The sequence below is a fragment of the Castanea sativa genome, chromosome 11, assembly GCF_040712315.1.
Source record: "Castanea sativa cultivar Marrone di Chiusa Pesio chromosome 11, ASM4071231v1".
Classification (NCBI taxonomy): Eukaryota; Viridiplantae; Streptophyta; class Magnoliopsida; order Fagales; family Fagaceae; genus Castanea; species Castanea sativa.
The window spans coordinates 21,194,245-21,338,423 of NC_134023.1; the positions used below are offsets into that span (position 1 = coordinate 21,194,245).

The 144,179-nt window shown below is 36.5% G+C and overlaps 5 protein-coding genes and 1 pseudogene across 5 annotated transcripts; 5 read left to right on the forward strand and 1 right to left on the reverse strand.

Moving 5' to 3' along the window:
* Nucleotides 1-20,945: 20,945 nt before the first annotated feature.
* LOC142616214 (uncharacterized) lies at nucleotides 20,946-22,191 on the forward strand. Its single transcript, XM_075789099.1, has 2 exons — nucleotides 20,946-21,411; nucleotides 21,623-22,191. Exons 1-2 carry the CDS (start codon nucleotides 20,946-20,948, stop codon nucleotides 22,189-22,191), a joined length of 1,035 nt encoding a protein of 344 aa, XP_075645214.1.
* Nucleotides 22,192-43,722: 21,531 nt separating this feature from the next.
* Nucleotides 43,723-91,158, forward strand: LOC142615460 (wall-associated receptor kinase-like 9; annotated as a pseudogene).
* A 467-nt stretch (nucleotides 91,159-91,625) lies between these two features.
* Nucleotides 91,626-92,117, forward strand: LOC142616216 (uncharacterized). The gene has a single exon (XM_075789100.1). It carries the CDS (start codon nucleotides 91,626-91,628, stop codon nucleotides 92,115-92,117), a length of 492 nt encoding a protein of 163 aa, XP_075645215.1.
* A 1,680-nt stretch (nucleotides 92,118-93,797) lies between these two features.
* On the forward strand, nucleotides 93,798-94,880 carry LOC142616217 (uncharacterized). The gene has a single exon (XM_075789101.1). It carries the CDS (start codon nucleotides 93,798-93,800, stop codon nucleotides 94,878-94,880), a length of 1,083 nt encoding a protein of 360 aa, XP_075645216.1.
* A 14,182-nt stretch (nucleotides 94,881-109,062) lies between these two features.
* LOC142617118 (protein ACTIVITY OF BC1 COMPLEX KINASE 7, chloroplastic) lies at nucleotides 109,063-127,401 on the forward strand. Its single transcript, XM_075789816.1, has 18 exons — nucleotides 109,063-109,319; nucleotides 110,093-110,686; nucleotides 110,876-111,019; nucleotides 111,178-111,303; nucleotides 111,802-111,889; nucleotides 123,008-123,101; nucleotides 123,442-123,535; nucleotides 123,706-123,760; nucleotides 123,883-123,974; nucleotides 124,184-124,354; nucleotides 124,951-125,007; nucleotides 125,128-125,211; nucleotides 125,731-125,815; nucleotides 126,005-126,066; nucleotides 126,177-126,251; nucleotides 126,450-126,554; nucleotides 127,010-127,151; nucleotides 127,257-127,401. The coding sequence occupies exons 2-18, from the start codon at nucleotides 110,108-110,110 to the stop codon at nucleotides 127,328-127,330; spliced, it is 2,127 nt and encodes a 708-aa protein (XP_075645931.1). The 5' UTR covers nucleotides 109,063-109,319; nucleotides 110,093-110,107; the 3' UTR covers nucleotides 127,331-127,401.
* LOC142617117 (uncharacterized) lies at nucleotides 124,799-138,288 on the reverse strand. Its single transcript, XM_075789815.1, has 2 exons — nucleotides 134,803-138,288; nucleotides 124,799-125,025 (listed from the first exon to the last, which is right to left on the reverse strand). Exon 1 carries the CDS (start codon nucleotides 138,222-138,224, stop codon nucleotides 135,147-135,149), a length of 3,078 nt encoding a protein of 1,025 aa, XP_075645930.1. The 5' UTR covers nucleotides 138,225-138,288; the 3' UTR covers nucleotides 124,799-125,025; nucleotides 134,803-135,146.
* Between the last annotated feature and the right edge of the window lie 5,891 nt (nucleotides 138,289-144,179).

The window sequence follows — 144,179 nt, forward strand, 5'->3', positions numbered from 1 at the left end:
TTCAGCGATTCTGAAGTGGTAGAAGGTTTCTGTTGTAAGTTCATCTACGGGGATGGTAGAGTCTAGGGACAAAGGTTTTGTACTAGATCTGAAACTTCTCTTTACTATAGTGGATTGCTTTTTGGGAAGGTTTCCCCCTAGGTTTTTTACTGTGAAATTAGTTTGTTTTATTGGTTTTCTTGGGTCATCATATCTTGTCTTATTTATTTTTCTGCTGCATGATTTTGACATGATATTGATATTTATTTGTTTTAACAAGTTTTATTCATAATAAATCTAATTAACAACTTGGGTTTAAAACTTGTTAATTCTATTAACCGGGGTCTAAATTTCCCAGCAATAGTAATTAGCCTTATAAAGCTTGCTAAGCTTCCATCCCATAGCTGGGGTTCAGAGATTTCTCGTAGCCCCAAAAGCTACGACATGGGCATAGGTAGGTGCTGGCTTAAATACTAGTGAAAGTACTTGAACCAGTTGTGGGATTGGCAAGAGAGGCTCCAACACTAGCAGGTAAGGGCGAAGTCATCATAAGTAGTTGATTGGGCCTAGGAAAGACCATCGGTCGAGGCCCTTAAGCTTTGAGCAAAACAACTTGTTTTTTCATTTTGAGATCTTTAGATTTGTAAGATAATGATAGAGTCCCCTTTACTTGATATGCTTAAATGGGTTTTCGGGAATAATTGTAAGAAACACTCTTAATTTCATCCATGTAGTTCCTCTTCCTACTCTAAAAATGAAGAAAGACTTGATGGAAATCACTGGTTGGGTTGGTCCAACCAAGAAAGACATGGGCCATTATTCAGTTGTTTTTAGATTAGTTATCTCTTGTATCTTCTTTTTGGAAAAAATTCATGAAATTTAGTTAGTTATGTGCTTTTGCAATTTTGGTTGTGTTTGGTTCTATGTCAAATGAAAATATTTTTTAGAAAAGAAAATATTTTCAGGTGTTTGGTGGTATTTTAAAAAGTACTTTGAAAAATATTTTTTAGTGTTTGGTTGTGTTCTTGAAAATACTATAGAATACACATTTTCAACTTGATGCTCACATTTTTTCAGCTTCCAAACAAATATATAATATCATTTCTCAATAGATAAACAAAAAAAAAAAAAAACCAAACAAAAAAATCATCAAATCTGGTCAAATTGAGAGAAGAAGGAAGAGAGAGAGGCGACTGGGTTCGATCTAGAGGCTGCAGAGGCAACTGGGTCATGGTGGGTCGCTCGTCCTGTGATGGTTTGCTCGACATGGGTAGAGAGAAAAAGGGTAGATCGGTGACATGGGTGGCAGAGGAAGGAAGAGAGAAATAGGGCAGATCGACAGTGGAGTCGAGCTTTGCTTGATTGGCAGTGAGAGGCACGACCTAGACTGCGGTGGAGTCGATCTCAAGTTCAGGTGACCGTCCTCTCTCTCTCTCTTACGGTGGGCGGCTCTCTCTCTCACTCTCTCTCTCTCTCTCTCTCTTGGTTCAGTTCTTTTTTTTTTTCTGGAAATGGTTTGAAGGTAAAATAGAAGTGTAATCTATTTTACACTTCAGACCTTCATATTTTACAGTCAACAGAAATGATTTTCTGTTTGACTTAGTTTTTCAACCAAACCAAACACCCCTGGTGGTAGAAAATATTTTCCAAATTCTTTTTACACCCGAAAAAAACGTAGCCTTAGTTTTTTGTTTGATTGAAAAAAAGGCTAATACATGGAGCTGGGAAGTTTTTCTAACTTATTTCACACCAGCAGCACTAGTATGATTCCATGCATTTAAGTCTAGGCATACTGATGGGTCACCCCCTGAGTCACTCTTACAAACAAAGAAAAAAGAAGAGATGAAATTCATTCAAGCCAACGAAGGACTAAGGCCTTTATGTTTTAGCGACACTGGCAGGAAACATGTATTTTAATCGTCCCTCCCTTCCAACTAATTGTGAGTCAATTAAAAAAAACAATGTAAATTACCATCTTCTTCTTCTTCTTCTTTTTTATTTATTTATTTTTTTGGTTGAATAGACAAAAAATACTAACAATAATTAAACAAAGTATTAAAAGTTTTGTTGAGGTAGAAGGGGGAGAAAATGGGCATTTGCTTATTTTGTCAAAACTTTTCAGCAAAATGGCCCACATCTAAAACTATTTAGGGAAATGCCCCTATTTTGAAACTCGATTTTATAAAAATTGAGTTTCAATTTAAAACTCAATTTTTGGACAATTAAGTTTTAGCGAACTGAAAATAACAAAAATAAAAATAAAATAAAAAATCTGGAACTTAAGTTCCATGTGAAGTACTCAAGTTCATAGAACTCGAGTTTCTTGAAAAAATTCAAGTGGAACTCGAGTTCCATGAATTTGAGTACTTTACATGGAACTCGAGTTCCAAAAAAAAAGAAAAAAAAAAATTCTAAGTTCACGTTCACTATAACTCGATACTCCAAAAATCAAGTTATACATTTGAAACTCGATTTTTAGAAAATTGAGTTTCAAAACAAGGGTATTTTTCTGATTAGTTTCAGGCATGGAGCATTTTGATGAATATTTATTATAAAAAAAGGGGGGGGGGGGGGGCAAAAGCCCAATTTGGCCGGTAGAAGGGGAAACAAAGAGTATTCAATTTCCTTCTCAAGAAATATGCCACATGGCAAAACATTTGGCTTTGGCAGCTTGGAATAAAATATGTGGAACAAAGTTATTACTTGGGAAATTAGAATAGCATATACTGAACACTTTTTTTTTTTTTTTATGTGAGAAAAAATTTATTTAGCCTAATCTAAGTGTATGTGTGCAAAAATCACACTTGGAGACTTAAACCCTAGTTATTGCCCCTCTCATACCTCATAAACACTTATACTTGTGAAGAAACAATCACAGAAGGGGGCGTTGTTGTTATAGTAGACACATTTTTTTATTTTGAAGATATCTCACCAACACATTAGTTTACATATTTAGCATTTACATGTTGGTAAGCCATTTATGGTGTAGAATACCACTATTTGTTTTCAGATTTTTTTTTCTATATATATATATATTGCTAAGTCCTTTCTCAAAAAAATTATTAAAATTCAAATAATAAGGAAATCATTTTTTTTTTTTTGCTGAATATTAATAAATAATAAAAATTCAATAAATTTTTATTTAGGTGGAAGGTTAAATGTATTGACTCATTAAAACCTTTGCTCAGTAGAAGGTTAATTGAATAGTATATATATATATATATATCCCTCTCTCTCTCTCTCTCTCTAAAAGTACATATTTCTCTTTTGAAGGAGAGATGGAAGACTTAGGGCAAGTTTCATACACTGAAAGAGGATCACAACATAAATGATAATTTTTATTATTAGGAATAAGTTGATTTGTAATAGAATAACTAAATTATAAGTTTAGTTGTGAGCTGTAATATTAGAATAAAACTTAAGATCTATTTTAGGAAATATCTTACCCATACAATTATATTTCTTAAAAAATAATATATATTTTTTTAATTTAAGAGAGAGATGATTTTTTTTATGATTTTTTATTTTCATATTTGTTATGTACATATGGAAAGTTTGTTTATTTGAAAATATATTAATTTCAAAAAATATTACACTTACTAAGGAATAGGTATTAGAATCTTTTTAGAGAAGAAATAATTATTCATCATTTTAAAGAATAAATATTTATAAAGATTATTCCCTGTAATAAAAACATAACTAAACTATAAAATAGCTAAACCATAGGAATAACTATTAGCCTATTACAGTATAAGGCAATCTATCAAACATGCTCAAAATAAAAGAATTAACAATACATCACATTGCAAAACCTCATAGTCTCACACATATGAGGTTCTTGCTTTTATTTATAGATATACAAATTTCAAGAGTACAGTAATGTTGTACTCACTCCAATCACATAAATTGTGATATATTCCTTATTAATTTATAAGTGTTTGATGTTATTAGGCTAAAGTAATGCAATAGATCTAAACAAGCCCTTCCCCTTCATGAAACTCACTTCAAGAGATGGTCATGGGTCCCCTTGACTTTTCAAAAAAAATTCATCCCTCTTGTTTTTTTGGTTAAAAATATTTATAATTTTGGACATAAATTTAAATAATGACTTCCCTCCTGTAAATTTTTCCTAAAAACATGTAATGCTATAGTTGACTAATGCATTTTTGTTCTCTCTTATTAGTCATATATCATACATACCTCATTAAATCAGAGTGTATTTAATACTTATCATATATAATTTAATTATTTTTTTTATTAAATTGATTTGTATATTTTTAAACATGTCAAAACTTACTCTCTCTTTTTTAGCAAAGATGTAAAGACTTACTTAATGTAAATATTTTTGTTTACATCCAAAAATATCATATATTAAGTTAAAATCACAAACATTCTTCATGTATAAGCAATTGTGTATGTGTGTTATTCTTTGGATTTATTATTATTATTATTATTATTATTATTATTATAAGGACCCAACTTGGTTCCTAGGCCCAAAAGATAAAAGGATCTAAGCCCAAAGAGCCCAATGTAATAAATTTGTAGAAAGTGGGTCAGAAAACTAGGCTCTAATGAATTGTATAACAATTATAGTGGATCTGGATGACAAGAAAACAGAAATATATTGGTTTTGTCCAAAGAAAATCGTCCTTGGCTCAATCCGAGGAAATTAGTTCTTATATATATTCCTTTTGAATTTGACTACAAATCCAGTTTTTGTTGTTACAGTCTCCCCTTTTCAATTCTCAGATCCCCCTATAATGGTGTCTTTCTCCCTTATATTCCCTTCTTTTTTCTTCATCTCCACCCTCTACATGTAGTCAACTTGTTGGCTTTGATCCTTGTCCCATTAGCACCTTCCTAAACTCTCTAGGAGTAACTGTAAGGCTGAATATCACTGTTCAGGTATCATCTCCACATTAATGCGGTCAGAGAGTTAACTATAGAGCATTCAATGTAGTGGTAGCAGCTTTCTCTTAGATATTTCTTAGCTTACCTTTGTCCTATGCTTTCCTAATGCTTATCCTTATCAATAGAAGCCTCTAGAGTGTTGCTCTTGATGGCAAACCACACCTTGTGACCTCTACTTTGATTAGCCGAGGTGTCGTTTGTCCTTGGACCTCGTTCCTAAACCCTCATAACCAGACCCCTTTCTTCATTCACTAACGTGGACTTCTGCAATGACGTTTATCTGTCTTTGAACTACTAGGCATTCTCGGACAAGGCCCACGGCCCAACGCCCACTACTGGGCCTATCATCCCTACAATAGCCCCTCGAAATTCTCCTCTTTTTCTCCTCGGGAAAAAAGAAGGATTTCGATATTTACTAAAATTACTCTACTCTTACCTTACGTCACTTCTGTTTGTGCAGGTATCTTTTCAACTGCCTAACATACACTCCTAACGATTAGGCATCCGAAACACGCCTTTATTTAATTTCTGCGACTCCACGTTCCCCACGTTCTATGGTGTGATGCAGATCCAATGGTTGGGGATTTTATGGGAACGCGAGCAAGAATTTTCCCACTTGCTTTTTTCTTTCATACATATATCACTCAGAAGCTTCATCTACCTCACTTTTTGCACTCTCAAAATTCAAGAGCTAGTTCGAGGAGCCTTTTTTCATTCTTGTAAGTAGTTCCTAGCCATCTCTTCCTTCTTTCTTCACTTCGGCCTCTCTCATCTTTCTTTTTATTCAGAATCAACTCTTTCCTTGGCCCACCTAATTTCACTTTGTCTACCTACTCCCTTCCTTACCCCTCTCTAATGGGTAGATTCACCCACTTAGTAGACTCCCCCGAGGGTAAAGAGAGCTTTAAAACTTAATATTGAATCCCACCAGGGCGTCTATTAGGTATTGCAAACAGAAAGGGTGACATACCATAAGGCAGGAGGAAGAAGTAGTAATCCCTATGATTGCCTTCATAGAAGGAGGGATGAGAATCCCTATGGGTAGAGTTACTAGGGATTATCTTATAGCTCATAGGCTTTCCCCTACCTAATGTGCCCCTAATATGTTTAGGATCTAAGATAGTTTAGACGCCCTTAATGAGAAGATGGGTGTGAACCTCACCCACCACGACGTCAATTGGATTTACAACTGTCACCACTTAACAAGGCAGAGGTACTACCTAAAAACTAGGTACCTTGAGGTTAGGCTCATATCGTGCTTCCCTGAATCCAATAAAGGCATGAATAAGATTTACTTGATTGTCTTCGGAGAGTGGCATGATGGCCTCCACTATCCGACAAGAGAAAGGTCACCAGGTGGGGCTCTTAAGTCTAGGTTCTTTGTTCTAATGATAATACCCCTTTTTCTCACTAGCGTCTTCCATGCTCCCCTTTTTTTTTTTTTGCTTGTAATTTGGCTTCCTTCTGATTTGTGCCGCTTTTCTAACAAGGTTTTTCTGTTTTTGATGGTTTTGCAGACAAGCATTTAACTATCCCGAACTTAAACCCTGTCAACCAGACAAATTTGAATAGAGTACTTAAGGCCAAGGTCTTTGTCCATAGCGACGAACAGTTAAAGGCGGCCTACCTAATCCTAGGCTGCACCCCGATCTCGTCTAGCTTCCAGACACCTAAGTGTGTAATCAAGGCGAGGGATCCACGTCTGCATCAAATCAACGTCGCAGTCCCAGGCTTCCTTGTCTCTGGCCTCGTTCCAAAAGGTCTGCAACAGATAGAATTGCCATTCCAGCACACCGTCGAGGAAGTAGTCCCAACGAGCCATCAAGGAGGAGGAAGAAATAGTTGAAATTTCTGAATTCGAAGATGATTTTGAAGTCTTCAACCATCTCCAGTTTCCAGAAGCCCCTATCGAGGACTTCAGTCATCTTCCCCCCACCCAAGTGAGCCACACCTAGGAAGCTCCTTCTATTCCAGATGCCATGGTGCTATAGTGTAAGACGAGGACCAGCCTTCACGAGCTGATGGAATCTCACACCGGAGGCAACGTGCCTGAGAAGGCAGTTTAGCCCAAACTCCCTGCCCTTCCCTCTACCCAGACTTCCCAACTTGACCTCGTTAACAAAAAGAGGAAGCAAGACCAAGAGGGAAAGAAGGTGATGGACGAGAGAAAGAACCCTCCATCTAAGGAAGTTGAGGCTTAGAGGGGGGGGGGGAACATGCCAAGGTCACGTAAACTAGATCCTCCAGTGAGTGAGCTATCACGGATAGGAGGGGTGACCACCAAATTGAAGTCCCAGCCTAGACCTCCTCCATAGTGCTAGATGAAGGTCCTCTTCCCAATGATGCCTTCATCAGAGATTTCCAGTAGGGCAAGGCTGGATACATAGCCAACGCTCCACTGACATGGATGATCTTAGGTCGATGAGGAAGAATGAAGTGTTCCTCAGCTTAAAGATGCCTTTTCTCTCTTCTTCTTCTTCTTCTTCTTCTTATTTTTTTTTTTCTATTATACTTCTTTCCTTGGTAGGCTATTCAAGCCACACATAGGGCTGAGGAGATAGAAAACTTCTTCCATAGGCAAATGAAGGAAAAGGAATCGAGGCGCATCACAGATGTGGATGCTTTCAACATGGTGGAAAAGAGAATTTAGGAGCTAACCACAAAGCTGAATGAGTCTGATAGAGATAAGAAAAATGCCGAGGTTGCCATAGAAGGAGCTGAGAGGCAAGCGGAGAGCCAACGTAAGGTGCTCTGCTAGGCCGAGGACCAACTATCTACGGCTAAAGGGTAGATCGCAAACCTGAAGAAAAAACTTAAAGAGGTCGAGAGGGCCAAGGACCAAGCCAAGCAGGATGGTTATGATGTGGGGGTAGCAGAAACCGAAGAGGCGCTTATGGCCGAGATCTCGATGGTGTGTAGGACATACTACCTCCAAGTGTGGAACGAGGTCCTCAACCAAGTTGGGGTTGAGGCCTCCTCTACTCTCAGGAGAGCAGAGAATGTCTATTATCCCCTCAGCAATTCGTGTGCCTAGCCCCCCAAGCTCTTTAGGCCCCCAAACTGCTACTGTCCCCAAAAAGGCAAATGAAGACAAGGGAAATCTGGCTAAGATCCCTCATTCCTCTTCCAGTCCTCCTAAGGAAGTAGAAAAAGCAAAGGGCATAAAAAAAGAAAAAGACACATCCAAGGGAATGGTTCCTGAAATCACTAAGCCTCTAGTTGCGTCCAAGGGGCCTTCCAAGGGCAGAGAATCTTCTAAGGACTTACAGATTGTTCTTGCTACCCTTCCCTTGTCTGCCAAGGAGGACCCTAAAGGCAAAGATCCGGCTTCTACTATTGCTGAAACTACCAAGTCCACCAAGGCCACAGGGAAGGAAAACCCTCCATTGAAGATCAACTAGAGCATAGGCTAGAATCTATCAACCTTTTGTTACAATAATTCAGATCTTCATAGCTTGTAATCATTTTGCCTTTTTCCAAGGCTTAATTTAATGATAGTTATAAGTTTCTATTAGACATGTGGTACTTGTGTAAATTCTGGCATAATATATGCTTTATGTTATGCTTAATTGATATAAGAGTGGGATATAACTACATCTGACTTAAAATCTGCATATATCCTTGACTTCAACAATCATATGTTCAAGTGGTAGTGGAACTGTCTTAAGTTTCACAGACAGTCATAGGACAAGTTAAGCTTTCCAGATTTGCAATCTTTGATATAAAATGACCTAAACTTAAAAGACACACCTTAAGTATAGTTAACTCAGGATCCTATAAATTGTTGAATTTTCCTTTAATTTTACATGATGGTAAAGCATCCATCCATACAGGGTTCCACCTAACCCCCCAATTAACAGTAAATCTAGGGAGTCGTAAGTGATAACTAGCTCACAAACAGACTATGAATAGACTTACAAATGCTTTAAGTAATGCTCAAGAGTGTCCCATTGATTAAGTTACTACCTTGAGAGTTTTTGCTATTTAGCATGGTTGAGCTGAATACTAATTTACCCAGGGCATGTGATTCAAGGAACCTAACACGGCCGGGGTTCTGTTTAGTATTCTCATAGTCAAAGAAATGTTAACTTACCCAAGATATGTGGTCTGAGGAACCAGAAAAGCCATGATTCTATTTAACACTTAACAAATAATAAGAAGAATTAATTTACCTAAGGTATGTGGTCCGAGGAGCCAGGAGTGACCAAGGTTCTGTTTAATACTTAGGAAGGTAATACGAAGTATTAATTTACCCAAGGCATATGGCTAGAGGAGCTAGGCATGACCAAGGTTTTGTTTAATACTTAAGTAGATAATAAGAAGTATTAATTTACCCAAGGTATATGGTCCAAGGAGCCAGGCATGACCAATGTTCTGTTCAATACTTAAAGTAGATAATCTGAAGTATTAATTTACCCAATGTATGTGGTCCGAGGAGCCAGACATGACCAAGGTTCTATTTAATACATAAACAGATAATAAGAAGTATTAATTTACCCAAGGTATGTGGTTCGAGGAGCCAGACATTACCAAGGTTCTGTTTAATACTTAGGAAGGTAACAAAAAGTATTAATTTACCCAAGGCATGTGGTCCGAGGAGCCAAGCATGACCAATGTTCTGTTTAATACTTAAAGCAGATAATCAATGTAACAAATAATGTCATAAGTAAAAACATCGCAAAAATGTCTTTCATTAATAATAATACCTTCATAGGTTATTTACATTCTAGGGGCGTGGTATGACATTTTTATCTAGATCTTCTAGGAAATAGGCACCTATACTTACCACTGAGGTGATACGGTATGGACCTTCCCAATTGGGCCCTAACTTTCCCAATGCTGGGTTTCTTGCATTACCTAAAACCTTTCGCAATACCAATTCTCCAGGAGCTAATGGTCTTAACCTCACATTTGAGTTGTACCCCTGCTTGAGTTTTTGCTGATAATATGCCAACTGAACCATGAAATTTTCTCTTCGTTCTTCAATCAAATCCAAGCTCCTCTCTAACAACCCGCCGTTGTTGTTCGGAGTGAACAAGCTTGTCCTTAGCGTCGAGAATCCAGTCTCTAGAGGGATTACAGCCTTGGCCCCATAAGTCAATGAAAAGGGGGTTTCCCCGATTGACCTACAAGGAGTAGTCTGATATGTCCAAAAAACTTGTGGTAGCTTTTCCACCTATTTGCCCTTGGCATCGTCCAACCTCTTTTTGAATCCATTCACTATGACTTTATTAACAGCCTCGGCCTATCCATTCCCTTGCAGGTAAGCTGGAGTTGAGTACTTATTCTTGATACCCAATTCACAACAGTATCTTTTGAAAGCCTTGCTGTCAAACTGAAGCCTGTTGTCCGAAATGAGGGTATGAAGAATCCTAAATAAAGTGACAATACTCTTCCATACAAATCTTTTGGCATCCACATCCTTGATATTTGCCAGTGGCTTAGCTTCAACCCACTTGGTGAAGTAATCAATGCCAACCAAAAGTCATTTCCTGTTTCTTTGCACTTTATTAGCCTCCCCTTTCTCCTTGGGAAAAATTTCATCCTTAAAGAACATAATAATGGGATCCATCCAACTGGGTCCCACTTTAATCTGATGAATCTATGCCCTCTCCCTTTCTACCTCGGCAGGCTTGCACAAATCCTTATCCAGGATGACCCGAGGTAAACTCTGTGCTAAGGAGGTTGCAAGTTTGGCAAGAGAGTCGGCATGAATATTTCTGCTTTTAGGGATTTGTTGTAAGGTGAAAGACTCACACCCTGATTGCAAATGTCTGACCTGACTTAATTATTGTTGCATTCTCAGATCTCTAGCTTCCAATTCTCCCTCCACCTGTCCAACAACTAGCCTTGAATTTGAAAACACTTCCACTGCCTTTCCTTCCATTTTTCGAACCATGATCATCCCCACCAACAAAGCTTCATACTCAGCCGCGTTGTTCGTGACCGAAAAACCTTACCTCAAGGATTTCTCAATAACGATCCCTTCAGGAGATACCATAACTAGCCCTACCCTGGATCCTCTTTGATTAGCAGCACCATCAACATACACCCTCCAAGATAGAGGTTCTTGTAAGGAGACCATTCCAACTAATTTTCCATCCATTTTCAGCTTTTCTCCTTCTTCTTCCAAAGGAGGTTCAGCAAACTCGGCCACCAAATCCGCAAGGACTTGGCCCTTAATAAAGGTGCGAGGCATATACTTGATATGGAAAGCCCCTAGAATCATACCCCATTTGGCAATCCTTCCTATGTAATCAACTCTCTGAAGTAGGGATTGAAGAGGAAGTTGAGTCAACACCACCACTGCGTGAGCTTGGAAATAACGGGGGAGTTTACGTGTAGCATGCACCACTGCCAATATGACCTTTTCTAGTGGTAGGTACCAAACCTCTACCTCATGTAAGAACTTGCTCACAAAATAGACTGGCCTTTGCACCCTATCATCAACTCGTATTAGTACCAAGCTTACTGAATGGGGAGCTAGAGCAATGTAAGCAAATAGGACCTCATTTTCCTCGAGCTTGGACATGGTATTAGTACCAAGCCTACTGCATGAGGAGCTACAACAATGTAAGCAAATAGGACCTCATCTTCCTCGACCCTGGACATGATGGGTGGCTAGGACACACTCCTTGGTTCATTCAAACCCTTTCCACTTATTCAAAAATTGGAAGTAAGGTCTGCACCTGTCTACTGATCGAGAGATAAATTAGTTCAAGGCAGCAGTCATTCCTGTTAATCTCTAGACTTCTTTGGGGTTCCAAGGAGGCTATAACCATTAATTGCCTTAATCTAATCAGGATTGACTTCAATTCTACAATGAGTAACCATGTATTCTTAAAACTTTCCTAAACCAACACCAAAAGAGCACTTAGAAGCATTAAGGCGTAGCTTGTGTTTCCTCAATATTTCAAAGGTATTCCCTAGGTCAACAATGTCCTCGAATTCTACCTTACTCTTCACCACCATATCATCTATATAAAGCCCAATATTTTTTCCTAGTTGTGGCTTGAACATCCTGGTCATCATCCTCTGATAGGTGGACTCTACGTTCTTTAAACCAAAGGACATCACTTTGTAATGGTAATTTCCAGTAGGAATTATGAAAGTTGTCTTCTCTTGATCATCCAAAACTAAAGGTATTTGATGGTACCCTTCTAAAGTATCTAAAAAGCTCATCCGAGGATGGCCTACAAAGGCATCCACCAACTTATCTATTCGAGGCATAGGAAAGGGGTCCTTGGGGCAAGCTTTGTTCAAATCTGTGAAATCTACACATACTCGCCATTTTCCATTTTATTTCTTCACCACCGCCATGTTGGCTAACCACTTAGGGTAAAACACATCCTTAATAGCCCCAGCCTGCTTAAATTTGATCACCTTGTCCTTAACAGTATCGGAATGCTCTTTAGATGAGAGTTGAGATGGTTGTTTTTTGGGAATGACAACTAGGTTAACATTTAAATGATGGCAAATGAAGTTTGGGTCCACACCAGGAGCCTTGTAAGCACTCCATGCAAACACATCAATATTCTCCTTAAGGAACTCTATAAGCTCTTCCTTTTCTTAAGGGGGCAATTGAGCTCTGACTTGGAAAAACTTCTCCTTATCATCACCTATAACCACCTTCTCCAATTCGTCACACTTTGCCCCTCCTATCACTACATTTGTAGATAACTCTGGCATTCTTGATTGCTATAAGCCTTGCTTAGTAACGGTCAAGGACTCCATCCCAGTTTAATGCCTAATTGTAGCTATTAAGCACTGCCTAGCCACAGATTGGCTCCTGACCAATTCCTCAACCTAGTCCCTAGACAGGTACTTCACCTTCAAATGTAGAGTGGAAAAAATGGCCCTATGGCATGAAACCAATGTCTCACGACAATGGCAGTATATGAGGAGTAAGCATCCACAGCAATGAAGTCCACCTCAAGCACCTCTAAACCTGTCTATACTGGTAATCTAATCTAGCCCATTGGAATAACAACTTTCCCATCAAAACCTACCAAAGGTGAATCATAACATATCATATCCTCGGGTTTCAACTTTAGCCCATTATACAAATTAGGGTACATGATTTTTGCACCGTTGCCTTAATCTACCAACACCCTCTTCACATCATAGCCCCCTATCCTAAGGGTGACCACCAGGGCATCATCGTGTGGCTACACGGTTCCAACCTTATCTTCATTAGAAAAACTCAATGCTGGTCGAACCTCTAACTTACTCCTCTCCGACTCAGGCGATGAGTCCTCTACGAGTGGCTGAGCTATGGACATTACCCTAGAGAGGTGAGAACTAATCCTCCCTGGAGTGGCAAGAATAACACTGATTTTGCCCAGAGGTGGCCTTGAAGAAGCATCTCTCTAAGATCCTAACCCTGCCTGGCCTCCTTGCCCACTGGGGCGATACAAAAATTTCTTTAACTTTTCACTTCGAACCAACTGCTCTAGGTGATTCCATAAAGTCCTGCAATCTTCTATGGTATGCCCTCACTCCTGGTGGTATTGGAAATAAAGGCTTTGGTTGTGCTTCATGGGATCCCCTTCCATCTTATTTGGCGATTGGAAGTATGGTTCATTCTTAATTTTTTGAGGATTTGATGCATTGGTTTTCGGAATACCGTGTTAACCACTTAAGTAGCAGCAATTCCAGATTGCCCAGCAAAATCCCACGAAGGACGATTATTATTGTACTTATCCGACCTGAAGTCCCTTCTATCTTGAGGGACCACCTTAGCCTTGCCCTTCCCCAGTTGTTGGTCCTCTTTGACCTACTTATACTTGTCAATGCAGTCCATGAGCTGACGCACACTTTGTAAAGGTTTCCCAATCAAAGATTTCCTCAAACCATGCTCAACAGGTAGACCTACCTTGAATTTCCTTATAGCCACGTCGTCAAAATTTCCATCTATTTCATTGAACATTTCCCAATATCTATCAGAGTACGTCCTTAAGGTTTCCCTTTCTCGCATAGTCATAGACAACAGGGAGTCTAGAGGCTGAAGTACTCTACTGCAAGTTACAAAAAGAATTAAAGGCCCTTGTAAGCTCTTTAAAGGAGGCAATAGATCCTTCCTCCAGACCATTGAACCATCTCATCACCACGGGTCCCAAACTGGATGGGAACACCTTGCACATCAAGGTTTCATTACTTGAATGAACAGCCATCCTTTGGTTGAAGTGGCTAACATGCTCTATAGGGCCTATTCTGCCATTATACATGGTGAAAGTTGGCTGAGTAAACCGTCGAGGAAGCTTTCCTTTCTCAATCTTTTGAGTAAAAGGTGACTTAGAAATTTGATTTAGAGCCCTGCTCATAGCATCGTTGCCCAAGCCCCTGTGAGACGGACTCTTCCCTCTCCATCTATAATAGTGATCCTCGTCACATGAAAAAGACTCACAGGGGGGAGTCCTTGACCTAGGCCAGTAACTGTTGTTACTATCATCGCCAGAAGAATGGTCAGAATTAGAGGGAGTCCCCCTGCGTCGCTCACAGCATAACCTCCTTCGCAACTGGTCAATCTCCAATTGTAAGCTTCTAGTATTTTCCTCATGGGAGATGTGACTCCCACTACAAGATTGGCTCCCACTAGTGTGTGTGGAGTGCACATTAACCTCCTGGTCCCTTCACCACTCAAGATTAACAAAATGATCTTGACATTGGGACCTAACAAACTCCTCTTGATTTGGCCCCGAGCCTACCATAACTGAACGTTGATCTCATTAAAGGTCAAGTAATTCCCCACAGACGGCGCCAATTGTAAGGACCCAACTTGGTTCTTAGGCCTAAAAGATAAAAGGATCTAAGCCCAATGTAATAAATTTGTAGAGAGTGAGTTAGAAAACTAGGCTCTAATGAATTGGATAACATTATAGTGGGTCTGGATGACAAGAAAACATAAATATTCTAGTTTTTTCTAAAGAAAATCATCTTCGGCTCAATCTGAGGAGATTAGTTCTTATATATATTCCTTTTGAATTTGACTACAAGTCCAATTTTTGTTGTTACAGTCTCCCCTTTTCAATTCTCAGTTCCCCCCTGTAATGGTGTCTTTCTTTCTTACATTCCCTTCTTTTTTCTTCATCTCCACCCTTCACGTGTAGGTCAAGTTGTTGACTTTGATCCTTATCCCATCAGCACCTTCCTGAAGTCTCTAGGAGTAGCTGTAAGGTTGAATATCACTATTTAGGTATCACCTCCGCATTAATGCGGCAAGAGAGTTAGCTGCAGAGCATTCAATGCAATGGTAGCAGCTTTCTCTTAGATATTTCTTAACTTCCCTTTGTCTTATGCTTTCCTGATGTTTATCTTTATCAATAGAAGCCTCTAGAGTGTTGCTCTTGATGGCAGACCACACCTTCTGACCTTTACTTTGATTAGCCAAGGTGTCGTTTGCCCTTGGACCTTCTTCCTCAACCCTCATGACCAGACCCCTTTCTTCATTCACTAATGTAGACTTCTACGATGACGTTTATCCATCTTCGGACTACTAGGCGTCATCGGACAAGGCCCATGGCCCAACGCCCACTACTAGGCCTATCATCCCTACAATTATTATTATTATTATTATCATTATTATTATTATTATTATTATTATTATTATTATTATTATTATAGCTTGGCCCCCCTTGAAAAAATATTTATGGCTCTGCCACTAATCATGGGTCCAAGAAGTCTATGTATTTTTTTGAATTTAGATCAAAAGGCTTTCAAACATTTCGGTATGAGGTTTAAAGAATTAGGCCATTTTGGATAAACACTACTGTCAGTTTTTTTAAGACATTTTCCTCTCTCCCTGTATGTGTGTGTTAAATACTTAGTATGCATTAAAAAAAGTTTAAAAAATTATAATATGTTCCTTTCTAGTCGCTTGTAGAATCACCATCCCTTGCTTAGTTTAGGTTTCGTTCCCCCCAAGTCTTCCTCGACTTTGGTAGGCTGGATTATTGGTACCAGTTTGTAGGGGAGAGTTTGTGGCTGTGACTCTAATTGTGCGTCTTTCTTCTAGTAAGTATGGAAGGTTTGGAAAGTTTGTGGTCTCGTTTCTCTCTATCTGAAGAGGAGGAAGTTGGTGCGGAAGTATCGAAATAGAATGATAAGGAAATCCATAGATTGGCTGGCCGCTTCTTCACTAAACGGGTCTTGAATGTGGAGGCAGTGGGGCCTATGTTCAAACCCTTATGGAAGTTGATTGGGAAACTGAAAATACGAGACATTGGGGATAATATTATGGTTTTTGACTTTGAGGATGGCTTAGACTTAGAGTGTGTTCTGGACCTGGAACCGTAGATGTATGGCAAGCACATGATGGTATTTGAACATGCTGCAGAGATTGAAGCAATCCCAATGTTGGATTTCAACAAGGATACGTTTTGGGTCCAGTTTCACAACATCCCTGAAAAATCCCTCACCCAATCCACAAGCGAATCAATAGGCAGTACAATTGGGAAGGTTATTGAGGTTGCGGACCCAGAGGACGATGGGAGTGGGAATGAGTTCCTCAAGGTAAGGGTGGCCATGGACATATTGAAACCATTACCATGGTGTCGTCAACTATGGTCAGAAGGAAAACAAGTGGGGTGGGTGGGCTTTAGATATGAACACCTCCCTAATTTTTGTTATTGGTGTTGTAGAGTGACACATGTGGAAAGGGATTATGAATTATGGCTTCAGGGCAAAGGCAATTTGAGAAAGGAAGAACAACAATTTGGTGATTGGCTTAAGGCTGATTCGGTTCGTGGGGTAAGGAAGTTTGTCACGGTCATTACTGGTGCATCATGCACATAAGCTCCTTGGTGGAGGAAGCTAGGTAGCAAAGTTGATTCAACAAAGTCTGTCTGAGGAGGCATCTAGTCAATCTTTGAAGGTTGTTAGGAGGGATAAGGAGGCAGGTAATGAAACAATGATGAAAGATATTAGAGGTTTGAATTTTAACCCTGAAGGAAGCAGTGCCGAGTCAATATCAAGTTTACTGAAGAGAGTAAGACAACGTTTTAGTGGGACCAAGGTGGGTGACTAGGTTGCTAGCACGCCTACAATCCCTTTGGGTGATTGCTCCAACAGGTCCCAACCCATGACCCCTTCAAAGTTAACAAAGAAGTGGACAAAGATAGCCTGTGCACCTAGCAAAGGTAATTAGATTGCCCCATTGCTTATGGTCACAGACCAAAGGCCTGGTATTGAACAAGAGGAGGAACAATGAGGTAAGAGGCAGTGTATGGATATTTGTAAGGATGAAAATAAGGAGAACTTTTAGGTGGTGGCTGGTTCCTAGCACCACTGGGCGCAATGAGTTGCTTAAGCTGGAACTGTCGAGGGCTTGGGAACCCTCAAACGGAAGATGAATTGATTGCTTTGGTTAGCAATAAAGATCCCAAAATTGTTTTCTTAATGGAAACAAAACTTGAGAAAGCTTTGATGGAAAGAATAGGGCGTAAGATGCAGTTTAATAACATTTTTGTGGTACCACATGTGAACATGGGTGGCGGTCTAGCGTTCATGGAGAGCAGAGATTAATATGGATATTCAAAAAAATTCTGACTGTCACATTGATGCTTCTATAAACCATGGAATGGATGACGCTTAACAGTTTACGGGTTTCTATGGAGATCCAGACACCGCCAGCCAGGAAAACTTCTGGTCTTTGCTCAAAGCTTTGAGTCACTGTAGCAACTATCCTTGGGTGGCTATTGGGGATTTCAATGAAATAATTTTGGCAGAAGAAAAATGAGGGGGTTTGGACAGGCCTAAAACTCAAATGCAAAATTTTAGAGATGCTTTGGACTTTTGGAGGTTAAAGGACTTGGGTTTTAATGGTTTCCCTTTCACTTGGTGTAACAGGAGACCTGTAGATCAAAATGTTTGGATTAGGCTTGATAGGGGTGTTGCAACGATTGAGTGGATCCTTCGCTTCCCCACAACTAAGATTCACCATTCTGATTATTTTCATTCAAACCATAAACCAGTGCTTCTATGCATGGATTTTGAGTTGAACCAGGTCTATAGGAAAAGTCAGCCTTTTTGAATTGAAGCTATGTGACTTAAAGACAATACCTGTGAGAGTGTGATTCGAAATTCTTGGAAACAATCTGAGTTGCTTGGGCTGGTATGGAGCTTCAACAGAAATATCTCAGCATGCCAGGACAATCTAAAGGTGTGGAATCGCAATACCTTTGGGCATGTTTGTAACACCTTGCAACAAAGCCTTAGGGAGTTGAAGTCGACTAAAGAATCAAATGAGTATAGGTCCAATCCGGGGCACATCTATGAACTTAGATCCAGAATTGAGAAGCTAAAGATTAAAGAAGAGTGCATGTGGAAGCAAAGGTCTCGAATTGATTGGTTGAAAATGGGTGACAAAAATACAAGGTATTTTCATTGTAGGGCTAACCAATGAAATAAAAGAAATTATATTACAGGTTTGGAGGACGATGCAGGTGCATGGTTGGAGGATGAAGGCCGAATAGGTGGTCTGATTGAAAACTATTTCAGATCATTGTTTTCCACATCCCATCCATCTGGTTTTGATGATATCCTTTGCAGCATTTAACCAACAATTTTGGAGGAAATGAATGATGTCTTGACCCGTGAGTTTACAACTAAAGAGGTACAACACGCCCTTAAGCAAATGGCTCCTACCACTGTCGCAGGACCGGATGTATGCCACCTATCTTTTATAAAACCTTTTGGAATATTGTAGGTAATGATGTGATTGAAACTGCTCTTAATGCTCTTCATTCGGGGTGTGTCCATGAATCCCTCAATGTAATATTTATCTCTCTTATCCCAAAAGTCAAAAATCCTAAAAAGGTTTCAGATTTTAGACCCATTGTCTCTGTAATGTGGTTTATAAATTGATCTCTTAGGTGGTGGTTAATCGATTGAAACAAATCCTTCCCATTATTGTGTCTAACTCTCAAAGTGCTTTCCTATCGGGGAGGCTTATCACAGATAATGTGTTGGTAGCCTTTGAGACACTTCACTACCTCAAATGTAAGACCTAAGGGAAAGTAGGTTACATGGCCTTAAAATTGGACAGGAGTAAAGCATATGATAGGGTTGAATGGATTTTTTTGGAGAAAGTCATGATGCATTTGGGGTTTGCAGATAGCATGGTTAAACTTATTACGTCTTGCATGTCATCTGTCACTTATGTTGTTCTCCTTAATGGGCAACTTGTGGGGAACACCAAACCTTCTAGAGGTTTAAGGCAAGGTGACCCGTTATCCCGTACCTGTTCTTACTTTGTGCCCTTGGTTTGCAAAGCTTGCTCGATAAAGCTAAGGTCAATGGTGAGATTCATGGGGTTTCCATCTATCGTAATGGTCCAAGAATCTCACTTGTTTTTTGCAGATGATAGTGTGTTGTTTTGTAGAGCAAAGGAAGAGGAATGTCAAAAAATCATTGATTTACTATCCATTTATGAAAGAGAATTGGGGTAGAAAATTAAAAGAGATAAAACTAATATCTTCTTCAATTCAAACACACCTCTTGAGGACCAGACTGTCATTAAACAGCTTCTGGGTGTGCTGGCTATTTGCCAATATGAAAAATATCTTAAGCTGCCAGCCCTTGTGGGTTGAGCCAAAAGCCAAAGTTTTGTCTATCTCAAGGAAAGGGAGTGGAAGAAGCTCCAAGGGTGGAAGGAAAAAATCCTTTCTTAGGCAGGTAGAGAAGTTCTTATAAAGTCAATCATCTAGGCCATCCTAACCTACACCATGAGTTACTTCAAACTTCCCAAGGGGCTTGTTAAGGAGTTGGAGATATTAATAAGAAAATTTTGGTGGGGATATAGTGGTGATAATAGGAAGGTTCATTGGGTAAAATGGGAGAGATTATGCGAGGCCAAGGAAGTAGGGCGTTTGGGGTTCAAAGAGATAGAGAAGTTTAATGATTCGTTGCTCGCCAAGCAAGTGTGGCGCATGATCAACAACCTGAACTCTCTTTGTCATCGTGTGTTCAAAGCTAGATTCTTCCCAAATTGTTCGATTCTAGAAGCAAAAGATTTATCCATTGGATCTTATGCGTGGAAGAGCATCCTTAACGCTCGAGATGTGATTTGAAAGGGCATGGTTTGGAAGATTGGGAATGGTCATACGGCTTGGATTAAAGAAGATAATTGGCTGCCTATTAAGTCTAGTAGAAGTATTACCTCCCCCCTTACATCTATCCTATGATGCACAGACACGGACACGGACACAACACGGACACGGATACAGCGATACGGCAATTTTTTAAAAACAAAGACACGACACGGCGTGGACACGAAAATTAAATAATTAATTAAATTTTATATTTAGGCATATTTTTTAATATTTTTAGACATAAAATACGTTTATATCTAGAATTTAAATTATGTACTAATTACAGATAAGTAAACTAACACCCAAAGTAGTACAATAATACACATAAAATGTTTAAAGCACAAACTAAAAATTTAAATAGACTACATTCAATATCAAACTAAAAACATAAAACGAAATAAGCAAGACACACAAAATCAAAAATCACTAAATTCATAATAAACATTATAATTTATAAGACAAGGTTGAGTAAAGAAGGAAAAAAAAAATATATATATATATATATATATATATATACACACACACAAACACACAGAGTAAAGTATAACACAATGAGAGGGATTTAAAAAAAAAAAGAAAAAGTTTTGGTGTTATAAATAATAACATAGCACGCCACAGTACACCAAATGAAGGGTCAGTTAGCAGATAAAAGAAAAAAAAAATCGCGAAACAGAGAGAAGAAGAAGAGAAGATCGGAAGGAACAGAGGGAGCTCACCGACTCGCCGATCGGTCTGATGTAGCTCCGGCGAGGGACAGAGGGCAGCGAGCAGAGGGAACTTGGACACCGATGGGTTTTTGGGCTGTGTGGGTTTCTGTTTTGTTTTGTTTTTTTTTTTTTTTCCCACTGCTGGCGTGTCTACCGCGTCGGAGCTGTTTCGGAGAAGCAAAAAAAAAAAAAAAAAAAAAAAAAAAAGACACCGCTCGGACACCGGAGTATGGCGAGTCACACCGGTACGTTGGCAAAAATGCCGTGTCAGTGCAACCTAGCATCTATCCAACCTGACTCCAAGGTAAGTTCATTGATTAATCAAGATCTTGGTGTTTGGAAATCAGAGATGGTTGAGAGAATTTTCCTCCCCCGTAAAGCCTTAATAATCCTTGGGATTCCACTCAGCAATAGGCTGCCCCCTGACCGACCCACATGGGGCCTAACAGCCAATGGATTGTTCACAACAAAAAGTTCTTACAAGCTGCTAGTCACCCTTGACAACTCGAACTCTACAGGCAGCTTGAATCGTGCTTCTCAGAGGAAATTCTGGAACAGATTGTGGAATTTGAGAGTGCCAAACAAGATCAAACATTTCGCGTGGAGGGCCTGCAACAATGCTCTCCCCACAATGTCCAACTTGGCTCACAGACATATTAGCACCTCTGACATATGTGAACAATGCAAGTCTGAACCCGAGGACACCATTCATGCTCTGTGGGCGTGTAAAGAGTTGGAGGGAGTTTGGAGTTCACTATCCTGGGCTCATCCTACTACTCTAGCTCGCCCTCGGAGCTTTAACGATTTATTGGATTGTTTTCTGTAGGTACTGAAGGACTATAGTAAGGAATTATTCATAATGGTGGCCTGGGCTGTGTGGAACAATCGCAATGGGCTGAAATTTGGACACCCGATGCTATCAGTGGACTGTATCAGCTCAAAGGCAGGGTCCCTGCTTCAAGAGTACCTGTCGGTGCAAGCTCTCCGTGCTGCAGCCCCCGCCAGTTGCTATTCTTCATCAATGGAGACCCCCAGAGTTCCTATTCTTCAAGGCAAATTTCGATGCAGCAGTGTTCAAGACAAGCTCGTCGGCAGGCATTGGTGTGATCATATGCAATGGCATGGGAGAAGCAATTGGAGAATTAACAATGCCAATCCCTCTAGCCAACTCAGTTGCAGCAATGGAAGCCTTGGCATGCCATAGGGCAATGTTGTTCGCTAAAGAAATAGGACTCACAGATGTGATATTTGAAGGAGATTCTGCAGAGGTGATTCAAGCCATCATTCAAGGGAATTCGGACCATCCCGACTTCGGTCATATTATTGATGATATCAGGATTTTAGCTTCAGATTTAAATTCATTTCAGTATCGTCATGTGAAACGTAATTATAACGTAGTTGCTGATGCTCTAGCTAAAAAAGCAAAAAATGCTTTGAGTTTAGCTGTTTGGCTTGAAGATGTACCAGACAATATTATACATCTTCTTTCTTTTGATGTTCCATAAGCAATGTAAGTTTTCGCTGGGCCAAGTTTTGGTCTGGTTTCTCAAAAAAAAAGTACTATTTTTTCATTATAAATAGTAGCCACATGATAACTAAAATATAGAAATGTATTTTATAATATTTACTCTATTTGCACTTTTTTTTGTACATTAAATATCTCCTGATTTAATGGGCTATGTATGGTATAAGAGAAATTAGAGAGAACAAAAATGCGTCAAAGATTATACAATCTATAATTCACTAATGATATTATTAACATAAAAAAGAAGAAGGGAATAAGTGCTAAATTTCATGGACCACAAAATCTTTGGTTTTAGTTTTTTCTTTTTTTAAATAATGGGTTCCTCAAAAATAAATAAATAAATAAATCATGGTTTCAAACTTGCATACGGGTGTGATTCTGTGTGTTCATGTAAAGTCGTGAAAAATGAATATCTTATATTTTCCAATCTAAATCTAATAGGTGGAAAAAAAAATCACTTTAAAAATAGGTTGGGTTCGAGTTGGGTACGGGTTGACTTGACCTGACCCAGAAGTTGTGCGAGTTGGGTACGAATTAAATTTTTTTGCTTTGGCCTAAAAAAGTAAGATTTGGTTTGGTATTTCCTTCGACTTGGAGTCGGCTTATCTAGTTCATGTCCAATTTATCCAAGATTACCTAAAATCCAATTTAATTACTTTATCTTACAAATAAAAGTGTTTTATTTCCTAAAACTATATGACATGAACATTGGACATTATGTGTTGTAATCGTTGAGATGCATTCTATATGATTTAGGTTTGGGAATGAGATTCACATACAAAAGATCTAAATCACAACTCCTTGTATGCTCATAAATTTTATTTCATAGTATATGATGAGATTGGGCATATCAATTATGATATAATATATCTTAATCATGGAAGTGGAGAATTCTAATTGATATATTGATGTATTTGGAATACATTGAACTAGATTGTTGTGTGATGATGTTCTATTAACTACTGTCATTTGGACCACTACCCTCATTATTGCTATATGCATTAACTCTCAATCCTAGGATGAGGATAGACTCAAACATGAAATTTAAGTTGCTTTGATGTATGCCAGAATGAGTTCTTATGGTTGGTACCTCAACACAGTTTGTTAGATCCATGCTTTTATTGGTTTAATTCCATGAAAATTTTTATGTATTTATGCTCTCATTTTTATGTAATTTTTTGGTGATGAAGCACAAGATTGCCTTGTTAGTACGTTCCTCGTCAATGTTGTTGGACGATCATGATTTCCTATTGAGAGCAAAGAAAATAGATATGAAAGACACCGGATTGGTGCCAGCCAAGGACCCTCCGATGCTTAAGTTAGATAATCTCTCTTTCCGATACTTGAGTTAGATAATCTCTCTTTTGGAATCAATTGCATGTACTACATTATGATGTGTCTGAGATTACTTACTTGAACTAGGTGGATTTATATAGCCAGCTCTCAAGTGAATGAATTTGTCCATTGATCTCCTCCAGATATTGCACTCGAATCGATTCCTTAATGGCAATGAAGTCCATTCTTAAATGGATGTTTGTAACGCCTGGGCAACGGCTCATGAAGACCTTTGTAACAGTCTTCTTGCTGTTACTTATTGCTAGTTGGATTGGTGTAGTTATTTCTGACTTTAATGTGTTTATGGTCGTCCATTGGAATGGACAACCATTTGATCACTACTCGTTGTTTGGCATAATTGTATTTGGGCTAGAATCTACTTAAGCCTGGTCAAAGCTGTGTTCTTCAACATGCATGCAACCTGCCTACAACCTGCATAGCCTACGAATGAGATGTGGCAACCAAAGCTGGAAGCTTTGATAAAATGGAAGTCGCAACCAACTCATGATTAGCATGCAAGTAGAACTTCCTGGCCTGTTCTGTTATGCTTTTCCCGCCTTTTCACATATGCCAAATAACACACCATGTGCATGCTAGACATGGGAAATGAGTGTGAGTTGAGTATATAAACTTAGAGAGAGCATTGAACATCCCAACCCTTGTAGAGAAAGAGAGCTAGAGCCTTAGAGAAATATCTTCCACTCTCCTTCTCTACTTCTCTCACCATTGACACATCCTTGAAGAGAAATTTGTAACCTTCACCTCCATCACCAAATACATAGTGTAATTAAAGGCTTGGAAACCATTGAAGGTATCTTAAATCCAAATCAATTTTGGTGGCTTCCGTTGGTGGCTCAAAGGTGGTGATTTCAGGAAGCTAGATGAAGAAAGGACTCAATGAAGCCAATTACTAGCTGAAATTTGAAGGGCAAGTACATAAGGGGGTATAGGCTTGGAGGGTTAGTCTTTCATGTAGTGCACCTATTCATTCTAGATTACATCTTGCAAAATAGTGTTCCCATAACACTACATGCGATTACACATGAAAAATGCTAATAACACCCTACATACATGATTAGTCAAACCTCATATTGCATGCATATAACAAAACTAAAGCAAAGGAATAAAAGCAATATGAAAGGTGCTGAATAATAAATGACAAACCATACGATAACACCAAGAAGTGTTATCAAAGAGGGCTTTTAGCTGTGTTAATGTTGAATGCTATAAAATATAAGCAATATATCTCTAACATTTCTAAATTGTGTTAATGTTTTACATATATTCTTCTAATATTAATATTAGCATTTTCACTTATACTTCTATTGCCATAACTAAGACCATTAGTATTGGAGAACCAAAACACTCAAAATGTTATTTTAGCACCCCCAAACACCAAAAAACCTACAACATTTGGATTGCTAAACTTAAAACCTTTTGAACTTAAAAAATCTTTTTTAAATCATTTCTTCTTCTTCTTCTTCTTCTCTCTCTCTCTCTTGTTGACTTTGGGTTTTGTGGGTCGTAATTTGTGAGTTGATTTTGGGACGTTTGGGTTGATTTCTTATGGTGGCTAGTGGTGGGTTAGAGATTTGTAGTGGGTTTGCACGTGATAATTTGGGGTGAATACCTGCTGGTGAGTTGGTGATTTGTTTGGGTATTTTTGGAAAATCTGTGGTGGATAGCATGGTTTTGTTGGTTTCATGTCGTGGGTTTGCGATGGGTTTGGTGATTAGCTTTGTTTCTAAACATGGTTGTTGTGGTTTTTTTTTTTTTTTTTTTAATTTTGTGAATATATTTTTAGTGGCAGTAATGGTGGGTTATGGTGGCGGTGGTGGGTTGCGGAGTGGTACTAGGTTTTTGGTGGTTATTAGGTTGTTTGAGAGAGACAAAAATGAATGAACAAATAAAGAGTCTGGTTAACGGGTAACCTCATGGGAAATATAAGATTTTTTTTTTTAACCAATTTTGTTTTCTGGGTTCAAAATTGTGCTTTTAAGGGGGGAAAAAAAAAACAATTTTGTCGCATTTTCAAAGTTTAAAAATGTATAAAAAAAAGAAGTTTTAAAAAATAAAAATAAATATCGGTGAAGTTATATTGGACTGGTCAAAGTCCCAACAAAATCAATATAATTTGGGGTCATTCGGTTTTTAAGTCCCTACAAGATAAACATCATCAGGTGCCTATCAAAGTTCCATCATGTCGGCGTGCGAATTCGCATTGCAATTTATTTAGTCAAGTTATGGCTCACACATGTATAAATATAAAACAAACAAAGTAGTACACATGTATAAATATAAAACAAACAAAGTAGTGTAGGGTAGAAAAATAGGCTCTCCAACAATTCTTTTTACTACCAAGTCTCATTTTTTTGTGTTTAAATCTTCTGTTCCACTCATTCTGCTTCACTATATACTCTACAAATAAAAACATGACACATGTCTATCTATATATATATATGTGTGTGCGTGTGTTTCTCAAAAAAAAAAAAATCTATCAAATTTATGTAATTGAAATAATAGAAGACATAAATTTAACATTTAATAAATTATATAAACATGTGGCATGTTTTTATTTATGGATTATATAGTGGAGTAGAAAGAGTGAACGAAGATTTGGACTCCATTTCTTTTAGCAAACATTAACGAGGGGCCAAAAAAAAGGAGCCAATTAATTTTGACTCTCACAAGCATTAAAAACTAAATAGCTGATGGTCAAGTAGAAATTCCCAATTTCTAAGGCTTTAGCATGTCACTTTTTTGCATACGCAGAGAAAAAAAAAAAAAAAAAAAAAAACCCTCTTCCGTCCAAGTTATTGGTGTGAATACTATTTTGATGCCTGTTTTGATTTGTCCTTTCAAAAAAAAAAAATTTAACATGGATGGATGATAGTGGAAAAAAATGAATTAAATAGATAAAAACCTTTTGTTTTGACCAAGAGAGATAGAGGAGTGGATTGATTGGATGGGGAGACAGAGACTGTGTAAAATCTAAAGAAAAACGCGTGACATTGAAGAAAAGAAATACAATAAAACACAAAACATTGAGAGCATTCCCGTCAAAGAATGAAAAAATGCTAAAACTTAAATTTTAGCATTTGAAATTCAAAATTCACTACATTAAATCTTGCATATGCTAAAAGATTTTCCATCTTATTACACTGCACTCCCATTTTTGAGAGCGCACTGTAACAAAATATTATAATATTTTAATTTATTTATTTATTCTCTCTCTAGCTCTCTGTCTCTTTGTCTCCTACATCTCTCTCATTTCTCTGGTTTTCTTTGTCCTTACTCCCTCTCTCTTTATCATTCAAAACTTGCTATTGGAGTTAGGTTGGACCAATCTGCATGGAGATCAACTTGGTGGCACGGTTGAGATTGTATGCTTGAGATTGGCTTGGTGGCGAGGAGAACGATGTGATGGCGTGAGATCGGCGTGGAGGAGATCGACGTGGAGACCAGTGTGGAGATTGGCGTGTTGTGTGTTTTCTTGTGGTTGTTGTGACTGGTGTCTTGTGGTTCTTGTAGTGGTTTCTTGTTGATCCTTATTGTGACCAGAGCTGTGGCTGTAATGTTTGGTAGGTGTTTGGTCCATCTAGGTATGGGTGGTGGGTTTTTATTCGAGTTTTGGTTTGGGTTTGATTCTCGTCGTGACTGTGGTTTTGGTGATGAGTTTTTGGCCGTGGATGGTGACGGGTCATGGGTTTGGTTGGGTTAAGTTGGGTATGGGTGGTGGTGGGTTTTGGTTAGGGTTGAGAACGGGTTGGGTGGGTGGTGGTGGGTTTTGGTTGGGGTTGAGATCAGGGTGGGTGGGTGGTGGGTTTTGTGGTGGCTATTGTGGCTGTTGGTATTGGGGTGAGGCTAGGCTGCGATGGTGGCTGGCAGTGGCTAGTCGTGGGTGTGACTATGACTAGGATTGCTTGGATTGAGAAGAAAGTGGTGGTTTCATCAGAGAAAGAGAGAGACACAGTGGTAAAATAAAAATAATATTATTTAAATGAAGTTATAAAAAAAATAGAATGTTTGATGTTGGGTGTATTGTAAAGTGGTATGTTAAAATTGATAAAGTAGGATTTTGAGATGTTAAATGCAAAAATATATGCATTCTTTGATAAGAATGCTTTGATTGCTATTGTATTTGCATACCAATTGAATCTTTAATTTTGGCCCGTAATTAGCAAAATGACCCCGAAATGGACCATAGCAATAGCTATTTGAAATTTTTTCCAAGGTAGAATGAGGGTGTTTTTCATTTCAGTTTGCACACTTGTATAGAAATTTCCGACTCCAATTAGAATGGAACAAAATTGATAATATTGGATGTTACCGAAAATAGAAAAATAAAATAAAATTGCACTCCTTTTGGTAATACTAATAGAATAGAGTAAAAGCCCATTTGGATGGAGGGGGGTCAAAGAGAGAGTGGAAAAAAGTAGAGTATAGTTCACTAAAAATAGGCTAATATTGAATCAAATCTACAGTACTCTACTCTACTCTCATTCGCTCCCCCTCAATTCAAACGGACCAAAGAAGGCAACAAAAATTGGCATTTATCCAAGGATAAAGCCGAATAAGAATAAGTGAAGATAAAAACCATTGTTCCTATGGGATGGGAGAAACCACCGAGGGGCTAGATGAAGCTCAACTCAGATGGCTTAGCTCTAAGGAACCTAGGAAGGGTAGGTGGGGGGGGGAGGGGGCTTAATTCAAGATCACGATGGAGTTTGGGTGAAAGGCTATGCCAGAAGGCTCGAACACACCCATAGTGTCATGGCAGAATTGTGGGCACTAAGGGATGGATTGATCCTAGCCAAGGAGATGGGATTGAATAATTTAATCATTGAGCTTGATGCATTAAGTGTTGTTATCCTTATGAATAATGATTCTGAAATTTTTTTGATAGAATCACTTTTAACTGATTGCAGGAACCTCTTGAAGGAGATCCCAAATAAACGCATGATCCACACTTACCGTGAAGCCAACCAATGTGTTGATGCATTGGATAAGTTAGGAGCGCAATCCTTATCTTGTTTTGTTTTTTTTTGTAACCCACCACCTGTGGTAGAGACTATTCTAGCTTTTGATAAAGCTAATGTGCATTGAAATAGACTTGTGAATTCTTAGTTTAATGTTATCTCATGGTTTACCGAAAATAAAGAAAAGATAAATTTAGATAGAACAAATTTGCTTCCATGTTTTAGTACAAATGAAGCAAATAAATAAATAAATAAAATAAACAATGAATGTGAGACACAAAGTAGATAGTGTTTGGTTAGCAATGATTTTTTTTTTTTTTTTTTTTTTCTGTATAGGAAATTAGGAACCCTGTGTGATAATCATGTTTCAAAGAGGTCAAGTGGGTTTTTTAAACCCACAAAATTTCCCAAGGTTCATTTGTATTCCTATTAATTAGGCCAAGAACGTTACTACATTTTCTACTCCCTTATCCCTTCACCACCCATGTTCACAACTTCGTATAATAATCTTAGTTGCATGTTTAATCTAGTTAATTCCGTGAACTCATTATGACCAAACATGCAATCCTTTATATCTAATGAATAATGCTACAGACACAAATTATTTTACAATATTTTTACAAACAACTTATGTGGCAAAAAAATTTATCCATTTAGTGGTCCTATTTTGTAGATAAAAATGTTTTTTTTTTTTAATTTTATATATATAATTTTTATTTTGAAAATCTAATTTATAAATTGATAAAGTATTTTGAAAATTAACAGGAAAGTGGTCATGTTTTTTAGGCAATGTTTTAGTGGGAGTTAGAGTTGTATTTTTACCAGATTGTCCTATAGTTTTATCTCTACCTAAACATAGGGGTGTAGAGGCATTTTTGAACTAAAAAAAATAAGGAATCAAAACAGAGAAAGCCCCTTAAATAATAGTATAGATAAATGTGATGGTAGTGATGGACTTATATTAGAACTAATAAGAATTTGTCATTTCAGCAGTTTGTAAAAATATTGTAAAATACTTTATGTCGGTAGCATTACTCATCTCTAATTATTTTTAGGCCAAAACGCAAAATTCACCTTCTAAGTTTCACAATTTTTCATTTCAGTCTTGAAAAGCATTCACATCCAAAATCTTCAAAATATTATATTTTACCATCTCAAAATTTATTTTATCAATTATACTATACTATTTTACAATACATCCAACATCTCATTTCTTATTTATCTCATCTATTCATTAAAATATTAATTTCACCTACTCTTTCGCTCTCTTCCTCTTCTTAAAAAAATAATTAAAAATACTCTCTCACCATCACTAGGGAAAAAAAACAATATAAAAATGTATACAAGTTGCTACAGTGCCATCACAAAAATAGGATGGCACTGTAGCACAATTGCAAATTGTTTTGCAATTGTAAGACTTTGCAAGACCGAGTAATGGAGGGTTTTGAGACACTAATGCTAAATATTACCAACATATGGTATATGTAATACCCAATGTGGATACTTTAAGTTTAGGTTTTGTCATTTCAATTCTCTAAAATTCATTTCTTCTCAATTAAGTCATTTGTTAATGTGCTATTAGTTTTTGCCATTAACTTACCAAAACGGTGTCGTTTTGGATCTTAGTTAATATTTTATATTTATTTTTATTTATTTCTTAACTTTAGAAAAAAAAAACGTAAAATTAAAAAAAAAAAAGAAAAAAAAAGAAGCGAAATCCAAGTAGAGGAACGACGTCGTCCCGCCAGGGGCACTTTCTGAATGCTGCAAGAATCTCTTGCTGAGACAAATCCCACCTCATATAAACGTTGACCTTCCTCTCCGGATTTATTCATTTTCACCATTGCAAAAGCAGTATGAACAAAAGGAAACTTCGAATGATTGAATCCCATTTCCCTTGACTTCCTCCACGATCTCTTTAAATTGAATTGGATTTTTCACAGCAGCTCTAAGCTTCTGTTTAAGTAAGGAACTTATATGCGATTCAGGAACTCCAATTTCTCGAAAAAGATTCACATTAGGAAGCACACAAGTGTCATATCTACCTATGGGAATAGCCCAAAACGTATAATCGCGGTAAGAATTTCCTCGCTGGTTCCAAGCAAATTCTTAAGGAAAACGAAGATGTGATTATGTAGTTTTCCAAGCTTCGTTTCAATATTTATGGATTTTTGGATAAGACTGTAGCAATGTCAGAGCTTGTAAAGGTTGGACTGGAAAAACTCCAAGTTGGGCAGAAGGGTCTTTTGACTTGTGAGGATTTGATAGCAGCACTCTAGGGAATGCTTTGATTGTTATTCAGGTGTTCCTCTAATTGGATTTTTTTTAAAATAAAAAAATTAACAATTTTTCTAAAATTAAGAAAAATAAATAAATATTAATATTAAATATTAACTAAGGTCCAAAATGACGCAATTTTGGAAACTAAGCGGCAAAAACTAACAGCACTTTAATGGAAGACTTAATCAAAAGGAATGAAATTGAGAGGATTAAAATAACAAAATCCAAACTTATAGGATTGACATGAAAAATTGTGAAACTTAGAGGTGTTTTTTGCATTTTTGTCTTTCCTTTTTATAGATACAATATAGAAATTTTACTTTAGCCTAATTTAAGTATATATATGATGCTTGCACACTTCCAAATGCAGGAAATCGTAGCAATATAATTCTCGGAGTACTGAGGTCGAACCACAAGGAGCAAGATAGATTCAAAGACAATATAATTAAACAAAAATTTGGGTGAAGAAGAAAAGTACTTTTGTTTGGTGTTGTTAACAAGAATAATAATAATAACTAATTTAAATCAATAATGTAAATATAAGGGCATCGTAACGTTTCCCTATATCGATATAAAATTCTTTGTGATCTAAGAAATTATAGATTTCATAATTGATTGTTCTTATACTATTAAATACTTATGATTTGGTTAAACTGAGACAATTCAAGAACGCATGATAACCTAGATTAATAATGTGGTTAGAAAAATTTTCAAAAAAACCTATTCACTTTAAAACCGTATTTATATTTGAAACTATTAGAAATTCATCTAAAAAATAAGAAAAACATGATTGAATTTATTGAAAGCATGAAAAAATTAATACATCAAAAGAAATCTAGTTGAACAATTAAATATGTTGTTGATAAAATTCTAGAAAGAATCACATTGAATATTCATACCGTATAGAAGAAACATAACCCCTAGCCCTAGTAAAGAGTTTAGGCGGCCATTAGAGAAAAGAAAATACAAGGTTTTCTCTCCAAAATTCGTTCTATATAGCCTCCCTTCCAAAACCCTAACGTCCAAGTGTCCAAAGAAAAAAAAAACTTTTACTATTTTAATCTCCGTCTAAGTTTTTACCAGTAACTTGTGAGTTAATTCTAGCCTTCAAAAATTGAGAATTTTGAAAAACTCAAAACTGGAAAGTTGTAGATATTTAAGTCACAATTCCAACCCATTTGGCCTTGTGTCAATTGGATTTTTGAGAAGAGAGATAAGCCCAAAATACTGATTAGTGCTTAAATCTGATTTTTCCTTTTCAGATTCTAGCTCTTTGATTTCTTTCCTTATTTGAAGCTTCCAAACATAGTAGATGACCCAAGCACTCCAGCTGCACCTCCTTAGAAATTTAAGCATGGTCTTTTAGCTCCACTTTAATTCTATATTGGCCTCCTTTCTCTCACAAATTCCTGTAAACTCATTTTTCTCACATGATTTCTTGAAAGTAAAAAATTACACACAATGAATGATATCTTATTCAAAAAATTATGTAAAGATAAATAATAGGGACTAATTCAAATCATGACTTAATTATACAAATTAAGCATAGTAATAAGAATATAACGCTTACATAAATATATATAACCAGTATACGTTTTAAAGCGTTATCATATGACTCAAAAAAAATTTATATGTGTATACAGCTCCCTCCTAAAGACTTTAACTCTGGACTTAATTTTTCCCCTATACTTCATAAGCACTTATACTTGTGGAGTGACCATCGTACTAAAAGTGCATGGTGGTCTAATTATTTTATTAATAATATATTAAATTGCAGCTCATTATGACCAAACATGCTATCCTTTATCTCTAATTATTTTATTAATAATATAGTAAATAATGTACAATATTGTACAAGGTTGATATAAATTAATTTGTGGTTTCACCGTTGCACACGTTGACGCACATACATCAAAATCATCACTAGTCAATAAATAAGTATTACTTAAAAAATATATATAATAAAATAAAACAAGGAATTAAGTAATACAAATTTTTATTTTTGTATGGAAAGTAATTTTGTTAAAACAAGTTTTTTTTTTTTAAATTCAATAGTTGGGAGAATGGGAGAGTTGAATCTCAAATGTCTCATTTAAAAACACCAAAAGATGCCAACCAGTTGAGTTACAAAACTCATAACTAAATGTGTCCATGGGTTGGTTCGAGTCGACTTTGTGCCCAATCAGCAACCAACCAGAAAAATTCGGGTTGAAAACTTTCAGGCCCACGATCAAATTGTGAAGGACTCAGGTTGGACTGGTTGGATTTGTGTCAAGTGGCAGTTAGGGAGGAGGAGATTTGGCCAAAACTCGTCAAACCTAGCTAGCCGAAATCCAGTCAGATCTAGCCAAAATCCACTAGATCTATTAAGATATTGTCGGATCTGTCGAGATCTCACAAGATCTAGCAAGATCTGTCCGCATTGGTTGGTGGAGATCAGTTGGATCAATTGGAATCGAATTTTGATGCAACAACCCGCCAACTGACCCACCGGAATCCGATTTCTAGAGGTCAAAACCAGCCGCTGACTATCATAAGCCTCAAATCGGGTGGTTTTCAAGTTGGCTTGGTCGGTCTGTGCATGTGGGTTAGATAGCCCTACTCTTAACTGGTTAAAACAACTCAACAATATAACTTTGAGAGGCAAGATTTTCTTTTTTAACTAATGGAATTTTTGCGAAGGAGAAGATTGAAATTTTGCTTTATATATATATGGTTTATTAATTTTGACAAAGAATTTGATGAAACTGCTGATTTGCCTCTTTGGTTCACTCGTTGGTGGAATCAATTTGGTCCTGATACTGATATCTTCCCCAAACCACTTTCAGACTACTTCAAGTATTTTGAAAAAAACCTTAAGACAAATGCTCATAATGCCAAGTTTCCTGCTCTTCTCCATTTTGTTAAACACTTTAGGATAGGATGTGCAGATCCAATTCCTCTGTTAGCTCTAGGACTGGTTGTCCTCCTAATATTGTGAATGAAGAAGATCACACTATAGAAGAAAGTGAGTACCCTGATTTTCGAAAATGGAATATCCCTAAGGTCTCTACTAAATCTGTTTACGAACTCAGCTAGTCTGAAAATAATGTTTTCTCTGAGTATAGAGTTAGAACTATTGAACAAACTTTTTCTATCTCTAGATCTCATGAAAAATGTTGCTTGTTTTTTAGAAAAAAATATTAATGATTTCATGACTAAGAAACTCAAATATTTACATTTTGGACTTGTTCAAGTTGCTGTTAAACCATTAACTAGAAAAGATATTAATGCTTCTGTTCTTATGTGTTTACGTGATGCTAGATTTAAAAGATTTAATGATAGCATTCTTGGTATGATTACTGCTTCTCTGTATGATGGTCTTGTTTTCTTTGATTGTTATCCTGGTCTTACTCTCGCTTTGGATGATCCTAATATTATTAAAGCTTTGACATTGAACATATTGACTTCTAGTTATGATATGGATGAAGGCAGTAAGCCTTTTACTCTTATTTACCTCATGTATTACCGATTGCTTGATTCTCAGTTAACTCCTCGTGCCAGAGGAAGAGATCCTGTAGGTAAGACTATGTTAATTCAATGTTCCACCCCTAATGCTAAGATCCAAGTCCCTAAAATGATTCAATGGCAAGATATTACTCTTCCTAAAGGATGGACTTTGGAACATGAAACTCCACCTGTTAAACCTGTTTTTGATGAACTTGATCTTACTCATATTGTACAATATGCTGATGGCACTGTTAAAATATGTTTTGATGAAAACAAACCTTTAAAGATCAACAAAGGAAGACATTCATTTGCTAGATCTAAAAGTTTTGTTAAAAGAGATCATGATATTGAAGACTTTTTGAAAAAGAATTTTGAAAAATCTGATTTAAAGCTAAAAGGAATTGTGAGCAACAATTCCCAAGTTAGCACTCCTTTCTATTCAACTAAAGCTAAATCACCCTCTTCCATTAGGAGAAACGCTAATGAAGAAGAAGATGATGCAAAATCTGATGCTCCTTTTGGATCTGATTTTCCACCTATTTATACCCTTATTTACCAAAATCAATTAAGAGTTTTAACTCGTGACAATAATGATATTGAAATTGATATGGTTTCTTTGTATAATGAGTTTATGCTTGCAAAAAACAGAAGTAAAATGAAATATTACCAAAGTACTTTTGCTCAGTTTGAAAAAGACAGAGTTAAGAGGAAATGGAAAGGAAAAATGAATTTGTTGGGAAACCATATTTTGTTTTTTGATTACCTTGAAAATTATTATGTTTCAAAAGATAAGGTTCATACTAATCATTTGAACGTAATAAGAAAATCAAATTTTGTTAAGGAAGACAAAACTGTTGTTCGGTCTAGTCATCCTCCTCTTGAAATTGTTTTAATAACTCACCAAAAAGTTGAAGTGAAAGCTTCCCCTTTCAAAATTGCTGATGATAAAACTCCTATTGTTAGTATTATCGAACAAAACAATTTTACGAATGAATCTTTACATATTATTGGTCAACAATATAACTTTGATTCATCTACCCAGTCAAAGAGAAAAACTAATTTTCAAAACCTCTCAGAGTAAGACTCTTGATAAGGTTGAAAAGATGTTTGCTGATTTGAATACAAAAACTGATTCAAAAATCAAAACTGAAGAGAATTCTACTTCAAAAAATGTTGCTTGTGATATTTCAAGAAATGAGAAAGAAATTGTTTCTGAAGAAGACACAAATTCTGACTCATTATCTTCTGCTTCTTACAAAAATTTTTTTGATGATGGTCTACCAGAAATTAAAAGATTTGTTGGAAAACCTAATCCTACATCTTTTACAAAAAACTAGTATCCAAAACCTACTTCTCCTGATATGCAGTTTGAAGAAAGATTTTCTCAAACTCAATTTTCTGTTTCTGCTGAAAAACTTTGTGAATGGAATATTAATGGTTTGTCTGAATAAGAAATTATTAACAAAATGGCTCACATGTCTATGGTTGCTATTGCATACATAAACAACCATAATGATTTGGATCACCCTGATATTGTTGACTTACTTGCTACTAGTTTTTCTGGTACTCTTCGAGGATGGTGGGATTCACATCTCACAGAAGAATCCAGAGAATTCATTAAACATGTTGTTAAAAGAGATAATGATGGTATGCCTATTTTTGATGAAAGTATTGGACGGGGTATTCCTGATGGTGTCAATACCTTGGTCTATACTATTCTTAAACATTTTGTTGGTACTACATCTAATATTTCATCTTGGATTTCTGATTATTTGAATAATTTGAGATGTCCTACTATGTCCGATTACAGATGGTACCAAAATGTATTTATTTCCAGAGTTATGCCCTGAAAAGATTCCACAAAGCCTTATTGGAAAGAGAGGTTTATTGATGGTCTGCCTCCTATCTTTGCTCATAAGGTAAAACAAGAATTAATTGGTAAAAATGATTCTATTGACTATGATAATTTAACTTATGGTGATATTTTCATCACTATTAAAAAACTTGGAATTAACATGTGTAATGATAAAAAACTGTTAAAACAACAATTAAAAAATAAAAAGAAAGCTAAATATGAAATGGTTAATTTCTGTGAACAATATGATTTACCTCCTATTGCCCATTCCAGGCAAAAAGAAAAAAGTAAACACGATAAAATTTACAAAAGTTATTCCCATAATAAAAAATATAAAAGATACAGAACCAACTTTGTTAAACCCAATGATTTTTATGCTAAAAAGAAATCTGCTTTTAAAAAGCATGATAAACAAAGATCAGGTAAAGGTAAATGCTTTAATTGTGACAAGATTGGCCATTTCAGTAAAGACTGTAACCAAAAGCCTGGTAAATTGAAAAATAAATTGAATTTGTTAAACATTAATGATGATGATCAAAATGAATTATTTCAAATACTTCAATCTACTGCTTTAACTGATTCCTTTGAAGATGATTTCTCCTCTTCATCTGATTCTGATTACCACTCTTGTAGTGATACTTCTAATACTCCCAACTTTAAACTTGGTTGTAGAAGTTCATGCTGTAATGTTATAAAATCTGTTAATATGTTAACTAAAAGTGAAGAACAAGATAACTTGTTGTTAACCATAATCAGTAAAATTAATAATCCTGAATTACAAAAAGAATATCTTGACAAGTTTAAGCAAAACTTAACAAAAGATGAAAAGGTTAAGAAACCTAAATCTAAGATAAGTTTTGAAGAAACTTTGGAAAGATTTAATAAAAATAAATCCAAAGAAGTAACTGTTAATGACCTTCAATATGAAATTGCTACTGTTAAACAAGAAATAATCCAGTTGAAAATGGATATGAAAACTGTTAAACATAATAATCTTGATCTTAAACAAGAAGTGTTAATTCTCAAACTTGATAAAAAAAATGGATAAACATCAGTCTGATAGTGATGAGCAACAAGATGGAGAAGAATCCACTCAACAAGCTCCTCCTTCTGGTAATGTTTCTGACAATGATTTGATCAATTTAATTGATAATCAACTTTCTCTTGTTAAATATATTATGCCTCCAAAATAGTTCACTAAAGTCAAAATTGTTGTTTCACTTGATTATGTTTTCAACACTGTTGCTATGATTGATTCTGGTGCTGATGTTAACTGTATCCAGGAAGGATTGATCCCTTCTAAATATTTTGAAAAATCAACTGTAAGATTACTTTCTACTAATGAAACTAAAATGAAAATCAAGTATGAATTGAATAATGCTCATGTTTGCCATGATAATATTTGTTTTAAGCTACCCTCTGTGCTTGTTGAAAACATAACTGATAAAGTGATACTTGGACTTCCCTTTATTGCAACCTTGTATCCTTTCTTTGTTGAAGATGATGGAATTACCATTGATCCTTTTGGATAAAAAGTAAAATTTAAATTCTGTTCAAAGTTTGAAACTCATATGGATGATGCTTTTAACCTGATTAATGCTAAAGTTAAACATCTCAACTTCCTTAAGCAAGAAGTGAGATATAAGAAAATTGTTGAACAACTTTCTAATAAATTATTAAAATCCAAAATTGATAATTTTCAGAAAATCCTGATCAATGATGTTTGCTTTGATATTCCTAATGCTTTTTGGCATAGGAAGAAACATATTGTTGACTTACCTTATGTTAAAAACCTTAGTGAAAAACATATTCCTATTCAAACGAATGTTGCACTTCAAATAGGAACTCTTAGTCCTGACATTCATCATAAACTTTTGACAAACTCCATAGAATGGGCCAGGTACCCCATCACCAATGTCCAAATCAAGCTTTTTCACTATCCAAATACATCCAAGTTTGATCCTTATTATTCTAGAGTCTGTCGTCTAGCACAACTAATTTATATTATTACTATATTATGAGCTTTCAAAATTGACTTTCAAAATACTTTCATTTGCTCTAATATATTTTCTCTCGCTTGGCAGGAAAAAGAAATATTAACAATACCACTAATAATTGGAATATAATGCCTTCTTCAGTAGAGAAGATGAACAAGGGGAAAACACCGGCAGAGGGCTATCCTCAAGACAAAAGGCTCCCAGCGGGACAATCTTTTGTAATGCATGAAGGCGCATCTTCTGGAGTAAAATCCAATAGTGCAACAACCCTTCAGGAATTTGTCCTGGCAGAGGTGACATATTCTAGTGGTGATATGATATTGATCTTGCAAGAAGTTTTGTCTAAAGAATTACAATTCCATAATGGAGTTTTTAGTGAACTTCCAGACTCCATTAAAATTATTCTTAACAACCTTCAAGCTGCCTTTCTATTAGACCGCCACAACCTTTTCAAAAAAGCCATGAGGGCACTTGAAATTCACCTTGTTAATATTACCACTCATAATGAGGCCTGTACAAGCCATCTTGTTGATCTTACTTCTACCAATTTCATTGTTGACCTTATTTCAAAAAATGAGGCTCAAATGAGCCATCCTAATCATCCTGCTAATCCTAGTATTAAAACCTTTCTTAGTCAACTCTTTTGCAAAGAGGAAAACCATTCAATAGATAGAAAGACTATAATGGTTACTGATTATGCTAGATTGAGTCTTAAGACCCAATCTTTGTTGAGAAGTACTGTTGCCAACTTGCCTACAAAAGTACAATGATGTATTTTTGAAAGCAAGGCTATGACCAGAGATCCGGACCTTTGGTTCAAATGTTTCAAAACTCTTGCTACAATCACCCCTGATCTTGTTCACTCAAATGATCCTGATAATGCTTAAAACAGGGCAGAATGGGGAAAATACTTTGGGATTAGTCTCAGAGTTCATGAGATGAATCATCATTTTCCTAGCGTTTTGATTAACTATGAGGATGGTTTAGATGACAATCCCTTCTGGCTTTCCCAGATGTTTGATTTGGCTTCATCATACTGATAAAATTAACAAGTCATGATCAAATTAGCCAATTCCCTGATATTATATAAAAGGTTGTTGCAAGAACTAAAAGTCTTTTTGTTTCTATTAGATGCTAGAGCACTCTGCCAAAATGGGAAAGAAATAATTGGATGAATATTGAACCATCACAGCATCTTGTTCTCATTAATGGTTATACTAACCAAGGACAATGGTATGAAGGAAATACTTACATTTCCTATTAAAAAATAAAAAAACTTTTTGCCCTTGCTGAAGGTTGGAGAACTTACTTCAACAACCAAATTCTAGATGTCACCCAAGAATTGTGGAAAGATTATCACTTCGAGGGATGCACAGATAAAATTTATGTTTTTGTAAATAAACCATACGCACATGCTGTTCGCCATATGCACAGAAAAATTCATGATAATCCAAATAAGTTCCTCACACCAGGAAAGGAACCTATATATGAGCTTTTGTTATATTGTGGTTTTTGTAATCAATATTCAACTTATCATGAACATGAATGTAATGATGATCCCCCATGGGATCCTTGTCCAACATGGGATCCTTATAAAGGTTATCCATCAGATGCTGCAGACACTGATTGACCTCCATTGCTACAATATTCACCTAAGGTTAAAATATTCACTATTGCCTTATCTGATGCTATCTCCACTAATGCTACTGGTGATTCCTTTGTTTACCACTTTTGGCATAGGCCAAACTACTTTTGGTACCAATATTAATGGATATTGCATTACCAGAGGCTACTATTACTTTACCTGATAATGATGATTGTTCCATTGACTACTTTGGCCCCTCTGACACTCCATTGATGACTATTGATGCTCCCACTTGTCCGACTTGCAACCAATATTAAAGATATATTCAACCAAGTTAAAAGTATTCACCATTACTTTACCTGGTGATGACTTCTGTTGACTACTTTTGTGATTTCTCTAATCCAACACGCCAAACCACTTTCGGCATCTATATTGCTACAATATTTCATTACCTCCACTGAGGACATCACTTTTGGCATGACATGCCAACCTGATAAGGGCAGATTTTTTGGAAAAGCTTTCGGATTTGATGCTCCTATTGCTCCTGTTTCTCCTCACGGATCATAATATGAATAATGAAAATGTCACTATTTACTTTTGACTACTGCTTTATTTACCTATATAAGGGGGTTGTCCCTTATTGCAAGGCAGAATTCTCTCTTAGGATCTCCTTTAGAACTCTCTCTAGGACTTTCCTTTAGATCAAAATATCTCACTACTTCCACAAAGCTTGTAACTAGAACCAGAACTAGACTTCAAGCCTTGTACTATTATCCCTGTTGATTATTGTAATCTTGTAACTACTGCTACTGCTACTGCTGTAAGTGTTTTGAATTACTTTCAATAAACGTTTCTGTTTTCAATACTTTTGATTATTTTGATATAACTGCTTGGCTGGTTCTACCGCCTTACTTTCAATTATAATTTTGATATAACTGTTTAGCTAGTTTTACCTCCTTACTTTCAATTATACTTACTTTGAATTACTATATTGTTGTGCTTCCACCTTCGGCGCTGTCGTCCTTCCCCCTTTATGGTATCAGAGCCATTCTTTCCTTGGCCGATAGCGTTGTTGTGTCTTTCATATTCTGTCTGTATCTACCTGACCTTGTGATACTTCGTTGTTGTGTTCCTTCTTACCATCGTTGGCGCCACCATAGTAGTAAATTGTAGTCTCAGATCCGAACAATAAGGCCCCATGAAGCCAGGAGAGCATGAGGGCATGAGAGGAATAGGGTTGGTTGCGGTATGTGTTACGAAATGCAACGGTTGTGAGAAAAACATAATAATTGAGTGTTAGAACTAAGGTAGCTATGGATAGGATATGGAGATCCAGTATTATTGAACAAAACAATTTTACTAATGAATCTTTACATATTATTGGTCAACAACTTGACCGTATTGAAGAAAAAATTGTTGAAAAAACTACTGTTTTAAAACCTAAGACACCTTTGATTGATTTACCCAATCAAAGAGAAAAAATAATTTTCAAATCTTCTCAAAGTAAAACTATTGATAAGGTTGAAAAATGCTTGCTGATTTAAATGCCAAAACTGATTTGAAAGTCAAACCTGAAGAGACTTCTACTTCAAAAAATGCTGCTTGTGTTATTTCAAGAAATGAGAAAGAAATTGTTTCTGAAGAAGACACAAATTCTGACTCATTATCTCTTGTTTCTTACAAAAATGTTTTTGATGATATATATATACACACACATGAAAGCAACATCTTACTTGCCACAATGATGAAAGCAGGTGCTATTTTTTTTTTTTTTTTTTTTTTTTTCATGGGGTCTGAGTGAGCCCCGTCTCCTCTCTATCATTAGCAAATTAAGATCGGGTTCACTAGATGTAGTTATTCCCTCTCCACTCACAAACACTTTTTATCATCTTCATATTTTTTGCTTTCACTTTCACTTTTGTATAATAAAGTTAGAAAAAGTTTAAAAGAATTGAGCGAAAACATTTTTAAGAGGGAATGGAGCAATTACACCAAGTAGGATATTGCATTTGATATCAACCCCGAGTAACAGAGGTGAGAAGTCTGTAAAAGTCCTCTTGTTGTGAGTGACATGATATATGTGACTCACCCAGAAAAAAGCTTAACTCATTAAAACAACTCATAAATATAATTTTGAGAGGGAGGTTTTTTTTTTAATTAATGGAATTTTGTGAAGGAGAAGATCGAAAATTTTAATATACATATATATATATATATATATATATATATAATACAAAGCAAAATGTTTCTGTGGTGTACGCCACAGTCACATTTTGCTTTGTATTATATATGTAGTGGGAAAAGCCATATCGACAAAAGCGGGTGCTCATTTTTCCTATATATATATAATACAAAGCAAAATGTTACTGTGGTCATATCGACAAAAGCGGGTGCTCATTTTTCCTATATATATATAATACAAAGCAAAATGTTACTGTGGTGTACGCCACAGTAACATTTTGCTTTGTATTATATATGTAGTGGGAAAAGCCATATCGACAAAAGCGGGTGCTCATTTTTCCTTGCGGGTCAAAGTGGGCCCCATTTCCTCTATCATTGGCAGTGGTCTATGTGTTAAATGCATGCATCTATCCTTTCAAACGAGGGTGGAATTTTCTCCTATGCACCGGGTTTATTTTTTTTGGGTAAAGAGGAATACAATAAAAGAGAAGAAAAGAAAAAAACAACTAAGGCATAGCAGCACAGCTACTACTACGCCTGCAATGCAAAGTTTCTAAGGCATCCTGCCTGATTTGATTCAAAATACACATAGGAAGATTATCAAAATAAACAAAATCTATACTGTGATCTGCTCCCATTTTCACCAAAGCATCGGCGCATGTATTCGCTTCTCTATAACAATGTTGAACTCTGTGCTGTGGGATCCTGTTGAGAAGAACTCTGCAATCATCAACTAAAGGAGATAAGGATCTAGACCGAGCATTGTCATTGCAAAGCATATTAATAATCATAGAAGCATCCATCTCAACAACAAGGGATTAAGTATTAAGATTGTTGCACATAATGAGATCATCTCTTAGCGCCCAAAGTTCAGCAATAGGGCTGGAAGCCAAGCCAACGGCTCGAGTAAATCCCTTGACCCAGTTGCCATCATGATCTCTTAAGATGCCCCCACCCCTTGCCTTACTAGGATTGCCAAAAGAAGATTCAAATTTATTTAATTTGAACCAACCGGGGCTTGGTTTTTCCCATTTATCTTTATGCAATGGGTAGTATTACATGTATTAAATGCATGTATCTATCCTTTCGAGGGTGGATTTTTTTCTCCTATGCATTGACAGCTCTACTTGCAAGTGAGGTGGTAAAAAAAAAAAATTATACATACAAAAAAAAATTATATAAAAAATTATTTTAAATTAATATGTTCTATGAACACCCTAATTTGAAATAAATGTATATAGATACTTTAAAAAAAAATTATATACTAAATTGACCTATTTTGACCATCCTAATTAATATGATGAATACCTTTACTTGAAAATCATAAAAATTTGAGTTCAATAAATATAAGAGTAATGTTACATCCACAATATTTTTACAATAAACTTATGTGGTAAGCTGTTACTAATTCTAATTCAGGTTCAATATTAACATGTTTTACCTAGCAATAACATGCTAACAACTTGTTGCATAAGATTTATTATGAAATTGTTATAGTCACTTTATTATTCTCATATTAGCAATTTTAATTTATACTTTATATTTTATTAGTTTTTTTCTTCTTATTCTTTTTGTTAGCACAAAAAATTGTAATATTTTATATATTTGCGTGTTTTATTTATAAAATTGATATATTTAAGTTGTTTCTTTATTAAATTTTGTAAAATGTAAGTTTTTTAGCAACCAACCTAGAAGATCCGCCACTGTTCTATGCAACATATATGAGAACATGTGAGTGGCAGAAGTCTATAAAAGTCTTCTTGTTGCGAGAGACATGACATATGAGAAGGTTGAGTAACACCCGAAAAAAATGGCTGTACATTTGGTATTACGAATTACTTATATACTTCTGCTTGCATGCGAGTTAGCAGAAGCAGCACCACCAATAGCAAAACCCAATTGTAGAAGTAGCTGTGGTCCTGTGGACACCTTCAAATTCCATACCCGTTTGGAATTGGACCAGATTGCTACTTGGACAAGTGGTTCGAAATTGTTTGCAATGGAACTGGCGGCTCTGCTAAAGCCTTCTTAACTAATATGGACATGGAGGTGCGGCAAATCAATATTAGTAGCAAGCCATTAAATAGCCACTATTCTTTTGCTCCAACGGTTCAAGTCCAAATCCCAATCATTTATTCGAAGTTTTGTCAGCTCACGGGAAACCACAGTGTTACGAACTTTGCATTCATTTCGGTTGGTTGCGACAACTTTGCAACAATAGCTGGAATTTTTCCTAAGGTTTTCGGGTGCAAGTCAGATTGCAAGAGGGACTCAAAGTGTAGACAAAGAAGATGCATGCTCAGGTTTCAGCTGCTGCGAGTCGAAGAATATCCCATCAAACCTTCAAGCATTTGATGTTGACTTCAGAAGTGTAAACGAATCAAATGACAGAGAGGGAGCAATAAAGGGCTGCAAATATGCCTTTCTAGCGGACCAAGTTTGGTTGAAGGAAAACAAACCAGATCCTTCTTCTGTGCAATATTGGGAATATGTTCCCGTGGTGCTGGAATGGGCAATATTTCAATGGAACAACGATTCGCGAGAGTTCTTTAACTTGCTAAAAAATAGACGCAAAGTCAGTTGTTCTTACCCAGACGTCTACACCTTTTATTGTGACTGTGCTCGGAAATACAGAGGAAATCCTTATGTTGAAGGAGGATGTGATGGTAAACTTCAAATACTAGTTTATATACTCCATTTTTGGACCCGAACACCATTCTCTCCATTTCAAGTAAATTTCATTTTATTTATTTATTTTATGGTTAAGATTTTATTTTCTCTATATAAAAGTGTAGTGATTCATTTCAATAGAGAAGATCATATAAGCCAAATTGTCTGTTGGACCTTTCATATTGGTTATACTATCTATTTTTGTTAGTAATTTAACCATTAAGTGCCTTTCACATGGTTTTAGAAATCATCCCAAACCATTTGGTCGAACTAGGTTAACCGCAAATCGATCACCAATCCAATTTTTGAAGCCCACAAAACCGAAAAAGTTGAATTTTCTAGCTAGGAAACACTTGAACCATGGTCGATAGCCTAGTTTTCTAAACCGGGCACTGGTTTGCCATTCGAACATGGGTTTCTAAAAGTTGTTTTCTTCATTCATCCTTAACAAAAGCCAAGCCAGCTCCTTCGCCAGATCTACTTGCTTGGGAAAAAGAGGTGGGGCGAGAAAAAGAGAAAAAAACAGTGGGTGGGTGAGAGCAAATACTAAAAGGCTCAGGGAGTGTTGTTTTGAATTTCTCATCTAATTGTTTGAACAAGAGAGAGAGAGAGAGAGAGAGAGAGAGAGAGAGAGACTTTGAAAGGGAGAAGGAACGAGGTTTCGTTGTCAAATAAGTGGGAAATGGGTTTTATTCTTTTTAATTTTAAAGTATATATCACATAAGAGCATTTCTTTCGTGCAAAATTATAAAATACTTTTTGAATACAATAAATATATACCTCATTAAATGATTATATGTACTTTCTGCTCTCACATAAATAGTAAGTCTTATTATAAATTTAATTACTGAAATTTACTATTAAATGATCATGAAGTAAGCATTTATTTTATTTCAAAAATATTATATAATTATATGATATTCATTAAATTTTGATTATTTTTCTTGAACTGTTTGTTGAAACTTTAAACTTAGCTTTTTAAAAAATATATAGCACATAAAAAATGTTAATGAGACTTAGTTTTTTTAATTGTATTAGTATATAGAACTTTTTGAGTTATTATCAAATTGTAGCAATTTCTTTAAACATTTTAAATATCTACCTAATCTTTGAATAAACTGTGAAGAATCTTATCTTATACATATTATGGACGGTCATATTTCTAATAAAAATGAATTTTGTGGGCAATATTATGAAAACAAAATCCAATATGAAATATCAAAATGAAAATTTTGAAAAGTAAGGGTCAAAATGAAAATAACCTCAAACTTTAAGGGAAAAGTATAATTTAGTTTATATTTTCGCTCCGTTTGTTTCAATGGAAAACCTGGTATAATGATAGTTTTCCTTGTTTTTTAGTATTTGGTAGCATAAAAAAAGATGAGTCAAAGGAAAACTATCTTTGGTCAATATAAAAAAGTATGACTTATTTTTAGAGATTTTTTTCCATTAAATTTTTTTGGAAAACAACTCTATCTCACAGCAAACTAAATAAGGGAAGTTAGGAGGTTGTTTTTCAACTCATTTAAAGTTGCTACCAAACATTGAAAAATGAGATAGTTTCATAGAAAATACTTTTAAGAAAATAACTCATTTTCTAGAAAACAGCATTGTTGAAACAAACAGAGCGTTTATATATAGTTGGCTCTTAACATAATGTATATGTAGATCACCGCGCACTTTTGATGTGGTGGTCACTCCATAAGTATAATTGTTTGTGGGGTGTGAGAGGTAAGAATTGGGGTTCAAATTTTTAAAAGTGAGTTTCACACACATATATACACTTAGATTAGCCCAAAGTAGAATTTCTATTTTGTATAAAAAAAATTAAAAATTAAAAAAGAAAAGAAAAAAAGACATGATTTATGTGTAGGCTAGAGCACTGTGCTGGAGATGATAAAAAAAAAATAATAAAAAAAAAACCAAACTTGTTTTTATAACTTTGATAAAAGAATAAAAAATTTGAAAAAATAAAACTTCTTTTTATAGTTTATTATTTAATAATTTTTTCTAAACAATTACCAGTTGTTTCAAATTTTATCTAAATCGTTTACCTTTATATAATAGTACTATTTTTACTAACATATATCTAACAAGTACTTTCATTACACTAGTATAATGCCAATATTTTTCAATGTATCACTATTAGCTGTATAAAACATTAAAGTGAAATGTTAAGCAATCTCCTAATAATATTAGTTCATGAACTATTTTTAGAACCATTTTATTGAGAAAATGTTAAGATAATAAATGTCGTTGACAGCTTTTTATATTTCCAATGAAAGTAATGTCAAAATTTTTCTATTATAGTTTATTAACAATTACCTTAAGGGTATCCGTTAACGTAAACCTTAGAGGTGTGTCTCATGAGTAGAAAATGAAATAGTTTGACCTAATGCTCTGTTCATTTCAGTGGAAAAATTTATGTAAATATAGTTTTTGTATTTTCCATTTCCTTAGGTTGGATACCACTTTCTCGTATCAACTACATATAGGGAAATGTTAAAAAATGCTCTAAGGGCATTGGTTTAGAAACTATTTTTAAAACAATTAATTTTGTTGATAACTTTTTATATTTTCTATAAAAGTGATGTCAAAACTTTTCTAATATAGTTTATTAACAATTTCCTTAAAGGCACCCATTAACACAATATATATATATATATATATATATATATATATACACACACACACACACACATACTTACTCCAAAATACTTCAATTTAATCATTTTTTGCTACACCTATGATTCAATAAAATTTTGTGCCAGGCTGCCATTTCGCAATACTATTACTGCAGCACAAACTTTTTTTTTTTTGTTGGTAAATTACAATAATCTTTTTTGAGTTATAGGAAATATCATAAACCCTCTCTAATTCTTATGGCCATTTTTGTGCATTATAATTATGTCAGAATGCATATTTTAAAAATTAAATTCTCATATAGAATACCCTCAAAATAATGCTTACTAACTAGATTAGTTATAAGATTAGAATTTGTTTAAAAAAAAAATTTATTTTTAACACACTCACCCCCCCCCCCCTTTTATTGTAAATTCTGTATTTTCATATTTTCATCTTAAGCTAATGTTTTGCACTTTATTCTGAAATATATATTTTCATCTAAATTTAATTCAAAGTGTAAAATATGTATTTCCAGTTTATAATAATCTAATCACATATATAATTACTACGTACTCCATGTTATAATAATAATTGAGAAAACAATATTATATTTTTTTAAAGAAAAATGATTTTATGAGATAGTCTCCTAATAAAACATTTCTCTCTTACATCATGTGTGAGTCTGATAAATCGTGAGAGAGAAGTGTCGTGTAATACCTTCTCTTTCGGTAAAGGCCCCTTCGTAGCAAGATTGGAGGGAGAAGTGTCGTGTAATACTCTTTTTCTTTTTAAAGAAAAAGATAGAAAGCTAAAGTGACTTTGATATTTCCTTTTTTAGAGAACTTTGAGATAATTAATTAATTATTGTCATGGCACGTCCATTTCTTGCTTCTAACTTTTGACGGAGCCAGATACTATGTTTCAAGGAAGTCAATACCGTACCAGAGGCTATACCGGTTTGGTCACCGGTACGATATATTTCGGATACCGGTCAATACCGGTGTACCGTTTCGGGTTTACCGCTATTTTATATATATATATATATACACACACACACACACACCAAAATCTCTAGAACCATTTTTATAAGCATATAATATTTCACTTATATTATAGTAAATATAAAATTTTATGATAAAACATTACCTCAATTCAGAAAAAATTATTCATAGTTTTAGACTTTAGTATCAATTAAAAGGAAAAAAAAAACACAATATAAAAAATAGAAAGCTTAGTTGTTCATTGCATACTAAGAAAACAAATAATACTAATAAGTTAATGTAAATAAGTTATCATTATGCTCTTACAAAAATTCAAAAATTACAAAACTAAAAAAAAAAAAAAAAATGCTTTTTTTTTTTTACCGGCCGGTACGCCCGGTACCAGCCGGTATTGCCCGAAATTGACCGGTATGGCCGGTATGCGGCCAGTACGGCCGGTATTTTTTTCGGTACAAAATAAAAGTGTATCGGTACCGGTGCACTGGCTAGTACGGTATCGACCACCCTGCTATGTTTCGGTGGTTTCTGTTTTTATTTAGGCGTAAATGCACTTTTAATCTTTACATTTTGTACTTTTTTCAATTTGGTCCTTACATTTTATTTTTACCACTTTTAGTCTCTAAACCAATTAATGCGGGACATTTAAGTCCTTGAAGCACTATTCCGTCAGCCAACTAATGGGGAAACTGACGTGAGCATTAAAATATTATTAAAAAAATTATTTACATTTTTTAAATGCCAAAATTAAAAAAAAAAAATTAATTACTCAAACCCCACCCATCAAAGAATAGAAACCCAGCAAAAGAATAGAAACTCATACTCTCATACCCAGCAAAAAAAATTAATTACTCAAACCCCACCCATCAAAGAATAGAAACCCAGCTCGCCGATTTCGATAAAGAGTCCGAGTGCGGAGGATGTGTCGATGGAGAGGTTTCGAGAGCTTCTCGCCGAGCTCGATCGGGAGAGGCAAGCGCGCGAGGCGGCGGAGAGTACGAAATTGGAGTTGCAGGTTTTCATTCAACAGGCTGAAGGCTTTGGCGCACGAGGCGATCAAGAAGCGCAACAAGTGGGGGAGGCAGAGGGACGATGCTTTTGCGCGAGAAGGAGGAGGCAGCTAGGTTGGACGAGAAGGTAACGACGGAGTTGGCGGAGGTGAACAAGGCGAGGGACGAGGTTTCGAAGCAAATCAACAAGTTGGTGAAGGAGAAAGACGGTTTGATATTGGAGATTGGGAATTCTAACCAAATGCTCGTGACTGGGATTGAAAAGATATCCGGGAAAGTCAGTAGCTTTAAGAATTTTGTGACTGCTGGGCTGTCGAGATCGCAGAAATGATGTCGTTGGATCTGCTCCAAATTCAAAAACTCAGATCTGCTCCAAACCCAAAAACCATAGAATTTTTGTTTAAGTTTTTTGTTACTTGTTGTTGTGTTTGGTTGCTAAGAGATGGGTTTGTTGGTTGGGTTTGACTTGCTCTTAATCGATGGTGGTGGTGGGTTTGATTGTGAGAACATGAAGTTTGATGGGTATTGTTGCTCTTGTTCTGGGTTTGATTGTGAGAAGGTGAAGTTTGATTCTGGGTTTGCTCTTGTTCTCTTCGACATGCACTGTTGGTTTCTTTGATTTGTTCCTTGTTTTTCTAGATTTGATAGAGATTAGATTTGGTTGTTGGATTTTTTTTTTTTAAAACGATTTGGTTGCTGGATTTAGATTCGGGTTTGTCATATATTGGTTTGGGTGCTGGGTTTATTTCTCGGATTTAGATTCGGGTACGAGTTTCTATTCTTTTGCTGGGTTTCTGTTCTTTGATGGGTGGGGTTTGAGTAATTAATTTTTTTTTTTAGTTTTGGGATTTAAAAAATGTAAATAATTTTTTTAATAATATTTTAATGCTCACATCAGTTTCCCCGTTAGTTGGCTGACGGAATAGTACTTCAAGGACTTAAATGTCCCGCATTAGGGACTAAAAGTGGTAAAAATAAAATGTAAAGACCAAAATGGGAAAAGTTTAAAATGTAGAGACTAAAAGTGCATTTACGCCTTTTATTTATTCTATATAATATAATATCATAGGAATAGGATCTTGATAACATTTTTTTAGTGGTTAATTTATGTTATATCTAAATTATGTTTGTTTTAATGGAATATTTTGTGTAAAGATAGTTTTTTGTATTTTTCAGTATTTGGTAACATCAGAAAAAATAAATCAAAGGAAAACTATCTTTGGTCAACAGAAAAAGTACAACTTACTTTTAAATATTGTTTTCCACTAAATTTAAAAAAAAAAAAAAAAACAACAACTATATCTCACAACAAGTTAAATAAGAGAAGTGTGGAGATTATTTTTTAACTCATTTAAGGTTACTATCAAATATAGGAAAATGAGATAGTTTTATAGAAAATAATTTTAGGAAAATAATTCATTTTTAATAAAATATTATTGCTAAAACAAACAGAGCGTATATCTACAATTCTATTATATATTATTGTAATTGGATCTCACTGTCCACTTTTTTCTCGTTTCCTAAATAAATTATTTATTGAATTAATATTAACTTAATATAATATAAATTAAAGAAATTTAAATTGACTACGGAATTCTACTCCCACTCCCGGTGACAATCTCACACACGTCCCAAATTTAGATTCCAATTCATTTAGAATCACAAGCAAGGAAGGGAGGCGAGACTAAAAGAGGCAGCGACCCTGATTAGTAGTTACTTTTTTGTTGAATGGACATAACACTTGTTAGCACTAGCATTGAGGGTGTAAAAACCCCCGTTGTTATTTTACCACTTAAACCCTTAAAATCATGCAACATCCGTGTATGCAAACTTAAAATTTTTTTTCCAATCCTTGCTACATGAAGGTTGCATATATGCAACTGTAGCATGGTTGTAAACATAAAAGTGACTATTTTAATCACTCTCCTCATAAACCAATTAGACTCTCTCTCTTCTCTCCTCTTATCTCCTCATAAAAGTGACTATTTATTTGTTGATAAAGTCTATATTATTTTAATGAGTTGTATGTAAAAATGGAAATTGAGATGTTAGATGAGTTGTGAAATAGGTTGGTAAAATAGATAAAACGGTATTTGATAATGTAAAATAGGTTTTTTTTTCTTTTTTTTTTTTTGGCATCCCCATTTGTTAGTTTATTAGAAAGTTGTTTGCCTCTCACAAAATTTACCTCTCCTGAAAAAGGGGAGGAATACACACACACACACAACTCTTTCAAAATTTCTTTACTTGTCATGTGTCGTGAGTTTCACCATTGACGTATTAAAATAGTGCATCACACTCAATAATGAAAAAAGTGATGTTAGTAATATTATAAAATTCTATTATATAGAGTATACAAATTTATGTGTCACTAATTACAAAAAATAAAAATAAAAATCTAACACTCATATATTAGATGGTTGAATTCTACAAATTACATTCATTGTCTTATCAAGTTGTAAAATTTACTATATAAAATTTATATTAACTTTAACATTTTTCAAATAAAAATAATAAACCTTACATTTTTAAAAAAGATAAAGTTTGACTACAAATTTGGTTATAACCTTAGACTACAACTTCATTCAATATCTTTTTATTAAATGTGAATTTTGATAAATCTACTATTGGATTACATTTTCTTGTTATATACTTTATGCTTGCGAAATTTCTAGAAAATTAAATATTAATAGTTTTATCAGCAATCAATTGTATAAAATAAATTACAAGTTTTTTAAGTATAAAATTATGCATGAAAAATAAGTTTGTGGATCATATAGTAAATAACATTTAATTGGCACAAAATTTGATATGTGTGTGAAGAGCATAAAGAATATGCATTTCTATGGTTAAATTTTAAAATACATAGTCATGTTAATTTTTATTTTGGATCAAATATGTACTTATATCCTTTTACTTTACATGGCAATAAAATTAGCACCTCCACTAATTTTTTTTCTTTTTCATCTCCTATTTATTTTCATAGTTTCAAACTTTTAATTTTTGCTATAAAGCTAAATGTTATCTACTAAGAAATATTGAATTTTATATCATTTTTTAAAAGCATTCTAGGCATTGAGTCATGTATAGAACTAACCATGCTCCTTCACTGAACACCCATACACAAACTAATATATTTTATTTTTACATCCTTCTAGGAATTTCTCTAAACACAATCTAATGTAATTTATTTTGTATCCATCTTGGACTATGGATCTAGACATTCCAACCCAAAAAGTTTAAGCCCAATAGATATGAGTTTAACTATATTATATTAACCACTCATTATTCTTATCACTTTTTTTTTTTTTTAGGGGGGAAAAGACTGAACTTTATTAAGATATCCCAGCTAAATCAGCTTGGAAAATAGGTGAAACATGTAATGGAACATCCTCCATCCACACTATAAAATCTGGAATGTCTATTGCATATCTTGCCAGATTATGAGCCACACTATTACATTCTCTCCTTACATGAGAGAATTGCAATTTAAAAAAACTATTTGAGTAGACCTTAGCATCAACAATCCATGGACCAATTGAGGACAGTATAGGAGCCTCCTGAGATAGTGCTGTGATAACCTCCATTGAGTCGCCTTCCAAAATTGCTTTATTAATACCAATATCAGCTGCAAAGAACAAGGCCGTGGCAGCAGCTAGTGCTTCAACTTCCGCACTGCTATAAGCTTGCTGTAGCTTCTTTGAACATGGCGCAATGACCAAGCCCGAACTGTCTCTGATTACGATGCCGATGCCTGACTTGTTCTCGCCTGAAAAGACTGCCCCATTAAAATTGATTTTTGCCATGTCCACTGGTGGAGCGATCCACCTCTGCCTGCAGGGCCGGCCCAAGGCCTAGGCAAGTTAGCCCTAGGCCTAAGGCCCTGCCAAAAAACAAAATTTCTACCTTGAAAAAAATGTCTCACTCCTCACGGTTACAGGCCCAAATTTTTATAAAATTCCATATATTTTAAAGTTGTGAATTTTTTTTATTAGTGATATTGATGATACTATAAATTTTAATATTAGCTTACAAATTACTATGTTATTAATCATAAAAAAAGTGATATAAACCTTCATTAGTTAAATTGATGAAGTTTATGAATGAGAGTCAATGTCACATTATATTTTGAACATTTTATAGTGCTTTTAGCGGAAAATTCTTAGGTAGTCCCGGAGTATAGTGAAATGGTACTTCCTCCTTTCACATTCATGGTGGACCCCACTATGAATTTAATTAGTGAATTTTACCATGAATGTGAAAGGAGGGAGCACCATTCTCCGTACTCCGGGAGTACCTAAGAATTACTCGCTTTTAACACCTTTTTTCTTTTTCATTTCTATTAAGACTTTCAAAGTACGAGACCAATAGAACCCTAACTCAATTGAAACCCTAAAATGTTTCAAAAAATGTTGCAAATGTGTTAAATTATCAATTATAGATTAATCTCCCCTAATAATTTGAGACTTTAATTTTTGTAAATCGATATATTACAAAGCCACACACTAAATAATACCTATCCCTTTCTCTTCAAAACAAGATATAAATTTAAAAATTAGATTACAATTTTACTTAGTTATGCATCGTCATATATCCAAAATAAAGTATCTTTTTTAATCGTAATATATTTTTATTTCATTTTATTAATATTTATGGTTCAACTATAATATTCAATTCCCTATATAAAATTAACATTAGTTTAGTTGGTATTATTTATCAAATTATGTATTTAATATATCAAATTAACTTTGATTTGATTAGTATTAAATATTTGTGTAATTAATATTTACATACAAAAGGCCACGCATAAATTTTTTGCCTTAGGCCCCAAATTATGTTGGGCCGCCCCTGTCTGCCTGCTACGTGTTTGCCTATCTGACAGAGACATTGTCCGAGTAGTCTGGCAAGCCTGGTACTCAGCAAGCATCTCCTTGGATTGTTGGGCAATTTGGTCGACGTTGCAAGCTGCTTGGTTGAGACGTACCTGGTTTCTTTGTCTCCATATCATCCACGCAGTCATGGCAAAGAGTTCGGTGTTATTCTGCTGCTCTATCATCCAGGAAAGTAGCTCTTTGAAGCTTAGAAAAGGTGCCTCCCTTCGACAAGACCATAACTCAGAATCAGCCCAAATACCATCAACTTCCTTACACAACCATATGGCATGCAAAGCAGTTTCATGAGCTTCATGGCAGCGGTCACAGAAAGGGTCGTCAATGATCTTCCTTCTCACCAAATTTGCTTTTGTTGGCATTGCATTACGGCAAGCACGCCACACCAAATTCTTCACTTTGTTTGGCACTTGAAGAGACCACAAACCCTTCCAAAGCTTTGAATCCGAAAGTGAGTGCTGCTGTGAACAATGCAGCTCAGTTTCTTCCTTCAAAAACATATATCCTGACTTGCACGTGTACCTTCCATCATGAGTGTGGGGCCAAATTAATACATCCTCTGAAGCAACCTTTCCCAAATTAATACATTATTCTTATCATTATTCAATGTGAGATTTTACTCACACGTGTATACCGATAGTCGTATGCTTTTTAATTAGTACTAATCAGTAATGAGTGGGCCTTTGAGTTTAAACAGATAGATTCTATTATAGATAGCTCATACTTGAAATTGTATTCTATGTTAGAAATATAAACTCAAAAATATAAAGCCGCTTGCATAATAATATTTTCAATTATTCTTCTTCATTTAAAGTATCGAATAATAATATAATACATTTTAAATGGACACTTATTATTTGTTACTTAAACATATTTTACCTAAACCAATTTTGATTAGGGAGTTAATTTCATACCGTAGCGACCAATACGATTGGTATTTACCTAATTGGTTCCCAAGTCAGTCTAGAAACAAAGTTGAAACGTACGTACCACTAGAAATACCAGAATTTATCAGGTTGTTTCTCTTATGCAAGGATGTATTCCAGATTTCGGTTAGTAAATGTATATGGGCCAGAATTTAACCAAAACTTTTTACTGTTTCTTTTGCCTTTCTTCTTCTTCATCATTTTCTTCAATCACTTTGTCTTTACAATTCTCCATCTATTGTAGTTGTCTTTGAATTTCTTAGGCTTCTTCGCCTCTTCATCTTCTCACTCTCTCCTTCTATGTCACTGTCCCTTAGCTTCTCTTTTTAAATTTCTTATTTTGTGTGATCACATGACCTTAAACTGTGACTAAAGAGTGAAGACCAAAGGGTTTAGTCAATTCCCATCTACCATTCATTATTTCAATTAGTAATGCTAAGATCACAATTAATCCTCAATTAGTATTGCGGCCACTTTAATCTTCAAGTTTCAATCTTCAGGTTTCAATATGTTTTATTTTTATTTTTAGAATTTGACGGTTTTCTTTTCCCCCCTGAAACTAACGGTAGGTCCATTATTATTATTGGGCTAATATATTGGGTTAAGGATTAACCATTTTTTATCACTAAATCATTTTGGGTTAAGGATTAATCTCTAAACCAAGCATATGTTTACATTAAAATTATAATACTATTTTGGATGATATTAGAGATACTACAAATTTTACAATATTTAGTTTATAAACAACTAACCTCTAAACATGCATGTTGCACATACTTAGAGGCTCATCTATTTTTTACGTAAAGTTTAATAATTTGCATCTATTTTAATTTGAAAATATTTTTTTCATTTAAAAAAAAAATGAAAATGATAAATTTTAGAGATAAGCAATATCTGTAATTTCTTTTTTGAACATGTGTTTAAAAGTGGCGTAGTAATATAGAAAAAAGTTTGGGTAGGAAAAATAAGATGAATGTGAAGGGAAAGAAAGTTAAATTTTAGGAGTTCTCTTAGTTTTTTATTTTTTAAATTGGAGGTGTTTTACTTTTATTTGGATGAAAAAATAATAAAAAAATGCTAAATTTTAGGGAATAAAAAGAAAATGAACTTGAAGGGAAAAGCATCATAAAATTTAGGAGTTCTCTTTTCGAATTCAAAATAAAATTTGCTATTTATAACCCTATTTCTAAGAGAAGTTATCCTTCATTACTGAGGGTATTTTTGCATCACATAAAAGTCTAGTTCAAAGAGGGAAATCATCTTATAAATAATATAAATTATGTCAAGTGTCAACTTTTCAAAAAAATAATTATGATATATAATTAATAAATTTATTTATTATGTGTTGATGTGGTATCAATAAAATTCATAACAATGTCAATTTGTAATTATAAATATTTTTAAAGTAAAATATGGTAGTATTATCAACGTTTTCCTTCCCATTTTGGGAAAATTCTTAGGTATGTACTCTCAGAGTAAAGAAATTGTGCTCTCTGTTCTCACATGAATGTGAGAGGAATGAGCATTATTCTCCATACTCCAAAAGTACTTAAGAATTACTCCTCATTTTGTAATTTCTTGTCAGTCTATGTGTGGGTTGAGCTATAAATTGCACAAAACTTTAATGAATTTATTATTAATTTGTTTGTCAAACTAACACACATAAATGAAAAGGATCCGAATGGTGAGAGCTCCAAAAATAAATTTATTAATTTTTTTGTTATCCTATGATAGATATTAATGAATGTGAAGTCAATGATCTCAATTATTGCGGAAACAAGTTGGATTGTGAAAACACAGATGGTAGTTATATTTGCAACAAGCGAAAATCTAAATCGAAGATGGTCATTATAGGTATGTCTCTATACTCACTAAATTATCAAAATAAATATAAAACTAAAAACACAAATCATATTGTTACATGATTGAGAACAGGGCTCTACGCCAAGAGCCTTGTAGCTAATTTAACTTCGTTAAATTATCGCTACCAATAGTCTAAGGTTCCCCTAACACAATTTTTCATGTGATAGGGGAAAGAGATTGTTTCAGACCTAACAATCAATACATGTACATGTAGTAATTTCTGTTAAATATTAGCATTGATATACCATGTTGAATATGCTAGTATGGATGCGGAAGCGAAAGCATAAAGTGTAGAACACAATAACACACGAGGGTAACGTGGTTCAGCCTAACAGCCTACATCCATGGAGGAAACTCTAAAGGGCTACATCAATAATATATTAGAGTGTAGTACAAATCCTGTATTACAATGAACCATAACATGTGTATATATAGTAGACTAAACCCTAGACTAATAGACTTCTAGTACAAGTAGAAGACTTGGCTTGCACACAAAGTAGAATTAGGCTTGGGCTTATACTAATGGGCTAATATATCTCTAACAATTTCAATATCTTCATGAAATTCAACCTTAAAATATTTTTTTTTAGTGTTCTTTTTCCTTTTGGTTCATTTGGACAGTGGTATTTAAAAACAAAAGTTTCGAATTTCATCTTTTAGTTTAAATGACTTGAATAAAATATGAAATAACAGATTTTTTATTCTTTATTTTATAATATGATAGTACAAAGAAGGTGGATATTGAAACCCTAATTCTCCCTAATTTTACCAAAACTTTGGTAGCTCCATCTGAACTTGTACTCCCTTTATGATCCGTTTGGATTGAGGTGGAGTGAAGAGGAGTATGATAGAGTTGGCCCGAAAAATAGCTTATTTTTCAACCAAACTATACTCTACTTTCTTCAATCCAAACAGGCCCTTAAAGAAATATAAGTTACTTTGATATGTAGTCCACATCACTAATAATGCACCTAATATTACTTTGTATAGTTCCATTTTCCATAACAATATTCAAAGCTTTGGATTCTAACAAATCCACTGAGATTATATTCTTCTTCATGTCTAGTAAATATTGAACTTTAGTTAGGAAACGAATTGTTGCATCATGCAATTTCAATTTCGTTCATGCAGATAAAACCACCTTCCAACTATTTAAGTCTGTAAATTGTAAAACCATTCCCTATGGGGACAAATTTGATAGGTACTAGTAAAATTTACTATACACTCATCTGAATAGCAAACAAATGATGAATCAGTCAAGTCAAATTCAAAATATTGTGCTACGTTTGCATTGGAATCATTTTTGTCCAATGTGGAGAATTATGTTTAGACCCTTAATAAGCTTCACTACCAATTTTAATAATTTATACCATTATTCAACTAAGTAGTTACTAATTCAGTATTAAAGCATAAACTAAAACGTATGTTGCCTTAGTGGTTAACACGCGTGTCATGCATATTTTTACCACCGCGCACTCTTAGTGTGGTAGTCACTCTACAAGTATAAGTGTTTGTAGGGTATAGGGGACAAAGACCGGGTTCAAGTATCTAGGAGGGGACTTCACATACATATACACTTAGATTAGACTAGCGTATAAATTTTTTCTTGTATAAAAAAAAAAAAAAAACGTATTCAAGCATAATATACAAAATGGATTTTAAATAAATAAAAAATAAAAAGAAAAACAATAAAGAATAAATACACATAGAGAGAGAGAGAGAGAGAGAGAGAGAGAAACAATATTTGTTCATGGAATGAAAACATAAATAGTAAAAACACATGACTTCTTGTATTTGTTGTCACACTCAATAAGTCAACTATGTTTGTTGTTGTAGTATAAATGATGCTCACATAACTTCCCGTATATGTAGTCAAATTAAGTACCCGAGCTTCCTATTCCTGCTAGCAATTGTAGACTTTTCTTGTGCCTTCAAAGTTGTTTTTGCAACTCAATTTGCAGACCGTAAAATTGATCTCTTAATCACTCCAAGGATTCTTGAAGATTCGATGTTGTTGTTGTGGTTTCAAACAACTCCAATACACAAGTAGTGATCTTTGTGCTTGGAAGTGAACAAACTTAATTTTAAGAATAGTCAATTAGAGAGGTGAAGAACTAGAAGGCTTTTAAGGTTTAGTGTCTCCGTTTTCCTTCTCTTGTGATTAGACTCATTAGAGTTGAAATAAGGTTTAAATATAAGTAGCCTTTGGTCTTGAGGTGGCTACAAAAATAAACTTGGAAGGAAAACTCCGGAATTTCCATATTAGGATCTTGATCGATTGAGAGTCTACAAAATTTCTATTTGAACCTTCAGTCTTGCATGACTGAGGTCTGTATTTTACTTAACTGAAGTCTTTAGATAAGAAACTTTAGCCTTCAGCCTTTATTACCCATACTTATTACAAACAAAAATATTCAAAATTAAAATTAAATTTGTCATAGAATTAGCCAACACTAAAAGTCCTAACAAACTCCCCCTTTGAAAATTTTTTGACAGAACACCCTAATACAAACTCAACTACTAACAGTCCATTTGGTGAAAAAGAGGAGATGAAAATATGAGAGAAAATGAATTTTGCGTTGTTTGGTTGGGAGAGAAAAGGGGAGGAAGGAACCTGAGTGTTTTCTCCCCGAGCTCACCAAAATACAATCTCCCTAAATTGGGGAGAAATCAGGGGAGAAAATGGAAACACAAAAGTCATTGGCGTTTTGGTCAAAAATATTTGTGCAACAACATTCTGCTTTCCTCTTTCACTATTCGGTTTTTTTTTTTCATCATTCAGTTTTTACTTCTCATCTATTTTGGTTTGTCTTCTTCTATTTTTTTTCATCATTTTCTTTCTTTTTTCATTTTTGTCATTTTATGTTACTTCTCCTCCAGTTTTTTTTTTTTTGGTTAATCAAATCATCCACTTTTTTTTTTTTTCTCTCATCTCTTTTGGGTTCTTGTAGTTTTTTTTTTTTTTTTTTTTAAATAGTGTCCATCCACACACAATATTAATGAAAATATAATTCATTACTTTTTCTTTTAAGTTATCTAAGAGAGGTATGAGAATAAATTTATACAAGCCACATTTTCAATCATCTCATTTTCTTCTCAACCAAACAGAGAAATTTTCTATCTCTTCTATCCCCCACTTTTCCATCTTTTTCTAATTTTCTATCCTCCTACTTTTCCATGCTCTCAACCAAGTAGACCTTAAATATAAGCTCTTGAAATACACACGGCCAAAAAAAAAAACCAAAAAAAAGAAAAAGTTACACCTATTCTAGAGGTCGAGTCATGAGAGTCAAGAAGCTTTAACTGTCTTCTGTAAAATCATGAACAAACCTCACTAAACACATTGGCTATAAATAGTGTAAAAGTTACAAAATAAAAAGATCAAAGAATAGAAATAATAATCACTGAGCCACATATAACCTAACCATACGCTAACAGTCAAGATTTGACAATAGTAATCAATCAAACATTAGATTCACCGTCCGAACATGTTAATTGGATAAGCACAACGAGTAACAAATATCAACATGCTCAACATTCCAAACGGTTACACAACTCAATCAAGAGTTAAACTGAAGTATACCTTAATAATGCATAATCGAGAATATAAAATATTAAAAGACAATAAATTAAAGAGAATAACGAAGTTTAGATATTTAAAGACTACATCAAAATATATCACATAACACATAATAATAATTTTTTTTTTTTAAATCACCACTATGTACTTCTTGTCACATGTATATAGCATAGGTGGTGTTTGGTGTAGGAGGAATTTCCTCATCAGCCATAGTAGCAGCCAAGTCATCAATTTCATGCTTGAGCTCATCCTCGCATGAAGAATCGGGATCACGAGGGTTTGGGGTATCAAAGATAATAAGGCTCTACATACAAACATTGATGGCTTAGGAAATCTTAGTTCAACTCTCTCCACGAGGGATAGGAACACCCTAGTCTATGAGAAGCTTGATCATGAGACTGGAAAACAAAATGATAGATCTGATTAAGACACTCAACACTCGTAATGATGACCTGGCAGATATGGAAATTAATGTCAATGGGGGCACCAGTAACAAGATCATAAAGCATTTGGACTCCAGAAGAACTCAGGAAGGATGCGTGAGTGGTTGCAAACAAGATCGACAGAGAAGTTGATACAGATGGAGGAATTTTTTTGCTTGGAAAACATATCCTACCCATACCGTAGAGGAACCACACAAATGAGTAAGAGCCTCATTGAGGTTAGGATCAATCTGTTTTCATGTCTATAAGTTTCAAGATGATTTCAGGGTTGACTTCAAAAAGAATACCTTGCACAAAGGTTTGTAAAGTGTCCTCTCTTCAGTGATGTGATGGACATTGGAATAGAATTCTTGAACAAGAATGGGAGTGATTTCGATGAGATCACGAGTGAGGACCACCCACGAGACTCAGAAATCCTAGGGGATACAGGTGTTTCCTAGGATAGTTATGTCTATAGGATGCTTATCGTGCAACTTGCAAACGCCATGATACTCACGAAAGGTATTAGAGGGTCGGACATTGTGAAATTGGTTCTTGTCAAAGCGAGGAGCAGTGGCACTAGAATGAGCAGATTAGGTTAGGAGTCATGATATTGAGGCGAAAGGAACAAATTTTGCAATTCAAAATTAATTCAAGGTTCATTACATACATGTTGAAAGCTCGGATTTGTATTAAAACACAAGAGCTTGTCAGACCCCTAAATCTTAAAATTACGACTAGATTGTTTTTACTTTAACTTATCTAAGTGCAGAGCAAGAGTAAAAGAAGCAAAAACACTTAAACTACTCTAGTGCACAAATATGAACAATAAACAATAAATGTAAAACACAAGAGTAAGAGAAGAGAGATGCAAACACAAGATAACACTAAGACGTATTATCGAAGAGGAAACCGAAGAATTCGACAAAAAACCTCTCCGCAACTCTCCAAGTCGAAATCTACCCCGTGAACTTGAGCCCTCTAAGCTCCTGCTACCAACTGACTTCTCGAAGCCTTATCTTCTCTACCTTTCTAGATCCCACAATTCAGTCTGATTGCATCCGTCAATGAATGGCTCATTCCAATACTTCCTAGCAGCACCAAAATCTCACTTTACACTCAGTATGGGCGTGGTAAGTGTTTGGGCTAGCAAACTCTCAAAGATCTAGAGATGGAGAGGTAGGAGTTGAGGAAAACCACAAGAAATGTGTAGATGATTGAGGGTATAACAATCTCTAACTCTTAAGTGTATTTTTTAGGGTTTTCTCTCTGAAAAACACTTCATACACTTTGTGGATAACGAGGGTATATATAGTGTGGGTAAAGAATTGGTAAAGCAAAACATAACTTTTTGCCAAACTGAGACTTTTGCGAGGCCTTCGCAGGTTGGCCTTACCCACAAAACAATCATGAAAATGACAATTTGGCACAACTCTTCATCTTCTAGTCTTGTGCTCTACACATGGCTTTTTCGCAGGTTGCTTCTCGCGAGCTAGTTGGGAAATCCACTTGTTTATCTTTTGAAGCTTGATTCTTCACTAATCTCTCACACTTATCCCTTACAATTAAACCCACATATATACAGGGAAAATGATTGAAGAAATTGCAATCAAATTTGGCACGGAATTAAAGCCAACACAATATAATTGGAAATCACTACAATCTTCCCTTTGGCTATTCCGTGACAAAACCCCTAAACATACTCTAAACTTAAACGTAAGTTTGGGAACATAAGCAAAACTCACTCACACCTAAATCTAAAAGCTGTGAAGCACTTGTACCAAAAACACTTGTATCCTGAAACACTTAAACATAACAACAAAACTTCATTAAGCTCAAAGACAAGCATAACACAAGGTACATATATGGAACAAGTTAAATGCGATCAAGATGTCTAAAGGGATATATGTCAATAAGCATAACTTGATCAAACATAAATAGTCATTAGGAAATGACTATAATGAACATTTATCAAGTAAATGATCATCCGGACACGCAATACAATTAAGAGCAATGCTAGAATCAATTGCATGTCCAAAAAACAAATGATGCATTAAAGAAACTAAAGAAATTAGCAATAGAAAACAATAAACACCAAGAAACGGCTATAAAAACCAAGAAACAAACCAATACTAAAGAAAACAAAGTTTTAAACTAAAGTACTTGAAAGCTTTAAACGAAAGCACCGTAAACATCCAACAGTTATAACAATGTAAAATAAACTAGAAACCACCAAAATAAACCAATGTTATACTAATTTTACTACTCCCCCTCAAGCAGTATTCCCCCTCAAACTATGATCTACTCCCCATTTTTGACCGGAATGGCCAAAGGTACTAGAATGCATTGGACTCCGAATCCGACTCCGGCTCCAATTTGTGCATTAAGTCATCAACTTAAAGTGAGAGGAAAGTGATCTGGCCTTTAAGGTATGTGAATTGAGTTGTGGAGTAATTGATATGTGAAGCTAGCATCATATGCAACTCTTCAACCCTTCCAATTAGATGATCTAGGCAATCGGGTGTTCTTGGTTGCTCTTGGGAAGAAGGTTGTGCACTATCTTCTGGGACGGAAGTGAAATGCTCAATTTCCTCATCAATGTCTCCTGCTTCTTCAGCAGCATCATATCTTGGAATTTGAGAGAAATCGAAGCTTGGTCCAGGGATATGAGCTTTGCTTTGGATGATGGTCTGCTCACTAATAGGATCTTCCCTTTGCATCACCTGAAGTCCACTTGGAATCTTCACCCTTGCCCTTAAAATAAGAGACACGACAAGGCTTGGGAATGGTGGAGTTAGCCTTACATTCCTCTTTGTGATGCTTTTGATGAAAAGGTGATAAATTTGACCACAGATGTTGATCTCCTTGTGAGTGAAGAGATCAAATAAGAATATGGTCCTTGGCATTGACAAAGTCATCAAGTTGGGGCCCATTTGTAGTGATCAATGAAGGCCATGTTAGCATCTTCATTTCAAAATGAATCCGAGGAGATGCGGGGACGTTTTGAAGATTTCTTTGCGGCGTTTTCTTAATAGGAGACATCTACAAAGCAAACACCAATACAAAGAAACAAAAACAAAAACAAACATAGATACAAACTTGATTAGCCACAAGTTAGTAAAAAAAAAGGAACAAAATAGTCCTAAAAGCCATAAAGACAAGAAAAAAAAGTCACAAGATCATGTTTTAAGTGCTAAAGGTCTAACAAGACTTACATAGCATGAGTGAAATGCAAAACATGTCAAGTGATCAAGTGTGTGCATCAAATGTGCATGTGGTGTGCATGTGAGATGCATGAGCAATGCATGACAAGGCACTCATGGGGCAAAGTGTGTGAAACACACAACCAATGTTCAAAACATGTTAAATATGTAAAAACATAGTAATCCCCAAAAATTGGTACTCATGAGTTCAAAACAATGAGAAAATGTCATTTGGGCATTTTATCAAACACTTAGTGTGCATACAAACCACTAACTTGTAAAACAATGCATGAACATGATAAAATCTTGCCTAAATACATGTTAAAATGCCACTTGTGGCCAACACAAACATAAACATACACAATGGGACACAACCCAATCAAGAAAATTAAAAAATTTTACAAGAAAATAATTTTTTCCAACCCCTTTCAAAAATTACCCAACCCTAGAAATCCTTGAATCTAAGACTTAATCTAAGAATTCAAGAAAAAAAGTGTTAAAACATACCTTAGATGAGTCTTAGGGATGAAATTTCTTGAGATTTGGGTGAGATTTTGAGTGAAAATGTGTTTTGGGTTAAGAGAGGCATGGAGGAGGCAAAAGAGAATGATTTGAAAACTGTCATTGTTTGGCTTTTAAAACTGAAAGGCCGCTCATTTTGCGGGTAAGTTACTCACGAAGTTACTTACGAAATGGCCTCTAAAGCACGGGACAAGTTTTGTGGGAAGCTACTTCTCGCGAAGGAGTCATGAAGGAGTCACAAAACTCTCTGTGTAAATTTTAGAAGAAACTGAAAATGGCTTCCTCATTTTCGTGGGTAAGATCTTACTCACGACTTACTCGTGAAAATGCCTCTGAAAGAGTTTTTCAACAAAAACAAATTTGGCTTTTTGGAAAACTCTTAACACAAAAATGCTACATAAAAGCACTTTCAAAAACATATAAAATATTCAAAAATCTTTTTGGGTTTGATCATCAAGAGATTAAGTATACGCATATCACATTTGAACACGTACAATCACACAAATGAAATAGGCATTCATTGAACATTAAACTTATGTGTTGTGTGTGTGGATCAAGTATGAACTAGACCATAGTCTAATACGAAGCTTCAATGATCAATTCAATCATGTCATACACAGCTAGTACGAAGTCAAGTGACCTATCTCACTTGTAGAAATGAACATATATGACCCCTCACCAATGTGTTTATATTTTGATTGAATGCTTTTCATTTGGCTTCCATATTTCATACTTTTGATCAAATACAACTCAAATTTTTGAGAAACAATGCCATGAACTTTTTGGATATTTCTTTGACAAATAAAGGTATGCTTGGTAACTGTTTTTTCCCTTTATTTTCTATTTCAAAAAAAAAATCTATTTTTTAGACTAAAAAACTTGTTTGGCAACCAAAAATGGACAGAAAACAAAAAATCAATTTATGAAAGAAACTGAAAACAAACAAAATGCTGTTTTTAGTTTCTAATTTTCAAAAGTCAATAAAAACACGCATTTAATATAATGAATCTATCTCATTTAATGAGTTAGTATTAGAGTTCAAATCCTAGTAATAACATACTATTTTTTTTTTTCTTCAAAAAACTATCTTTTTAATTTCAACTAACCAAACATGTTTTTTATTTCAAAAAAAAATTCATTATATTCCCAAAAACAAATTTTTGAAAATAGAATACAAAAACTGTTACCAAACATAACCTAAGCCTTTGACTTTGGCACCATACATTTTAATATATATTTACTTCACCTTTTCCTAGTTAAACTAGTTTTTGAAGTAAGGCTTTTTTAGCTCTTTCCTCCTTTTTAGAGATAGACATTTGAAGAGCTCTTTTTGAAAAAGAAAAAAAAAATGTGAGTCGATATATAAGCACAAGTCTACGCATGTATCAAGATCAAGCAAGACCATTGACCAATCATTTATGACAAACTTGAAGATCTATTTAGAACAATCAAATGTAGATTTCTAGATGTCACTCACACTTATAACAAGCTAAGCTCATAAATGCACCAAGCCATTAGTACGGAGGTACTAAACCAAACTCAACATGTGATATACACAAAACAAGCGATCAAACTTTTGAGAATTTTCACTTTTTATGGGTTTTTGAATTTTTAAACACACCAAAAACAAAGCAAAAAAAGTAAGATCAAAAAATAAAAACAATGCATACAAAGAGATGCAAGATGCACAAATGCATGAGTATGAAGCAGCTAATGCATGAAGAGTCTTACAATGATCAAAAGAATTAAATTAAGGACCAAAAGAGCATAAGCTCAACCATAGGAACACTTCCTCATCCAAATAGAATGATTGTTTAGAATGAGTATCTCATGAGAAATGAGATGAGATTTGAAAGAATGAGAACTAGAGATGCACATAGACAAGGAGATATGAGTATTAACGACATGCTTAACAACTTACCACTTTCAATCAAATCGGGTTTAGCTTGCAAAGCACAACTTCCAAAAAGCTCAAGTTTCTCTTTTCTTTTAATTCTTTTAAGAGCTTGAAACTTAGAGCAATGAGGTCTAAGATGACCAAAGGCACCATAATGGTGACAAACAATGGGTTTAGGTCCACTAGGCTTTTTAGGGAGGGATCTAGCAACATGGTTATACTCTTTCTTCAACATGGGACATTGAGATCTAGTATGACCAATCACACTGCAATAGTGGCAAGTAGAAACAAACTTAGATCCACTCAAATCCCTAATATAAGACCTAAATGAAGGCTTAGGCTTAATGGCCTTTCTCTCCACTTTTTGGTTTCTTTTATGTGGAGGAATGTACACTGATTTGTCTTTAAAGGTAGAACTCACGATAGGCACAAAATTGGGCAACAAAACATGATTGCAGCAAATATTTTCTTCCTTTTTAACAATAGGTTCAGCAATCAAACACTTGGCATGCATCTTAAGAGATTCATTTTCACATTTAAGATCATCAACAAGTTTGTTAGACAAAACAAGTTTAGCATCCAAGTCCACATTCAAACTCCTTTAGTTTTGCAAGAGAATGTTCAGTAAATTTCTTATACTTTTCAACCAATTTGTTGGATTCATTGAGCTTAGCAATCAAATCATCCTTTTCACAAATAAACTTGCTCAAATTCTCATGAAACTTCTTAGTATTTTTCTTCAAGAGTTTGATATTTGGAATATTAACAACACCCATAAATTCATGTAACATGTCATCATAATCATGAGGATTAACACTCATAGAGACATTTTCACAAACACATGGCATGTTACACTCAACATCATCCAAAACATCCATAGTAGCATACAAAGCACTATCCATAACAATAAACACAAGGGGTCAAGAAACACACTTAGGTAATGAAACCAAAACAAGCGTACTTGCTCTGATACCAATTGAAAGCTCAGATTTGTGCTAAGACCAAAGAGCTTGTTTAGACCCAGGGGTCAAGGATCACACTTAGGTAATGAAACCAAAACAAGCGTATCACACTATCCATGACAATGAACACAAAGGGTCAAGGAAAACACTTAGGTAATGAAACCAAAACAAGCATACCTGCTCTGATACCAATTGAAAGCTCAGATTTGTGCTAAAACCAAAAAGCTTGTTTAGACCCCAGAGGTCAAGGATCACACGTAGGTAATGAAACCAAAACAAGCGTACCTGCTCTAACACCAATTGAAAGCTCAGATTTGTGCTAAAACCAAAGAGCTTGTTTAGACCCCCAAATGAAAATTACGATTAGATTGCTTTTACTCTAACTTAAATTAAGTGCGGAACAATAGTAAATAATTGCAATGAACCGATAACTCTACCCTAAGCCATATTCATCCATCATCAACAATAAAATGAAAGCTTAAAGAGTAGGGAAGAGAGATACGAATACAAGATAACACTGAGGCATGTTATCGAAGATGAAATCGAAGAACTAGATGAAAAACCTTTCTATGACTCTCCAAGTTGAAATCAATTCACTAGTGAATAAAGTTAGAGTACACGAACAACAAAAGACCCTTCAAGCCTAGTCTAACCCATATACTTAAGCCCTCCAAGCTCCTACTACCAACTAACATCTTGGAGTCTTATCTTCTCTAGCTTTTCGGATCCCGCAATTTAGCCCAATTGCATCCACCAATGAATGACTCCTTGCATGACTCTTCATCTTCCAATCATGTGCTCTACATGTGGCTTTTTCGCGAGTTGCTTTTTGCGAGCTACTCGCGAACCAGTCGCGAAATCCACCTATTCATCTTTTGAAGCTTGATTCATCACTGATCTCTCACACTCATCCCTTACAATTAAACCCACATACATACAAGGAAAATGATTGAAGAAATTATAATCAAATTTGAGACGGAATTAAAGCCAACACAATATAGTTGGAAATCACAACTTTACACATGTCATGCTTTGAAATACATAAATCTAGCATGAATGCAAGGAGTACACCTAGGTACTTACTCATATGAAGAACAAGCATCAAGCCAAAGCCAAGGACAAGATCACCATGTCACCAAGAAGATGTACTGCATATGACCATGTCTAATGCAAAGGTCAATTGGCGTAGGTCAAACATAAGGTTAAAGCTACAATGCAAATGAATGAATCACTCACTTACACTATAAACAATCTCCACAACGATTTCAAGCCACACCAGTTTTTTTTTTTTCTAATAATAAAATAGTTGAGGGAAGGGAAATTTGAACTCTGGACGTCTACCACACTAGTCTTTATCACAAGACAAAAAAGTCACTCGGACATTTTGTAGAACACACCACATCAAGTACAACACACTAGTAAGCGAAGGATCACCCATGATTCTTGCCAAAATTACACACAATTTTCCTTCATGGCAGCAAAAGGTAACAAGCCCCATGAATTGAAACCAGGGGGGGCGATTTCGTACCGTACCGGCCGGTACCGGCCGGTACATACCGTACCGGCCAGTACCCCGGAACAGGTACACCCCCCATACCGTACCGGTAAAAATACCGGGTGTACCGGCCTTGTACCGGCTGTATCGGACGATTTCGGCCGTATCGGCCGGTAAAGGAATACCGGTCCGAAACGTGTTCTGGGTTTTTTTTTTTTTTTTTTTTTTTGTAATTAGGGATTTTTTTTAAGGGCAGGATAGTAATTTTGGCTTACCCTAAAATCTTCCCTATCTGTTTCCGCAGCCTCCATTTCTCTTCTTCGCTTTTCTTCTCTGTTTCTCTTCTCCAGTTTCTCTTCTCACTTCTCTCCCTCTCTGCGTCTCACTCTCAACTCTCAAGTCTCAAGTCTCAACAAAATTTATTTTAAAGTTCTCACTTCTCTCACTCTCTGCTCCGGTTTCTCTTCTCCTTCACTCTCGCATTCTCACTTCTCTCCCTCTCCGCATCTCACTCTCAAGTCTCAACAAATTGCTTTTACAGTTCTCACTCTCTGCATCGAGGTCCTTGGCCGGAAGTTGGAAGAGTGTCGTGACTGCCGTCGAAACTGGTATATGTGTGTTTTTTATTTTTTATTTTTATATGATTTTGATTTCAGAATTTTTTTTTTTTTTTTTTGGTTTTTAATGCATGTGAATGACATAATGTATAAAAATCTATTTGTTTTTTTTTTTTCATAATCTGCTTGAATTTTTTTTTTCTCAGCTGCTCTGGGTCTCTCGGCTAGTCTGTTCTCTATTGGCTCTGTTTCTCAGCTTCAGGTATAAACTTTAATTTTTTTTAGTGGAATTATATTTATGTGGAATAGAGATTCTGATAATGTTTGTTATTTACTGTGAATTGGGTTACTGTGAATTGGGTTACTGTGATAAATAACAAATTGTTTACTGTGTTCATGAATTGGGTTGCTGTGATAAATAACAAATTGTTTACTGTGTTCATGAATTGGGTTGTTGTGTTCATGAATTGTTATTTCATTCTTGATTTTGGTTAGCTTGAGATATTGGGATAGTAATAATAATTTATAACTTAGTATTATTATTAATAAAAAGATAACTTAGAATTATTAAAAAATAATTGATGGTATATATGCAGTGTGAATTATGACTGAAAATCAATCAAGTGTAGCGTCTGGCCCGATTGTAAGATCCGAGGATCCAGCATGGGCTTATGGCCGTGCTGTGCCGGATGCGAGGAATAACACTCAATGTATTTTTTGTTCTAAAATGATAAGGGGGGGAGGAATTACTAGGCTCAAGCATCATTTAGCTGGGATTAAGGGTGATGTTGAAGCATGTAAAAAAGTATCTGAAGATGTAAAATGGCAAATGAAACAGTTGCTTGAAGATTTAAAGAAAAGTAAAAAGAAAAAAAGAAGAATTAGTAAACAAATTGCAAATCCTTATGATTTAGAGGAGGAGGAGGAGGATGATGATGATCATGATGAAGGTAATAATGATAATGAGAGAGGGGGTTCAAAGAGTCATTCATCAGTTAGTAACTATAACACCAAAGGGAAAGAAAAAGTTGGAGAAAGGTCCAACATTAAATCATTTTTTGCTCCAAGAACAATTCCTGGTTCTCAACCATCCATAAAGTCTTCTTTGGCTTCAAAGCAAATGGTTGAGAAGGCAAGAATGAATTTTGCAAGGTGGTGGTACCATGCTAATATCCCTTTCCATGCAGCCCGCTCTGTGTATTATCAAGAAGCTATAGATAGTATAGTAGCTATTGGGCCTGGTTTTAAGGGACCTTCTTATCATGACTTGAGGGGTCCTTTATTACAAAAACATGTGGGTGAAATGAATGATTATCTCTTAGATGTGAAAAATGATTGGAAAGTTTATGGATGTTCAATAATGTCAGATGGGTGGAAATATCAAAGGAACACTCCAATCATTAATTTTTTAGTGTTTTGTCCAAGAGGTACTATGTTTCTTAAATCCCTTGATGTGTCAGGCCTAACAAGGGATGCAGATACATTGTTTAAGTTGTTTGATAAAGTTGTTCAAGAAGTTGGGGTTGAGAACATTGTGCAGTTCGTTACAGATAATGATTCGCTACAAGTCTCTGAGGAAAGAAGCTAATGCAGAAATATGGGTCATTCTATTGGTCTCCTTGTGCAGCCCATTGCATTGATTTAATGTTGGAGAATTTTTCAGATAGGAGATACTTTCCTATCATTCATGAAACCATTCAAAAGGCTAAAAAGATTACCAAATTCATATACAACCATGGCAAGGTTTTATCTTTGATGAGAAGTGACTTCACTAATGGTAGGGATTTGGTTCGTCCAGCCGTCACAAGGTTTGCAACTGAGTTTTTAAGTCTTCAATGCTTGAGTAAGTTTAAGAAAGAACTTAGGCAAATGTTTACTTGTGATCAATGGGTTGAATCTCGATATGCTAGAGATGTCATGGGAAAGGAGGTGGCTGCACTTGTTTTGGAAGATAAAGAGTTTTGGTCACAATGTCAACAAATAGTGAAGATTAGTGAGCCTTTGGTTAGAGTACTTCGTCTTGTAGATGGGGATGAAAAACCATCAATGGGATACTTGTACGAGGCAATGGATAAAGCAAAGGAGAATATAAAAGCAAGGTTGAAGAATAAAATTTCTGCATATATACCATTTACTAGTGTCATTGATGCTAGGTGGGATAAACAACTCCATAGTCCATTACATGCGCAGTTGTTATCTTAATCCTGGAATTTTCTTTAGGCCTTCGTTTAAGAAGCAAAAAGAAATTACAAAAGGCCTACTTAGTACCATTACAAGGTTGGTTCCTGATCCTGATGAGCAAGATACTCTTAGTTCTCAAATTGAAGCATACAAAAAGGCTTTAGGTGACTTTGGAATGCCTATGGCAATCCGTCAACGTGAAAAACTAAATCCAGGTATACTATATATATATATGTATTTCATTTGAAAGTTTGGAATTTGCTTTGTACTAAATTAATACTTTCTTTTATTTTTGGAAGTTGCTTGGTGGGAGCAATTTGGAAATGACACTCCAGAATTACAAAATTTTGCAATTCGAGTGCTAAGTCAGTGTTGTAGTGCAACTGGTTGTGAAAGAGCTTGGAGCACATTTGAGTTTATCCATTCCAAGAGGAGAAATAGGCTTGAGCATAAACGTTTGAATGACTTAGTATTTGTTCGTTATAATTTATTGTTACGAGAAAGGTATGTTTTTAAATATATTTAAATTTTATTTTGAATGATTAGAAAATGTCATTAATGTATGATATTGATTTTGGTAGGAACATTAGAAGGACAAAGGATTACTTGGATCCAATAAGCCTTGATAATATTGATTTGATGGATGATTGGGTAGTTGAAGATTCTGAATTTTTGTTACTAACTGAGGAAGATGTGAATTGGGCTAGCATTGAAGAGCCATTAGCAACAATGAATTTGGAAGATAATGATAATGATGATGATGATGTTGTTGTTCTTGATGAGGATGATGGTGATGATGATGTTGTGTTGACAAATGCTAATACTCATGTATATTATGGTCCTGATGTAGATCCTTTTGATGGATGGGAGTAGATGATTTTATGTAATTTGTATTAAATTTGTGTCAACTTAATTATTTGTATTATTTATTTTCTTTGTAAGCAATGAACAATTAAGTTTTTTGTTTTTTATATTGTGTTTTTTTTTTTCTTTGTAAGTTTGTATGCAATGAACAATTGAAGTAATGTTTTATTGTAAACATGGATTTTTGAGGTAATTTTTTATGGTAAATAGAGATTTTGTGTATGTGTGTGTATATATATATATATATATATATTAAATATATAAAATAGCGGTAAACCCGAAACGGTACACCGGTATTGACCGGTATCCGAAATATACCGTACCGGTGGCCAAACCGGTACAGCCTCCGGTACGGTATTGACTTCCTTGATTGAAACCCAATTGATTAGACAAATTGAAAGAATTTAAGTAAAATCCGACTTTTTTCTAAAAAATTCGCAAACCCCATGTCCTAGAATGAAACTAGATGCAATAGAAGATTAAAATGCATGGGGGAGAGGGAGATTACCTCAATGAAGTATATGGAGATGAATGAAATCAACTATGCTTAAAGAATCTTGAGTTTTGAAAAATTGGGTGAGAGAGAGAGAGGTTTCAATCTGCCTAGTGTTTTGAAAGCCAGAGGCGAATGTCATGAAAAACACAACTATAATAGACATGGGGTTCTCGGTGAACTGGTGTTTTTCCATAGTTAGATGAGAAAATTATGTTTGCCCATTTGAAATTATCGGTTCTAACGAGAACTCTCTAATTGACCAAAGAGGAATGACACTCCTACACATAACACATGCAACAATCAAACACCCTCTTTCTCATGAACACAACATTTGAAAATTAGCACATTAAAGGGAAGACATTTTTTTTGTTCTTTTACAAAGAGAATAGCATAAAAAAAAAGGAGAGTTAAGCAAGTGTATTTGAATTTGAAACAAAAGAAATGACTAAAATTTACACTTAGAACTTGCATGAATCAATAACTTAGCAAGTTCAAAACTTTAAATTTGTGTGGAGGCAAGGTTATATCTGCATGTATATGAAAGCAAGCCTGGTTATTTACTTCTATACATAGACAAGTGAGAATTTCATTCAAACCTTTTTCTCTTTAGAGTTTCTAGTGTTCAGACCAAAACTCATAAGATAGAGACATTAGTCACATGAGTGATTGCCCGTCAAACATGTTGTAAAATAGCAAAAGCTCAAATTACCAAGATTGATTGTGAAAATATTTTAGGCTTGTGAAAGATCTCCAAACTAACAATAGGAACGAAGAAAATTAATCCAAAAGAAAATAGACACAAAACACCAAGAATTTACATGGTTCAGCAATAGCGTACATCCACGGGTGACGATGAACAAACTTCACTATAACAAATTTGGGATAATACAAATTGGTGTAGAGGCACTCACACAAACCAAAATCCCAAATCCCAAATACACCCAAATAGCTCCCACTTACAAATACAAAATCAAAGAACCAAAGGTTCACAAATATCAAATACGAATACCAAATACCAAATGCGAATTTCACACAAACCAAAAAGAGAGCCACAAATCAAATCCAAAAGTTGCAACACCCCAAGAGAGAGCAAATCACCAAACCGTAGAACCAAGCAGCAACAAACCTCTCACACTATTCCAAATTGCAACCCACAAATATCAAAGAACCAAACAAAAGAAAGCCTCATTTTCTCATACTATACGTGCAAGTTAGATTTGAACTTATATAGGAGAATAAAATAAGTTATCTAACAGTATAGCAACATGAAAAAGCTTGAAAAGATGCTAGCTTTGACATTACACTAGAAAAAGAAGAAGAAAGTGATAGTAAGAACTTAAAGGACACAAGATGTACATGGAAAACCCTAGAGAAGGGATGAAAAACCACGGTTTGAGCAAGAATGGAATGTTCTTGCTCTGCTCAGGTTATATTATATGTGAAAAGAGGTCACTCTTGTACAATAATGGTGTTAATTTTTTCTTACCTTATTAACTTTCTACTCTCTTATCTATATCTACCTAGGTTCTTGCCTAAAACTACAGTTGCATATCCTTCTTATAATCTAAGGAATATGGCTGAGTACAAAGACAGATATCATGGCATTATTTCTCTACTTTGGGCTCTTTCACAGCTGTGGTATTATTCGCTGACTAGAGGATAGGAATTGCGCCAACGTGGCACTGGGTCGCAAGGGTAGGTGACTTTGCCACTGCTTGGGAAACAAGTCCTGGACATTGAGAGGGACATCAAGAGTATTGTGATTGATACACGTGTCTCTGAGGTGGTCCAACATGCATTCAACCAATAAAGGGTGTCCTCATAGCTTCTAACCTTAGATAGTCACTATCTCCCTTTTTGGGAATACTTGAGTACCATGTCAGGTGCATATCTTACTTCCTTCCCAAGGCAGTCGTGCCTTTAGCACATACCAAGAACGGAATTCCTTAGCCAACGCTTCCTCTTCCTTTGTTCACAGTCGTTCCACATGTAAGGTCTAGATTCAACCACATGTGCATTCTCCCACACCTTAGTAGTGTTGTGTACATTATCCCCCTGACTGTCAATGGTGTTTAATGCAAAGGCCTTTGACAATCACATTGGTTCAGCCATTAACACTCTAGTAATCATGCCTTGTGACGTTTGAACATGGACACATGGCTCACAGGGGTGCTTCTAGCCGTTTTGGCGTCTCTTCATTTCTTGCATTTTGGCAAACAGGCATTACTCCTCATAAATGCCATGTCTCTTTACTTAACTGCAGTTGAGGATTTAAATAGGGAATGTTTCTTCTTCAATCTTCATTCCCCTTGTATCTTTCTAATTCTCTCAAAGAACCTTAACCTCCATGAACAAAAATGTCAAACCCTTCTTCCGCTAGTTCCAACTCCTTAAAGCGCCCTTTGGGCTCCTCTGAGAGTGTCTCCAGTGACCACATTCCTTCCCCACCACTAAGCTCTGTGCATCCCTTTCTCTCTTTTCCTATACACCCTTTGCCTCCTCAAGTCTTCATTCCCGAGGAAGTCACTCCCTTCAACTAGAGCGATGAAGAAGAAAAGGATTCAGAGGAATTTTGACTGAGGGCTGAAGAGGAGGCTAAGGATGCAACGACTGTTGCATTCATGGGTGCCCCCATTAGGCGCTAAAGAAGGCAAAGGCTCTCCCAATCAGGTTCAGAATCTAGTCCTTCAAAGCTTTTTGATCCTAAGGAGTCAAACTCTTCTAACAGCCCCTTTGAAGGCTCTTCTGATGGCTCTAGCTCAGGGGAGGAAGAAAAGGAGATGGAGTATCAGGCTCCATATTATTCCTAAGAGGACTTTGGGGATGACACGGATGTGCGCCACGGTCTCCTTAATCTGCTCACCATTAATCCTACAATTCTCTTTTCTTTTTTCTTTTTTTGTTGTTGTGTTTTTGTATTTAGAAAAGAGGTGATAGGCCATAAGGGCTAAATCATGTAAATCGCTCTTTCTAATTTTGTAAAAAAAAAATTTAACAAAAATATATGAAAGAAAGAGAAAGTTTATTTTATTACATGTTTACTATTTTCATTTATGTTATGCTTTATGTTTATTTTATCACATATAAAATTCCTACACAAAGACATAAAAGGTAAACGTGTCAGTTAACAAAATATGAAATGCAGCAAAATTAAATTGAATTTGTTGGTGAAGGGTCACAACTTTGCACTTTGTCTGTGACGACGGTTTCCTTGATTTCAGCACCATCAACTACCCTTTCTTTTCAGAGATTCAATTTTTTCCCTATGTTGACATGTGTCAAATTTGAAAAGATATCTCACTTTTGAACCAGTCTCTTTTGGAGGGAAAAATATTAGCTCCCCAAAGTATAAAAGGAAAAGAAATATATTTCCCTTCCTTAATTCTCTCTTTTTCTATTATCTTCTGCTTCTTCTACTTCTTCTTCAACTCGAAACCCAGAATTCTTTTTAAACAACAAATCATGGGTGTAAAATGTGGTTTGAGATCTAGTTCTACCAAATTTTCAAAACCTACACCTTTAAAAAGTAACAAACCCCTTCTAGGAGGAGATGAGAATCCTTTCATAGAGGAACAATGGATTATCCCTCCCTTCTTCGAAGACTACCCGTTTGATAAAAGTTTTGATTAGGATTCAACCCGTTGTTCTGAAGACCCTTCCTACATGGCATGTGGGGAACTCGATGATCTTTTGACCATGGATTTGAAGTTAAAGCTATTAGGATGTGCCCTTAAATCCTATTGTATAATTTTATATACGACATTATGTATGACTTAATGTTGTGATTAATAAAGTTGTTTTATTATTATCTAAAAATAATGGTAACATGAATATTAGGACATTATCATAAAAGTCTCGATTGGGATTCAACCCCCTGTTCTGAAGACCCTTCCTACATGGCCTGTGGGGAACTCAATGATCTTCCGACCATGGATCTGAAGTTAAAGCTATTAAGATGTGTGCCCTTAAATCCTATTATATAATGCTATGTACAACATTATGTATGACTTAATGTTATGATTAATAAAGTTGTTTTATTATTATTTAAAAATAATTGTAACATGAATATTGAGACATTATCATATAATCCACGAGATGCATAGTATGTGATCTATGTGATTTAGTCACAGAAGATATTGATCACAAGTTCTTTGTAAACTCAGAATTTTAGTTTGTAGTCGGTGATGAAATTGGGCATTTCATTTGCGAAGACTAAAATATATCAACTAAAATTATTTGTCTTAATCATGGAAATGGAGATTTCTAATTGGTATGTTGATATGTTTTAAGAGTTAAAACATATTAAACTAGACCGCTGTGAGATTTATTATTCTCCTAACGACTGTCAAATGAATAAAAAACTCACGACTTATATTTACATGAACTCTTAATCCTAAGAGGATAATGAAGTTGATCATGAGGTATAGGTTACTTTATTATATCAGGAGTGAAATCTAAAATAACGATCAAAACATCAGTATGTTGGGTAGTCACATTTAGTGTTGATGGAACATATATTCTCAAGATGGAATTCATAGTCTCTTAACAGAGGTATAAAATATTGAGATAAGTTTAATGAGTTTGGTTATTCAGAGTATTAGGCCTAACCACTTCAGTAAGGAGTTACTAAAGTATATATTTATGAAATTGGATTTCATAAATATATGATGAATAACTTAGAGGATTAAACTGGGTACTCAAGGAATTAAGATGTAGCAATCTTCAAAGTGGCAGTCTACTTTCATGACTTTGTATTACTACGAATATTTTATGAATGGGTTGCATCTATAATAAAGTCTTGAGATATAATTTATAAATAAGGCCTACAGTGCAAGTATATTTATATAGTGGTATTAAATATAGTTAACCGTAACTTTGGACTTGTCAAGAGTTAACAAAAAAGCCCAAGACCCATTAGAGCTAGTGTCTTATTGGTCCATTTTGATACCACTCCAAGCCACACACTTAAGCCCAATTGGAAAGGCCCTAAAGGCCAGCCCAATTAGATGATCAGTTAGATACAAAGGGAGAAACATATAGAATTTTATGTAAGAGAGACACTATTGTGAAATGGTGTGTATGTGAGTGTAAGTCACTCTATCATTCTCCTTTTGAAAAACTGATTGAGAGACCACACTTCTTGGGCGTTAGTGGAATTGGAGTGAAGATTAAAAGTATTCTCAAGTGCTTCTGATCTTTGTTTATGAAATTCACCGCTTCAAGGTACGCTCTTTTGTTCTTAAATTCTAAAATTTACATAGTACATTTTATCAATTACGAATGAAGTAGATCCATTTATTTTTCACTGCGTATATTTTGTATGAGATACAAACTATGATTAATCCAACAAAAGCATATTCCTAGGCTTGGCACCTGTAGAGGAGAATTTGCTCCCACGGTAGATGTGGTTTGAAATCCCACACTTCTGTTTCCAGAGGTTGGAAAAGTTGGTGTCGAAGGGTGTTGGCTCATCCTCCTTTCATGGACATCTTACAGAGAGTGAAACTTATGGACACCATTCTTGTGTTTTCTAGTCTGGAGATCAGCAATGATAGTGAAAGTCTTCTTTCTCTCCTATATCGATGAAATCCCACTACTCAAACCTTCTTCACAGGGTGTCAAGAAATCTCTTCATCTTTAGAAGATTTTTATGAAATATTGAGACTTCCCTTGTTCGGAGATGGTGAAGTAGTCAACGTTTCTTTATCTCGTGATGTGTGAAGTTTCTTGAAGATGCAGTGAAGAAAATTCTAAAGAAACTAGTCTGGAAGGCAGCAAGAAGAGGGAAAGCCCCCAGCAAAGAAGTACCAGAAGATACTAGTGTTGGCAGAGACAAGGGCTCTAGGGCCAACTTCTAGGGATAGATCAGGTACTTTTGGAAAGAATTTGCTAATGGCAAGGATGAGAAAGCCAATGGAGACTCCCTGAAGGAAGGCACCGACTTTGTTGTTGGAGAAGGTAACTCTAGCTCTTATGAACTTGAAGCCTTTATTGCCTTTTTACTTTCCCGCTATTTGTTTAAGGGATATCTCCACGAGAAGATTCTGAGGAGATATTTTCCTCTAGCTGTTAAACTAGCCAAAGGACAATCATTTCCCCTTGCTCCTTATTTTTTAAGAACTTTGTATTCTCACCTAGATCATTTTGCCCTTGATTTACAATGTTCATGGGGTAGATTTCAAGTAGAAACTTTTGTACCTATTGCTTTTGAACAAATATGGTTATTGGAACACTTTAGGAATTATGCTCCTATCCCTAAAGTGTTAAGCTCTTAAGAAACCTCTGCCATCACCCCAAGGCCTTCAATGCTCTTAGCATTGGAACAAAATGGTAGTGTCCTCAAACAATTTCCTTAGCAAAGTATTGGATGACCTTACTGATTAGACAGCCAGACCTTACTCTGTCCTAGAGGGTGGACCTCCCCCATTATTCACGTCTTTAGGAAATATTTATGTTTCTCGTTACAGAGACACCCCTTCGTCTAAGGAAGAACTTTCTTTTGTTGCTTATGCTTTTCCTTCTCACCTTTAGGCACACTTTTCAAGATGATTATGAAACTCTAGCTTATAATCCCCATAGGTTTTCCAGCCAATTTGGTTTTGACCAAGGCATACTGGGACACCTCTCTACTTTAGCTTTACCCACTGTAGTGGCCTCCTTAGCTTTTAAAAGAGAGAATCTCATCAAAATATGGTGTTAAGCCCTGAAATCCCCTTTACTTGCCCCACTAGAACCGTACTACCTTCACCCAGGTTCAAGTCATGGTGGTCTAACATTAGAGAACATGTTTGGAATTTTGGGGAAAGTGGTGCCCAACAAGTGGATGTCCCACTTATTTTTCAGGGTGATTTGACTTTAAACCTCCTTCCTAAAGCCACACTTTTAGTCACTAAGAGGAAGAAGAATGTAAAAACTCCTTCTAGCAAGAAGCCCAAGGTACATCTTCTTCTCTATAGTGGTTAGCTCTTGTAATATCTCCTCTGATCAATAGCATAAGTAACTTTTCTTCCTTTCTCTCTTTTCGACCTTTGATAGGCAACCGAATCTTTTTCCCAAGCTCAACCCAAAGCAAAAGTCACTTCTCTAACCCCAGAGGTTTTTGTGCAGGAAATGACTTCTAATGAGGAAAAAGAATCTAATGCTAAAAGGGAGGATTCAAATCGGGTGTATGCTAAAAATCCTCAGGAGAAAGAAGATGTAGCTGGAGCTACTTCCAAAGATCAGGAGAGTGAAAGCACCCAGACAAAATTTGATCAATTGCTTTCATTGGTTTCTCTTTTTTTGAAAGCAACCTGTTCTCAACTGCTCTCAAAATATCCCAAAACCATGAAGGATACCAGCAAATGGACCTTGTCACTTAGGGGCTTTCTCTAACAGCAAATTAGGTCTATCATATCCCAACTGCAATCAAAGGCTAAAGAGGGTTGTCTAGCTCTTCCCCTTGACGATTTCTATTCCACACTGAGTGAGACTGAGGGCCTAAGTGTCTATGTCAGCTGGTTAAAAAGCCATGTCACTGCATTGAGGGACTTAAAGGGACCTTCTGTTCATCCTTCCTTGTCCTCACTTCGCGAGTTGAGAGTTAAAGAAAACTCTTGCATCGATAAAGCAAAGGAAACAGAATCCGCCTTACAGGTACGTAGCACTTCAATCACTCAGCTCTACGAATCTATCAACAGACTTCAAGTGGAATTAACATCCCAGTAAGAAGCAAGTTCTACCCTTCAGACTCAATTAGAAGGTGTCACCGGAGAACATAACTCTTTGAGGAAAGAGATTGACAAGTTGGAAGGCAAGCTAGGAGCTTTAAGCGATCTAGACTTCTCTCTTTAAAATTATAGTTCTCTCACAAACATTATCTAATTTTCAAGTTGTAATATTTTGTGGCCTTGAAAGGCCGTGCGGTTGTATTATAAACTTTACTATGCTTTGTTTCGTTAAGCTATCTAGACTTTGCATATGTATTATGAACAATAGCATATGAAATAGCTAAACATAAGACTTCGTTTATAATAGTATGAGTTTTGTAGAACACAATATCAATTTGACATGATGGCCATAAAAATATGTTTTTGCAAGGTTAAGCATGATGTTTCTTAAGGTGAGCTCCGCTAGTGGAGCTATACACTTTATACCTGCCTAATCTTTTAACCAATACTATCATGTTGGATGTGCTTCTTCTACTATATATGGTCCTTCCCATTTTGGAGAAAACTTGTGTTTAACAACTCCAGCCACTCCTTGCACATGCGGGGCAGTTTTCCAAACAAGTTCTCCCACTTGAAACTTTCTTTCCCAAACTTTGCCTTCATGCCTAGCCTTCATATTAGCCAGGTAAAGGCAGTTATGAGAGGCATCGTTATCACGCATTTCTTCCACAACTTCCAAAGTGTCTTCTCTGGGTATCCCTGCAATCTCTGCTAGCTTCACTGCTAGTCTTACTAAATCTATAGGGATTACAGCCTCTATGCCATAGAGTAGAGAAAAGGGTGATGCTCCTGTAGCTTGTGATTTGGTTGTTCTATGAGCCCACAGAGCTGTAGGAAGCCCCTCTTTCCATCCATTTCCATTCTCCTTAGTCATTTTTTCCAATATCTTTAGTAATCTTTTGTTAAAGATCTCAGCTTAACCATTTCCTTTGGGATAATAGATTGTCGATGTCATGTGAGAAATGGAGTACCATCTGTTAAACGATGCACATCCTTGTTCAGGAATGGTATGCCATTGTCAGAAATAATTTTGTTAGGTACCCCAAAACAACATATTATATTCTCCCTCAAGAAATTAGCGACTGAGCTACCTATTGCCTTCTTCATAGCCACAACTTCTACCCACTTGGTAAATAGCTCAGTGGCTACTAGTACCCATGTACATCCTTCCAAGGGGAGGTTTATAGGTTCTATAAAATCTAGCTTCAGCTGTGGAAAGGATATAGAGCCACAGTTGGATGAAGACTTTGATGGCTGGTGTGTATTTCATCCCCTTGCCTTTGGCATTCTTGATACTTTTTGACAAAGTCTTAAGCATCCTTTTACATTGTGGGCTAATAATATCCCTGGTGTAAAGCCCTTTGCCATAGCTTTCTCCCACCAGGGTGCCCTACTAGCTCTCCTTCATGCAGGTCTGAAAGAACACCATTGACTTCTTTAGTAGGAATACATACCATTCACCTTCCTTGAAAGCTTCTTTTGAATAACTTCACATCCACTACCTTGAACCTTGGTACATGCTTCTTTAACTTCTCTCTTTGTACCCGATCAGTAGGTAATACACCTTATGAAAGGTATCTTAAGTATGGATCCCGCCAATCTTCTTCCACAAATATCATAGTGAAACCTATGCAACAATGTCAATCCCTTCTGCCTTGAGACACACTTCATCATCAAACCTTCTGCTCTCCTAAAAAATAAATCCCTATTGATTCTGAGAAAGTCTTTCATATTTGCTGGTAACTCTAACCCAATGTACTTCCCTTGAATCATTGCTTTCAACAAGGGTTCCCGTCAATCTTAAGGGAAGCACAGCTCATCCTGGACCAAACCAAGTTGTTTCTCCACCCAAAGTGTCATTTTCTCTTTCTTCAGCACAGACATAGTGGCTAGGGTAGCTAGCAAGTTAGCAAGCTTGTTCTCATTCCAATTGACCACCTTGTATTCTATGGAAGCAAAGTGTTCCATAATCCTCTACACTGCAGCTCTGTAAGCAACCAAACTAGGATTCTTTAATCCATAAATTCCTTCAACTTGCTTTATTACCAACTCAGAATCACCAAATATCTTTAACTTTTTTATGCCTAACCTTTTGGCGACCTTTAGCCCTACCAACATGGCCTCATACTCTGCTTCATTATTAGAGCAAGGAAAATGTAGCTTATAAGCAAACGTATATTCCTTCCCTAGTGACCTTAATACCACTTCTATCCCTCCCCTCTTAAACATAGATGAGCCATTGAAATACACTAACCACTCTTGCTCCTCTATCACCAAAACTTCCTATTTGGTAGGTGAAAAATCACTTGTCCCAGGGAAGTTAGCCAATAGATCAGCTACTATTTGGCTTTTAAAGGCGGTTGGTCTTATGCATTTGATATCAACGCATGACATAAGGATGGCCTACTATGCCATTCTCCCCGACAACTGAGGGCAGGTTAAGAGATACTTCACAGGATTGCTCTTGGTCACCAACTACACATGATCCCTAAAAAGTAATGATTGAACATTAACATAGCAAAGGTTAAAAACAAACATACTTTCTCAGCAGTTGAAAATCTTAACTCTGGTCCCTTCATAAGCCTACTAATATAGTACACTGGCTTTTCTATCCCTTCTTGATCCTGAGCTAACAATACTCCCAAGGACTTCTCCGTGTTGGCCATGTACAACAGCAAGGATTTACCAAGTAGAGGGCCACCATTGTGTGAGGATCCGCCAATATTATCTGGATTTTCCTAAATGCTTTTTACCATTGGTCACACCATACAAAAGTCACTCCCTTCTTAGTCTACTCCATAAGAGGTTTCAAGATCTCAACTAGACCTGGAATGAATCTTCTTAAATAAGAAACTTTTCCTACAAAACTTCTCAATTCCTTTAAAGTTGTAGAGGGACTGAGGGCAGTTATTGCTTTGGCCTTTATGGGGTCTAAATCAATCTTTCTGTGATGAACAAGAAATCCTAAAAACTTCACTAAAGATACCCCAAAGTCACATTTGGAAGGATTCATCCTCAAGTTGTGTTCCCTACATCTTTCAAAGACTTGCCTTAAGTACAATAAATGCTCAACAGGATTCTTCGTTTTCACCACAAGATCATCAACATAATCTTCCACCTGCTTATGAAGCATATCATCAAAGATCAAAGTCATAGTTCTTTGGTAAGTAGCACCTGCATTCTTTAACCCAAAAGGAATCACTTTATAGAAGTAGTTCCCAAAAAGTGTTCATAAGGCAATTTTCAGAGCATCTGCTAGGTCCATAAAGATCTGATTGTACCCACTATAGCCATCCATAAAGGAGAAACATTTATGACCAGTTGTTGCATCTACCAAAATATCAACATTAGGAAGTGGGAAAATATCCTTTGGACAAGCTTAATTGAGATCTCGAAAATCCACACAAATTCTTTTCTAACTGCCTTTCTTCTTTATAGGAACAATGTTGGCTAACCAACTTGGACATTCAATCTCCTTAATGAAACCTGCCTTTAAAAGCTTTTTCACCTTAACTTTTATCTTTTCCTCTACATCCAAATGGTATTTCCTTGGTGTTTGCTTTACAAGCTTAGCATTAGGATCCACATATAACTTGTGCGCTACTAGGCTAGGACTCAAACCTGGCATTTCTTGAGAAATCCAAGTAAAAACATCCTTGTATTCCTTCAACAAGGTTATCAGCTTTCTTCTTTCTTCTTCAGAAAAACTCTTGCTAACTTTCACCAATCTTTCATCTTCTTCTCCATCATTCAGATTGATCTCACCAAGTTCTTCTTGCACATTCTTAACAACGTCGTTCATGTACTCATGAGCTTCTTTCACAGGCTCTTCAGCTACATGAACCTCTTCTGGTTGTTGTATCGGATTAAGGAAATTAGACTCGCCATCCTCCTCATCCCCTTCCTTTAACCGTCAAAATTCATATACCACCTAACCATCAAGCCCGATGATTCTTTTTATCTTCGAAGGCTTTTCTGGCTCTACAACTTCACTATCATCTTCTTCCTCCATTTGCAAAGCAATAGGGTTAAAAGGAAGAATTATGTTCTCAAGCTCAGGCTCATACCCTTGATATAAAGCCGCCTCAGCAAAATGGAGCTCTGTTCAATCAAAAGGCATCCTAGTGGCCTCAATGACCACTTGCCTATTCCTCCAAATGGCCTTCACATATTGATGATATGTGGAAGCCACAGTTTTATATGCCTTCAGCCATGGACAGCCTAAGATAATGTGATAGGATATACTCCCCTCTATTACATGCATAAGAATGGGTGCCCGAATTGGCCCAACCCTAAGATCCAAAGACATATGCCCTAGAGTACTCTATTGTAAGGCTCCTATTCTGTGACATGCAGTAGCTCTAGAATGATTCTTTCTCTCGGAATACCCAAGGCATCAAATGTTGGAAGAGGCAGAATATTGATGAATGCACCAGTGTCTATCAAGGCCCTTTTTATTCAACATACTCCCAAAAAGTTAGTGAGATATAAAGGTCTGTCGCCATCAACAACTTGGTTGGCTAGATCTTTACTAGAAAAGGTAACTGAATTTTTTGCCTCTTGGTATGCCACTTGAATCAAACTTCCTTCAACAACTACTACTTTATGATTCCTTTCCATCATCCTGGTCAAAGATTGGGCTGCCTCTATTCTAACCATTGGCCTAAGACCTATTCCTTTAAGAAAGGAATGTATCTTATCTTCCTACTGAATTCTCGTTACCATTTCTTCATCTACCAAAGGTGGAGGTGTTGAGCTGCTGCTAGCCATGTTCTTTGCTTCTTCTTCCATGGGATCCTCACGGCTCATAAAGAAAGTCATTGCTACCTCTAGTTTACGCATTCTTGGGTCAACCCTCTTCCCAGCTTTGATAACCAAATCTCCCTTAGCTACCCTATCATGGAAGGTATTCCTCAAAGCATAACAATCCATAGTATGGTGATCACATCTCTTATGATACCTACAATAAAGTGGATTTTTCTTTTCTTCTTCTGTGGGCTTACATTTGCATTCAGGTAACACCACTACACCATCTTTCAGCCAAACTTCTAGGATGCTATATAACTCTTCAGTGGAAACAGTAGAAGGAGGAGAATTTCCACCTCTCTCCCTCTTCTTACCCTTGACTACTCTCTTAGGCTCCTCTGTCACAGTGACTTCACCTTCTTACCTTCTCTCCTCCAAGGCTGTTTAGGAATACTCACAGCTTATGAAGTCAAACTTTTTAAAGGCTTCCTCACAAACATACTTTTTCTTCTCGAAGCCTCTATAAGCCTCGTGAAGCTGGAAATCTGGGGATTCTCTAAATAAGGTCGACATTCATATAGCATACCGGCGATACAAACATCCACCAGCCTTTCCTCCTCCATAGGGTAATAGCATAGCAAAGAAAGGTCTCTAAACCTACAAATGTACTCCAGAAACCCCTCCGACACCCTTTGCTTTTCATGTTGTAGATCTGACAACGTGAGCTTTTCCTCCAAAGTAAAGAACTTTTTCATGAACTACGTTGCCAAGTCATTCCAACTCAGAACCGATCCTAGTGCAAGACTAGTGTACCAAGTAAAAGCAAGGCCTTCTAAGGACTTAAAGAACTCCCTGGGCCTCAACTCATGGTCATGGGAGTGAGCCATCAGCACATCTACATACCGCCTGATGTGCTCTCTAGCATTCCCTGTCATGTCATCATACTTAGGAAAGATAAGAGGAGTATAGTTAGCAGGATAAGGTCTTCCAGCTATCTCTTCAGGATAAGGAGGCCTGGTATCAACATAAACAGCACTCTTCAACTTCTTAGCTTAAAAAGAAATAGCAAAGATATCCTCCTTGGTCAAATAAAGAGATCCTTGCAGATCTTGAACACCTTGAGAGGCTTGAGGAATGGCTGTCTCCTGACATAGATACTGGAATTCTGCCCACATAGCAGCCTGAGAACGCTAAAGGTCTTCAATGGTAGCCATGATACTCCTGCTCTCATGATGACCAACCTCACAAGAGGACTTTATGCCTTCAAAGTGCATGGATATGTGATCCGTACCTGGTTTTGATCGATGGTTTTCATTCACACCAGTCAATACCCCTATAGCTTTCTTCCTCAAAGGCATGGAGAAAGTAGCAACAAACAGAGGAATACAACCCAACAAAAACACACCTAAAAGGAAACAACTAGAGATCTTTAATGAAGTCGCCAAAAATGTACATGCAAGTTAGATTTAAACTTATATAAGGTAATAAAATAAGTTATCTAACAGTACTTCAACATGAAAAAGCTTGAAAAGATGCTAGCTTTGACATGACACTACAAAAAGAAGAAGAAAGTGATAGTAAGAACATAAAGGACACAAGATGTACGTGGAAAACCCTAGAGAAGGAATGAAAAAAACATAGTTTGAGAAAGAATGGAATGTTCTTGCTCTACTCAGGTTGTATTATGTGTGAAAAGAGGTCACTCTTGTACAATAATGGTGTTTTTCCTTCCTACCTTATCAACTTTCTACTCTCTACTCTAAAATATCTACCTGGGTTCTTGCCTAAAACTACAGCTACATGTCCCTCTTATAATCTAAAGAATATGGATGAATACAAAGACAGGTGTCAAGTCGTCATTTCTTTACTTTGGACCCTTTCACAGCTGTGATATTATTTGCTGACTAAAGGATAGGAATTGTGCCAACGTGGCACTGAGACCCAAGGGTAGGTGACTTTGTCACTGCTTAGGAAACAAGTCCTGGACATTAAAAGAGACATCAAGAGTACTGTGATTGATACACGTGTCTCTGAGGTGGTCCAACATGCATCCAACCAATAAAGGGTATCCTCATAGCTTCTGACTTTAGACAGTCAGTATCTTCCTTTTTGTGAATACTTGAGTACCATGTCAAGTGCATATCTTACTTCCTTCCCTAGGCAGTCACGCCTTTGGCACAGACCAAGAATGGAATCCCTTAGCCAACGCTTCCTCTTCCTTTGCTCACAGCCATTCCATGTCTAAGGTCCAGATTCAACCACATATGCATTCTCCCATGCCTTAGTGGTGTTATGTACACACACCCACACTCTCCAATTTTCCGTAGCAGCACTATGCTTATATAGGAGACTTGAGTTAGCTAGGATATCCAAAACCAAGAAGAACTAGACTTATTTTTCACATGCAAAAGGAGAATCACTCCTATTCCAAATAGAACTCAAAATCAAGTGGTAGACAAGACTTCTATAAGGGCTTGATAACTTCAAACAATAGTAACCCAAAAGGAATAAAATTCTTTTATTTTCCAAATCCAACAAGGAGTCGAACTTCTAATTCAAGCCATATTCTACAAATACTCACACATATGGTCAAACACGGTCAAACTCATTTTCGTATACATATGCAAGCCTAAACTTCAACAACTGCACTAAGCCAATATACAAATGCACAAGGGCGAATCATAATCTTATATGCTTGCACTCTTGTCGAAAGATTTTTTATTTTTTCCATTTACTGTTAATCAAAAGCAAAAACACAGACAAAAAAAAAAAAAAAACCTAAAGCCGTAAACAACTAGCTTAAGGTAAAATGCATGCAAATTCAATGCCTAATGTACAAGTAGGTCCTACAAAAGATGAGAAGAATTTGATCAAGGATGGAACGCCAAACCTCTCAAGTTAGAGAGTCTATCCATACCCAAACAAAAGGAATCTTTCACTTTAGAGGTAAAGGAGCATTACGAGTAGAGGAATTTCTATACAAGACAGAGATATGGATCCAAACTTACCAAACTGTCATGGAACATGAAGCATACAAGATTTTCTTCACAACTTGACCTTGGTAAGTGACAGTGGAAGCATCAGTCCTAGGATCCTTTCTAGAGGCTCTTGAATAGGTTTATTTCCTGGGGATCTTCTTGGGAGAGACGAATTGGACACTTGTGAGGATGAAGCTTAAAAGTTGAAACAGTTTGGTGTCACTGTCTTCTTTCTCTTGATGATAACTCTTGATCATCAGACCAAGACACCAATTAGTTTTTGGTATAGGCGAAAATTAAACCTCAGAACTCTTATTCAACAGTCAGAGATTTTACCAATTTAACTAACTGGAACCCACAAAGAGTATTAAGGAGAGTGTTTTTTTTTTTTTCCATCCTTCTCTTGTGATACAGTTTTTTTGAGAGTTTTTGTGATAAATTTTACCAGCTTTTTTTTTTATTGAGTTTTTGAGAGTTTTTTTTGTTTTTTTTTTTTTTTTTCTAATGATACAATAGTTTGACATAGAAATGCCTTTAAGGTACTAAAAACGAAAGAGCTTTTTGTTTAAATTGAGTTGGTTTTCCACACTCGTGGTCATGTATTTGTACTCCATTTTTTTTTTTCTCACAACTCCTTGGATTCCATCTTCCTCATTATTAGTCTATAACCAATCAACAAATTCTCCAAAGAGATCAAATCTAAACGTCTAGATGGCAAACCTTTTAGCGTAGTTTCTGGCACAAAGGGGCCAAGGAAGCACTGTAAAACAAGATGACTTGAACATCGCATATATGTACTAACTAGTTGATAATTTGTGTAGTAAGCAAGAAAGTTTAACATAATATGAATTTTTTCTATTATTTTTATCTAAATATGAATGTTGATGATTATTTTTAGTTACTAATAGGCATTTATGAATGTGGTTTTAGAATGAACTATATCTTCTAGCATTAGGTGCTTCTTATGATTATTTGTGTATGGAACTATATATATATATATATATTCTACCATTTAAAGAAAATAGGAAGTGTCAAGATTCTAATGAAAATTTTAACTATAGAATAGAATTTAAATTCAATTGAAAATTTTCTATTGAAATAATGATGTATAAAATTATGAAAACTCAAAAGTTTATATATAATACCATATTATGACATAACCAAAAGTCAAATTGTTTTGTTTTATATATATTATAGGTTACCTTCATTTTAAAAATATATATATCATAGATTACCTGAAAATCAAGAAAAAATCATTCTTTTCCCCTTGTTCTAGAAATCAATTTGAAGTTAGCACTTATTTAGATTATAGGGTAGTGTGAGAACATTATTTGGAAGAGTTAATATCTAGAAAAAAAAAAAGTAGGTACTTCTGATCAAAATATATATTACACATTCATATTTTTAAATACTAAAAAACATAGATATTTCACATTTATTTGTGTGAATTGTGCAGGTCTTGGTACAAGCCTTGGAGTACTGTGTCTACCAACTACATGGGTTATATACAAATGGACAAAGAAGAGAAATAAAATCAAGACAAAGAAAAAATTCTTCAAAAAGAATGGTGGTTTATTGTTACAACAACAATTATCTTCCACGGAAAATAATGTTCAAAATATAAGATTGTTCAATTCAAAGGAGCTAGAAAAGGCAACAGATCATTTTTGTGAAAGAAGAATAGTTGGAAAGGGTGGACAAGGTACAGTTTACAAACGAATGTTGAGTGATGGACAAATAAATGCAATTAAAAAGTGCAACATTCTAGATGAAGGTAATCTCAAAAACTTCATTAACGAGATTATCATTCTTTCACAAATCAACCACAGAAATGTGGTTAAGCTACTTGGGTGTTGTTTGGAGACCAAAGTTCCTTTGTTGGTATACGAATTCATCCCAAATGGGGCACTTTTTCAGTACCTCCATGAAGAAAATGAAGAGTTTCCATTAACATGGGGTATGCACTTAAGGATTGCCATAGAAATTGCAGGAGCTCTTTCCTACCTACACTCAGAAGCTTCCTCACCAATTTATCATCGAGATATAAAGTCTACGAACATACTCTTAGATGAAAAATACAGAGCCAAAGTAGCAGATTTTGGGACATCAAAGTCAATGAAGATTGACCAAACTCATGTAACCACCCTAGTTCATGGAACTTTTGGGTACTTGGACCCAGAATACTTCCAAACAAGCCAATTTACAGAAAAGAGTGATGTGTATAGCTTTGGAATAGTCCTTGTTGAGCTTTAAACTGGAGAAAAACGTGTTTCTTCAACAAGGTCGGAAGAAGTTAGAAGTCTATCCACATATTTCATTCTTTCAATGAAACAGAACCATCTCTTTAATATTATTGATGATCGAATCAAGAAAGAAGGTGATAAAGAAGAGATCATCATAGTTGCTAATCTTGCAAAAAGTTGTTTGCACTTGAATGGGAAAAAGCGCCCTACAATGGGGGAGGTCGCAATGGAGTTACAGGGAATTCAAAAAGCTTCTCGTGGTGAACAAAATTGTGAAGAACTTCAGTATGTTAGAAGCAAAGAAATTGATCCTTCATATCCTTGCTCTACATCGTCATAATCCTATTCAGAAAATTGCTTCATTTTGTTCATTGATCGTCCTACCAATATTATCTTTTAAATCACTGTAATTAATAAAATTATTTGCTTTGTAGTAATTTGTTTCATTTTATGTTGTGAGAGAATGGCGGGAGGACCGACGCTCCAAACCACCTGCGGGGAAGTTCACAAGTTTCACCCCACTGACTACCCCAATCGACCAAGTATTAATGCAAATAAAAGATGAAGGAGCCCTAACCTTTCCCTGCAAGGTGAAGGGAGATCCAAACAAGAGGTCAAGGGACAAATATTGCCGCTTCTACCGTGATCACGGCCATAACATAGCTGACTGCTACGACTTAAAGCAACAAATAGAAGCTTTTATTAGACAAGGAAGGCTACAGAGGTTTGTCAACAAGGAAAAAACAGACCCACCACAGGAACAGGCTCCCCGACAGGAGAACGAGCACCCCAGACCACCTATAGGAAATATAAGAATGATCGTAGGAGGTACCGCGATGCTGGGTCGTCAAAAAAGGCCCGTAAGACTTACCTCAGGATGGTTCAGAACATCCAGCTGACGGGTTCCGTACCAAAGATGGTGCAGATCGACAACCCCCTCATCGGGTTTTCGGAAGAAGATGCACGACGTCTTCACCTCTTACATGACAACGCACTCGTCGTTAGCATACAAGCAGGAGACTATACCATGCACCGGGTTCTAGTTGACAACGGCAGCTCGGCTAACATCCTCTACTACCTCGCATTTCAACAGATGGGGATTGGTAGGGAGCAACTAGTTCCAACAAACACTCCACTCGTTGGTTTTGGAGGAATTAGGGTATTCCCCCTTGGTACCATCACTTTGGCCGTAACAGTGGGCGACTATCCCCAGAAAATCACTAAGAGTGTAACGTTCCACGTGGTCGACTACTGGTCTGCTTACAACACCATCATAAGACGGCCTACCCTCAATTCATGGAAGGCTATAACCTCAACCTACCATCTGATGATAAAATTCCCTACTGACTATGGAGTAGGGGAATTGTGAGGAGATCAGATAGTTGCACGCGAGTGTTACGTAGCTATGATGGAAATGGATGACCACCTCCAAGCCATGAACATAGAAGAACATCAAAGAATGACGGAGCCCATTGAAAGACTCAAAGATATACCTCTTGACGATTCCCAACCAGAATGGACAACTAAGATCGGCACCCTTACAAACCCGACGATCCGCCAAGCGCTCTCCACTTTCCTCAAAGAAAACCAGGACATATTCGCTTGGAGCTATGAAGACATGCCAGGAATTGACCCGTTAGTCATGGTACACAGGTTAAATGTGTCGCCTTCCTTTCCACCTGTCCTACAGAAGAAGCGGGTGTTCGCTCAAGAGAGAAACCGGGCTGTAGCAGAAGAAGTCCACAAGCTACAAGAGGCAGGTTTCATTAGGGAAGTTTATTACCCCAACTGGTTAGCGAACGTCGTGATGGTCAAGAAGAGCAATGGAAAATGGAGGATGTGTGTAGACTTCAAGAATCTGAACAAAGCATCCCCCAAAGATAGCTACCCCCGCCCGTGGGTCGACCTCTTGGTGGACTCTACGGCTCAACACCAACTGCTGAGCTTCATGGACGCATTTTCAGGATACAACCAAATCCAAATGGACGAAGCTGATCAGGAGAAGACTTTGTTCATAACTAGCCAAGGCCTTTTTTGTTACAAGGTCATGCCATTCGGCTTAAAAAAAGCAGGCACAACATATTAGAGGCTCATGAACAAGATGTTCGCACAACAGATCAGGAGAAATGTCTAGGTCTATGTCGATGACTTGCTAGTGAAAAGCCGAAGGGAAGACAATCACTTGGAGAATCTCAGGGAAACCTTTGACACTCTTTGTTCCTACAACATGAAGCTTAATCCAGACAAGTGTGCCTTCGGAGTGACGACGAGAAAATTCTTAGGATACATGGTGTCCCAGAGAGGTATTGAGGCTAACCCAGACAAGATCTGGGCTATAATAGAAATGGCACCTCCTAAAAGAGTAAAAGAAGTACAAAGCCTTAACTGCAAGATTGCCGCGCTTAATAGATTTGTATCCAGAACAACGGATAAGTGTCTACCATTCTTCCGCACGTTGAAGAGGTCTTTTGAGTGGACGACCGAATGTCAGCAGGCATTGAAGGACCTGAAAGCCTACCTTTCTTCCCCACTGTTGCTGAGTCCCTCGCAACTGGAAGAAGAGTTGTTCCTCTATTTGGTTGTCTCCCTAGCCGCCGTCAGTGCGGCCTTGGTCAAAAAAGACGACAAGGTGCAAAGACCCATATACTAAGCCAGCCAAGCACTTCATGGTGCAGAAGAAAGGTGCCCTCAAATGGAAAAGCTTTCCTTTGCTCTAGTCATAGCCACCCATAAACTCAAGCCATACTTCCAAGCCCATACAATGATCGTCCTAACTGACAAGCCTTTATGATGAGCAATGAGCAGTCCTGAAGCTACCGGACGAATGGCGCTGTGGGAAATAGAGTTGAGTGAATTTGAAATACAATATCGTCCACGTACTGCCATCAAGGGACAGGTGATCACCGACTTCATTGTGGAGTTCACTAACGCGGAAGGCTAGGGGGCGGCATATCCCCAATGGAATGTATACACGAACGGATCGCCCAATAGACAAGCTGGTGGAGTAGAGGTCGTACTTCAATCCCCAGAGGGTGACGAGATCGAATGCATGGTCCGTCTTGACTTCCCTACAACTTACAATGAAGGGAAGTATGAAGCCCTGATAGTGGGACTAGATCTCACCAAAGCAGTAGAGGCCACGAATATGGTTATCCATTGCGACTCCCAGGTCATCACAAACCAAGTAAATGGTGATTATGAATGCAAGGGCGAAAAGATGAAGAAGTACTTAGAGCAAGCAAAGAGAAGGGTAAACGAGCTGCAGGTCAAGATTGTTCAAATTCCAAAGGGAGAGAATGAGCAAGCCGACCATCTTGCCAAGGCCGCATCAGCAGAATACATGATCACCCCCGACAAGGTACTCTCCTTTATTCAGCTCTCACCACTGATAGATGTCGTTGATGTGCAGGAGATAGGTTTCGAAAGCAATTGGACCACCCTTTTAGTTTCTTACTTGAAAGACGGCACGCTACCTGACGGGAAGGAAGCCGCAAGAAAGCTAAAGGTTCAGGCAGCGCGATTTGTCTTGATAAAGGACGTCCTGTATAAGAGGGGTTTCTCCCGACCATACTTGAGATGTTTAGGCCCCGAAGAAGTAGATTATATCATGAGAGAAGTACACGAGGGGATCTGCAGCAACCACTCAGGGTTGCAGTCATTGGTGCATAAATTGATTAAGGTAGGATATTGCTGGCCGACTATGCAGAAAGACGCCCAGATTTATGTCAAAGCCTGCAACAAATGTCAAAGGTTCAAAAACATCATCAAACTACGGATGGAAGAGCTGACCCCAATAACAGCTCCGTGGCCATTCGCCCAATGGGGACTGGACATCATGGGCCCATTCTCGATAGCAGTGAGGCAACTGAAGTTCCTGATAGTCGGCATAGACTACTTCACCAAATGGGTAGAAGCTGAAGCCCTGGCCATAATCACTGAGAAGAACGTACAGAGCTTTGTTTGGAAAAGCATCATTTGCAGGTATGAAATCCCAAGAGTCTTGGTCTCAAACAACGGTAAGCAATTTGACAATGACTCCTTCCGATACTTCTACTCACAGTTAGGAATCGAGAACCACTACTCCTCCCCTGCCCATCCTCAAGCCAATGGACAAGTTAAGGTCATGAATTGATCCTTGCTTCGAATCATCAAGACTCGGCTCGAGGGGGCAAAGGGTGTATGGCCAGAGGAGCCGCTCAGCGTACTATGGGCGTACAGGATGACAATCAGAACTCCCACAGGAGAAACTTCATTTCGACTGGCATACGAGATCGAGGCGGTCATCCCATCTGAGGTTGGGCATCTAAGGTCGGGCTCACAAGCTATAGGGTGGACAATCACGACGAGGGGAGGAACGACGAGGCCATACGTTTACAACTTGACCTAGTTGACGAAGTCAGGGTGATAGTTGAACAGAGACTCGTACGATACAAAATCTCATGGCCAAACACTACAACTCCCAAGTCAAACACCGAGACTTCAAGGTTGGAGACCTCGTCTTAAGGAAAGTGATGGGCACTACTAGAGACCCCACACAAGGAAAGCTCGGCCTAAACTGGGAAGGACCCTACAGAATAACGTCATGGCTAAGGAAAGGCACCTACCATTTGAAGACACTTGACGAGCAAAAGCTACACCGTCCAAGGAACGCCGAGCATCTCAAGAAGTACTACCAGTAGAAGATAGCATGAAGAACGCTACTCCTCATTCCCAGTTTATTTCTTTTAGTCATTTATCTTAGTTTAATTTTGCCTACAGTACTACTCAAGCCCAAAGGGCTGAGGTTTATTCTTTTTGGAACTATTTTCTACTTATATATGCATTCATCATAATAAGAGGAGTTTATTCAAAATGACTAGCGTATTTGTTGTGTGGACAGAATTAGCTAGTCCTTAAGTGGAAGTGGACAACCTTATTATTAACTCCACAAAGTGGACGAGTTTACTGCTAAGTCCACAAAGTGGACAAATTTATCACTAAGTCCACGAAGTGGACAAACTTATCATAAGTCCACAAAGTGGACGAGTCTACTACTATGTCCACGAAGTGGACGAATTTATCACTGAGTCCACAAAATGGACGAACTTATCATAAGACCACAAAGTGGACAAATTTATCACTAAGTCCACAAAGTGGACAAGTCTGCTACTAAGTCCACAAAGTGGACGGATTTATCACAAAGTCCACAAAGTGGACAAGTCCACTACTAAATCCAAAAACTGGGCAAAACCTATTACCAAGTCTACAAAGTAGACGAGGCTAGGACCACGAAGTGGACGAGCCTATCACCAAAGTTTACAAAGTAGACAAGTTTAATATAAGTCCAAAAAGTGGACAAAAAACTATTCCCAAGTCTACAAAGTAGACAAGCCTAAGACCATGAAGAGGACAGGCCTATCAGCAAAAACTACAAAGTAGATGAGTAATATAAATCCAAAGTGGACGAACCCACTCCTAAAACCATAAAGTGGACAAACGTTGTAGGCACACAAAGTAGACAAGTTTATTGAGTGGATGGGTTCACTTAATAGACGAATTCATAAAACCCGCCAATAAACAAACTAGTAAAATCCATAAGTAGACGGATCCATGATAAGTGCCCAAAAGGACGGATTGAAATCATTAAAGAAGACGAGTCTGAGGACACCTTAAGTAGACAACTTCACCCTTTTTCACCAAGTACAAGCGTATCCTGACATACAAGTGCAGAGGATGGACATACACGCCAAATGAAAAGCAACACATCTACTAAAAGTGACAAGTGTAAAATATTACAAACAAAGTAAAGTTTTTAAAAGCAAAACCCAAAAACAAAGGGGCATCAAACATTGTTTGAAATTGAATCAAATTTACAACAACAACAACAACAACAAAAAGCTGAGTTCAAGAGGCTAGGGGGTCTTGAGGATTCTCGTCATTCTTGGAAGGAAGGTCCTAGACGCCTTAAGAAGGAAGGTCTTCTGCAGTAGAAGGATTGGTTGATGGGGTCAAAGGGTCGACGGGTTGATCCATGGCAGGTTGGACAAGGACAACACTATCATCCTTTGGGTCCGCCTCGAACTTGGTAACATCGTCACTGTCCTTAAAGATAGTATCGCCCACAGGGGTCGACGGTAGAGGCTCGTCCATAGTGACTTTGGATAAATCCAAGTTAGGGTAGACGGACTTGACTTGCTTTAGGCAATCCTCAAACCCTTCACCGTAGTCGACGGCACAAGCATCTATGAAGGGCTGTGAAGCCTTAAATTCTGCCACAGCGTCGCTCCTAGCCGTTTCCACCTGGCTTGAAAGAGCTTTCAACTCCTTTTCCTCCGTCACTTTGGCTTCTTGTTCTTGCTTCCTCTGACGACCCTCCTCTGCCAGTTGTTCCTTCAGCACTTTCACCTCCTTATTGAGAGTGCGAGAAGCCACCTTGTATTGCTCCTGCCCATCGATCAGGTTCTTAATGTGCTTATACAGACAGGTGATCACTCCCTCCTTAGCGATGCCCCTACCCTGCAAAGCCTTCATACAAACCAGAGCCTATACGTCAAAAAACAAAACAACATTAGCTTATTAAACCTCAGCTAGTGTTGAAATAAAGAAAGAAACATACCCAAGCAAGGTCAAAATGGTCTGACGCCCCTAGATCCTCCGTCGCTTGCTCAACACAAGGATCTATCTCTTCACTTTTTAGGACGGACTCCATTACCTCCACAGCGTAGTCCTTGTGAGTGAGAAGGTGACGGTCGGGCCCCTGAGTGACGAGGCCTGATGTCGTCATCAGCCCTTTGCCTGCCCTGTGGCCAGACTTAAGAGGCGACAGCTTTTTGGGGGGTTTATCCCTAGGAGTTATGGCAGCCTTCTTCCCAGGACGAACGTCTTTCTCGTCAGCCTTTCTTTTAGTAGTCGCCTTCCCGCCGGCCTTAGGAGCTGACGAGGACGTCCCCTCCCCCTTTGCTTTTTTCTCCTCTTCCTTCCTCTTGGCAGCAACTGCCCACACCGTTTGCCTAGCTTCCTCCATTTCTGTAAACGACGGGAGAAGAGAATCAAAACAGGAGAAATGATGAAAACAAAGAGACAGGAGAAATCAAGGGATGCGTACGTTGACGGGAATAGGCGTTTAATCTACGAGCTTCCGGCGTCGACTCTGGACCTCCTCAATAAAGATGTAAAGTATCGAGTGCAATCAGGTCTCAACACTTCTGCTCGTCCAACAAAATTATTGTTACCCGACAAAAAAAATCTTCTTGTTCAACTGTGATATGTGGGCGAACACTAGCTGAAGAGAAAAGTAGATGGTGTTAGAGACTTGAAACAAATGGACTAAGTTAAGAAGCATATGGGATTAACCTGAATCCTTAACATAAGCCCAAGTGTTATCAAAACCATGGGGCATCGACTCTCACTCCTCTTGACGGCACACCCAGTTCGTCCCCTTGACAAAAAAAGTACATGCCATTCCAATTCCTATTTGAATCGGGCATATCCGACACCAACTTTAGCTCTTTCTTCCTCACTACGAAATGGTATATCCCCTAGGACGAGGAGATATGTTGGGGTCGATAGCACCAAAAGAACTCCTCAAGGGTTAACTGACAGTTCTCTCCACTCAGACGAACCCATAAAATCTCAGCCCTAATAAATATCCGCCAAGCATTGGGGGCAATCTGACTAACGGATAAACCCAAGAAATTAGCCAGCTGACGATGAAGTGCCGTCAGTGGCAGCCTCAATCCTGCCACGAACATGGCGTCATACATGCCGACGTTCATGGTCTGCCCTGAATAACATTTCTTGAACTCCCTAGGGAGACGGATTAGGATGTCGTCCGGAATTTGGTAATGGAAACGTAAATTATTGAAGACATTGACTGACATCGTCGGCAAGAATTCATTGACGGTCCATTTCTTGGGTAGAATGAAAGGGCGGTTATCTCCGAGGCCTCTCGAAGTACTTCTTAAGACCTCCTCACCACCGTCATTTTCATCACCGTTACTCACTCTTTCTTCCTCATCACCACCGTCACCTTCATTCTCGATGCTCTCTCTCTCCTCTTCCCCTTCATCACCATCATCTTCTCCTCTAAAACTTCCTACTTCCTCGTCAGAAGATTGGGCTGACGATTCCCTTTCTGACAACCAAGAGAAGCCCTCCTTAGGCTCACGACTTGATTGGAAGACCTCGTCGTAACCCGCTCTCTCGCGAATCGACGATTGTTTACTCATCGCTTCTCTAGACATCCGACTACCTACAAGTGACGTTTTCATTCTAAGAACCTAGGATGACGGCCTCACTAGGGAAATAATTGACAAAAAAAATGAAAATAAAGGATGGAATCAAGGAAAAGAGAACTTACAAGTGGGCGATTCCTTGAAAAAAGGACGCTCCTGAAAAGGCGACAGTAGCGCAGCTAATAAGGATAATTTTAGAAGTTAAACCATGACGAGGAAAAAGGTGATGGACCCAATAATCCCATCGGCATCGCTTATCACAAACGGCTACGTCATAAAGTCTACAGCTTCATAACGAAGCTGACGACCCTAACAAAGTGACGATGCTATAAGTTGACGAGAACAAGCTGAAGAGGGTAAGCGAACCTCCGTCAGGTCTAACATGGCTTTACTTGATCTTCACGCATATGTGTATAAGGAGACTTCTTGCATTGCACGCTTAATCCTAATTAAGAAGACTCCTACAAGGAAAAGAATTCTAGGAGATACGCAAAATCCAAGAGGTTCTCTCCTAAGAGGAAAGAACTTCTTGGCCAAGGCACGGATGTCAACTCCACACTACTATAAATACCCCAAAACCCTCATAAATCAAGGTACGCATAATTCGCCCCAACTTTGGCACTCTAGAGTTGTGAACAAGAGATTTCTCTAACTTGACCGTCAGAGGGTAATTGGCCGGTTCCACACCGGTACTCCTCTCAAGGTCTTCAACTTTTGTGTTGTGCAGGTTCTTTATCAAGGGCATGTGAGGACCGTGTGGCTTACGGACGATTTTCGGCATCATCACTAACAAAAATCAAATTTAAAACCAAATTTTAAATACTAACTAGAAGAACGAAGAACATAGTAGCTCAAAGAATTGCTATTCCGAAATTTGTACACATTCTTGCACAAAAATTAATTATGCATTCAACTAAGAATTGTTATCCTAATACAACATTTCTCATAACATAGATTCGACCAAATACATAGAATTTCATCTAATGAAGATTCATCCTAACATATCTTCAAGCCCAGACAATCAAAACCCAACCTAATCAACAACAAAACACCCATTATAGAAACCAAAAGAAATAAAAGAAAAGGCAAAACACTCATTGGATCATGTGATACCAACCATTTTCTTTGCTTCTACTTGTGTCACTAGTCAACTACAACAAAAACCGATCAACTTTATTTGCAGATGAAGCTGCCTCATTTGCTTTAGACTTGAAAAAGGGAGAGAGCATCAATTAAGGCAAAGGCCTTTGTTCTTCCATAAATTTCAGCCAAAATCATCAAACACAAATTCAACACAACTCAATCATCCAACGCCACAGATCCACCATAGATCCTAGAGAAAACCCAATCCAATCAACCCTCTTCTAACTTGGATCTCCTTTGTGCTTCTCTCTCTCTTTCAGATCTAGACTTGTCAATCTACCCAATCACTATCGATTTGGGTTTTCAGTCATGGTCTTAGAGAGTGAGAGAGAGAGGAGAGAGAAAGATGATGAGATTAAGAGAGAACGAGTCAGGCATAAAGGAAAGAAGATATCAAGTGTGGAGCCACTGTCAATAGTGGTGGTGGCGTGATCTATGGCTTGGCTTGTCCAATCACAATGCACAAAGAGCTAGAGAGAGAGAGAGAGATCGAAGGTGTTTTTATTTGGGTTTTGGGGATTCAAAGGGTTTTTTAATTAAATACAGTATTAGGTTGATTTTTTGTCTCTACTGAAATTAGAGATTGGTAGATTTAATATTTGTGATATTATTTTTTATTTTTTTCATATTTTTTAAATTAAAATTGAGAAAGTAATTTTATATTTTTTTTTTCAATTAAAATGTTGATATGTTATTAGACCTGTCAGACTACCTAGTCACTATCAATTTGGGTTTTTAGTCATGAGCTTAGAGAGTGAGAGAGAGGAGATAGAAAGATGGTGAGATTAAGAGAAAACGAGTCATACATGAAGGAAAGAAGAGATCAAGTGTGGAGCCACTATCAATAGTGGTGGTGGCGTGAACTATGGCTCGGCTTGTCCAATCACAATGCACAGAGAGAGAGAGAGAGAGAGAGAGAGAGAGAGAGAGAGAGAAGGTGTTTTGATTTGGGTTTTGGGGATTCAAAGGGTTTTTTAATTAAATACAGTATTAGGTTGATTTTTTGTCTCTACCGAATTTAGAGATTGGTAGATTTGATATTCGTGATGTTTTTTTTCCATATTTTTTAAATTAAAATTGAGAAAGTAATTTAAAATTTTTTTTTTTTCAATTAAAATGTTGATGTGTTATTAGACCTGTCAGACTACTGAGTCACTATCGATTTGGGTTTTCAGTCATGGGCTTAGAGAGTGAGAGAGAGGAGGAGATAGAAAGATGATAACGAGGCAAACATCGAGGAAAGAAGAGGTTGAGTGCAGAGCCACTGCCAATGGTGGTGGTGGCACAATCTATGGCTCAGCTTGTCCAATCACAATGCATAAGGAGAGAGAGAGAGAGAGAGAGAGAGAGAGAGAGAGAGAGAGAGAGAGAGAGAGAAGGTGTTTTGATTTGGGTTTTGGGGATTCAAAGGGTTTTTTATTAAGTACAGTATTAGGTTGATTTTTGTCTCCACCAAAATTAGAGATTGGTAGATTTGATATTTGTGATGTTATTTTTTTCATATTTTTTAAATTAAAATTGAGAAAGTAATTTTTTTAATTTTTTTTCAATTAAAATGTTGATGTGTTATTAGACCTGTCAAACTACCCAGTCACTATCGATTTGGCTTTCAGTCATGGGCTGAGAGAGAGAGAGAGAGAGAGAGAGAGAGAGAGAGAGAGAGAGAGAGAGAGAGGAGATAGAAAGATAATGAGATTGAGAGAGAACGAGTCAAACATCGAGGAAAGAAGAGATCGAGTGTGGAGCCACTGCCAACAGCGGTGGTGGCACAATCTATGGCTCAGCTTGTCCAATCACAATGGAGAGAGAGAGAGAAGGTGTTTTGATTTGGGTTTTGGGGATTCAAAGGGTTTTTTATTAAGTACAATATTAGGTTGATTTTTTTCTCCACCAAAATTAGAGATTGGTAGATTTGATATTTGTGATGTTATTTTTTATTTCTAAAATTAAAATTGAGAAAGTAATTTTTTTATTTTCTTTTTCAATTAAAATGTTGATATATTATTAGACTTGTCAAACTACCCAGTCACTATCGATTTAGGTTTTTAGTTATGGGCTCAAATAGTGAGAAGAGAGGAGAGAGAAAGATGATGAGATTGAGAGTGAATGAGTTAGACATCGAGGAAAGAAGAGATTGAGTGCAGAGCCATTGCCAAGGCGGTTGCGGGGCGATCTATGGCTCGGCTTGTCCAATCACAATGTAGAGAGAGAGAGAGAGAGAGAGAGAGAGAGAGAGAGAGAGAGAGAGAGAGTGGGTGTTTTGATTTGGGTTTTGGTGATTAAAAAGGTTTTTTTATTAAGTACAGTGTCAGGTTGATTTTTTGTCTTTACCGAAATTAGAGATTGGTAGATTTGATATTTGTGATGTTATTTTTTAAAAAAATTAAAATTTGGAAAGTAATTTTTTATTCAATTAAAATGTTGATGTGTTATTTTTAAATATTTATTGAAAAAATTTATTATATATTTATTAGTCAAGCCATTGTCTAACATGCTATACATGCATTACATGGACTACATAGGCACTTTTAATTAGTGAAATAACGATAATATGCTAATAGCTAAATTAAAAGTGATTTCTAAAATTTAGGAACCAAGATAAAAACTCAAAACAAATATGAGGACCAAAGTGGAATTTGGCCCAAAATATAAGGACAAATACACATTTTTTCCTTCTTAATCGACCAAAAAAAGCAAAATTCTTATAATTGTTAATTGTCACTTCAAGTGATAACAAGAGGAGACGGGAGAGGTTTGATTGACGGTAATATAATAATATTCTGCTTTACCAAATAAAAACAAAATTTTACCCAAAGTTGATAAAATAGTGTAGCAGGTACTAAGAGCATCCATAGTAATGGAGCTAAAAATTTAGCTATTTGGCACTACAAAAAGTTACTTTATCTATTTTACCTACTCACATGCTACAGCAGTGAATCTATTTTAGCTTTCAGCACAATAAAATATTATAAACATCACAATAAAATAATATATCTATTACAATAAAATAATATATCAAACCCAATAAAAATTAATTTCCCTATAACCCACAACACGACGATGATCATCCACAACCCATAGCAACCATTAGAACCACCATGATCACCCACTAGTTCACATCACCCACAGCACCATCAAAACCCAGAACCACCATGATCCACCACCAACAACCAATCAAAAATTAAAAACCCACTATGATCAACCCAACCAAAACCCCACTAGATCATCCACAATTGACAAAAGCCACAGTGATCAACCCAACCAAAAACCCAGATCAAACTCAGACGGATCAACGGCGTGCCATGATCATCCACTACATCACCCACAGCACCATCGAAACCCAGAACCACCATGATCCACCAGCGACAACCAATCAAAAATAAAACCCACTATAATCAACCCAACCAAAAGCCCACTGATCGGCGGCTTAGGAGTTCGACGAAGTGGGTCGGCTGGTGGCTCAGTGACATCGAGCTTCAATGGGCGGTGATGGTGAGTCGGACCGGCGGCGGACAGAGAGGTGAGAGTTTGAGAGAGTGAGCTTGAGAGACTTTTGAGAGAAGGTGAGACAGAGAGAGGTGAGACCTTGAGAGTGAGTCTGAGAGGGAGAATAAAAGAATGTAAAAAAAATAAACCAACCTATATTATTTTAGTTCGGGCTGGGAATAAAAAATATATATATTTAACTCTCAGGTATAATGCACATCTATAGATAGATGTGCACTGTAGCAATGAAGGTAAAGAAAAAAAAAACTTTTAGCTCCACTGCTGTAGTGTTAATTTTTGTATTTTGGTGGAGCTAAAATAGCTATTTAACTTCACTACTTTGAATGCTTTAAGAGTATGCTAGACATGGATCTTTCTATCACAACTTTCTTTTTTTCCATGCTTATTGAGGCAACCAGTTGTTAGGCAGCCAATCCTAGAAGTGATTCGTATGAAAGGTTTTTTTTTTAAGATAAACGTGATTCACTTTCTTTTTTTTCTTTTTTTTCTTTTTTGAGAAACGTGATTTTACTTTTTTGTTAATAGAGGAAAAAAACGTGATTCACATGAAAGTTTTTTTTTTTTTAATAGCATTCACACGAGTTTTTTTTTTTTTTTTTTTTTTTTAGCATTCACGGCAGAGTTAGAGTCTGTTTGGATAGAATTTATTTTGCTGAAACTGAAAACTGAAAACTGAAAACACTGTAGCAAAATAATTTTTAAATGTGTGAATAGTGCTGTGGGACCCATTTTTAATGAAAAAGTTGCTGAAAAATAAAATTTGTGGGACCTATGAACAGTGCATTTGTGCACTGTTCATGGCTGAAAAGTCCAAACTTGTGGCTGGGTTAAAAAAAAAAAAAAAAAAAGAAGCAAAACGCGGACGCAGGAAACTTGGACGTGCTATCCAAACTCCACCTTAGTGTGCCTTTGGGTAGAAATTATTCTACCCTTTGTCTATGTTTCTGGCGTTTTACGCCTTTCTTTTCTTTCTTTTTTTTTAATTGAGAAGCACGTGAACACAGACCTGCTAGTAGGTCCCGTGCACTGTGCACGGGACCCACAAACCTCTTTTTTCAACAATTTTTTCATTAAAAATAGGTCCCACGATACTATTCATACATTTTAAAATTATTTTGCAATAGTATTTTCAGTTTTCAATTTTCAGCAAAAAAAAGGGTATCCAAACAAACCATTAGTAACAACCTACAAACTCATTTAATATAAATAGTACTAGTGTGGATAATACATGCAAGACATGGGTTACTTCCTGAATGACAAAATTAAGATAAAATTTTTATTTGAAAAAATATAAAACTATATACATATAAAATATATGTCATTACAAAATTAAGATAAAATTTTTATTTGAAAAAATATAAAACTATATACATATAAAATATATATCATATAAAGTTAATTTCATCCATATAAGAATTTTGATACCTATTTGCTAAAGTCCATATCCACTCATTAAAAACTTTTAAGAATAATAACGAATATTACCATCTTCCAACAATAAACAACTGAGTTTTGCTAAAATCTTGTCACAATATTTAAATTTTCATAGTGACTAATGTTATATACTATAATTGAAACTCTTCGTCAAATACCTTCAACCAAACAAGACAAAAATTTAGTTATTCATACTTTCTTCTTTATCATTCTACATGAGTCTTGGTGCAATCTTTAGCTTAGTTAATTTTTAATGAACACCCATTTTAGGCAAGAAAAGAAATAGATAACAAAAGACATGTGTCATCGAATTTTTCATTAGATAAATTATGAGTTTCAAATATTTAAACCTAAAAATTCGATGTTCTCTAGGTAACAAATAAAACACCTAATATTACTATTCCAACTTTCTAAGTATTATTACTATCTAAAACTCAAAAATACATGAAAAATTGCTTAAGTTTAAAGTTTAAGAAAGAATTGTGAACTATCTCAAACATAAAGAATGAAAAGTGTTTTAATCCTAAGTTTGTGGGTGTGGGTGTGGGTGTGGGTGTGTGTGTAAAACTATGCGTTTTTACTTAAAGTGATGCCTAAAGAAAAAAAAAATACAATAAAAACTACAAAAATTAAATCCAAGAAAACTGTACGTGAAATAGTGAATTTTGGTTTAACAAAAATTGACTAATAAAAAAAAATTCTAGAAACACAAAGAATGGGACAGAGTTTTCATAATGCTTTATAACTTTGTTATATTTTACTTTGACTTGTAAAGAATTGACATTTCAGTAGTTGTGAAAATATTGTGACAATAACAAGATGTCTTAACATTTTCATAAGAGAAATACTATGTCCACAACATTTTCATTACAAATCATAAATAAAAAGTTGTTACGGGTAAGCAAAAAAGTAATTTCATTAGTAAGTTTAAATTAGAATAACAATTTACCATCTAAGATTTGTTATGAAAATATTGTAAAAAATATTATGGATGTAACACTTTTTTTTCACAATACATTTATTTTTAGTTGTGATTGGTTTTAGTATGATATTTTATTATTTTATTTTGACATATAAGAAATTAACACAGCTCTTTTTATATATAGAAAATGGTGTGTTAAAAAATGTCGATGCAAAAATACAAAAAGTCAATATTTTATTTTGACTTATAAGAAACCAACACTTTAAAATTGAGAAACTGTTGTGATAATTTGATGCATCAATAAAAAGCAAAGTCAAAGTTTCAAACTAAACTGGGTGTTTAAATAAATTTAAAAAAAAAGGGCCAGAACCAAAGAGACAAACTGCGAGTCTTGCCTTAGTGTATTGAACAAACCAAAAAGTTACGGTAGAAAGCTATTGGTTATTTTTATATAAAGAAAAATACAAATATAAAAGTATTATATTTACAATATTTTCATAACAAATTATACGTGGTTAGTTATTATTAGTTCAAAATTGAACCTATTATTGAAATTATTTTTTTACCCCAACAATAAAGAAAAACTAGTACCATAAATGTCTATTCTTAACCTCAAAAGTCAAAATTAGGAACAGAAGAGATTGTGATATTTCCTGTGTGACTGCTTAAAAGGAAAAGTTAACATTTATTAAAGCATTCGCATTAATTCATAGAAATATTTCAGTCTATTTTAGTATAAGAACTTACTTTTTCTATTTTATATACTTTCTTTTCAAAACACCACATATTATATTATCTATTTTACACTACATTTATATTATATACAAACTGGTGTGAATGCTCTTAGTAAACCATTTTTGAAAATTTATATGGGAAAAAAAGTAATTAATATTTTGATAGCCTTTTCAATTTCTCATAAAAAGTGGTATAAAAACTTTACTAAAATGATTTATTAAAAATTACTTTAAAAGCATCCGTTAACGTGACTCTTATATAAAAAGAGCCGATTAATTAGCATTTATGACTAAAGTTGTACCATAGACCACAGACATAATTTTTGCCATAATTTTGAAGTTGTCAGTTGGGATTAATGAACTGTCATGTTTACATGGATGCATCCAACACCGGCTTAACCAATTTTGGAATTTAAGGTGAAAACTTTAAATGAGACCTTTTTCTCATCTTATATAAATAACATTTATTTAAAATCTATTTTTCTTGCTTTTTTTTTTTTTTTTTGAGAATCTTTCTTGCTTTTTTGTTGTATTTTCTTTAATACTAATAAATAAAAAAGATAAACTGATTGAAATATATATATATATATATATATATATATCTTATATATAAAATAATTCCCTTCTTTCAACTGGACTTTTACATGGTTCAAAAACCCTCATTAATGAAGGCTAATTTCATTTAGAAATACGGTCATAAATGTCAAATAACAAATTTCATTTTGAATTCAAAAATAAGAACTCCTAAAATTTAGGATATTTTTCACTTCACGTTCAAAAAAGAAATTATAGTTATTGTTTATCTCTAAAATTTATCCTTTTTATTTGTTTGAAAAAAAATATACATATATATTTCTAAATCATAATAAGTGAATATTATTAACACTTATCCAAAAATAAATAAAAAAGACTCTGAGCATACGTAAAAGTGGGTCAATAGGATATCACATCATCCCACATATTGCTAAGAGAAGAGCTTAGAGGTGCAGTGATATCAAATAAATTACTATAGGGCTACACTGTAAACGTGCATCAGTGTGTGCAAAGAATATGTATTTATATTAGTTGAAACACGCCCATCTCATTGATTGTTACATTAGTTTTTATATTTTATGTTGTAAAATTTGTAATTACTTTAGCTTTAAAAAAAAATTCATTAATAAAAAGTATATATTTTTATTTATTGACTAATATTTAGGGTTCTATTAGTTAAAATTTGGGGTTTTCTTTCACTTGGGGACCTTAAGTTATTGCCTAAGTCACCTAGTAGGTTGAGCCGGCCTTGGACGCATCATTTTTATTTACTAGCAACGGGCCCGCACAATGCGTTAATAATACTGTAAGCTGCAATGTGAGAATGTAATATAAAATATTCAAAATATTTTAAAGTAATAACATGAAGTAATTTTGCGATAACATGAAGAAGTTTTTGTTAAATTAATGATATAATAAAAAAAAATTAAGGGGGTTGAAGAATTTAGACTATATAGTAAATGTTATAAAATTAGAAATTAGTTATTATGTGATGTAATAAATTGATTATTTGTTTAATCATAGGTTTTGTTTCTTCAATGCATCGGAGTTAGCATAGTTTTTTTTTTTTATAATATAATGTTAATGTTTAGTTGGCTTATAGAAATATCATAAAAAATTTATGATGTCGCATTTACATTATTGAAGTATGATAGTGGTAGGTTAAACACTCAATGAAAATAATAATATCCTATTAATATAATTTTATTGTACTCCAAAATATGTAAAAAATGTGAGGTGGAACGCTATAAAAAAAAAATTTACTTTAATAAAGCCCCACATCGTAGAACTGCATGATCCCCAAAAAAAACATATAATATGTATATAAAGCTAGCGCACGTCTATAAATAATTAATATATGATTTTTTTTTTAACATATTTAAGAAATGTGCCGCTTAATAGGACCTCGTGATTTTTTTTTAATAAAAGATAGAAATTATATTTTATTTTAATTTAAGTATACGTGTGTGAAGTTCTCTTTTGAAAAATTAAACCCCTATCTTTATCTTTCACACTCCACAAGTATTTATACTTATGATGTGATTTATGCTCTTCACATAGTTGTATTGTAAACTCTTTTTTATTTTTTAGATAATCCGATGGTTACGGGTGGATGCTGGACTTTGTGCTCTAAAATTATTACGGAGAAAAATGTGGTGTACGAATGAGATGATACAGTTACAAGTTAGGAATAGGGAAGGGCACTTGACAACGACAAAGGAGAACCAAACATGAGAGTAGTTTATACGAACGTTGGAGAACCCAACACGCATGAGGAATCTGAATGGAGGTAAATGAAGACACTTACATTTTTGTCGCTGACTACACTTTTAAGTCCAAAGTCGAAACAGTCCCTTGGTGTTCGGGAGGACAGACCACACGAAAATTTAGAAGATCCACACCCCCAGTGACAATGTGCACGTTACTTGTTGCTCCTATTTCTGACTTTGAAGTTTAGTTTTCCTGCTCGCTCTTATTCCCATTTCCATTATTCAAGATCACCTTCCACCCAAATTCGGGTTCATACTCATACTTGTTCATTTGGTTGAAGTATTGAAGATTTGGTTGTGAATCTTTCTTACACAGTGAGTTTTTTCATCTGGGTTCTCTTTGGTTCCTGGGAAAATTGATGAAGTCAACATATATTAGATTGGTGATATGATTGTTCATGACTAATTATAAGTTGGGTTGAATTTCTTTTAACCATTTTTTTTTTCTGAAGAACAAAAGAAATGGAATGGATATGATTTCAGTTTTCCTTTTCTCCTATGTTCTTATCGTTTCTTTTCATTTGCTATTGATTCCGAACCAGCAATAGAGCTCTTCCTTTGTTGTTGCTTGGAATTACTATCTAAGATTTAAGTGATTTAGTGGAATTCGCAGTAAGTCAAATAATCAGATATTAAATTTGACTTTGCCTTATATGATTGTATATTGCTTCTTTCTATATAAGAATATAGCTGGATGTGCAGTCAAATAATTTTTTTAAAAGTACTTGCTTTACACTGTTTCCAGCAATGACATCAATCATTAGAATTGAAATGAATGCATTTTCAGAATTAATAGTGATAATTTAGTCAATGAATCCCAACCCCCTTGGCGGAAACTTTAGAAATGATTCAATTGTACTGAGGACCTGTCTGGTTTCAAGTTAAAGATTCTGTGATTGCTGTCATAGTTAAGGTTGTTTTCTGGATCTTGAAGGTTTCAAATTTAATATTAGTTATTAATTTCTTATAATTTCTGAGTTGGTTGGTTGGAATTTTATGGTTTGCTTGGTTATATATCAAATTTTGGATCTTTCACTTCTCAATTTCACTGTTCAGCATACTGCTTCACAATTCAATGTATACTGCAGGTATCTGAATCTTCAATGGCGGCAATACTGGCTTCTCACAGCTGTTATTGCCACAATATGGAGTCAATAGACCAAGGAAGAACACTACACAACCTCAGTTTCTCAAGCTCAATTTCTGCTCATAAAGCTTCAAAGTTTGACAGATCAATGCATAATCCACCAAGGACCGATAAGTTTTACAAGTTTGATGTGAAAATGAAACAAACAGAATCAGTACCCTCGAAATTAGTTACCAATGGGCGAGCTGTTAAAATGGTACCGGCTAGTGAAGTAATGAAAAGAAAGACTCCATCCACTAATAAAGTAGATGTAGTAAATGGTTCAAGGCAAGTTGTTAATGGAGCAAATCTAGTTAGAAAACAATCTACTCAATCCCTTGTAAAAACCCCAAGAGTTAGGGATTCCAAAGAACTCCCACCAGTGGAGGGGCTGAAGGTTTTGCCCTCAGATGAAGGTTTCAGTTGGGCAAATGAAAGGTATAATTCTGTGCAAAGGAGTATAGATGTTTGGTCTTTTGTTCTATCTTTGCGTGTCCGTGTTTTGTTTGACAATGCAAAATGGGCATATTTGGGAGGCTTCACAGAAGATAAGCAGGTGAATTGTGGAACTTTAGTGCAGCTGTTATTGCTTTCTGCTATGCTGACTCCTAATCATGATGACTTAATACAGAGAGTTTTTTACACTAATTTTCTCATTCTGGGCCTGATCTCCAATTAGTTCTTGGTTTCGTGCTCCTTGTTTTTCGTTTTGCCTCAAGTTTTTATAAGATTTCTTCTATATCAGAAAAAAAGAAGGCAAAAGACTGCCTCATGGCTAAGGGAGTGTGTGCTGCAGCTGGGTCCAACTTTTATTAAACTTGGACAATTGTCTTCAACAAGGTCAGATCTATTCCCTAGTGAATTTGTGGATGAGCTTGCAAAATTGCAGGTATATTTTGGTTTCTAGTGTAACAATTCTAAACATGCTATGTCTTCTCACATCTTTATGAATTAAAATGCAGACATACTGATATCTACATGATATAGTAATCCTTAATTTTTTTATTTTGTCTTACTGAATGTATATGATTTTTTAATATAATTCAGGATAAGGTCCCTGCCTTCTCACCAGTGAAAGCAAGAAACTTCATTGAGAGTGAGCTTGGAGCTCCCATCAACATATTGTTTAAGGAGTTTGAGGACCAGCCAATAGCTGCTGCTAGTCTTGGTCAGGTGTTTGATTCATTTCTATATGTTGTACTAGATTAGTCAACGCTTGCAAATCGTTAGAAGTTTGTCTATGATGTTTCACTTTAAGTAGCTTGAAGTATGTTATGATAAAATGTGTATATCACACACAACATTAAGACAATCCTCAGAAAAATCTGGATACATAGGACAGTTTTAGAGAAGGCAAAAAAAAAAAAAATATATATATATATATATATATATATATATATATATATATTGATGGAATGATGGTAGCCTTATCTTCTCTTTCTTAAATGGAGGAAAACTTGGAAAATTCTGATGGCTGCTCTTATCTTTCTTTTTTGTTGAGGTTTATTCCTTTTACTTCTATGCTCATTTAAGTCGTAATTTATCAAGTTATGACCATTCATGATTTCTTTAGATTGGTTCTCTGAATATTTATTTATTCCTCGAAAGTTTTCACTTTTCCTGATTGAAATTTGAGATTTTCTGATTGAAATTTGAGAATCCTGTCTCTAGGTCCATCGTGCTATCCTTCATAATGGAGAGAAAGTAGTGGTGAAAGTTCAGAGACCTGGTCTCAAGAGGCTTTTTGACATTGACTTACGTAAGTAATGCACATTTTCATTCTTACCATGGTGATTTTTAGTTGCTTGTCATTATGGTATAATAGATGTTGTTGCTTGTTTTCTCATTTCCTTTTTTTCTTTGGTCTTATGGTCTCATCAACCCTTTTTTGGTATAAATTATTTTTAGATGCATAGTAGACCAGCGAAAAGTTCTCTTATATTCATTTACGAAAACATGTGTACAGAACTGTCTACTAGTGGTAAACCTTTCAGCTTTTATCAATTTGGAATTGCAAAGGTTCTTTGTTATTATATTGTGCCATGGAACTTTGAATCGTTATTGGGAGTTGACTGCACAAAGGGGTTGTAGAGAGGGAAAATTCCCGACCTATCACAAGCTGACACATCATACTACCAAAGTCCACAAAATACAACCAATTACAAAGCGCCACGTACTGCTGCTAGGTTTTGCCATCGCTATTCAGAAACCAATAGAAATTTGCCAAGTGTCATTGAAATAAAGGCATGAGCGCATCAAAGGGTGTAAGCAATGACACGAGCGCTCCGCACATATAAGCGATGACACAGGCAGCCTCGCACGTGTGATGACACAAGCACTCAGCACATGTAAGCGATGACACAGGGCAGCCTCGCACGTGTAAGCTGATGACAAGCACTCAGCACGTGTAAGCGATGACATAAGCGGACCAATCAAACTCCGCCACGTGTCGCTCACCTACCCCTAAACTCCTATAAATAGAAGCCTCCCCAAGACATTGAAGGAGGAGGGACAACAACAAAGGACACAGGGGACAACAACAAAGGACACAGAGGACAGAGACAACACAGAAAAACAGACAGGACTGAGACAGAAGGAAGAAGATATCTTGAGTTCAGAAATCCAGAAGCTCTGCCGGAATCAAACCCCGAAGCCTCCAAGAACTTCAAGAACTTCAACCTCGAATGCAAACAACATTCGAAGCAAAATCATCCAAACTACTCGTCCAGATCTCAAAGTCCACCGGAATCAAGCTCAAAAGCCTCCAGAAACCTCAACAAACTACAAATTGGTGAAGCTCTACGGATTCAAGCCTCCAAAGCCCCGAAGAACTTCCACCACAAACCTTTTAGAAATACGAAGAACAATCAAAGAGGAATCATCCAAATCATATTCCTAAATCTCGAAGTTCACTGGAATCAAGCTCAAAAGCCTGCAGAAACCTCGACAAACCATAAATCAACGAAGCTCTACGGAATCAAGCCTCTAAAGCACCGAAGAATTTCCACCACAAACCTTCACACACGAAGAACACACGAAGAACACGAAGAACATACGAAGAACACGAAGAACACGAAGAACAAAGGATTTCTAACAAGCTCATAGCTAGAGATTCATTGTAATCCCGTTTCAAAGATCTTCGATCCATTCCTCAGCCAAATTGAAGAATATCTTATGTTCAAATCAAAATCACATTACCACAATTACAATCAATAAATCTTTCAAGGAGATCGAATCAGAGGATCACTCTTTTGTAATTACAGAGAATTATACCACACATTTATCAATACAAATTCGTATTTGCGAAACTATTTTACTTGTTTGATTTATTTCGAACTAAGAAATTTAGTCGTCTACAAATTCTGGCACGCCCGGTGGGACATCTCTGCCTCTCATCTCATTCTCCTTCAAAAAAAAAAAAAAAATCTTCATCATCTTGCTACCAACTTCAATGGCCTCTAGCAAGAACATTCAAGCTTCAACAATAGCTACTCCAATTAAACTTGGTACGGCTACCACCAACAGTCACATTGGAGCAATCAATTGTAGCCAACCTAAAGCTCACAATAAGCTTCAATCTCAATCAACCAAGGAAGCCAAGGTCCAGACAATCATCTCCTTAGACCCTCTTAAAAGAAACAAGGTCATCAACAAGGACATCTCCATCTTGGAACACCTCAAGTATGGGGGCAAATCCCCTTCTTCCTCCACAAGAAGCTGGTCGCACGATTTCTCTCTCATCAAAGGGAACCCAAAAGATGAGATTTCACGTGCTCACTTCAATTCACTTCCTTCTCCATCATCTGTGGAAGTTGTGTCAGTCATGATGACTAACACCTCTACCATGGAAGAAAAGATGGCTGAAATGGAACAAAGGGTCGTCCTTCTCACAAAAGCACTTGAAGATAAAGACCTCCAAATTGCAACTTTAATGAACAAACTCGAAGTACAAGATCTTGGTGAATCAAGCCATGGTCATAAATTCGCATGCAAAGGATGATGAAGGGAAAGAAATTGAAAACACTCCCAGGCAAGAACAATCCACCTCGATGGCCTCGATATACTGTCCAACAAATTGCGGGACATGATAACGAACACCATACGAGCACAATATGGAGGTTCTTCCACACATTCTCTCATGTATTCAAAACCTTATACGAAGCGCATTGACAATATGAGAATGCCAAATGGGTATCAACCCCCCAAGTTCTTGCAATTCGATGGCAAGGGAAACCCTAAGCAACACATTGCTCATTTTGTAGAAACCTGCGAGAACGCAGGGACTCAAGAGGGCCTCTTTGTAAAGCAGTTCGTTCGTTCACTAAAAGGGAATGCCTTTGATTGGTATACAGACTTAGAACCCGAGTCAATCGATAATTGGGAACAACTTGAAAGGGAGTTCCTCAACCGGTTCTACAGCACACGCCGTACAGTAAGCATGATGGAGCTTACCAATACTAAGCAGTGGAAAGATGAACCCGTTGTTGACTACATCAGTCGGTGGCGTTCTTTGAGTGTAGAGTGTACGGATAGACTATACGAAATATCTGCTGTAGAAATGTGCATCCAAGGCATGCATTGGGGACTTCTGTACATCCTACAAGGGGTAAAACCCCGAACATTCGAAGAATTGGCGACTCGTGCGCACGACATGGAATTGAGTATTTCTTGCCATGAAAATATGAAACCTCCCATACTTGAGGAAAGCAGAAAGGAAGTAAAGGTGAATGACGGAATGCAAAAGGCAATCTCAAAGACCCGATAAACTGTTAAAAATACCATAGTTAAATTTCCAAGGAGAGGAGCAAAGACAAATGAAAAACAACTTGAAGGATGGCAAAAGAACGAAGTACGTCGTCTGACCTTTAAGGAACGTGAGCAAAAATCATATCCGTTCCCCAATGAAGATGTGCCAAACATCTTAGAACAACTATTGCAATTACAGCTGGTTGAATTACCAGAATGCAAGCGACCAGAAGACATAGGGAAAGTTGATGACCTAACTACGCAAATATCATCGCATCATTGGCCACCCAATTCAAAAATGCTTCGTCTTCAAAGAACAAATTATGAAGCTTGCCAAAGAAAACAAGATTGATCTAGACCTTGATGAAGTTGTCGGGTCAAACCATGTGACCATTGCTTGTGATGTACTTCCAACTCTCTGGCAGGGGGCAAACACCAATAGAGCTTACAAGTTGATTGACCAAGAGGGTGTAAGGATCGGCCCCATCAATGGGAAGTTCCTCAAACGCTTCTATGCTTGAAAATCAAGAATTGCTCCTCGGTAAGAGTTTAAACTACCCAGCACAACGCACTACAAGGGTACATGATGTTTTCCCATTACCTTTGAAAGTGCACAAATAAGGAGAAATTAATCCCACTCTATGTCACCACTTGTGAGTGTGGCGTAGTGGTTGGATGTCCATGTCACCCTTGAGGCCAAGGTCTCGGGTTCGATTAGAGATGATACCCACTATTGCACAATTGGTACCCATGAAATGCCGTGGGGTGTAGGGCAAGGATTACACACGTGAGCCCTCCCTTTTTGTAAAAAAAAAAAAGAAACAAAAAAAAACAAAAAAAAAAGAAACAAAAAAAGAAACAAAAAAAAAACAAAAAAAAAACAAAAGAAAAAAAAACAAAGCAAAAGAAAAAAACAAAACAAAAGAAAAAAAAATCATCAAAAACAAAACAAAAGAAAAAAAAATCATCAAAAACAAAGCAAAAGAAAAATTAAAAAAAAAAAAAATGGTTGAACTACGTAAATGACTTGATCTCTCTCCAGGGTACGTAGGCAGCTTAGTACTTTTCACTAAGTTCAGTCACATAAAAAGAAGAAGGATTGTCAGTCTAGCTTGAAGAGTTTGTCCAAAGGTCGTCAACATGCTTTCAAGAACCCTTTGATTGGCAAGGCGTCGCTTAAGATCAATCAATTGCTCACTATATGATGTTCAAAGATCATTGTGGTAGAAAGTGATAGCTGCAAAGAATTGGTGTTACGTAGCTTTCCTTGAAATAATGATAACTTGATTCTCGGTTGTGGAGTAAAATAAAATCCTCAAACCTGTATTTGCAAGGAGATGGAGTCTGCATGGCATTGCTCATCTTTTGTGGACATATTCTCACGTCTCTGAAGTATACTTTGCATCACTTATCTCCTGGGGGCATCTTTTTTGTACCTTTCAAGTCTAGGCTATGTTGTCTCTCTTCTAGGATGTGCCACTTCACAACTCTGAAATTTGAACCACATCATCTCCCTTCTGAGTGGTGTTGTTTCACATCATGTCTCTAAAATCTGGACAACGTCACCTTCCTCCAACATCTGAAGTTGATGTTGCATCATCTCTCCTCTAAGGGCATGTTCGTGCAATGTCAAAATCATGGCGGCATTCTTCTCACATCTTCAAGGTTTTATTGGCATCTCTTTGCATCCTCAAAGTCTTGATAGGAGCTTCTTGAAACTTCAAGCTTCGTTACAAAAGCCAATATTAGTGCAACTTCGATGCGAATGAAGTGTTGACATAGCTTCATGGCAAAAATGGATGTCGGCACGGCTTCGGTGCAGATGAACTGTTGACGTGGCTTCATGGTAAAGATGAACGTTGGCACGGCTTTGATGCGAAGAAAGTGTTGACGTTGCTTCATGGTAACAATGGATGTCGGCACGGCTTCGATGCGAATGAAGTGTTGACGTAGTTTCATGGCAAAAATGAATGTTGACATGGCTTCTGTGCAAATGGAGTGTTGACACGACTGCATGACAAAAATGGATGTTGGCACGACTTTGATGCGAAGGAAGTGTTGACGTTGCTTCATGGTAACAATGGATGTCGGCACGGCTTCGGTGCAGATGAACTGTTGACATGGCTTCATGGTGAAGATGAACGTTGGCATGGCTTCTGTGCAAATGGAGTGTTGACACGACTTCATGGCAAAAATGAATGTTGTCACGGCTTTGATGCGAAGGAAGTGTTGACGTTACTTCATGGCAAAAATGAATGTTGGCATGGCTTCGCCAAATGGAGTGTTGACGTATCTTCTTGTCAAAAATGAATTTTGGCATAGCTTCTGTGCAAATGAAGTGTTGACGTAGTTTCATGGCAAAAATGAATGTTGACATGGCTTACGTGCAAATGGAGTGTTGACACGGCTTGCATGACAAAAATGGATGTCGGCACGACTTCAATATAGATGAACTATTGGCCCAGCTTCGATGCAAATGAAGTGTTGACGTAGCTTCATGGCAAAGATGAATGTTGGCGTGGCTTCTGTGCAAATGAAGTGTTGACGTAGCTTTATGGGCGATAGCATTATTGTCTATTTGAATATCCTCATGGAAGCGTCGTTGCAAAGACGAATATCACTAAAAGATTGTTGATGCAAGAAAAGAATGTAACAACATGAAGGCATACGCTCTTGCAACGTTGCTATCAATGAAATACAAAGTCACCAAATGAAGGCAAACACTTCTATGAGAACGTCAGCGTGAAGTTTGATGTCAAAACCCAAAGATCAAGGAAACGAGCTGGAAAACAAAAAAAACAAGCAACAACAAAAAAATGTCAGAAAAAAATCCCATTGCATGTCTAAACAAAGGACAAAAGAAAAAGAAAAAAAAAAAAATTCTTAAAAAGCTGGAGAAGAAGACTGAAGGCTAGGAATGCCCAAATAAACGAAGCCAATCTCACATCTTATATAGAGAATTTTTGCTAAACTAGCAGACAAAAAAAGGGGAGAAGTAACAAAATTCAACAAGCAAAGCTTCTCTTCCAAATTTTCAAATCTTCGACGAGGAGGCCATAAAAATCTTCGGAAGACTTCACACAAATAAGGAGGAGTCCAACAAAGCGCTTATCTTCCAATTTTTCAAAGTTCTGCGACAAAGATGACCCAAAGAATCAACCTTCGGCGGCCACCATAATGTCTTCATCTGTCGGGGCGGCCACGAGGAATTCTGCATCATGTCCAGGCGGCCACCACAAAATTAGACCGGAAGAGAAAAGAAAGCCATAAGTCCAACAAAGACCCACGACTTTCTCGTCCAAGTTTGTGAAAATCCGGACCTTATTTCGGAAATGCGACACCACGGGGAGTCTTCTACAACCTTCGATCCACCAAACCTGAAAATTTCGGAGCCCAGGAACAGCGGCCACGCGCCGCCACACATGGCCAAGAAATTTTCGGCGACCCGCGAGTTTCTCATTCAAATCTGCGCAAATCTGAGAACAATTTTACAAAACTGATACCACCATAGAGCTATCGGCCTTCGATCTACAAAACCTGAAATTTTTAAGTCCAAAAGATCAGCCACGCGCCACCACTCGCCGCCACAAGCTCGCGATGACCACCGGTTTAGTCCATCAAAACTGTGCAAATCTGTGCACAATTTCACAAAACCGACCACATATCAGTCTTCTACGGCCTAATAGCTACAATATGTGAAAATTTCAAGCCCAAACGATGGGCTACGCGCCGCCACGCGCCGCCAGAAGCTCCGACGATTCCACACGCGCTCCCACGCGCCTCCAACAAGATCCACGCGCCGGACTTCGTCACCACGCGCTACACGCGCCGGCATGTATCACGCGCGTGCACGCGCCAAGCGCTGACGCGCAATCCAGCCTTATGACGTCATGGATGACGTCATCATGCACGACCCGGTTTGACCCGGACCGACCCGGACCGGACCGCCTAAAAAAAGAAAAAAAAAAGGAAAAAAAAAAAGAAAAAGAAAAAAAAGAAGCATTGGCTAGTTGGAACTTTGACTTTGACCAAAAAAAACAAAACAAAACAAAACAAGGCTATCCCACTCGGTTTTTCGCGTACTTTCCAATTTTGGGGTCTGTTTCTTCAACCGAGGCTCAAAAATTGCACAACAGTCCAATTTCTAAAAAAATTGACATTTGCACACATTTTGACCAAAAGTCAAAATTTTTAAGATTGACTGTCTTGCTCCAATTTTCGCGTACTTTCCAATTTTGGGGTCGTTTCTTCAACCGAGGCTCGAAAATTTCAAATAAGTCAATTTCTAAAAAAATTGACTTTGCACAAATTTTGACCAAAAGTCAAAATTTTTAAGATTGACTGTCTTGCTCAATTTTCGCGTACTTTTCAATTTTAGGGTCTATTTATTCATTTGAGAATCCAAAATTGCTCAAATAGTGTGGTTTTACAACTATCGAGCTTTGATGTAAACTTTGACCGAAGATCAAGATGTTCAAGCAAAACTTGTCCTATCGAGTTTTCGCAAAGATTTTGATTTTGAAATCCGGGTATTTGTTTTGGACTTAAAAACTACACCCGCTTCTCCAAAGTACTAGCGGTGTCCAAAATTTAAGCTCTCAAGATCATAATTTGAGATCCATCCATTTTAGTCTGGATTCCCCTCAAAATTATCCTCCAGGACTTGATCAAGGCTCCCTTTCAAAAACGGACGAACTCTCACAAGTATGTCTCAAAATTGAAATTACATTGGGTCACTACTTCAGCCAATTATTTCCGTCGGTGCCTACCATTCTCATCCACCGTTCCCATTCGGCGCCTACCATTCTCGTCCACCATTCCCATGAGAAGTCTCATCCGCCATTCTTAAACCACCACTACCATTCTTCATCTCTTCACTATAAATAGGAGGGCGGGATACGGTTTTAAATCCATCAAGAAAAAAAAAACACATACACCGAGTCATGAAATGAAGATTTGCTTCTTTCAAATTTTCAAATCCTCCTTCTACGCCAGTTCTCACTATGGTCTCGTCATTCTCAATAGGAGCAACCAAGATCACTTCATGATCGAGTTTGAAATCAACCCTTCATGGTTCGGTACAGCAACCCTTACTCACATCATTCGTTGTTTTAGGATTCAAACAAATTTTGTTTCCTCACATAATGACCACGTTTGTTCATAGAGTTATTCATAACAAGGTCGGCATCGTTGTTCCATGCTTTCTTGGATTTGGTTCACTAGGAAATCCAAGTCCGGCGAGAACACCCGTTCTTGAGACCCGAGCTTCCATAGTCTCTCTTGACTGTTTGGTCTCCCGATAGAAGCGGTGGTTCGAACAAACGGCAACTTGTTGGTTTCTAAAACCGGGATCACAAGTTAGCTCCATCTTTCATTTGTTATGCTTTCCCGAATAAAGTTGCATCAAGTGAAGATGGTAAGAAGTGTTGGGGTATCCTACAAATTGTCTCCCATCCAACACTTGTGATGACCTCCAAGGTACCAGCTCATCAGAAATTAGCCTTTGGTGTCGGTGAAGGGTCCCCAAAGCCTCATTCCTTGTTGCCACCAGCATGGGGTCCAAAGGTCATCATTCTTGGTACCACAAAACACACTTTCTGAATTACTCCAACTTAAGATCGGCTTGAAGAATTTCAGAAAATATACTTCTACGAAATTACTTCAACTTAATGTACGTCGGTATGGTCCGGTTACACGGGCACATTCAACGACTTGGCGACGGACCTCATTCGACATGCGGCCAGGTCCCACATCAGAAGGTGTACTTCCCGAGAGGCATCTACGCGAAGAGTCCCCGACATGCGGGGTCGGGGCCATGGTGTCGTATTTCTCACCAATCCACTTTTCTTCATCACTATCTTCTTCACCATCAACATCAACAAACCCAAAACACTTTTCTAGAAATTACCTCAACTTAACTTTGAGTGATGCGATAACGCAAGCACATTCAACCACACTCCCACATGTTCTCTCCTGACCCGAAGTATACCCTTCGGGATATAACTTCACGAAGTCCTTAAAAATAAGAGGCTAGCTCCGAGCTCGCATGCCGTATGCCAACATTCTCACCTCTTCTCCATCTTCGACACCACGTGATCGCCACCAACAATCCAAAATACTCTTCGAAATTACCTCGGCTTAACATCTACCGAAATGTTTCAATCTTGCAAGTACATCCAACTTCTTGCAAATAACTTTCAGCCCCACCAACCCACTCCAAGTACCATTGAATACTCTTCGAAATTACTTTGACTTAACCTTTGCTCGGAAAGCTCGGTCACACGAGTACATTCAAATACGGGCGAGACCCTTCCAGTCTCATCAAAACCTTTCATGTGGGTGGAGTCTACTCTTCGCAATTACTTCATCCTGCTAAAAGCTCCACCACCTTGACTATTTCACTAGAAGAGTCAAGTATAAAAAGGAATCCACTTTCTTTCAAGACTCATTCATTCACCACACTCTAAAAAAAAAAAAAAAAAGCGTGTGCATGAACGAGTCTCGAGGGGCATTTGTAGAGAGGGAAAATTCCCGACCTATCACAAGCTGACACATCATACTACCAAAGTCCACAAAATACAACCAATTACAAAGCGCCACGTACTGCTGCTAGGTTTTGCCATCGCTATTCAGAAACCAATAGAAATTTGCCAAGTGTCATTGAAATAAAGGCATGAAACTGCATCAGCAGGTGTAAGCAATGACACAAGCAGCTCCGCACATATAAGCGATGACACAGGCAGCCTCGCACGTGTAAGCAGTGACACAAGCACTCAGCACATGTAAGCGATGACACAGGCAGCCTCGCACGTGTAAGCAGTGACACAAGCACTCAGCACGTGTAAGCGATGACATAAGCGGACCAATCAAACTCCGCCACGTGTCGCTCACCTACCCCTAAACTCCTATAAATAGAAGCCTCCCCAAGACATTGAAGGAGGAGGGACAACAACAAAGGACACAGGGGACAACAACAAAGGACACAGAGGACAGAGACAACACAGAAAAAACGAGACGGGAGGCTGACGGAAGGAAGAAGATATCTTGAGTTAGAAATCCGGAAAAGCCTTAGGAATCAAACCAGAAGCCTCCAAGAACTTCAAGAACTTCAACCTCGAATGCAAACAACATTCGAAGCAAAATCATCCAAACTACTCGTCCAGATCTCAAAGTCCACCGGAATCAAGCTCAAAAGCCTCCAGAAACCTCAACAAACTACAAATTGGTGAAGCTCTACGGATTCAAGCCTCCAAAGCCCCGAAGAACTTCCACCACAAACCTTCAAATACGAAGAACAATCAAAGAGGAATCATCCAAATCATATTCCTAAATCTCAAAGTTCACTGGAATCAAGCTCAAAAGCCTCTAGAAACCTCAACAAACCATAAATCAACGAAGCTCTACGGAATCAAGCCTCTAAAGCACCGAAGAATTTCCACCACAAACCTTCACACACGAAGAACACACGAAGAACACGAAGAACATACGAAGAACACGAAGAACACGAAGAACAAAGGATTTCTAACAAGCTCATAGCTAGAGATTCATTGTAATCCCGTTTCAAAGATCTTCGATCCATTCCTCAGCCAAATTGAAGAATATCTTATGTTCAAATCAAAATCACATTACCACAATTACAATCAATAAATCTTTCAAGGAGATCGAATCAGAGGATCACTCTTTTGTAATTACAGAGAATTATACCACACATTTATCAATACAAATTCGTATTTGCGAAACTATTTTACTTGTTTGATTTATTTCGAACTAAGAAATTTAGTCGTCTACAGGGGTACCCATGATAATTGTAATTAGAGAGTTACTGCAGGTGTGACTTTTTGACATGCATTAATAATGGGGTTAAGGTTTTTGTTGACAACCCAAAAGATGGGATTTTGAGTGAGACACAACAGAAAACACCTGCAGTGACTACTGATTATCAAAGATCAATCTTCGTGCAGTCATATGGATGAAATTTTATTGACTGGCTGCTTTCAGGTGTTGTGAAACTATAGATCTGGTTAAGTGACATGCTTTCATATTTGTTGTATGTATTTTTGTGAAGACTCATTGGAATTCAGCAGTTTTAGGTGTTGATAATAATCTTTGCTGAATTGCTGCTATCATTCAGGAAATCTAAAGCTAATTGCAGAGTATTTTCAGAGAAGTGAAACTTTTGGTGGTCCAACAAGAGATTGGATCGGCATATATGAAGAATGTTCCACGTAAGTAGCAAGCTTCTATTAGTTGCTATGTTAATTTCTTAAGAGATGCATTTTAGAGTTACAAAGTGATGTAAATCGCATAAGCAAAGAGATAAGAACTATCTCTCTGTTAATTTTGCCTGAGCACCTCAGATCCAAAGTAATGGCCAATACTCGCGTCTGTTGATGTATCTTATTTTATAATGATGCTTAAGATTCTGTTAGATTTTTTGATGCGTACTTAAAATTCTGTTAGATTGGACCATTTTAACAAATTTATTCATGAAAGAAAAAAGTTTCAATGTTCCCCTTTGTAAGTTGTGATGCGCTAAAGATATTCTTGGGCTTGTGTTACTTACAGGATTTTGTATCAAGAAATTGATTACATAAATGAAGGGAAGAATGCAGATAGATTCCGCCGAGATTTTCGAAATATAAAGTGGGTCCGAGTACCTGTATGTTTCTAGCATCAAGACTAAAGAGAACTAATGCTTACATCATATAGATTTTCTATTTCCATCTGATCGTTTATGACTACTTAACTAGGGACTTCAAGAATTTATAGAAAGTATAAAATATTTGTTTAAAACTTTATTTACTTTGATAATTTTTTTTTTCCTTACAGCTGGTGTATTGGGATTATACTGCCTCAAAGGTGTTGACCTTGGAGTACTTACCAGGTTAGAATCTGAACTTATGCCTTATTTTGGTTTAAGATGATACCGCTTGTTCTACATTATTAAGCCACCTTATTGTTTTTATGTTGGTGTGAAATTGTCTTTATTTTCACTTTCATGGCCAGGGATTAAGATAAATCGGCTAGATATGCTAGATTCACGGGGTTATAATCGGTCACGAATATCATCACGTGGTATTGAAGCTTACTTAATTCAGGTCAAGTTTCTTCTTATCTACACCAACTAATATGATTTAATTGTTCCTGATTTTAAATACAATGACTATTTCGTACTTGAAGCATTGCATAAATTCCTCAACATGCCTCTTTTAATTTTCAGACTACAATTTGATGTATGTATTAGTTGCTTTCTCATATTAGTGTACTAGTGTTTCAGTTACTGGAGTTTATCCTTTTATTTTTTCAGATACTAAAAACTGGTTTCTTTCATGCTGATCCTCATCCTGGAAATCTTGCTATCGATGTGGATGAAGCAATCATCTACTATGATTTTGGTATGATGGGAGAAATCAAATCTTTCACCCGGGAGAGACTGCTTGAACTTTTCTATGCAGTTTATGAGAAAGATGCAAAGAAGGTCTGCTTTCAATCTTTTAACATCACCATATGAAGCAAACCAGTTGTGGCCTTTTTTTTGTTCATTTGTTTATATTCTGGTAATTAATTTTCACTAATTCTTCCCTCAACATGCAATTCCTGGAATGTATTTACTTTCAACCTATATCATGTCTTCCTGTGATGCAAAGATATTCAGGAATGCTTCACCCTCAATTATGAAGTTTGCATTATGTATGCAAAACATGGATAATAGTTATAGCTTTAATGATATTCACAATGAATCTCACATTTCCATATATTAGCAACATTCTTATATTAATATGCATGAAAAGATCTGTAAAAACCCTTACTCTCAACTGGACATGTATATGAACATTATACGAAATAATGTTGTGCAAATTTTTCTTTCATTACAATTAATAGTTTAACTTGAAGTAACTTTAAATAGCTGAAGCAAATAGTCTTTTTCTTTTCAAATATATCTTTTCTACTTAGGTGGTTTATGCACTAACATGCTACATTATTGTGCAATAAATGTCAATAGAAACATTTCAAGTACATTAGCTTGCCAGGTTTTGCTGTATTGGCTTAAACTGACCAGCATCAGCCATGCAGGTGATACAAAGCCTTGTAGATCTTGAAGCACTCCAGCCCACAGGAGACATGTCGTCGGTAATGGTCTTGCTATACCTAGCAAAATTTAGAACAGAATTGATTTCTAGCATATTTGGGCTTCAAAGAAATTGGTATCATTCATCTCAGAAGTTGACCTCTTTTTTTCCCTATTCCTAGGTTAGGAGATCTGTGCAGTTTTTCTTGGATAATTTGTTAAGCCAAAAACCAGATCAGCAGCAGACTTTGGCTGCAATTGGGGAGGTATGCAAGGATTTTATTAAAAAACATAGAACCATGTAAAACCTTAAATGATAAATTTGTGAATAATGGTAAATCACAACCCAGGCTGTATTTTATCCTTATAAAATTTGAGCTAATGTTGACTCCATATTTAAAAAGGGGTAGAGAAACATATTAAAACCAGATATGATTGTGCTGACCACAAATTAATCAGGATCTTCTTTAGAGACAAGAAGGATATTATAGATATTCTGTTTGTTTTAATTTATCATTTTTATGGTTCTGAGAAATAAAATGTTCAGTTACCCACCCCACCACTTCACACCCCCCCCCCCCCCAAAAAAAAAAAAAAAACCTGGTAAATGGAATTGTCTTGGTGTCTTTACATCATTTGTGATGGAAATGCATAAATTTTGAATTTTCTAATTAATGTTGATCTGTTAGTAAGGGAAAACATAAGATGATGACTCTTTCTGTCCTAGTGGCACAAATGGCACATTAATGACCACAGTTGGTGAAGTATGGTGGTTTTTTTGGCAGGATTTATTCGCTATAGCACAAGATCAGCCATTTCGATTTCCATCTACCTTTACCTTTGTCTTAAGAGCATTTTCAACCCTTGAAGGTTCTCTCTCTCTCTCTCTCTGTGGCTTCACTACCAATATCTGAAATGTGCTTATTTGATCCTGATATATTGGAAGTGAAGCTCTGCCCAATTAAGCGGAAAAAAACCAATAATTCTTTTTTCAAGCAAAGAAGTTTCACAACTACTTTGATGTTTTGCTCTTTCCTGACTAACAATCTTTGCATGCAGGTATAGGATACATCCTTGATCCAGATTTTTCCTTTGTAAAGATTGCTGCGCCGTATGCACAGGTTCCATACCTTTGCCAAACAAATATAATTCACACCCTTGCTCACAACAGCCCTTTTAGCTTTTAGCCACACATTTAAAGTGTAGCTCTAATGGTCCACACTATGTACAGGAGCTTTTAGATATAAGACAGAAGCAGCGGTCTGGGACACAACTTGTTGAGGATATTAGGAAGCAAGCTGATGATGTACTGCATCTTACTTGTTTCCCCCGTTCTTTCAGTTTCTTGTTCTGGTTTTAGCTAAATAGATACTGTTTTCTTTTTCTTTTTCTTTTTCATGTCCTGTTCTAGGTAACTTTCAAGTGAAACCACATAAAAGAGTATAACATAATGTTAAATGTCCATACACATTGTCATTAATAGCATCTATGTATAAATTTTCAGGCCAGAACCTATACCATGTCCATGCCATACAGAGTTCAGCGGATAGAGGAATTTGTTAAACAGCTTGAGTCAGGGGACTTGAAACTCCGAGTCCGGGTACTTGAGGTATCTCTCAACACTTTCAGACGATATTTGTTAGATATTGGTACCTTCTATAATAATAATCCATTTTTGTAGATCTTGTGCACTCAAGAATCCATTTTTAGGGTCAAAATAGGTTGTTGGGTCCTAAAATTTAGACAATGAACTAGTTTAGTCTTGAAGTTTAAAGTGTTTTTTTTTTAAGTCCCTAACAACTTTAAAAGGTTTTGCTTTTAGTTCTTAACAAGTTCAAAGTGATCACATTTAGTCCCTGATGTATTCAATGGAATGATATAGTGTCATTTTTTAGTTTAGTCAAGTCATCTAAAGAACTAAAAATGATCATCTAATAAACTTAAAAGGATATATCACTCATAGGTCAAGGTTTACGGACCAACTGCATATTTTTCCCTTTTTTTATATAGTAGTTCTAACATATGCTTCTTTCTCTATTCAAATGACAAATCTATGTTTTCCAGTCCGAAAGAGCAGCTCGAAAAGCAACCGTACTACAAATGGCTACTATGTATACAGTGTTGGGAGGCACCCTATTAAACCTTGGGGTCACTTTCAACAGTCAAGGTAGTCAATTGATTGCAAATGGATCATTCATTGGTGCAGGTAACCAGAAACTTCGACCATCAAGACATTGTTCTTCTCATGCTTTATCTTTGTTTTACATCCATCAGTTCATGTGCTGAAAATCATTTATTTGTCAAAATGCAGGAGTTTTTATGGCATTGCTTGTTAGGTCCATGCAAAGGGTGAAGATGCTTGATAAATTTGAGAAGATGATATAGTTTCTTTCCTAACACGTCAATTCTTCCTTAGATATTTGATACATATCAGTCAAATTCTCTCTCTCACTCTCTCTCGCTTCTTTTTTTTGAGAGTCACTCTCCCTCTCTCTTCTTCTTCTTCTTCTTTTTTTTTTTTTACATGCATACCAGAGCAGTATGCATTGTATACAGAACATGATTAAATAGGGAAATGCCTCCCTGCTATAGATTAAAAACTATACTTTTTTTTTTTTATATAAGTAATAAAGATATATATTCAAAAAACTACCTCATGCATAACGGCACAAGGCATATCAAAGATTACAAAAAGAGAAAAGAAAAAACAAAGAGAAAACTAATTACAAAAGAGAGAACTAAGAAACATCGGGAGAGAATCACTAAAGGTGAGTCCCCAAGCCCTAGACTAATCGAAAAGAGAGCCACTGAAAGAAGCAAGCAGCTGGTAATCAGTGCTTTCCATGCCCTCAAACGTCCGTCTTTCGCTCCCTTCAAATAAACCATATTAAGCACAATAGAGCTAAATTCCAAATGTCAGACGAATGTTTTCCCAACCAATTTCACCAACCAAAAAGAGTATTTGCAACTGAACTTGGCAAAACCCATGAAATCCCAAAAGATCTAAAAACTAAATTCCACAACCGATAAGTCTTTCCACAATGAAATAGCAAATGATCTATCGTTTCTCCATTACGACACATAATGCACTAGTTAACAAAATCAAACCCCCTACCTCGCAGATTGTCACCTATAAGAATCTTACCTCATACGGCGGTCCAAACAAAGAAAGAAACACGCCAAAGAGCCTTAACCTTCCAAATACATTTCCATAGAAAGATAATAGGCAAGGGACCTCGTAGTTTATTATAAAAAGAGCGGTTATCAAAATCTCCAATCTTTGTTAACTTCCATCTCATACGGTCTCCATTCTCAGTTGGATGTAAATTAAAACCCAAAGTACGAAAAAAATCATCCACAACACCCATCTCCCAGTCATTTGGTCTCCGAATGAAGCGGATATCCCAGCTTCTCCATTCCTCTATCCCCAATTGTTCCAAACAAGCGGCCATAGAGGCTACTTTATTGGAAGTAATCTCAAATACAGCCGGAAAGGTCAGTTGGAATGGTGAATCCCTACACCACCTATCTGTCCAAAACTTCACTCTATCCCCCACCCCTACCTCAAACTGAATATTTTTGCTGAAAACCTCCCAACTCATCTGAATACTTCTCCACAAACCACACTCATGTACACCTCTACCTAGCTTGGATGTCCATCCCCCCCCCCCCCCCCCACTCTTCTCCAAACTTCAAAGCTATAACCCTTCTCCAAAGCTTTGTCTTCTCAGCCCCAAACCGTCATAACCATTTCCCTAGAAAGACTTTATTAAAAGTAGTTAATTTCCTTATTTCTAACCCACCATTATCCACAGGTGCACACACCTTATCCCACCCCCACCAAATGTGTCTTGGATTCCCCCTACAAAAAATTCCTTTGCAACTTCTCAATTTTATTGGCCACATGTGTAGGGATAGTAAAAAGAGATAAAAAAAAGTAAGTTGGAAGGCTAGATAACGTACTCTTGAGCAACATCAGTCGTCCACCTTTTGACAAATATAGCTTCTTCCACCCAGCCAACTTACGCTCTATTTTCTCCAAGATAGGATTTCAAATAGTAAGGGACTTGTAGGAAGCCCCCAAAGGCATACCAAGATAGGTCATAGGCAAAGACCCAATCCTAGAACCTAAAATCTCTGCCAAGGCATAAACATTATGAACCTCCTTAATAGGAACCATCTCACTCTTCAAACCATTAACCTTTAATCCTACTACAGCTTGGAAACAAAGTAATAGCATACAAACATGTAGAATCTGCTCCACATTTGCATCACAAAATAGAATCGTATCATCCGCAAACAAAAGATGTGATACACATTCCCCTCCACCCTGCTTACCATCAACGCTAAAACCATGAAGTGAACCAGCACCTTCAACTCTTTTCATCATCCTACTGAAACCTTCATCATAACCAAAAACAACATAGGAGATAGCGGGTCCCCTTGTCTCAATCCCCTTGAGCTTCCAAAAAAGCCAGCTAGAGACCTATTAACCAAGACAAAGAACTGAACTAAAGATATACAAGTACGGATCCACCTACACCTCTTCACCCCAAATCCCATTCTCTTTAACAAATTTAGAAGAGCCTACCAATTCACATGATCATAGGCTTTCTCAATATCCAACTTACAAATAACCCCTGAAATCTTACTCTTCACCCGACTATCAACACACTCATTAGCAATAAGAACTGAATCAAGTATTTATCTACCGCCCAAAAAACTATTCTGAAACTCAGATATCAACTGATCCCAAACCTCTTTCAAGCAATTTGCCAAAACCTTAGCCAAGATCTTATATACACCTCCCACCAAGCTAATAGGTCTGAAGTCTCAAATATTGGAGGCACCATTCTTCTTAGGGATTAAAGTTATGAAAGTTGCATTAAGAAATTTTTCAAACTTACTATGTTGATAAAACTCTTTAAACACAACTAAAACATCACTTTCCACAACTCTCCAACAATGGTGGTAGAAGGCCATAGAGAAATCATCAAGACCTGGGGCTTATTTCCTTCTAGCTCTTTGACAACTCAAAGAATCTCCTCCTTTTCAAACTTCCGTTCAAGCCATTCCCTCTCCAACCCCTCAATCTGATCAAACTCCAAGCCTTCCACAAAAGGCCTCCACTCTCTGTCTCCGTATACAATTTTTTATAAAATATTGTACTACTTGGTTTGCCACCTCTGAGTCTTTCTCATAAATAACTCCATCCACCTCCAACATACTGAGATGATTATACCTTCTCCGAGAATTAGCTACTTTGTGGAAGAACTTAGTATTGTTGTCTCCTTCCTTAATGCAAAGCATCCTTAATTTCTATCTCCATGAGATTTCTTCCAAAGAAATAAGGTTCTCTACTTAAGATCTCACCATAACCCTCTCACTCATCTCCACTTCAGAAAGGCCAAACTCTCCATCCTTAACATCTAATAATTTCAAGGCCTCCAATAATTCTTTCTTTTGACGACCTACATTTCCAAACTCACTACGGTTCCACTGAATAATGTCTCCTTTCAGAGCCTTCAACTTCTTGGCAAGCACATAACTAGAAGTACTTGAGAAAGAATATCAATCTGTGAATCCATCCGTCTTTAACCACATATTCTTAAACCTAAAAGGACTCTTCCCCCATGTTATCCCCCCTGCCTCCACTAGAATAGGAAAGTGATCTGAAACCGAGCAAGGTAAAACCCGCTGGATCACATCCGAGTAGTGGTCTTCCCAATCATGAGATACCAGAGCTCTGTTTATCCTAGACATCGAAGTCTGATCTGAACCACTAGACCAAGTATAACTCCCTCCCTCCAACAGTAAGTCTATCAAATTAAGCTCCTTAATAAACTCAGAAAAAGTCTCCATAGCCGAAGTAAGACACAATCCACCCAACCATTCACTTGGGAAGCAAACGATATTGAAATCCCCTATGTAACACCATGGAACATCCCAATAATGTTGAATTCCAATAAGCTCATCCCACATCTGCCCCCTCAAATTATTATAATTTGGGCCATAAACCCCAGAACATGCCCAAATAAAACCATCCCTTACATCCTGCCACTGAATTGACACGAAAAAGTAACCCACCATAACCTCTAACTTTTCAAAAACCCTTCTATCCCACATCAACAAAACCCCACCAATCATTTGATCCACATCCAAGGCCACCCAATCCACATAAGGACAACTCCACAGGCTGCAAACCATCCGTCTATCCATGCCCACAAGCTTAGTTTCTTGAAGGCAAACTACATCACAATTCCACTCTCATAGTAAATTTTTAACTACCAAACGTTTTCACGAATCATTCAATCCACGAACATTCCATGAAGCCATCTTTAACTTCATAAAAAGTGTTAACTCGCTACTGCAACCTCTGTATAGCAATCAAATAAAACTGCCTACCATCATAATTAACCGATTATCAAATTCCTCAGCTCCCTCTTTCCTTTATCCTTGGAGACAACTTTTCGATGAGCTGCGTCTTTCTTGTGCAACAGATTGGCAGCCTCAATCACCCTTTCAAGCCTTTGTAAAAGCATGATACACATCTTCTCATGTCGACCCACAGGAAGCCCCACCAATTTACTAAAACCAGGAATTCTATCTTTCACCCAATTAGAAATATCCAGCGTATTTTCAAGCCCCAAAACCTTAGTATCACTATTTAGCTCAGCTGACACAACCAACCCCTGAGGAGTGATGGTCATCAAAGGGGAGAAACTATCCACATCACCCAAACCCAGGTCTATAATAACGGCTTCTTCCTCCGTCGATACTCTTGCTTCAGGATAACTTCGGTCTACTGACATCGCTAACTTGTTTGCCTGATGGGAAGTGTCTATCCCCTGAGCAGCACAACCAACCCAACCACCTTTGTCTCCATCCTAGGCACCCAAATCCACAATCCCAACTCTTGATAAGCTCAAGAAAAAAAAAAAAAAAAAAAGGCCAATTGATGCCCTGTCACTTTCAATTTCTGCATTACCCAGTGCCTTTGGAGGCTCATCGGCACGAAACCCATAGGAAAAAGGACATTCAACCTCCATCAAAGCCTTCTCAGGTCGACCCATCGCATCAATCTAAGGAACAGAGTTCTCATGAGCACAATCAGAGCTCGTCATCACTATCAAAGAATGTATCATCACTGTATCAGCCTTACCCGGTATCATCAGTGACCCCTTTGCATGAAACTCACTAGAAACTCTGCTGTCAACTCCATCGTAGGCTCCGCAGGTCGACCCAACATCTCATTCTGAGCAGCAAAACCATCGTGCTGTGCTTTGGAGCTTACCACCATCACCGAACCATGGGCTTTATGGGTTGGTGGTCTCAGGTCAGCCAAAGAAGAGCTTTCACCCACTTCAAATCTGATTGGGTTTGTTAACTCTGGGATATTTGGAAAGCCCATGCATGTGTCACCATTTGGGCCTAAATCCAACATTGGCTTCTCTGGACCCCTTGTGTCACGATTAAAGCCTAAGCCCACTATGGGCTTCTCACCCCATATGACTCACTTAAAGCTTTAATCCACCTTTTTTGCTATCCCATGTAACACGCCTCTTTTCTTCCCCATTCACCTCCAAGGTCAAGCCCTTCCCTGTCCAACAAGAAATCCTTAAATCACGTTCTTTTCCATAAATAGATTCATTTGAATTTAAACTGAATCTTAATGGAAATCTCTTTTTATTTCCTCCCGAATTTCTCTCTCTCATATTAAAGTCCACATTAACACACTAAGAACCTACATCTCCTCCTCCAAAAGCCGTCGGACATGGTTTGCTCGCCGAAATTTTGCTCAACACCATCCGCTCAACTTCTTGATTCTACTTCACCACTCTATCCTCCCCTAATTGAGATTTCCCCTTATCGTGGGTGCTTAACAGATGTGGCTGATTTCTGCCCCTAACCTGCACCTGATAGCCACGCACTGTCTCAACAAAGTTTTTAGATGTTTGAATCCCTGATTTATCCTTGTTAGGGTGAGCAACAAAGTGACCAGAGCCACCATCCACGTAGTGGTTAGGTTCCAACATCTTCCTTAATTCTAACCCAAAAACTCTCCACCCATTCTTTGCTTTGCCCTCTGGAATAATAATAGACCTTCGAGACCCGCCAACTTTGAATTCAGTTAATAATAAGAACATGCCAAACAAGTTGGAGCTTTGTTGGAGAGTATAAGCTATATCACCTTCCCTGAAAGTAAAAAATTGCTAAGGACTAATCCCAACAACAATGTGTTCTATATTCGACATTAGCCATCGTGCCACATTCTTCCCCATAAAAACTGACCTCATGAAGTATTTTCCCCGCTCAAAAATCTTTAAAGAAAAATATCGTCCCCCTTCCTCTACTACCAATTGAAAAAATTTGGACTCAATAAAAAAACTACAAGAACCAGCAACTTCAATTTATTTTTAATCTATTTCAACTTCAAATTAATTCTTTAGCCATTATATGTAGTTTCTATTTCACCACATCGAATTTTTAGGGAACCAAGAACTGAAATCAAAAGCCAAGAATTGAAGGTGAAATTAAACTATAAGTCATGCTATATCACTCAATATTTTTTTATTAAAGGTGAAATTAAACAAATCTATCACTAGATTAAATTTTCCACTTAAACTCTACATGCTTGTAAAATTTCAAAATGATCTGAGATCAATAACCATGTCACTTATAAAAATGTTTAAAATTCAAAATTTTTATTTAAAATGTACATAAAATAAGGTTTTCTAGATCAAATAATAAATAATTTCCAATTGGCATGAAATTTGGTACCCATGTTAAGAAATAATCCAACAGTGGAATTTTTGAAATATTAATCCAACAAAAAGTTATTCTATAATCTTTGATGCATGAGATACCTTATCCTTATCCTCCCAAAGGCATTAGTGCAATGACCATGGGTTGCGGCTGAATTTATCATATTTAATTCGATGAGGTACAATCAGCTTATATTTAGACAAGTTATGATCTGATTGGTTTCCAACAAGGTAATAACATCAACACAGGAGGTTGATAATATTGAGAAAAGAATTGATCTATAACAAGACACAGTCTATCTTTCCTAGAACTCAACACACACACAAACGGAGAGACAGAGAGAGTACAATGCAAAGTTTGACATTTTCTGATCATCAATTTTATACTTTGGTGTCTAACCAAGAACCTGCACCACTTCTTCAACATGAGTTTGCTGAAACACCTCTAATCAATAACAAGTGTACACTGCAACTGGCGTCCCCTCTATATGATACATCATGCAGGAGATGATTTCACAATGCAACTACCTTAACAAGTTAAAAGCAGGAATAGGAGGAACAAAAGAAATAATGATCTATTATCTGAAAAGGACACGGCGTTACATTCTTAATCATTAGTGGACTTTACAAGGGATAAAGGAATTTTTTCAATATCATTGCGTAAAGAAGGAACTCAAGTTTTTAACATTACATTCTTAACATCACTTTTTTTTACCTATCGAAAAAATAAAAATTTTAAAAATAAAAAAATAAAATAAATTCATATCATTGTTGCATACAGAAGGAATGCAAGTTGTTGCAAGAGAAGGCTGGAAAAATTGCAAACAGCAATCAATGAAATCAATGTATTCCTATTACTAAGTTCAAGATTTACCAAGGAGCTCTTTCACTATTATAACAAGTAATTACAGGTTAAATTCAAAAGCTCAGTTGGCTGTAAAATGAACAAAAAAATCTAATCTTCTCAGTGCGATAACTGCTAACTTAAGCAGAGTCAAAACTGTAAATTGTAATCAGATTATGAGTCAATGGACTAATCTACTCATGCAACATAAATGTTCTGAAATGAAGAAGAAAATAAGTTTTCGTTACCTTCTTTTTTCTTGTTGCTAGATGAAGATGCCAGGGATCGAACCAAGGACATATGCCCACCACAAATCAGGCCAAAAGGCAATTGGCAAATCATTACCTTTAGCAGACTAGCATTTATGTTGCCTCAGTTGGAAGCAATAATTTTCAGGGCTGCAGAATATAGTAAGCAGCCACTTGGAGTGACAACACAGCACTGGGAGCAAGCATGCCTAGCTAGCCCCATTTTTGGTGTACTCTTGAGGCCAAAGCATCTCCAATGAGTACAAGGGCCACAATTACTGAGCACCACAAAGGAGAAGCAATATAGCACTCTTAAAATTGTGCCAACCTGAATAAGAACTTCTCTATGCCATTTGATTTAGGAGCTTGTTGGACTCCTCAGGCTTCCAACCATGTTCATTATGATCTAGCAAGTCAGTTAAGCTCACAGAATTTGAAACCCATCCGTACCCCAGCATGCGCTCCAAAACTGCAGCAGCTTTCTCCATATTGCCTACTCTTTGAAAACCACAAGCTATGGTTCTACATGTAGCAAAGCTGAGCCTATGCCCTCGCTCTCCCATTTCGTCAAGTAAAGTTAATGCTTCTGAAAATTCCTCTTTTGTACATAACGCTTGTACTAGAGCATTGTATGCACCAAACTTCATGGACATACCCATCTTATTTAACTCATCCCTCAACCTCAACGCTTCCATCAAGTTCCCTTCTTTACGGTGAGCATCAATTAATTCACAGTAGGTGATCTTGTCAGGCTTAATTCCCTTGGCTACCATCTCTTCAAATAGAGAGAAAACCTCAGATCTTTTTCCTATTGAGTTGTAGCCATGAAGAAGTGACGAGTAAGTTATAGTGGTTGGTACTAGACCCCTTGCCTGCATTTCCAAGAAGAGCTTTCTTGCTTCCTCCATATTCCAAGCCTTACAATGCCGATCAATCAGAGTTGTGTAGGTAACGTGGTCAGGCATGACCTGCTTTTCTAACATTTTCTCCAACAAATTACTTGCTTCTTGTAGCTTTTTACTCTTGCAGAACCTATCAATCAAAGTGTTGAAAGAGAGTCCAGTGGCAAAGCCCTTATGCAGCATATCTAGAAATAGTTCCTGAGCTTTCTCCAATTTTCCTTCTTCACAGCATCCACTGAGAAGGACATTGTACACAAAACTATCTGGAGGGATACCTCTTAAGGGCATTTCATCAAATAATTGTAATGCTTTATTTACATTACCGGATTTGCAATAACCATCAATGATTCTAGCATATGTCACACCGTTGGGAGTCAAGCCTCTATCCAAGATGCCAGAAAATAATTCATTAGCCTTTTCAATGTCACCTGCCTTTTGTAGCCCACCAATTAAGACATTATAAGTAACAATGTTTGGATTTACGCCTTTTTTGCACATCTCTTCATGAAGTTGAAAAGCCCTCTCTACATCACCCTGCTTGCAGAAACCAGTCATGAGAGAGGTGTAAGTGAAAACATCAGGAACCAAACCCTTCTCACTAAGCTCTGAGAAGATCCCAAGAGCCTCTTCCATTTTTCCATTCCTTGAGAGACCATTGATAAGCACACAGTAAGTTTTAACATCTGGTAGAAAACCTCGCGCCAGGACAAATCTGAATTTTGAGAAGGCTTCTGTTATGTTCCCCTCCTTGCAATGCCCATCAATCAAGGCTCTATAGATTACGTCATTAGGTACTACACCATGACCTAGCATCTCACTGTAGTACCTATCAGCCATCTGCATCTCCCCAGACTCACTATAACCATAGATGAAAGCTCCATAAATATATGCATTTGGCTCTAACCCTCTGTCCAACATTTCTGCCAAGTAAGTCCTTGCTTCTTTCATCTTCTTAGCTTTACAAAGGCCTATAATGAGAGAGTTGTAGCAAAATATATCAGGAATAATCCCACACTCTTTCATCCCCTCCAACATTCTTCTTGCTTCTTCAAATCTACTTTCCCTAGTGTGTGCTGAAACTAGTGCTGTATAGATAATGGCATTTGGCTTCAAACCCCTTGTAATCATTTCCCCCAGTACAGTATTGGCCTGTCGGAGATTTCCATACTGACAAAGCCCACTAATTATTACACTGTAAGTTACCTTTGTGGGTGCCAAGTTCCTCTTCTTCGACTCATCAAGCAATTCAAAAGCATGAATCATATCATGCTCCCGACAGTAACCCTCAATCAACCAACTGTAAATTCTCGAATCAAGTCCTATGTCAGTCCTTATCAATTCATTCATGACTTCCCTTGCCTTCTCCATCTTACCAGCCCTGCAAAGCCCATTAAGAAGAGTGTTATATAAGACCCGATCTATCCATATGCCATGAGTAACCATTTCATCCTTGATTCTCAAAGCCTCTTCTACATCACCTTGTTTCACAAACCCATCAATCAAAGCATTATACCCAATCAAATCAGGCCTCAATCCTATATCTCTCATTTCTGACAAAACCAACTTTGCCTCTCTTAATCTCTTTTCCATACAATACCCATTGACAAGAGTCACATAAGTATAACAATCAGGGCCCAACCCCTTCTTAACCATAGACTTCTTCATCTCAATAGCTTCGTCAACACGCCGCGCTCTACACAAACCATGAATAACCACATTGTAAGCAACCAAATTCGGGATGCAACCCTTTCCACCCATTTCCAAAAACACCCTCTTCGCTTCATTAACATTCCCAGCCTTAAAGTGAGCATTGATAACAATAACATAAGTATACACATCAAAAGCAATCTTCATCTCTGACATTCTATCACAAACCTTTAGAAACATCTCCATCTTATTCACCTTCAACAACTCTCTCAACAATGAATTACAGCACAACATACTAGGCATAAATCCAACATTTTTCAAACCCATGAACACATTAACAGCCTCATCTATAAAACCCATTTTCCTATAACTACCAACTAACATATCAAACACAAAAGCATTAGATTTAGACCCAACATCACATTCTCTATAACAAACATCAATAGCACCCAAAACATCACACGAAGAGTTGCAAATTCTTATCATACGCTCCAAAATCTCATTTGCAGGTTCATAAATCTTAAAGTTGCAAAGAGAAACAACAAGTAGAGATAAGATATCCAAATTCTGAAAGGTACCCACTTTGTGTTCGGACCAGAGGAAGAAGCTGAGGAGTCGGGTCGGGTCAACGACCCGGTTCTGGAGTATGAAGGAGCGGATCACATCTGGGTTTAGCTTGGTGGGCAAGTCGGAGGAGTCTAAGAGGAGCTGCCAATTGTTGTGGGTGAGAATGGTGGTGATTTCTCGGACTGTGTCATGGATTTGTGAGGTGGAATAGTCTACGGGTCTTAGGGAAACGGGTCTGGGTTTGGTGATTGAATGTTTGTGTTGGGTTGAGAGAAGATTGGTGTTAGTGCGTATGAGTCTCCACATGATGTTGTTGAGGTTGAAGTGGAGTGAGTGAAGCTCTGAACTCTCTGCATTCGGAGGAAACGGGGGAAAGGAAGAGGCAAAATGTGTTGTGTTTGGAAACAGGGTTTGGGCTTTTTTTCCTTTTTTTTTTTTTTGTCTTTTTTATTATTGTTATTTTTTTTAATAAAATAAAATATTTATTTATTAACTAAGGAGATCGGTCACAAGTACTGTTATTTTTTAAGACTATAGGTTAGTTAGAAACAATTTCCCCACATTTTTTGAGAGTTTGTAGGGATTGTAAGAACTTAGAGAAATTGATATCATTTTTGGTTGAAAATGAGAGAAACACTTTCTTTATGTTGTTATGCTTTTTATGGATGTAAAACATTTTCAACCAAATTTAATAAAATACCAAAAAACAATTTTAAAAATCCAAAAATCTTCAAGATGATTAAAATAAATACCCTCAAAATCTTCAAATGATCAAAAAAAATATATATGTGGGTTCCAGTTAGCTCAACTAGTAAAGTCCCTGATGATTGTATAAGAGATCTAGGGTTCAATCCCCGCCTACACCAAAAACTTATTGATGTCTTGGTCTGATGATAAAGAGTCATAATCAAGAGCGAACGCCATAGGTTAAAACTCTCTCCCAAAAAAAAAAAAAACAAATGATCAAAAATATCATCGAAATCTAAAAAAATGATAAAAATACTTCAAAAACCTTTAGAATGACCAAATTACCCAAAAACCAAACCCATGAATGGGTAAGCTCTAGGCCTTATAAAATTGAGAGGAAAAAAAAAGCTTTGCCCAACCCTTATGAGAGAAAATTGATAGAAAACAATACCTAGGGATTCCTAGAAACCTGAAATCCTCAAGATATGCAGAAAGAAACCAGCTGGAATTGGGACAACTCAAGGGAGCATACCCATAAACACAAAGAACGAGAGTGGATATGTCCTATCAGCCACCTATGGTTTAGAAAAAGGCTGATGGCTTAGGAATCAACACTTCATGAAAAGAAGTCTGGTACCTCAAGGAATGCAAAAAGATGGACAATGAAGGAAGGTGGCTGAAGATCTTTCAACCTAACAAAAAGGAATCTGCCCATTTAGAGAAAAATGACAAAAGGTAAAGCCACCAAAAGGTGGGTCTGAAAAGTAGCATCTAGAAGTTTTGGAAGAAAAGAATTAAAAGTCAACCCTTAGGACCTCTCAAAAAAGAAAGTTCAGCTAGGAACTTTTAGAAAGGAAATCTCAAAAAGGGAAAATAATGAGAAAATAAGGAAGGGATCAGGCACTAATGTTGCTGACACAACATTGGTTTTGGTACTCAAGGAAGAAAATGGAGGAAATCAGTGGCACACCAAAAACCCTAGTAAGGCACTATAAAAGGGGGGGGAGCCAACAGTAAAAACCATGGAGCAATAACTAATCGGAGCCTAAAAAACCTTTGAAAAACACTATGAGGGATCCTAAGGCTGACACTAGGGGATACACTTGGATTCAAAGAGATTCAAACATTACAAGTCTTAGAACCCCAAAAGGGTTATCTAAGTCTATGGCTTTGGAACTTATTCGGAACTTGCAACATATCCCAGCGAAGAAAGAAAATAATGTATTATTAAAAACTCAAGAAATAATGAAGCATTACTTATTATTCTGAGGATCCCTAATGTTTTACTCACCTTTCTTTTTTACATATATTATTCCTTTACTGTTCCTTACTGCATAACATGTATATGTTCTGCATGTATGAGTGTGTATGTATTGTAGGATTCATGTTTTGTTTCGTCAGCCCAATATTGTTGCGGTGAACCAAGTCCAGTCCACCAAACAATCTGTACAAGGTTCAGGATATTTGTTTCTACTTGGGCTTGAGTGCCATCCAAAATAAGAACCCACAAACACTCAAAGGTCAAAACCTCCTAGATACTCCTAAAACCTCAAAATGACCAAATTGAACTTATGAAAATGACAAAAATATCCCCTAAAAACACTAAAAATAAGCTCTTAAAAATCTCTAAATGATAAAAATATTCTTACAATCTCCAAAATACCCACAAAATCTCTAAAATGAATTAAATACCTCCCATGCCTACAAAATGATCAAAATTATGTTGAAACCTCCAAATGAAATAATAATAATAATAATAATAATAATAATAATAATAATAATAACTAGTCTCATCACACGCGCTTCGCGCATGTGATGACACTTTTTTTTTTGGATTTAGTATTATAATTTTTCTTTCATTACAATTTGAAAAAATAGATAGGATTTTTTTTTTTTCAAAGAGAATAAGATTCATTTCTCAATTAGAAACTTTTGCGTGTTTATCTAAATCCAATTGATGACGTAATAGTTATGAAAAAAATGATAATGTAATAAATCCAAAAAAAAATGATAATATAATAGTTTAAAAAAAGAAATATGGGATAATTTAGTCAGACACCTTTTTTTTTTTAACATGTGCTAGTTTTTCCTTATTGTATTGGAGGGGTAGTTATTTTCTTTTAAATGTGAGTAGTGGGAACTGGGAAGTTCTTTTTCTGAGAAGAAAAGTGAGAAAGTTTTATTGTACACATTTCTTTTTTATGAGTAATTCTATTCAAAAAATGTGGAGAAAATAAAAACATGGGGAGTTTTTTAACCTATTGAGTAGAAGTAGGAATTTATTAGAAATAGAAAGGCACTATAAAGTAGAAGGAATATTATCTTTGTTAATTTACTATTTTAACTCCAATTTTAAGTTCTAGATAGAGTTATTTTTTACTATAAAAAAAGAAATAACTAACTTTCTTTTGTCAATTTACTATTTTAACCTTATTTTTAAGTTGTTGGTTAATTAATTTATGGGTATTTTTTACAGTAAAAAATGCAATAACTAACTTTCTTTTGTCAATTTACTATTTTAACCCCATTTTTAAGTTGTTGGTTAATTAATTTATGGGTATTTTTTACAGTAAAAAATGAATTAAATACCTCCCATGCCTACAAAATTATCAAAATTATGTTGAAACCTCCAAATGAAATAATAATAATAATAATAATAATAATAATAATAATAAATACATATAAAACCTCTAATATGATGAAAATGCCCCCCTAAAACCACCAAAATGACAAAATTACCTTGCTACACCTCCAAAATAAACATGTATTCCTCAAAACTTTGGGAATCATTGCTAGACTCCAAACTTTTAAAAATCACACAAGACAACTTCGAAGTGTCATTTGCGAGAATTCAAGTGTTTCTAATTATTGATGTATTTGTGTAAGTTTTATTGATAGTTTTGTTTATAGTTTTATTTATTTATTTTCTATTGCACTTTTAGTTTGATTACATTTATTAGTGTAATTTCAATATCTTTTATTGTAAATGTGCTTATTTTTTATGTTGATTTTAGTTTTTCTATATTAATATGTTGAATTGGTGAATCAACGTTTTTATTTCATATCTATAGGACAAACAGAAAGGGAGGACACAGATTCAAAAGGGGTGTAGGAAGATTATTATGAGAGCTGGTTGAGAAAGTAAGCAGCTAATGAAACGTATAATATTACTTGAAAACATGAAATAGAGCAAGAAATTAGATACAACAAACTAACTGATATTATTATATTGAAAAGGACTTTTACATATGTCATGAGGATTTTACATAAGGAGGAAGGAAGGAATTTTGAAACTCTAAGGCTTTATTCTGCCTTCCTTCATACACTGACTTGCTATTTATAGAACTCGGAACTCAAATGAAAATCAAACATAATTTACAAACAGTTCTTGCCAACAATACAGTAGACTGTATGGGCTTGATAATGGACAAATCTCCTTTAGAGTGCCATAATGTCATCTGGTAGGTTCGATTGGGAATGATAAAAGCTTCTGACATATTCGAATGAGGATGAAATCTCTCTCTTTCTTTTCTTTACATTTTTTTTTTTTTAAGTGTTGAACACTATTAGTCTCATCCATCTCTTCCTTGGTACAAATCATCATCAAGATCTGTGTCTGGGTCATGGTTGTCATAATAAGGGTTATTGATTGCAAAATGGTGGCCTACTAAAAGGGGATTGGGTAGCTCCCAAGAGTCAACACGTGGCAATTGTTGGTGATAGACTTTTAGGAGTACTTGGGCTTGGTTCATACGGATTTTCAATTCTTGTGTTGAGGGATTCTGTCCACCTGAATGCTTTCTGGCAACATGACCAGGAGGGGTCCACATGCACATAGAGGGAGTTATTTGGATTAGTGAGCCAATGGACTTCTGGCGGGTGGAAGATTCCCTTTGCTTGGACATCATTTTTTGAATTAAGCTTGACAATCATGGATCCCGCAGTGATCTTGTGTCCAAATCTTGGATGAACTATGGTAGCATATTATTTCCAATCTCCATTATAAGCATCATTTTTTAGGATTTCACACCAGAATTTTTCAAAGTATTTATTATTGTTAGGGAAAAGGAGCTTGTAAAAGCCTGGTTCAAAATGCAGGCATAGGTAATACTAATTGGGCAAATACCACATGTTAAGGTAATGGAACATAGTCTAATTGGATATCTAAAAGGCAAAAGGTGTCTTCCATGGCTGGTCAAGGTCAGGGTAAATGGCAAGAAAATGGTTGTAATATTGTTTAAGGTAATCATGGAGGACTCTATTAATTCTTTTGGACCTAACTTCAAGGGTAAGGGTTTTTTTATGGTCTTTTATATCTAAGGGAAGGTTTTCTATCATCAGTTATGGAATATGAATGTGAGGATAAGGATGGGATTATGATAGGGTATACACACAAGGGTGAAGAAATGTTTGTGGTATTAATAGTTGGGGGTTTTCTAGAAAGGTAGTCGATGATCAAGTTACCTTTTCCTTTGATTTGCTTAACTTTGAAGGACCATTGTGAAAACCAATTTGACCATCTAAGCAACTAGGGATGAGGGAGCATCTTCCTCTTGAATTGAAGCATTTTTGGAAAAGAGGACATGTCCATTTCTTCTAGGAAATTATGCCTAAGGAGATGAAATTGGAACTTTTCAACTTCATTCTTTACTGCAAGTATTTTATTTGAATGTGGAATGGTAATGAAGTTCTGAGGTCTTGTATGCACCACTTTTATATCCACAAATGTTTCTCTTTCCATCATTTTCTTCAAAATGGGCTACTGCCTAGTATTCATCACTTGCATCTGTTTATAGTATTTGTTTGCCTGGTCCTGGAATTTGCAATGGAGGACACTTTTCTGGTAGTCTTTTCATTTGCTGGATTGCTTCCGTGTGGAGTGAATTCCATTATAGGGGTTCTTTTCAAAAGTTGAGCTAGATAGTTTCTATACTTGAAAATCTTTGTTATAAAGTCAGACATATAATTAATAACAATTCCAAGGAACTATTGTATCTATTTGGCACCGAAAAGCTTGTTTGGAAATTCTTTGAAAGAGGTAGCAATATGTGGCTGTAAAGTATACTTTCCATTTGAGATGGTCATTCCCAAAAATTCTATTGATGTTTGCCCAATAACCATTTTATTTTCTGAGAGCATAATCCCTTGAGATTTTACTAGATTGTAGAATTCAGTAAGCAATTTTTCATGGGAATCTGCATCTTTTAAGAACAGGAGGACATCGTCTACATAGATCAATGCATTTGCTAGGAGAGGTTGAAACAAGGTTACAATTGTCTTTTGGAACTGGGATGGAGCATTTTTTTTAGTCCGTAAGGCATAACCGTCCACTGGTAATGGTGATCTAGGATAAAAAATGTTGTTTTGTATCTGTCTTCTAGATGAATTCATAGCTGCCCAAATCCTGTTTTAAGATCAAACTTTGAGAACACGTTTGCATTTGAAAGATGTTGGAAGAGAGCACTTTTGTTTGGCAAAGGAAATTGTCATTTGCTAGAAAATGATTAAGATCTTGGTAATTGATTACCAATCTAAGTTTTTTTCGGATTTGCTCAGCATGCTTGTTAACATAAA

Coding starts and splice junctions, on each gene's coding strand:
- LOC142616214 (XM_075789099.1), top strand. CDS start 20,946: ATGCCGTGTCAGTGCAACCTAGCATCTATCCAACCTGACTCCAAGGTA. Junction 21,412..21,622: donor CATTCATGCTCTGTGGGCGT/GTAAAGAGTTGG, acceptor GGACTGTATCAG/CTCAAAGGCAGGGTCCCTGC.
- LOC142616216 (XM_075789100.1), top strand. CDS start 91,626: ATGGTTCAGAACATCCAGCTGACGGGTTCCGTACCAAAGATGGTGCAG.
- LOC142616217 (XM_075789101.1), top strand. CDS start 93,798: ATGGTCCGTCTTGACTTCCCTACAACTTACAATGAAGGGAAGTATGAA.
- LOC142617118 (XM_075789816.1), top strand. CDS start 110,108: ATGGCGGCAATACTGGCTTCTCACAGCTGTTATTGCCACAATATGGAG. Junction 111,890..123,007: donor GCTTTTTGACATTGACTTAC/GTAAGTAATGCA, acceptor GCTATCATTCAG/GAAATCTAAAGCTAATTGCA. Junction 123,975..124,183: donor TTGAAGCTTACTTAATTCAG/GTCAAGTTTCTT, acceptor TTATTTTTTCAG/ATACTAAAAACTGGTTTCTT.
- LOC142617117 (XM_075789815.1), bottom strand. CDS start 138,224: ATGTGGAGACTCATACGCACTAACACCAATCTTCTCTCAACCCAACAC.